Source organism: Chanodichthys erythropterus, chromosome 12, assembly GCF_024489055.1.
Source record: "Chanodichthys erythropterus isolate Z2021 chromosome 12, ASM2448905v1, whole genome shotgun sequence".
NCBI classification, from domain to species: Eukaryota; Metazoa; Chordata; class Actinopteri; order Cypriniformes; family Xenocyprididae; genus Chanodichthys; species Chanodichthys erythropterus.
In genome coordinates this window covers 9,427,046-9,560,166 of record NC_090232.1, presented here as the reverse complement: position 1 = coordinate 9,560,166, position 133,121 = coordinate 9,427,046, and the positions used below count along the sequence as shown (strand labels likewise).

The 133,121-nt window shown below is 36.7% G+C and overlaps 1 protein-coding gene across 1 annotated transcript; it reads left to right on the top strand.

Annotated features, from left to right (window-relative positions):
- Positions 1 to 19,050: 19,050 nt before the first annotated feature.
- grin2ab (glutamate receptor, ionotropic, N-methyl D-aspartate 2A, b) lies at positions 19,051 to 131,359 on the top strand. Its single transcript, XM_067403748.1, has 13 exons — positions 19,051 to 19,127; positions 24,145 to 24,540; positions 94,394 to 94,989; positions 114,096 to 114,210; positions 119,336 to 119,538; positions 119,812 to 119,977; positions 121,472 to 121,625; positions 121,725 to 121,850; positions 122,068 to 122,297; positions 123,344 to 123,504; positions 126,304 to 126,491; positions 128,917 to 129,155; positions 129,575 to 131,359. The coding sequence occupies exons 2-13, from the start codon at positions 24,160 to 24,162 to the stop codon at positions 131,357 to 131,359; spliced, it is 4,344 nt and encodes a 1,447-aa protein (XP_067259849.1). The 5' UTR covers positions 19,051 to 19,127; positions 24,145 to 24,159.
- The last annotated feature ends 1,762 nt before the right edge of the window (positions 131,360 to 133,121 follow it).

The following is a 133,121-nucleotide window of genomic DNA, read 5'->3' as shown; positions in this document are numbered from 1 at the left end:
AACTGCACAGGGTAAGGGTCAGAAATATCCGGACAACATGCACAGGAAGCCGGCTATAGGCCAAAATACTCTTTCCTCCTCAGAGAATCAAAGATTCATTCAGCATCCAACCATCAGCAGCAGTCTCTCATCAGAAGCCAATTTTCTGACGACGAACATTATACAAGGTTCCACCAGGCATTTCAATGAGCTTTACCATTGTGATGACTGGAAATGTCACTGGCCTAAGTATTTTCTGCATGCCTTGGCATCGGCTCTCTCTTTCTAGTCATTTAATCAAAAAGTCCTTCAACAAAACTTTCTTTGTGTTGTGTGTTACTGTTGCACTTAAAATACAAAAAAACCTGAAAGACAGAAAGAGAGCAGGAGAAATAGCTTTTGAATGCTTAAATCAACATTTCCTTTTTGCACACACACTCCTTTTGTATCACAAACATGACTTTACATTGTACATTAAAAAATTCAGTTTTAATTTTTGATATGGTCTGTCTGTTCTTTTTAGTATCTGACTTGCACGCGACACTGAAGCAGCAAAGCAACTAGTCGACATGAAATACTCTTCACAAGCAAATGTACTTCTGTAATCTGGCATTTTTCTAACTGAAACAAAAGAGATTAGATGAGAAAAAAAATGTAGGGATTGATTTTATCCATCGGAAATTGGCCGGACCATGATAAGAGAGCGCCCCGCACATGAATGAAGTCAGGTGATTGGAAGGAAGAGAATGAAAAAGTGAAAGCGATTTGTGAAAAAGGAAGTGTCAGAGGAGAAAAAAACAAAAAACAAAGAAAACATGAAGACAGTTTAATTTATGAGGAATAATGTGCATCCGTGAATCATGCAAAATACACACACACATGCACACGCACACACACACACACGCACGCACGCACGCACGCACACACACACACACACACACACACACACACACATGTTTGTTTTTGTGAATTGTGGGGACTTTCCATAGACTTCAATGCATTTTACACTGAACAAACTGTACATTCTATCCCCCTACCCTGCCCCTACCCCTAAACCTAACCCTCACAGGAAACTGTGCAAACTTTTACTTTTTCACAAAAACTCATTCTATATGATTTATAAACCCATTTACATTGTGGGGACCGCTGGCTGGTCCCCACGATGTAGGTGAACTCAGGTTTATATTACATCATGGGGACATTTGGTCCCCACAATGTAATATAAACAAAAGCACACACACACACACACACACACACACACACACACACACACACACACACACACACACACACACACACACACACACACACACACACACACACACACACACACACACACACACACACACACACACACTCCAGGGAAAAAACATGAGCCAAGCCAAAATGCCTAAGAACCAAGCTTTTAATAGTCTTAACCACTAATGGTCAGGAAATTAGCAAATTTAAGCACATGCATTTAGCAGAATATGGGAAGTTGTGCATGGAGTGATAAATCACAGTGAAACACGAGTTGTATGGTGATGCTCCAGAGTGCTGTCTTTGAAAATCTGGTGAGAGATAGATATAATAATAAATGCATCTCTACCACAGCGAAGCATGGATGAAGAGTGTCATTGTGTGTGGAGAGCCTTTTAACTGCTGGAGTTGGTAAAAAGTCATTTAATGCTTTGGAGGAGGAGAATAATGCAGAATGGCTTTCTTCCCACAAATGAAAAGTTGCTATCTAAAGAGGAATGATCAGATGCTATGTTTCAACAAGAAAATGCTCCTGCCCAAACTGCAAAGACAACCAAGGAGTGGCTGGAGAACAAGTCCATCAAGCTCATGTTTTGGCCTGCTCAGAGTCCAGATTTGAGCCCTATAGTGAATATTTGGTCTCATGTTAAACTCAAACGAACTGGAAAACAACTACTCATGAACTGTTTGAAGCCATTAACAATGCATGGAGCAACACTGACTCTTCCTGTCTGGAAGGTTACCCACATGGCTTAAACATTTAAAGAAAACAAAGGGGCAGGCTATTCTGTGCCAAGTTACACTGTAAAAAATGACCGTGATTTTAACAGTAAAAGACTGTAAAAATGCTGCGGTGAAAAACTGTTAATTGGTTTAAAGAAAGTTTCCGTACTATATACGGTGAATAACTGTAATAGATCTAACGGTACATTTAATGTCATTTTACGGTAAAATACCGTTAAATTCACAGTTTTTGAAAGTGAAAAATAACAATTCATTGTAAAATTTACAGTGAAAAACCGTAAATTGACATTCCCACAATTCCCTGCGTGATACTTCACATTTGATATATTTTTGTTGAAATAAAACAGATATTACTACTTTATTAGGTTGGTAAATTAACATTATATCAGTTAATGAAATATGTTATTTTACCGTAAATTTTACTGGGATTTTTTTTTACAGTGTACTGAAATCCAATGTTAAATATACATGTTTAAAATGTAAAATTCACATGTAACTCCGTAAGTATGTTTATGGTTTGATGTCATTTTTACAATATTGTTCTGGTAACCACAGCTGCCGGTCTTTTTCCGTAGAAACAACGGGATTTTTTTACAGTGTACTTTGTCTAAAGTATTTGTGCAGTTCTTGACCAGTGATTTGTGATTAAAATGGTTTAGGCCATTTCTTGGTCAATATATTTCTTTAAATATGGCTGATACATGTGTATGTTCACTGAGAATGATGTGGATGTATATTGGCCACAAGGGGGCAGGAAAGTTATTTAGTATGTACCATTTGTGAGTTTGCATGACTGATCACTATATGGCACATTTACTTATAGTTTAGGGCATATGCACAGGCCCTTTACAGAAAAATCTTAGTTGTGATAAATAATAATCTAACAAACCGACTATAAAAACTACATAAATCCACCATAACCAAAATATTGTAATTGGAATATTTACCAAATAGGGATTGTGTGTTTGTCTGTACATGTTTCAAATGATCACCGCCTTGCACAGCTTCTTTAAACAAAATCTCTGTGAGATCGAAAAAAACAACTGTGGTCTTTGTCAAACAACTCCGCAGGACTGGTTCCACTGGAATACTGTGATTTCCCAGAAATCATAACGGAACATTTCCATCACGGAAATCAATCAGCACCTATGCTTTTATTAGGTTTTTAAAGGTATCAAGCCAACAGCAATTAAATTAACCTAGAACTGACTGGCCAAAGTATTGAATGTGAGTATTTACATTAAAGTTTAAAGTATTTACTTTGGTGTCACCAAAGTATTGAATGTGCAACCAACCGCAATACTTTGTGGTACATTGTTAGCATTTTCATATGACAAGCAGGATTGCTTTAGGCTGTGTGTTTCTGTTGCAATGATTTTATCTTGTCAATGGTTGGAGAGACACCTCAGGGTTTCCCCATAGAAGAGAATGTTATGTCATGTAATTTGCCTAAACATCACACAATATTTGTCTATATAATCTTCCAGCTATACTTACAGACAATGTGATCAACTCCGTTATTATAAATATATCTGATCGGTCTTACCTACAGCGTTTTAAACCCGGTCAAACATATCTTTGCCCTGCAGCTTTCACATTTAAAAGGATAGTTCACTCCAAAATGAAAATGAAAATTTGACATCAAATTCTGTCATTATACTGACACTCAAGTTGTTCTAAACATGTGAGTTTCTTTGATCTGTTGAACACAAAAGAATACATATTGAAGAATGTGGGTAACCTGATCCCTGTTGACTTCCATATTATTTTTGGTCACCCACATTCTTCAAAATATATTTTGTAATCAACATGCAGAACAAAGTACCTCAAATTTTGAACACTTTCAAAATTATGTATTAGTATGATGACAGAATTTTCATTTTTGGATGAACTATCACTTTATCCCTTTTGCAAAATTTCAGGGGATCTTGCATCTTGCTCAAACAGTTTCTTGGACTGTTCTTAGTCTTTTTTTTCCAAGATTAGAGAGACAGAAAGTCTCTAAAAGAAATTAATCTTTCTAATTTTAGCTCTATTCGGATATCTAATGTTCTAAAAATTCTGAACATTTAAAACCAATAAAATGTATCAACTATAAGACAAAATCATTTTTTTATGATGAACACTGAGAATGATTTGACCCAGATGAGTCATATTAAGAACAAACATGCATTCTTTAAAAACCAAATAAGATGCCCTCTTTCAATAAGGTTACCTGATGCCCTCTGGTGGATTGTACAGTGTTATGGATGTACTTAATCTACTTGTGTTTTTTCCCTTCATGAGATACTCCTGATGGGAAACTAGATTCACTAGATGAACATTTTGTTTTTTTACTATATATTATATATATTTTTTAAGTGTTTATTATTATTATTATTATTATTATTTCCTCAGCATTGATCACAAATAAAAGATACACAATTAGCCTTTCGCCGAGCCCCGCCCCCCTTAGTTACTGTTGCTTTGTCCGACAAGCCGTGGCGCTGTCACTCCACACGCAGTGAAAAATACATCGCGGAACATAGAGGATACTGACCACACATCGACAGACAAGACAGAGCAGGTTACTTATGATATTAAACAAAGTCCCAGCTTTCAAACCGTGTAGTTATTAAAGAAATTCAAACAATAAAAACCGTTTGGTTGCTATTTAATGTGTCGTGACCTTGGTCGTGACAGATCGCTGTAGATCCTCAGCTTAACCGCTCATAAAAAACGATCATCTCTTCCTATTAGTCCATAAACATGAGAATGAATGTTGTTTCAAACGCGGAAAGACGTCAATACACACCATTTTTCAAGTTTAACTCCACCGAGGTTAATCTTTTAACTACTGGCTGCTTTGTCGGACAAAATGGCGGATGCGGCGTTCTGATTGGTTAGATCGCTTGTCAATCAAACTCCTGGCGAAAGGTCAATTATTTTGTGTGTATTTTAACATGTTTCTGTCTATCTCAGGGTACATGCAAGTATGCAATAAGTCTTCAGATCAATCAGCAACGTCATCAGCAAGTTTCAATATAGCATATTCAGGTTTCGTCATTATAGTTGGGAAATTGATTGTACACTAAAAAAATTAATCACGGCACACAGTAGTTTATTATTGTGTATTATTATGATTATATTTGATTTTATTTTTTACTCGTTTAGTGAGGTCTGATCACGCTCTGACAGTGGCAGTGATGTCTAGCACTCATTGAAGTATAAGCGCGAGATATCACTGCCGTTATCAGAGCGCGATCAGACCTCACTAAGCGAGTGCTGAACGCAGCTAGACATTGTGGTGTTTTAGAGGTAAAAAATTATATAAATACTATTCGGTTTCTTGCACAAACTGATCGTTTCGTGTCTTAGGACATCAATGTGCTGTCACGAGCTGCAGGGTTTAATTTGGATTTGTCTGTGCAAGTTTTACTTGCTCTTATAGTAGAAGTTCCCATTCACTAGCATTATTTGACTGACAGACGGCAACGGTTGGACTTAAAAATCATCATTTTGGATGTGCTAGGGGTAAGCAGATAAACATCAAATTTTCATTTTTGGGTGAACTATCCCTTTAAAATGTATGAAATTTAAATTTATTGATGATACATAGGCCTATATAAACCTAGTTATTGTGTTCTTTAAAAAAACACTTTTGGTTTATTAGTACTTTTACATAAATTTCATTCTTGTTTCAATTTTGTATGACTTACAAATATGCATAACATTAAGTTTAAAGTTTATTAAAACTGTCTAATGGGTTTATTTTATCCAACTGAATGTATTTTATATGCAATTAAAATACATACATTTTAAATATTAGGGGGTACATTTTTGTTTTTTAGTGTACAGTTGCCGTCCTACCTGACTTCCTGTCCTACTTCCAACTGTTCTCCAAGTTATTCTTACTCCTATGATTCCCTGCCTTAGTATGTTTGCGTCATTCTGAAAAAAAATCCTGCATATTGTCTGCTTATAAGTTTATCTCTATCTCCCCAATCCTTCACTTTCTCTCTGTAGCATGTCAGTTTTGCTGCCATGGAGTCTATATGCAGATAATGATCTCAGTCATTCTCATGCAGAGAGGGAGAGAGAGAAGCACTGACCAGGTGAAAACAGTGTAAACTGCAATAGTGTAAAGAGACGGCAGCATTAGTATGTGGGTTTGACACTGTCAGAGAAATGCTCTCCTCACTACCCACATCTATAAAAAACAACTGACACTTTGCTTAGGTGCGCATGTATGTAGGTTTGTTGAGTGAAGGTGGCAGTTCTAGAGACATTTTTATTGACACACTGTAACCGATTTCTATAATTTGAACGGTATTTTACTGTTATATGCACTGTACGATACTGTACAATTTACAGCAATCTCTTTACAGTGAATTCAAGAGAGAAAATACGGTTGTCAGTCCCACCAGCAGTGTGAATCTAACTTAGACTCAACTTGGTATTAAGAGATTATTATTAGATGTGGGCTCAAGACACGTTACTCCAATAACAGTTCTGAAGACTTGCAAGTATTTGCAATACCTTGGCAAATATTAGAATACCTGCAACTCAGACTCGAGGTGAGTCATACCTTTACAGACTAAACATTGAGTTTTTACAGCCCACAAAAACTGCAGCAAAAATAATCAGGTACAGCTTGGCTCATCTTTTAAAAACAAATGAAGACAGGTACAGGTTTTTTTTTTTTTTTTTTAATTTTTACTGAAAAATACTTTAAAAATGCTACAGTAACCTGTAAATTGTTAACATCTAATTATGTTATTTGACTGTAAAACACATAGTATTTGAAAGTAAAAACTATTACCATATAAATGATTAAAAAAAAAAAATAGTAAAAAACAGGGACATTTCCTGTGTAACATTACATTTGATTATATGTGATGGACATGTTGTGTTAAATTTTAAAGGTGCCATGGAATGTTTTTTTACAAGATGTAATATAAGTCTAAGGTGTCCCCTGAATGTGTCTGCGAAGTTTCAGCTTAAAATACCCCATAGATTTTTTTTTATTCATTTTTTTAACTGCCTATTTTGGTGCATAATTAGAAATGCGCCGATTCATGTTGCGGCCCCTTTAAATGCTCACGCTCCCCGTCCACGGAGCTCGCGCTTGCCTTAAAGGTGCTAAAGAGGATCTTTTCGTCGACTGAGAAACCAAAGACTGTTAGTGAGTTTTTTAAATGAGCGCATGCGTAAGAACAGCCCCCCTCCTTCACAGCTCATTTCGTGGGAACACCTCCCAAAACTCATGCACGAGTATTGGAACACGAGTGTTTACCACCGGCATTCGCTGTGTCGTGTTAGTGAATTCATTATGTCGGACTCACCGCAGGTAACTCATAATCTGCAGTTGTTACTCCTGTCTCCAGACAAAAACATCACATGCGGCGCTTGTAGAGTCTGGAAAGTTACTGGAGGGCGCAGCCACGCACGTCTCTCACAAGGAACGTCATGGTAGTGATTGACAAGCCAGAGGGCCAATCGTTAACGCGATGATCGCATAAACGATTGGCTGATGTTTTTAAGGCCCTACCTCATGCACAGATGATGTATATTAATAATATTCGTTTCAGTGCACCTAATAAATAGTCTTTTATCACTTAGTAAAGACAGTTTCAAGTAATATTATACAAAAATGTATAAAACAAAACATCCTCTTTAGCACATTTAAACAGTGCATAAACAAAGTTTACACTGCTAATATAACCCTCAAAATGGATCTTTACAAAGTGTTCGTCATGCATACTGCATGCATGTGTCGGATTATGTGAGTAAAGTATTTATTTTGATGTTTACATTTGATTCTGAATGAATTTGAGGCTGTGCTCCGTGGCTAACGGCTAATGCTACACTGTTGGAGAGATTTATTAAGAATGAAGTTGTGTTTATGAATTATACAGACTGCAAGTGTTTAAAAAATGAAAATAACGACGGCTCTTGTCTCCTTGAGTACAGTACTCTTGTTATTTAACTATGCCAATATAAATTCAATTTTTAATTCTAGGGCAGCTTTAAGCTATTTAGTTTATGTTTACTGTATTATTTTATTGTCATGTGTTAGCCTGATGGTGTTTTGTGTTTGTGTGTGACTCTCCGTCTCTATAAATGTATTAGCCAAGAACAGACAGGCCACTTCTGATGAACTCTGATTCATCATGTGGTTTTCTATTTTTTTACCAAATGTATTATTAGGGTGTTTTATCTTTACTTTTTAAGGTATAAAGCAGATTTTATTATTAACATTATATAACTTTTTGAATTATATGGTTATAAGTTGTAAAATATACAAGCACAAACATTCCGTGATACCGGATATAATAATAATAATTTTTTCAGTGATTTTTTTGCAACCACAGCTAATGTTTCTTACTTTTCCCCCTATAAATTTAACAGGATATTTTTACAGTGTGTAACAGGTGCCAGCTAAAGAGCTGTGCAAGTAAAACCTCACTCCCCTTGCCTCAAAAGACGCACTAGAGACTGATGCTAGAGGTTGTGGTCTTTAGCATCCTTGTTAGTGTGCCCACCTCCCATGCCAGTGACACTGGTTCGAATCCCGCTCAGAGAGGTGCGAGTAGGACCAGTTACATTGGTGCCATGAGCCGGATGGAAGTGAGGTTTAGGGAGGCGAGTGTAACGGAAGCCAGCTAGTAAAGAGCTGTGCAAGTAAAAACTCACTCCCCTTGCCTCAAAAGGCGCGCTAGAGACTGACACTAGAGGTTGTGGTCTTTAGCATCCTTGTTAGTGTGCCAACCTCCCAAGCTGGTGATGCTGGTTCGAATTCCTCTCAGAGCCGTGCGAGTAGGACCAGTCACATATGAAACATAGGCCCTGTCATGCGTTTTGGTTTATCAGATCTCAAGTAGACCTGGTGTTTTAATCCATCTCTGTTGTCCACTTTCAACCACTTCTGTCCTGATTTCTTCAAGAGGCAGGTCTATGGATAGGTAAATGTATTTTTTTTTCAAATCTTTCGATCTAATGGACAATATAAGCTTGCATTTGAACGGACGAAAAAGACGTTAAAAAAATATGTGAGCATCACACTGTAAACCCTAATGCTCAAAATACTTAATTCGTTTGAGTAGGACAAACTTAAATTAAACAAATTAGTTCAGTTAAATTAACAGTTGAGTATTTAAAACTTTCTTTTACTTTTGAGTTCACAACACTGACATATTTCAAGTAAACTAAACTGTTTTAGTTGCAGCAGATTTCTAATTCCCAGCATGCTTTGCATCAGACTGTCTAAATGTTGAAATAAAGTGTTATTTTGTGTGTTTTTGCATAAGATTAACATAGGGAGACATAAGTTAGTGTTTAATGTTGTGTTATGTTGGGATTGACAGGGGGTTCTGTTATGTTAGTTTTGTAAGGTTACCATTCTGGTGAAGAGTAGACCGTGTGGTTAGGTTGAGGATGGGCTGCAAAACTTTTAAGACCACATATACTGTATGTTGTTTGATTATATACATGCAAGTATATATTGACAGTCTCTTTGATAATTATAATAGCATGTGTTTTTTGCTAACTAACATTTAACCAAGATTTGAATGTCATGTTTATGTAAATTAACTATATGTACTTGAGTAGGGCGAGGCTGAGAACTGTGGGAGCGAAGGAATGCCAGTGATGTGATTGTTAATGAGAGACACCTGTGCACCACACTAGCATTGCTCCACTTCCATGGCTCTCGGCCCCGCCCCACTTGTCACAAAAAAATTAAGTTCTACTAACTTAAAAAAAATAAGTTAGTTAACTTAAATTTTTTGAGGTAATAAGTTTCCTCAAATGTTTTGAGTATTCTGAACTTATTGAGTTTTACAGTGCAGCTTTCATTTCTGCTCTGATAGTCACAACACCACGGCAAACGCTGTGAGTGCGTGTTAGAAATCAGGAATGGTGAGAGAACATTGTGCTTGATACGTTTTTCATCACAGTTTAAATCCTGTTTGGCTTGTGCGTTTCCCATAATGTTTAAGTCAGTTGGTGGAGTGTAGGTGGTCTTTTGTGGCTGAACACATTTGTCCACATAAGCGTTTACACTATGAAAGCAATCCGGTCGAATGCATTTTCGACTACCTCCAGAAGTGGTCGAAAGTGGACAAGCTCAAACTGTTTTAGGCCCCATTTACACCTGTATTTAGTGTCATTCACTTGTGATCCGATCGACCAAAACACATCTTAATACTAGGTGTAAACAGCTAGGGCCACAGTTGGGGTCAAGGCCAGAAAGTTCAAGACCCACACCAAGAAACCTCTTGTTGCCCAGATCCAAACCAAAAAACAGAATAATTTAATCAACTGAAAAAATAAATGCTGAATTTATTGCAGCAATCATAAAAAAAAATCTGATAATAACGTCACCACTTTATTTTCAATGTTTTAAATTTTTCCAAACCCACAAATTCCAATAAATTGTGGCTGTTTTACACAGTCAATACATATTTGTGAACATAAACATTGTACACCTCAAAAATGTTTTTTAAAAATGAAAACAAAGACTTCTTACATCTGAGGTCCACCAAAGAGGACAGGAGCTGTGCAGGGTTATGAAAAGATACTGTGCCAAACACTGGAAATAGTCTGTGTCTGTTGTCTGAGACTGTAAGCAGTGACCCAGATCCAGACCAAGACACCAAGTGATTACACCCAGACTAAAGTCATGTTTATGCAGTCTAATGAGGCCTAAGACCAAGACTAGGTCAAAGCCAAGAGTTGATTCCCTGGGAAAACACAAATGCTCCTTCCTTTTTCAACCATTGATAGTCAAGACATGACTTTACCAGTGTGGGGAGGTTATGTTATAAAGTCTGAAGTTAATACAATGCCTCTGGTGTATTTTATTTAATGCACTTTGTATTGCATATCAGGACTAGATATGTAACACAACAAATGTGGACTTCTTTGGTGCAGATATCTTGAGCTAGAGAAGGCCCAGGACTTTGGGGAAAACAACTGTCCCACTCAGAAATCCAAAGTAGGTTAGAAAGTACAATCAAGAAGCCCAGAGCAGAGCTCTGCTGAGATCCACTATACACAAAAAAATTATATACAGTCATATATATATAGTGAGGTCAAAACATCTAAGACCACATTGAAAACTTGGGTTTTTTTGTCATTTAAACTTGGAAGTAAAGAGATATTTCTCAGATTTAGAATCATTGATCATGTCTTGCATCTACTGAAGCACAAGATGCTTTTTGGGTCATTTTCAAATCATAAAATAAAAAAGTAAAAGCTGTAACACGCACACACACACACAAATATAAAAGCCATGCAAGAAGAGTACCTGTCATGTACACTTCAGTAGACACAGCAAGATACATTCATGGACACACATGAAGTTAAATGGTGGAATAATAGCCTGTGTGTCTGAATGTGTGTGGTTTCTGGCTGTTGTCGGATCTGTGGTGTATCCAGGACACCATGTGTGTGTTGCGTCAGAGTATGTGTTAGGCCCACGCGTGCTCCAGATATTGGCTCGGAGTAAAACTGTCAGTACAGAAACTGTGGAGCAAAGCACATGCTCACTACATTGAGCCATTCAGCTTGATGAAGCTAACCATGCAACCTTAAATTAGTGGATTACACTTAGATGAATACACACACACACAAGCCATCACACAAATACCCCATTAGATCTGAACGCGTCTTAATAAATCATTATCAGACAGGACCGTGCATCTCCTCCCTCATCTTAACGACCAGCTGACTTTTACAAATGTCCCCTGCACATTCTCTCTCCTAATGGCTAAAGTGCAGTGACACTGGGTTTGCGGGACTGTAAATCATTCAAGTTAGTGTCACACACTTGAGAGATTTACACCCATAGAGTGAGTCCGTTTAAGCTTTAACGAACTGACTTTTGTGTTGCATGTCATGTGCTAAAATATGTTGTATTGGGTTCCAATGAACTGTTTTCAAACTAGTTTCCCTATCTGCCGGTAGTAAGTCTCTCAAACAAATAAAGCAACGTTGAAAGCAACACAGAGCCACAGACTTCACACTCTTGGGGGAAATCAACCATGAATGGCTTATTTATAGCTGTCTCTGCACATTAAGATGGGATAGGAGAAAGTATTTTAACATTTAAAATAATGTACACACATCAAGCTGAAGTGGCTAGGAGAATTTATAGTAAATACTATAGTGTTTTTGAACCATACTATAGTAAAGTAGGCTTTGTTGATTGTTTTGCTGTGGTAACATAACAACTATAACACTATAAACTAATTACCCAATACTGTATAAAGTTTTCTACAACTATAGAATATATTATACAATATACACTACAGATTACTGTAGTAAAAACTAAAGTAAATTATACAAATTACAGTTTATCAGTTCACTGTAATTAATACTACAGTATGCTGTAGCATTAATTAACAAAGTGTTGTAAGTAATATAATATATACAATATACTAAAATGTACAATAGTATGGTTCAAAAACACTATAGTATTTACTATACATTACTATAGTGTTTTTTCATCTGCTACTGCAGCCAGTATAATCACAATGAAATCATCCAATATTTAACAACTACAAATTAAGCGTCCAATGTGTAGGGCAGGGCTAATATGATTTATCTCCAGCATAAACTCCGGCAATATCTGATATTTGCATAAAGTAGAACTGCCCAACCTTTTGACTCTCTCGGCCGCTGTCAACGCTTTTCCCGGTCCGCTGTATCAATCCCCCAATTCAACGCGCGAGTGTAAAGCTCAACTCCCATAGGAATGAATTGAAAGTGCTCGCTCTGCGCCATTGGACATGCACCATCGGGATCGTAGAACCATTGCCATTGAACGATGCTTTTGGGAAACGAAGGCCAGGTGTATTTAGTCACACCCTGCAGTTCCTTCATCCAGCCACCAGAGGCCTCTCCCTTCTGAATGCTACAATTTAATTGAACGCACCTGCGTTTTGTTTACTGCTTGTATGGTTAAGTAGCCTGGCTCTACATTCATCGGTAGTCATTATATTGTTATTACGAAATTCTGAGTCTCTTCAATGGCACAGGCTACTAGTGTGTTGTATTCGTATTTTTTACCTTATTTTGATTTGTTTGCAATCTGTTGGCTATTTGACTGCATACATTATTACTATGATTACTGCATTAGCGTTTTACTATTTTGCTCATTTAACTCTCTGCAAGGGGATTTTCACACTGTGACAATCTGCTATGTAACAAAATGGGGGCAGCAAAATGAAATGGCCATTGGCGTACACTACTTATATATATATATATATATATATATATATATATATATATATATATATATATATATATAAAACACCCTGATTAAGAGGTGTGCAACCCATCCTGAAGTTTAGCTCCATCCTGCTTCAATACACCTGCTTTCTAGTGATTCTGAAGACCTTGATTTAAGGTATGCTTAATTACTTTTGGTGCTAAACTCTGCAGGGAAGTGGCCCTGTCCTAATCCATAAACATTTATTGAAAACATCAGTATTTTATAATAATGTGAAATGCCATGCTGGGTCTTCTGGGAGCAATGTTGAGTGATCAAATAAATCACTGAAATAGTATTCTGAATCACTACAGGGTAAGAGGTTAGATTTGTAAGCAGTGGTATTGTCCCTTGCGTAACTCTCTTGTATGTATGATGTTATGGAGTTTTTGGGAATATGACCATAACAATTTCCAGCTCTGAGTTTTTGCTCATTGGTATTCGGAAGAGCCTTCAAATTCTCTTCTCATTCATCTCATTAAATGTGTCATCTGACTGAAATTACCACCATCAAAAAGGAAATTATCTTGTAAGTATGTTGACCAGCTGTCACATTTTTATTTTGGCCAGAACAGCAGGCCTATTATAAAGATGATGTTTTTTATATGGAACAAAATTCAGATGAAGCCAGAAAACTGATAAGGTTGTCAAATATGCTATTGACCCTTTGAAAAACAAGATGTCTTCTGCTATGCTTTCAGTTTAAACTTGGACATTTTTTTTTTCCACTTAACCACAAAGCTCACTATTTTGAAAACAAAATGAGAATTCAGATTCATGTATGGCCATGTGCTGAATATTGAATACATCTGAAAACCTCTATAAGTTTGCCATCTTATATACACAATATGTGTTCCTTATTGAATTGGTATCGGTGTTGGCCTGAGATGGCCTCTGAGTAAAATATGTTTTCTTGCTTATTTATTTGTTGGACAGCCTCCATGTTGCATTGCAATAATACTGCATTCATTATTCAAAATAATTTCCACATTATATACTGTATCAGACTGCATTAAGGGTATAATGTAGGAAATAATGTATTAAATTGAATTGTTATAAAATTGCATCGCAGATTAATTTAGACATTAAGCTTCCTGTAGTGACTGGTTCATTGAGTTTGAGGAAGGCTTGAAAATGCTGTTTCTGCATTATTCATTTATTGCTATGAATTAGATGAAGATGCGTTCACATTTGTCTTCAAAATAAGGCTACAGATAATTTTAAAGAAATTATAAACACATTACCTGAAGCTTATGTGCAGCATGTGATTTTATGTGCAAAAGCATGCATGTGCATCAGGGCTCGTGTTTGTGCATTTTGTTATTGTATGTTGTGTATAAAGATAGATGTAAATGGATTAGGACTAAAATTGGGGTTAATTTATTGTAATTGCAATGCAAATTTTCATAATTGCATAATTATTATAGAGTAAACACTCTTCATTTTTAATCACTAACACTAGATGTTTGTGGGATAGTGGTGTGTTAAAAATTAAAAGTTTGCTCTAGGAGTACCTTTTAATAAAAGAAAAGTCTAATTAGACAAGATTATGGATATCAAAGTCAAAGCTAAAACTGTCATGCAAGCTCTGCTGTTGTATTGAGTGAAAGTAAGTGAGTGTGTGCGCACATTTGTCCGTGTGTGAAGGGGGGTGTGAGTGTGTGTTTTATGTAATGTAGCATGGTCTGTTTGGTAACAAAAGTGGTGACACTGAAAATTGGGTTACCATGGAGACAGAATTTTCCCACTTTTTTGTGCTCATGACAGACTCGTGCTAACCTCTCTTCCATTTCTTCTTTGCTCCTTTATTTCATAATTCATTCTTCATTAATTCATGAAGTTGTGCATATTTTTTGATGCTGTTGCTGTTGCCTTACTTTATTTCACACTAACTTGGTTTATTTTGTCTGCACTGACATTAAAATGTATTGTTATAAGCAGATGTTTGTTTGTAGATGTGAGATGTGGGAAATGCAATGATGTGTTTTGTTAATCTAAATAGTCCAAGGAAATGGGAGAATCTTCATTAGTCAGTGTGAGCTTGTGTCTGTCGTTTGTGTAGCTCTCTCCTTTAAAAAAAGGTCTTAAATTTATTATCTGTTTTCAGTCGTAAAATTGTTACATTTATGAGCTTTCTGGATAATTACCTGCGACTCCTTTCAAGTCCGTTCTGGGCTTTCTTTTAATAAGTAAACAACTCCTAATTTGACCCAGTTTAACTCCACATTAGTACACACACAAATAAATGCTTGTCTTTGCGTGATTCACAGACTATATAAAAGATTTCTTAATAACTGTTACAGATTCTCTGGAGCTTCAATACTGCTTCCATGCCCACACATAAACCTGTGTTTTCTAATTAGAATTAATTGAATGGTTGGCTAGCAGACATACTTTCCAGAAAACACTTTTATATCTTTGTTAGATGCTTTTATCCAAAGCGATTTACTTTGCATTCAAGATATACATTTTCTCTGAACCCACATTTTCTATATGAGATCATGTATAAACTGGAAAAAAGTAAACAAATCTTTCTCTCCAAAGCAAATCAGAATTCCCTTTGAGCCATGAATTTGCATTATTTGCTCAAGCAAGCAGATAATGGGCATAGGTTTCCAAACTTAGATACACAGACATGGATAATCACAATGGACCTGCTGTTACAAATGGTAAAATTTATCATCTTGAAATTTGTTCAGTGGACTGTAAAACGTCCTTTTCCTGCCTATTCTGAAACATGATTGGTCGGCTAAGGAAGACAAAAAACGCTGGGGGTAACAAAAAGCAGCAATGCATTATGACAAGTGAATGTTTGTATAAGTTTAGATGCATCAAAACTACTTTATAGAGGTTTGCATGCTTATATTCAGCATTACATCAAAATCAATGTTATCAATGCAGGTTGTCAGAATGGGTCATTTCTAAATATGAATTGTTAGGTTGACTTAAAGGGAATGCATCTTTATAAGGATGAACAGCAAATGTTCCTGAGGGACTTGTGTATGCATGCCTGTGTGTTTGTTAAATGATATGCATGTTAAATGGTTTTGTAGTGTTACATCACATTCTAACGTAGTTTTCATAAAACAGTAGGCTGGGCGGTCCGAGTTGTGAATAGTGTAAAGTTCAAAGTCAGTTAAACTGCAGACCTTAGAGTTTTGGCTACCTCTTTTGGAAAATAGAAATGTGTCATTCTAAATAAATCTATAAAGGGATGTTGTGTACTAGTTTTTTCAGAAGGTACCAGTGGCAGTCCTGACTCACTCAGACCCCCTAGGCGATATGAGACATGACTAGGCCCAGGTGGAATCTGTGATGTTTTTTAAATAACGTTCTATTTTTAGGGAGAAGGTGCAAAATGAATTTCAATATGGTAAAATGTATTAAAATAGTATTTTAGCAATAAACGGCTAAAAGAATAATGAAATTAGGCAAAATGTGTAGAACTTTATGAATTCTGTGAAAATCTGCTGAACTTTCTGTGGTGCTGGCACAGGTTTTGTAGGGTTAGACATGACCAGGGGCTGCAGAAACATCCTCAGAATCAAATTCAGTTTGTTTAGTAACCATGGTAACTTTACTTGGGGAAAAATAACTTTTTTGAATCTTAAATCAAGAATTAAGATAGGACGTTTTTGTAATACAGCACCAGAAGACAAACACTTCTTTAAAAAAACACACAAAAAAACACAGTTATGGTGCGGCTTACAAATATTTGCATTTAAAATCTACTTGTCTCAAAAATCTGAGGGGACATTTGCCTTCTGTATATATATATATATATATATATATATATATATATATATATATATATATATATATATATATATGGTGAAATCAGGTTGATTGGGACATTTTTGCCATTGAGATAAATTGGGAAAAATGTCCCAATCAATCTGAATTCACCCTACTTGTCCATGAAGTTTAAAAGACTTTAAATAGACCCGTCGAACAGTTTTCCCTTTGACTGGGTGAATGATCTTAGCTGAAAATCATTTAATTTAATTGCATGAGTTGGGGATCATAACGGCTCCCGTGGATTTCCTACAGGGAAATTACACAGCTGGGAGCGTCTGACTCATAACGAACCACCAATTTTGGCGCAAACGGAGCAAGCCCCAAAATCACCGTTTTCATTGAGAGAAACAGGAGTCGGTTCGTTGAACTGTTTTGCTCTCTTTAACACGTGGAGGCGACAGTGGTTTTGCAACATCGAGAGGGAAAATGACTTGTTTACTGAGGCGTCGAGTGATTGAGAATTTTCCACAGTTTTGACGCGCCCATCATGCGCAGGGACTGTTAATGGCGCTCATTATCATGACTGTATTCATGTGTGTGATGGGGAAGAGAGAGAGAGAGAGAGAGAGAGAGAGAGTAAGAGAGAGAGCAAGCGCCTAACATCTACTTGATTCATGGAGTGTGCGTCTGAGAGCAATGATCTGTAAAGTTGGGTGGAAATATGAACGAGCATAACCAAATGATTTGCCTCAGATAAGACATAAAACTAGTCCGTCTGTGTTTACAGACAGAAAATCAGTATATGCATGACTGTAAAACGTATATGTTTAATTATAGGTGGCAAAGGAAGAGAATTGAGTTGAATTTGGCGCGGAGCGCGTGGGAGGCATTGGCAAGTATAGTCTCAATTCCGCGCTGAGATGTTAAGGAGCGTACACGCGCTCGACAGTTTGCCATTATGTCTCGAGTTTAGCCGATGCTGTCGCAGAGGAATCTATATCCGAAATAGATCTAATCCACGTTATCGACGTTTTAACGTCTGAATACGGGGTGTTGCTGTTTTCTCCAAAAGGATGCGATATTGACGGAATCCCCCTCAGAAGAGGCACGCGGACCTGTTCCACAAGCCCCACTGCGGAACGCGCTCGAGACTCAGAAATAAATAACACAAATATTAGGGTGAAAAATCCCTGTGGTCGTTTTATGTCGACTGAATCAGTGAACGCATTTTTCTTCCCTTTTTCTGGTGAACCTCTGTAAGGAATGGACACGGTAAACACAAGGACACTGGTGGAATTACGCCGTTAAGAGCGCTGAACTTGACGGATTTGTTTATAAAGAAAGAGCAAGGTTATACGATGAAGAGTGAGGACACGGTGTAATCCCTGACTGGTAGCCTATATTGGAAATGTATAACGAGGATATTGGGTAAGTTGTTCTCTTTTTACTTTAAATAAAACATCAAAGAACGTATTATTCACCATGTTTTCATCCTTACCAAATGTGGGTTCGCTCTCTCATTCAAATTGGAGTCGGTGTATCCTCACGTTGACAAAACCGTCGGCTTATTTTTGTGACGGGAGAAATTATTTCAACCGCCTTGATGCGCAACACCTGCTGCGCGAGCGAGCGCCCTACATAGAGACAAACCTCGCGCGCGCGTGAGGGGAATACCACACCGGCCGCTGTTTAAACACACCAGGTCTCTCACACACCTTTGCATCACTGACTATACTCTCGAAGCTCACTGATAGGTATTCTTTAAAACACGCTCATGTGGTATTGTAGTCAGACTCTGAGGTTACTTGGTTCTGTGCGGGGGACCGTTACGCGTCCACGCAGATCAGTTTGCCCGCGAGCCCACTCGCGAAGCCTTTTGGTGTGGCTTTTCTCTGTGAACACGAGCGAGAAGTTACAGAAAAACATTAAATAATGAGTTATGTCATTTTTGTTGACCTAGTGTAAGGATTTTGGTTGACTTTCTTTCAGAACCTTGAATACTTAAGCTCCTGTCAAGGTGGTTCGCCGAAGGTCTGAAAAAAATGCGCCGAGAAACGCGCCTTCTCTGTGAGGAAATCTTCGTGGATAACATTCACAAGACATCGGTCAGTTTCACAGATGGCACATTTCAACCATGCCGAGTCTTCTTCACTGACACCTCGTGACACGCAAGGTAAGATCCGTTTTAAATATTGAACGGTTAGTAATAGGTGTGAAGCGGCGGACAGGGAGATCCGAAAGGGGGCGCCGTTGTTTCGCGGGTTCAGTCTAAATGGGGAATGAGGGACTTGCAGATTTGGGTGCAGTCACGTTGTCCAAGCACATTTTTGATGTTTTCCTCTTGCTTACAGGACCAGGCCTGAAATAGTCTTTCCTGCAATGGAGGATACAAATTTAGGAGCTGATATATATTTCAAAACCGCCCACTCCCTACCCACACATGCATGTATAGAGATACTTATGCACGTCTTGATAAAATGACCTCAACCGAACACCCAGATATACGGCAGTGCATTCTCACATTTGCTATATCGGGCCAACTTTTGTTACGCTTTACGCTAGAAAAATAATTTACGCAAGTATGCGAACATAGACATGAGCACCTGGCCAATGCAATGCCCTGTTGATCATTCTTGCTGGTAACAAGCTTCAGGACTCAAGGGGGCAATGGAGTTAACTTCAACATTTTGTGCAATTAAAAATTAAAGTTGCTATAAACATTATAACTTTAAACTTGCATGGCATGATTTTCTTTAAACTGTTGCTTCGCCATAACAGTAGTTGAAAGAGAAAACTAACCAAAAAAGACAATGTCAGCGATACCGCAGTTTTCCACACATTTCGTAAGCTTGCATTGCTAGAAGTGTCTGCGTTCACATACTTAGGTAGAATATGTTAAGACCTTAAACAGAAGAATATATGAGCATATATGTTGGTCAGAGAAAGAGATAGATGGGGGAGGAGGAGCTAGTGCAGGTGCTTATTTTGAGAGTACTCATAACTGTTGACCCCTCCACCTTTCCACACAGTCAAACTCAGAAATCCACCCACAACCTCCCCATTCGCCTGCGAAGAGAAGTGATCTCAGCGGTGATATTCTGCTAACAGAGGAGCCGATCTGCACTTCGCACTTTACGCTGTGGTTTTGAATTATGAAATATGGGCTGTGACAGACCATCAAAACTGTGGTTGGTACTTCCAGGCATGTACTCAAACCTCACTTGTACAAACACTCCTATTGGCAAGACGTTTTTGGCAGCGTTGCTTAAATTTTGATGCGTAAAAAGCCATGGGTCTGTTTTTGTATGCGAGCGAAACGAAACGTCTTTCTTTTTGAACCTTGGCTGCTCTTCAGTTGAATCCTGCAAGCTTAGGTTGAAGGTGATGTCTTATGTGGCTGAAAACATTACACACGGTTCACTTGTAAAATGTCCAACAAAGCTGACAGATGCACATGCAGAAGGAGTGAACAAGATGCAGATTGATGCGCTACATTTGCAAACACTAAGTGCTACTCTGGGTTAGACTTAAGGGCATGGATGCTTTGCTGGGGTAGCTCTGCAAGCATGCCAATTATGGATGTTAGCGAGTATACTAAATGAGAAAGTTACAGGGGCAACAGAGCACAATTGCCAGCCTCTGGAATCTCTAATGCAGCCATTGAGGCATGTACCACTTTTGGACCTTCATAAACTACCAGTGCAACCATCAAAAAAGCAATTAGGCAATTATGTGATTGGCACTAATTTGTATGCTAAATGTTTTAGCTGTCAGAAGATAAACCCTCTTGCTATCTGCAATAAGTGCTTGCCAACATTTGAAAATTCATCAATGAATTATTAGTTTGTCAAATGTTAAACAAGTCTTGCTTTATTCATTTAAAAATTATATTGTAGGAGGATTTATATCATACATAAGCAGATAACAGTCATCCACTTTTTTCTATTCTTGCATTGATGTATTGATGTTGTGATTTAACATATTAGTTATAAATATCAGTATACTCAATTAATTGTGAATGTTTAAACACAAACACACACATGCGTGCACACACACATATTAACAGTTGCAAGAAAAAGTCTGTGAACCACTTGCAGCATCTGTGAAAATGTGAATAATTTTAACAAAATAAAAGAGATCATACAAAATGCATGTTATTTTTTTATTTAGTACTGTCCGGAGTAAGGTATTTCACCTAAAAGATGTTTATATATAGTTGACAAGAAAAAAAACAGCTGAATTTATTAAAATAGCCCTGTCCAAATGTTTGTGAACCATTGGTTCTTAATACTGTGTGTGGTTAACCTGGATGTTTTACAATGTGATGGTTGTTCGTGAGTCTCTTGTTTGTTCTGAACAGTTAAACTGAGCTCTGTTCTTCAGAAAACTCCACCAGGTCCTGCAGATTCTTCAGTTTTCAAGGATTTTTTTGCATATTTGAACCCTTTCCAGCAGCGACTGAATGATTTTGAGATCCATCTTTTCACTGTCAACTGAGGGACTCAAACACAACTATTAAAAAAGGTTCAAACATTCACTGATGCTCCAGAAGGAAACACGATGCATTGAGACGTGGGGGGTGAAAACTTTTGAACAGGATGAAGATGTCAAAATTTTTCTTATTTTGTTTAAATATATATATTTTTTTCATTTAGTACTGCCCTTCGGAAGCAACAGAAGATACTTGCATGTTTCCTGGAAGACAAATTAAGTACAATTTACCTTGATCTTGAAATTCAAAAAGTTTTCACCCCCTGGCTCTTAATGCATCGTGTTTCCTTCCGGAGCATCAGTGAATGTTTGAACTTTTTTGAATAGTTGTGTTTGAGTCCCTCAGTTGTCCTCAGTGTGAAAAGATTGATCTCAAAATCATACAGCCACTGCTGGAAAGGGTTCAGATATGCAAAAAATGCTTGAAAACTGATGAATCTGCAGGAGCTGGAGGATTTTTCTGAAGAACAGAGCTCAGTTTAACTGCTCAAGACAAACAAGAGACTCATGAACAACCATCACAAAACATAAAAACAGTCTTGGATCATCCAGGTAATGAGACACAGTATTAAGAATCAATGGTTCACAAACTTTTGAACGGGGCTATTTTAATAAATTCAGCTATTTTTTTTTCTTTTTTCTCATCGACTATATATAAACATCTTATTAAGGACAGTACTAAATAAAAAAATAACTTTTTGTATGATCTCTCTTATTTTGTTAAAATTTTTCACATTTTCACAGATTCTGCAAGTAGTTCACATACTTTTTCTTGCAACTGTATGTATATATAATATATATATATATATATATATATATATATATATATATATTTATATTATGTGTGTGTGTGTGTGTGTGTGTGTGTGTATAACAGCAGTCCTCTGCAGTGTGGCCATCTAAAATTATTTAAAATAGCATTTTGCACAATTAGTTTCCTTTTATTATTATGCACGCTGACTTATTACATAATATTAGGTGACTACATGGAAGATTTGTCCTTTGAAACATTAGTTTGTCACATCGCAGGTGACTAAATATTGTAAAAAATAAAGTTTAGTTTATAGAATTATATGTATTTTTTTATATAAATATATTATGTTTTATAGAAATATACATTTTATATGAAAGTGTTGAATATGAAAAAGTTTATATGCGTATTATTTCTCAACTCCCCATATATAGCCATTTGCAATATATTCAATGTAACATTCCAGGGTAAGACTTTTTGTTAAGCTGTGCATTTATGAGCTTCTGCAATAAGCTTTGTCCTTTGTTGAGGACTGGTGATATAAAATGGTTGTATTTGCAGAAGCTGATGGCAGCACATTCTTATCACATCGTTCATTGCTGAGCACCCCAAACAAGCTCCCAAAACTCAAACTGTGGAGACTGTGGGGTTTATTTCATTTTATTGATTTTTGTGTCATGATGAGTATTGATTTTAAATTACACGCCCTGGCCCATACAGTATATTAAGAGACAAACTGACATGGTTTCATGATGCTATATATATGTCCTGTTAATGTCAGTGTGTTGCCAATCCTCAACCAGACTTAAATAAGAAACTAGTGCAGATATTTTTATTATAAGATAATTCTCAACACCTCAACAGTACTTTTTCATCTGTGGTTGGTGGCTGTGGCCCAGTGGTATTCAGTGAATGAAATGTGACTGATGACGGAACTCTAGGGATGAAGCAGGTGTATCCAGTGACATTTCTGAGAGTGAAAAGTTCAGTGTGAATTTGATCAATCTTGCTATCAAAGCCTGTTTGATAGCAGAGTATTCTCTACCTTGACAAAAGAGGCTAAATGAAAAAAATCTATATTTTTAACTTGAAGGAATAATATCAGTCAGTCATTCACACTTTAGTTGTTCCAAACCTGTTTGGTTTTCTTCTGTGTAACACAAAAGGAGATGTTTTGAACTGTTCACACTGCTGTTTTCCATACAGTGTAAATGAAAAGGAATGGGTGCCAATTGAGTATGTATGGATTTGCCATTATGTTGTATGGAATAGAGCTGTTGTAGATAAATACATCATCTTTTGTGTTCCACAAAAAAAAAGAAAGTCGTATGGAATTCCTCTATTCTGAAGTTGACTTTTACATTCAATCTCCTGAGATTGAACCATCTTTAAACCGCTGACATCAGCGCACTTAAATTTAACCATGTGTAAGCTGTTCTTCACTCATGAAGTTATAATGCTCTCCAGTTAGTGCATGGTTTCATCAATTATTACTATAATTTAAGAGACAGCTACGCTAGCCATCTGGAATCATTCAGGCATCAAATTCTGCCTAGAATTGTAATAAACTATTGAAGAGTCCTATCAATTAGACGGCCATTTAAATGCAACCACGCTGACATATTGTAAGACAGTACATCAGAGTTAATTGCTAATAAGTGAACCACTGTTCCATTTAACTGTTTAGACTAATTGAAAAGTATTGACTTAAAATGATTGAGTAGTTGAACAGAGTACCATGCCATCTTAACCTTTAAATGCTCGTCTTCCGTTTTCACTTTCCATTAATTTCCAGACCCCCTCGCTGAATCGTTGCGTGCAAAGTAATTGGCCGGATGTAATTTATGTCTATGTGTTATCTGATTTTGGTCTAGTTTATATCTAGTAAGCCTTTAGATCTGTTATCTGAGGATGTTTTGCATCCTTTTAAAACATCTCATCTTGACAGGGGCTGAAGCCAGGAATGATGGGAGCTGTTGTCTGGTTGATGGTCTTATGGGCTTTGCTGGGTTGGTCGAAGGCTGCAGAGAAGCCTCCATCCCTGAGTGTTGCTGTGATACTGGGCCAGACCCCCACCGTATCCGAATCAGCCCTGCGTCCGGCTCGTGGGATAGGTGCACCTCTGGATGTGACCGTACTCAGTGTCCAGGTGAACCAGACGGACCCAGGAAGCATGCTCACACACCTGTGTGAACTCATGTCCCGACAGAGACTGCACGGGCTGGTCTATGGAGACGGCACGGACCAGGAAGCCGTGGCACAAATGCTGGACTTTGTTTCTTCTCAGACTTCCATGCCCATACTGGGAATCCATGGCGGCTCTGCCATGACCATGGCCGAAAAGGTAAGCGTTCACTCCTCCCTGGCTGGCTGTATGCGCTTTATTTGTCGTCTTATTTTGCTTGGGCATTTACAGCAACCCACCGCAGAATGTTTCATCATATCTGGCATCAATCAGGTGTTTTCCACCAAGTAAACAGAAAGCTTGATTTCAAATATTCAATGCCATGTTTTGGACTGTCTAGCTGTGTGGCATTAAACGAGACACAATTCAGATACCTGGCAGATTTTCTTTATCAGTCATGCCATCTGCATCAGATATAGCCTGACAGATTGCCAGTCTTTCTGTCACTGTCCCTCTGTCTGTCTGTTTGTTTCTGCAAAGTTGGCAATGAGCTGTGTTTATAGCAAAATCGGTTTCAGTTGTGTGGGTGTGACAGAAACCTGCGCCTGGGTTAGTGACAGATCTGCCACAAAGAGTTTAGTGTTGAAAAAGTTTATGATTGCACATTGATTCATTGATGCTGTCATGTCTACGTTAAACATCTAGCTGTGGATGTTTTAATGTTCATATTATCAAATGGATACATTTGACTATTAGGTTATTACTATACATTGTTCATCCACATAAACTGTAGAAACTTCTTCTAGGAGGCCATGTCATCCCGTTGCATCATCTGGCTGAGTTCACTTCTAACTACCCCTCCAAATAGTGATTTGATAATTTTAGATGAACGCACAGTCTCTTTTAACAGTGATGAAATACCCAAAGTAAGTGGATTGTGCTATTCCGTCATGGTTAGGAAAGTTTCTCGCTTAAACCAGACATTGTTTTGGATGTTTTAATTGTTATTAAATGTGCATTTAGATTTGTAAGTTAATAGATACCTTTTAAGAGCTGCTTTATTTTTTTGTTAAACACAGTTTTTCATGCATTGCAAATATTTTGGCCAAGATGAATCTTTGTCCTGCCAAAGATTTATTTCATCATTAAATATGACCAGTGTTGGAGAAAGTTACTTTTTAAAAGTAATGCTTTACAATATTGCATTACTCCCTAAAAAAGTAACTAATTGCATTACTTAGTTACTTTTTATGAAAAGTAATATGTTGCATTGCTCTACTTTTTCTCATCTGGGCTGGCCTTGCTTGTTTGTTTTTTAACAACAGCAACAACAACAACAACAACAAAAAGTTCTATTTTTGGCAAATGTTAAGGCTCTTTCACACCAAAAGTGAAATAAATAAGCCTAAGCCTGAAGGAAATGCATATTTACACCTGTACAGTAGAGGGCGCAGCTCAAATAAACAAACCTTTCAGCTGTGCTGCCGTTCTTGGATTAAGGAAGAGTATGATACAGGAGAAGGAAGTTCAACACTCTTATTTCTAAATCTAATCTAAAGTAATTTTTGCTTATAAGTATGGTTAAATTAGATCATTGAAGGTCAGCAAAGACATTGGTTAATAAAGTGAGGTTAAATACATATATGTGTATAATATAGTTAATTATTACAGGTTTGGATAAAATTCTGAGATTGCATTTCACTGTTTTTATTCATTTTGAGGAACACTGTTTGTTTTCATGCAAGTGAGATGAATAAATGCATTTTCACATTTAGTCTAGAACTACAATAACCATCATGTTCACACAGCACATACAGCACTTTATTTCTCTCAACATGGGGATGGGAGAGCTGTCAGTCAATAACTGTGAAAAAGTAACTTATTTGAAAAAGTAACTTAGTTATTTTGTTGTAAATTGAAAAAGTAATGTGTTACTTTACTAGTTACTTGAAAAAGTAATCTGATTACGTAACTCCCAACACTGAATGACAATAACTGGCATTCTGCAGTACCAATACCTGCTGATAGCCACTTGCTTTAAAAACACTCCTGTGAGTGTTTGTGTAAGCGCTTTGTGAAGAACTTAATGTTTCTATTTACAAAGTGTTTTTGCAGCATTGAGCTTTGTAGCCAATCACAGACATATCTATTGAGTGCGTGAACACAATGGCCAATCAGATAAATGTCAATAAGAGGTTTATTGTACAGCTTCATTGATTATAACAAGAGTTTTCACAAGAGTGCAGCTTGTGTACCTCGAGTTGTACGGCCATCCTTAAAAATATATTGGTTTGCTGTAACAGTAAAAAAAAAAAAAAAAAAAAAAAAGGGTCAGTAGGTAGTTCTATTTTTTTTTTTTTCAAGTTTCAATGTAAAAAAAAAGTATATTTTTGGTGATAGTGATTACGTAGGTATGAGTTTAAACAAATTAGCATATCGTGACATCACTCACTGGGTCTTTCAACCTGTGCCTTCGGGCGCAGCCGTGTTTCCACTGTCGGGCCTAAAGCGGGCGTGCTAGTGCGTGCCAGGGCCAGTCGCATTTCCACAGTCACTTCCGGGGCTTGATCGTGCCTCATCGGGGCTTCCTCGGGGCCAACGGCCCGGGTTTTTTGGGCCGCCGAATACCTTTGTCCAAAGCGGGCCAGCTCGGGCTTGAGGAGGGAGTGGTTACGAACAAAGGCGGAGTTTATCTGTGTGTGGAGACGGAGGCGCCGATGATTACATGTAGGTTACCAGCTAACACCAGCATTAAAGACTTTTAAAATCATTTTAGCTCAACTCACTTTCAGACAGCAGCAAGTGTTTTAAATAGCCTTACTTATGTTTGTGATCCGATGTGTGATCACCAAGACGCGCAATTGTGTGCACGCTATTACCATTGTAAACATGGTAAATACGACGGCTTGAAGAAATCAGACAAATATACGTAGGCTATCACAATCATGTAATTATTTTATTTGTCAGCCCGTCTCGTCTCTCAACGGGTTTAGACGAGGCGAACGCACCGGCCATATTGTGACATCCGTTAACCAATACTGTAAACATAGATGACGTCACAGGTTTTTATTTAAAAGAAAGAACGTAGCCTTCGTTTGTATGTAGGCCTAGGCTATTTATATATTTACAATACTTACTAAAATATAATTAATATTATTTTATTGCTTTTGTATTAGTTGTTTAAAGAGTAAAAAAAAAAAAAAAAAAAAAAAATTGGTCGGTCTTAAAGCAAATTTACAACCGGCAAGCCGGTCGGACTTAAAGCAAAAAAAAAAAAAATAATAATTTAGTCGGTCCTAAATTGACAGGGTCGGTCGGGTTACGGCAAACAAGAATATTTTTAAGGATGGCCTAATAGACAGCTTCAGTGATTATAAGGGCATCTTAATGGTGATTATAATGGTGATCTTTGTTTGCTTTCTGTATATAATATATATTTTTCATGCTGCTAACTACACATTGCAAAGTTTCTAAATTGATAACCATTTTTAAATGCACCATTTAATCCGATTGACAGGGATAACCATAGCAATGGACAGAACAAAATCTGATTCTGTATGTCAAATGATCTGTGCATTATATGATCAAAGCGCTATATAAATAAATTTGACTTGACTTGACTTGACATTAAGTCTTGGAGTGTAAGTGCAAAATAATAGACCAGCCACTTTTTCTATGTAATATGTGTAATAACTTTGTTGTTCACTTTTTAACCCTTAAATGCATGATTGTTTCGCCAATCATTCTTACATATTCGGGTCTTTTACGACCCGGATCTATATCTAACAATGATGGATCTCTACCTGTCACGATAATATAAAACTCCTCTGATATTAGAGTAACAATTACAGAAGAATAAAAAAAAGCATATTTTGTTACCTTTTGGAGCCTGAAAGGGCTCAGTTTGAGCAGATGTTTTATGCTATCATCACTGTCCTTGTCAGAGCTCATTTCCCAGTAAATTCAGCAAATAATAGGCTAGTTTTATGTTTGAGGTCACAAATATGAGCCCATTCGCGATCTCAAATGTATTCTCAAAACTATATAATTTTCAACATCTTCAAAATCAATATTTTGATCACTAACATCTTCATCTGATCTATCCAGTTACAGTCATTTTTGATTGGGTTCAGTACTTGCTCTGCAGTAAATCGCTGAGCCATTTCTTTTTTTTCTTATTATTTCGTTTTCTGTCTAAATGAATCGTCACTTCATCATTGTGTATCAGACATTACCACCTTGTGGAATAAAGGTGAATTGCACTTATTCCGTCATCTAAGATTCAATTACTGTTGTGAAGAAAAAATATACGTACACTCATACACACCTCGGGTCGTTAGTGACCTTATACAATTTTTATAAAAAATGAATACAAAAATAGGCATTCTTTTATAATTTTATGATTTTTTTTCTTGTTATATTCTTTATAATAAATTGATTGAGGAATACTAAGAAGGCTGATGTCTAACTTTAAAAAATGAACGAGGAGGAGGGTAGTGAATGATGTCACAGGTCACTAAAGACTCGAGGTATGCATTTAAGGGTTAAATCAGTCATTCAGTGACTTTTTTTACATTTAAATTTACATTATTTTTAAGTATTAAATTGTTCTAAGCACATTTGTTTTATGATCCTTCCTGATGAAGGATGAGATGAGTTAGTATTACAAACTGTTTCTTTGCATATTATTTTGGATATATTGACAGTACTGGGTTCACCATTCACATGGGTATGGCACTTATTACTGTGTGTGTGGATGACTGTGTTCATCCGCCACCACCGAAGGCCATTTTTGACGCAGGAAACCCCAGAAACCGTTTCCTCTCATTGTATGTATGACGAGTTGTTTGTGATGGCAAGTATATATTGAAAGGTGTTTAGAATTCATAAGGTTTTTTTATATGTAATTTCCTCAGAGCGACATCCTCCAACTTCGCTTTGACACATTAGGCCCCGGTGCTGCTGTAGAGCTTGGAGAGTAATAATTGAAGAGACTCTTCAGGAGGGAAGGGCTGCTTAGGGAGTAAAATGCTGGGGCTGATGTGAATGAAACTCAGACATTAAGAGGCCCCCTGCTTGCTGTTTCCCATAACGCTTCTCATCCCTTCTTTAAGTCATCTCCCAGAGTTCTTTTTGATACTCAGGCTGATACAGCCATTGCTGTATTGGCTGTGCAATAACATGTCAAGCACAATGCATTTCCGAGTCTGAAATAAACAGAAATAGAAAGACACAATTACCATCAGATACTGCACTATCACAATTACTATCAGATCATTTTCACATTTATATGGTATATTAATCCGGAATTTAGTAAAACAATATATACACTGCCGTTCAAAAGTTTGGAGTTAATAAGATTTTTTATTATTGTTTCTGAAAGAAGTATCTTACTCTAACCAAAGCTGCATATATATGATCAAAAATACAGTAAAATCAGTAATACTGTGTTTTCTATATAACATTTCTTATAATATTATCAATGTTAAAAACATTAGTGCGGCTAAATATTTTGTAGAAACTGCTTAACATATTCGTAGAAATGTTTTCAGTATTCTTTAATGAAAGAAAAGAACAGCATTTATTTGAATTAGAAGTCTTTTGTAACATTTTCATGAGTTTAATGCATCTTTGCTGAATAAAAGTTTTCATTTCTTTAAAAAAAAAAAATGATATTACTACTTTTTAATGGTGGTGGTAACATTGGCACAAAAAAGCATGTACGAATTTTTTTTGCATTCATTATCAAAATATTAAGCCAAATGGTATTTGTAAACAAATACATTAAGCCTTTTTCAGAGGTTATTTATAAAAATAACTCATAAACACTGACCAGTACATCAAGGTCGGCTTGTGAAGTTTCTGGTCTTTCTGACCAGACTGAACAGAAAGAAACAGCTTCAGTGCAAAGTTAGGTAAATGCATTATCTCTGTTAAATTTAATTGTGTTAAATATATTTAATTGATCTCAAAGTACTCTGTAACACGTTAACTTTTGATATCCTAAATTGTAACTTGCATGCATTAGTGTAGTACTGAGTTTCTACATAAAATGTTTGTCTTGTTAAATGATACTTAATGGCAAAAATTAGGTAAAAATTATAATGTTAATATACTGTAGGGAGTATTGTGGAACTAGATTTTGTTAAAAACTTTGGCTACATAATTCATATACATTTACGTGAATTATGTACATTATTATCTATTATAAAGCTCTATTTATCGGTAGACCGTTCACAATTCAGTTGGTTCTCATGTTTGTGTATTTTGATTACACATTTAGGCCTATATATTTGAAGTATTGTTAAAATGGATTGTTCACCCCAAAATGAAGATTGTTTACATCATTTTGTTACATGTCATGTCTCTGTCTGCCCTTGTGACCTAGTTTCCCTGTTCTGTTAATTAGTTCATTTGATTCACCTGTGCCTTGTTTATTATCCTGTCACCTAGTTTAGTTCCTTTGTTAGTCCCTTGTATATATACCCTGTGTTTCTAGTCTTGTGTTGTCCGTTATCGTTTATATTATGTTGGTGTATGTTCCATTGGATTCCTGTTTCTCCTCAAGTAAAGACTTATATTCATTCTATCTCCTCGTTGTATGCGTTGTATACCAGCTACCGTAACAGAATACCGGACCAAAACAGTTTTTGCGGCGATTTTCTTTTTGTTTGTTTTTTCCCCTTGTTTTTCCCATCACCATGGACCCTGCTGTTGCCCTTTTGTGCCTGGAGCAGAGGGACCGCTCCCTAGAATCGCACACCTTGGATTTTTTTGGAGTTGGCGTGCCTCACACACTATCCTGACCGCTCGCTCTGCATGTTCTACATCTCCAGCCTTAGCGAGCGGTCCCGGGCACGCCTCCCAGGGAGCGGTCCTCGGAAGGACTTCGCCGCATTCGTGAAGTGGGTGCTGGTGTGTAACGACTCTCTAATCACCATCAGCCCCGCGGAGGATGACTTCGCCACCAGCCCCACTTCACTGCCAGAAGCCAGTCAACCACCATCGACGAACATCGCAACGGAGATGTCTCACGTGCCCACCGCAGACCGAGGAGGCAAGCCTGCCGCGATGGATGAGCCTGGACCGAGGAAGGGTTCGGACAGTACCATCGTCCCGGAGCCAACATCACATCAAGGGTCTGACCAGGTGCGTGAGCCGGTGACATCATCCGACGTCAAGGGAGTGCTTGTGGAGTTCGAGGGCTGGGAGGAAGGCTCCGCCCACAACACCACCACGATGGGTAAATGGACTGACACTGGCAAATATACTGAGGAACTGAGAGACATTTTTTTGGCTGATTTAATTGATTTTTCCGGAGAGGTGACTTCCCATTCCCCTGACTTCCCTGTTTTTAATGAATCTCCTGAGCTCCCTGAGGACCATTCTCCCGTGTTCTCCTGTTCTCCTACGTCTCCCGAGTTCCCGGTCTGCCCACCCAGCCTCCCTCTCCCGCCTCCTCTGTCACCCATTTTACCAGCCAGTTCCTCAGCCCCACCATCATCTCTGTCCTTCAGCCTCTTGACATCTCCCACATGCCAGGTGGGGATGTCAAGCGTCTTCAGGCCTTCCACTCCATCCAGTCAAGAGGATCCCCTGTCTCCACTTCCAGCCTCCACGCCCCCTGCTCCACCTCGGCCCGTCGACACTTCGGCGTCACCCTGGCTCCTCCCTCCCTCGTCTCCACCGGACCCCATCGGCCATACGGCTTCTCCGGGCTCCCTCGTCTTTCCGGCTCCGCCTTGGTCAGTCGTCCACCTGCCTGCACCTACGGCTCCGTCTGGCTCCTCCTTCCCTCCAGCTCCGCCTACATCCTCGGTCCCACCGGTTCAGCCTCTGCCCGCTGGCCGTCCGCCACCTCCTCGGACGCTCGTCGCCATGGCTCCTCCTCGGTCTCCAGGACCATCGGCTGCGCGTGGGCTCGTCTGCTCGTCAGTTACATCTGGGTCTCCAGCTGAATCTCCGTCTGCCCTCAAGCCGACTCCACCATGGCTCCTCCCACCTGCGACTCTACCCTGGGGCCTCGTCCTGGCTGGCTTCTGGGGTACCATCTGGCTCTTCCTGCTCCTGGCTTTCCCCTGGCTCCTCCCACCCTCCACTCCCCCTTGGACTGTCATTGTTGTTTTTCATGGACTCTTTTCTTTTGGTTGTTTGTGTTTTCTCCGCCCTCCTCCAGAACCCCCTCCCTCCCTTCTCTGTACTCTTACGCCGCGAGGACGCGCCTATCCGGGAGGGGGCGAAATGTTTCATGTCTCTGTCTGCCCTTGTGACCTAGTTTCCCTGTTCTGTTAATTAGTTCATTTGATTCACCTGTGCCTTGTTTATTATCCTGTCACCTAGTTTAGTTCCTTTGTTAGTCCCTTGTATATATACCCTGTGTTTCTAGTCTTGTGTTGTCCGTTATCGTTTATATTATGTTGGTGTATGTTCCATTGGATTCCTGTTTCTCCTCAAGTAAAGACTTATATTCATTCTATCTCCTCGTTGTATGCGTTGTATACCAGCTACCGTAACACATTTACTCAGCCTCATGTTTTTCCAAACCTTTATGAATTTCTTGCTTCTACAGAACACAAAAGATATTTTGAAGACCGCTGGTAGCAGTTTTGGTCAAAGTTAACTTCTATTGTATGGACATAAAAACACTGAAACATTTCTTAAAATATCTTCTTTTATATTCCACGGAAGACAGAAAGTCATACATGTTGGGTGAGTAAATGATGACAGAGTTTTCAATTACCCTTATTAGTTACCCAAACTCTCTCACCCTCTAAATTGTATGTAGGGTTGGGAATCATGAGAAATGTTCTGGTTCCGGTTCCGGTTCCATTAAAATAATTAGACAACTATTAAAAAATAGTAGTAAGGGAAAAATGCACAATACTCAAATTAATTTTACACAAAACGGACTGTTTGAGTTAACAAACTGTTAATCTCAACAAATTCGCTAACACTTCTTTACAATAAGGTTCATTAGTTAACATTAGTTAACTACATTAACATGAACTAATAATGAACTGCATTTCTACAGCATTTATAATCTTCAATTTATAATATTTCAACATTTACATTATTAAAATCAAGAGTTGTATTTGTTAACAACAGTTAATGCACTGTGAAGTAACATGAAAAAAAATCTGAAGGGCTGTATTTTATTAACATTAACAAAGATTAAAAAATACAGTTAGAAAGGTATTACTGATGGTTAGTTCATAAATGAACCTTATAAAGTGTTACCACAAATTAGATAAGATGCTTGAACACACATGTAAGATTCACCTGTAAATATTCAAACAGAATATTTTTGTAAGTTGGATTCATAAAGACTTGATCATTGATAGACACATTTTTAACAGTAAATTTGTTGCCACCTAGTGGCGTAACAATGCAATCTATACAGTCGTCACTTTCAGAACAGAAGGTAATTTATTATACATAAACATCAGCGTTTCTATCTGAATAATAAACTTTTGTATACTTCTGTTATAATTGGAATATGCCTATTTGTCACACAGGAATAATGATACTGTGCTTTTGAAAAGACTGTTTGTGAAGCTGTTTATATACACATGACAACTGTCTTCAGATCAACGGCAGCGCGAATGCAGGTTTGAATGTCACGATTTTACTTTTGTCAAAGGTTTAATATACAGGGGCGATCATGTGGGTGATGAAATCGAGAACGCGATCTTTTAAAGATTAATCGTGCAGGTTTGGGCACATCTCTTTCTCTCTCTCTATTGAAATCTTGCGTTTATGAGTAGCGCCGCGCGAGGGCTTTTCAGTGCATTCATTGCTATAATATTCATGATGTGAGACGTCTCTATGAAAGGATACGCTCCCCGCACTTCGACCACCCATCACAGCAGAAAAGTTTCCGGAAATGAAACTTAGAAATCTTGCACGGTTCCAGTTCTTTTCAAAAAACATTACCGGTTCCGGAGGAGAACCGGTTCTCGGTTCCAAACCCTAGTTGTATGCTTCTATTTTTTTTCTCCATAAAACCCAAAAGGAGAAATTACTTTGAAAAAAAAGTACACTGAAAAAAAAAAGAAAAAAAAGTAAGTAAGTTACTGCTTGTTCAAATTAAACGGATTAAAATGTGATTCAGTAACTCAATTGCTATACATTTTATCCAGACTTAAATTCATTGTGTTCAATCCACTGAAATATATTTAAAATTCAAGTTTACTTAATCCAGTTGTGTTAGAATTACATGAACGATTTTTGTTGCATTAACTGAAACAGGGTGGAGGATTTTTAGTTCCCTGAATGCTTTGCTTATGGCTAGATCAGGAGAGTAAATGTTGAAATTAAGTTAATTGATGTGTTTTTGATTGAAGGAAAAGACCTGTTAATTTTAAATGTTCAGTAATGTTTAACATTTAAAAGAGTTTCTGTAATCTTGAAGTTTTTAAGTGCTGAAGAGTAGAGCTTATAATTAGGTTGTGGATGGCTGCTTATACAACGACTGTGATGTTACATCCAATGAGCAATAGCTTTGGTAATGCCAGAGCATTGAGCAGTTACACGTATCTTTCTTCTTGTGCTGATGTGCCAGTTGCAGACAGTCTTTTAATTGTATAACATAACAGAATGTCGAATACAAACAGGTATTTTCCATTTCCCCAAAATTACAGACTTGAATATATTGTAATCTACTCATTATATTTGAACTGTAATAACTAAAAAAACACTGATTACTGTAAGTTAAACAAAAAATATGTTTAAAATTAAGATAAATTAATTATAAATGAAGTAAAATCAAAAAGCCATTTTTTTTCCTTTGGTATACCACATATATATCACATATATACAGAACCACTTTAAGATTATTCAAAATGTATTCTTTCATGATCCATGGACAAAAATGACAGTTTTTAGGTTTGGAATGACTTGAATAATGCTGGAATTAACATTTTTGGGCAAACTGTCCCTTTAAAATGTTTCAGAATGGCCTTTATCTCTCTCTCTATAGTATACATCCTTTATCTCTTGTACCTCTGTGTCTGTTGGCCTGCTTTGACCAAGTTCAACTGCATGTATTTTTGCAGTGCACTCATGGGGGTGTGTAAGTGTGTTTTGAGAGTGTGTACTGTATGTGAGGGTCCTGGAGGACGCTTCGCTCCGCTGTAAACCCAGGTTTTCCTTCTCATGTTATTAAAAATGAAGGCGCGGGGACGCATCTTTTTAACCATGTTTCCGCCTTCTATGTGGGAAAGAAAGGGCAGGGAGCACTAACACACTCTGAGGGGGCAGGACTGAATATGCTATGAGCTGCTTTATGTGGTTCGCATGTTCAGTTTCTGGAATGAGGTCTGGGTATATGCGTTTAGAGGTGGCTCAGAGGGAGAAAGAAAACAGGAGGAAAAGAAAGAGAGCCAGGGCTGAAGAGTTAAACACTAAAGCAGTTTTCTGCCCCATTGAAGTTACTTTTATCCCATCTGTATTAGAGAGGTGCATTATGGGAGAAGAGAACAAAGTAGAGGGGCTGACATAAATTAAATATGTAACATACACGTACAGGCGGACGTGTACACACACAGAGTCCTTTTCTTTTTCACTTATCCATCTCCCACACACCCTCAAATTTTCTTGTTATTCATTTAACAATAGACTGAGGTTGCACTGGCACATTAGATCATATGATGTCATCCGCTGTGCCAAATAAGTGTCTATAAAAAACACAGTAACGCACAGAAAACCCACTTGAAGGGTGAAAGCCAACTCATCTCCAACAAGCTTATAAGACACTTTGCTGATGTCACCGTGACATTAGTTTGATGATGTCAGCTACAATAAAACTCTCTGCACTGGCTCAGTTCTTTACAAGCTAAAAGGTGAAATCAGGGAAAGTCCTTGTGCAGCCTTAAATATCCATTCTCATTCAATGACTAGTCAGACTGTTCGATTTGATTCTGATTCCGTTGATTTGATTCAGTCCAGTATATTTCAGTTACAATGCCAATTTCTCTTCAGCTTTTAATGTAAATATACAGGAACTTTCTGACATGGAACTAAATTTTCATAAAAAAATTAACAAGGCCCAAACTATGCAGTTTAGCTGCCATTAATATAAAAGATGCAATAAACAATCAAAAAACAAATATTTTAAATAGAATTTAAATATATTTGATTATTTTAAAAATATTACTATAAAAATGCATATAACCTCATGAACCTCATGTACAGTTTTGCATTAGTTTTGCTTTACTCCACTGTCACATGATCCTTCAGAAATCATTCTAATATGCTTAGACATGAGGGTGAGTAATTAATGACAGAATTTTCACTTTTGGGGGGAACTAACCCTTTAATATTTTTGTGAAAACCGTGATGCATTTTTTCAGGATTCTTTGATGAATAAAATGCTCAAGAAACAGCATTTACAGTATATGAAATAGGTTTTTTGTAGTAATGTATTTTCTTTCACTGTTTTGATCAATATAATGCATCCTTGCTGAATTAAATGTATCACGTTTCATTAAAAAACGGAGTGTCTATTTACATTAAGTGCAAATAGCTTCCCTTGTTCCACATTAGCACATTAGCTCCTCCCACAAATGTCTTGTTGGACCACTCAAGTTTTAAAAATTCAATGTCTTCAGTGGTGCAACAGTAGCGAGGAAGGCTTGCAGTTCAAATATGCCTTTTGCCAAGCTCTTCTCCTTTTTCCTATCACATATCACATCAGAAAGTCATTTATTTGGAATAAAAATGAAAATAATGTTCTAAAAGTGGAAATAAACTGCCTAATAATTGTTTAATAATATTTAAAGTTAGGGGAAGGTGTACGGAAGGTTTTTGTTCTCCCAATAAGGCAGCATCTATGTAATAATTTTATTAAATATAATCATTTATACTAAATATAATCATTATACTACTTTATACTATATGATATTATTGCATCCTGTTAATATACAATTTTGAGGTGCAAATAGTTTCTGTCACTATAAAATATAGATAGCATCTAATTACTATTTACTCTTATTGTAAAGAACATACTTTTACATGGTGTAAATAGAATCTATCACTATTTTCACCTAGTGTAAATAGCATATTGCTAAGAAAATGCTGCCATTGTCACTTAGTGTATATAAAATATCTTGCTATTTGCACTTAGTGCAAATAGCTGCTGTCATAAAAAAAAAAAAATCTTACTGACCCCAAACTTTGAATGGTAGTGTACCTATCACTAAAATAAAATGTCCATTAGTCGTCAGTCTTTATTTAGCTTAGAACAGCATTCCGTGCCATTTTAAAACGCTGATCCAGCTCTTGTTTACACTTTACCTGTGCTCCTGTGTTCCCAAATGCCCCCAAGGAGGGATCACTACAGCTTAAGTGAAAGTCCTGTAAAAGCCAAAATAAACTTGTCCTTCGTTATTTTGTGTGATGTATCGGTGAGCTTCAAGCAGACACCACAATAAAGTTACAATGGCGGACCAAAGCTGGAATTTAATTTAAGATGCTTTAAAAGACTCCGGAATGGTACACAGTGGACAAACGATCCGCCATCGCTCAATACTCTGATAAATCCTGCTCTCTCACAACAGTACCGCCTTGATGGCCACCTTGTTATTATGGGCTACACCAAAGGTGACTCCCAGCAGTTCATAGATGCTGTTATAGATGCACTTTTCGTACAAAGATATGAAATTAGATATTAATTTAGTGGTTTAGTGTCAATAGGAGACTGGATAACAAATCCCTAGCCCAATTGGTGTCACTTTAAGTCAGATGGCAGGAAAGCTCCCATACCGTATGTGGCGCTTTGAACTATAGAATTCTACATATCTTTACAGGTCTTTTCTTAGAAGATAAAGCTTTCAGACCTTTGACAAGTTTCAGTCTGTCTCCTCTTCTTTTAATCTCTGCAATCCCACTATATGTGAACGTTCCTTTCCCCATCTCTTTCTTTCTTTTTTGTTCTCTTTTATTTTCTTTCTCTATCTTTCTTCCTTCAGGGTTTATCAGAAGAGAGGGCCAACACAAAGGATCCCTCTCCCTGGCAGACCACCAACATGTCTCTCTCATTCTCACTTATTTTCTTCCTTCCTATTCCTCTCGCTGCTTCTTTCCCGCGGGTTGTAAAGGACAATCGGCTAACATGGAGATTGGTGGCTGTATTCAGGACTGAATGAGGTCATTTTCCCTCTTAGTGCTGCCTTCACGGGAAATGACAGTCTATTTGGGAGAAGAACAGGCGAAGCAACTCGAAAAACCTTTGAAAGCAGCTTTTAAGGGCTAAGTTTAGATTCCCTGTTCTGCAGCCTTCTGCATTTTGTGCGACACTAACTTTATGAATATTGTATAGTGAAGTAGACACACAGGCTAATTCATTTAGAGTGAAACGTTAACCTCATAATTCCTACTGTTTTTCAGATTTGTCTTAGGCCAGAGGCTTTTGTTGTGTGTGTGAGTGTGAAAGACTGAATTATAGAGACAGACAATTAAAGTTTAGGAGATTATGCTAATATTTTGAATATGATCTTTTATATGCATCAGCTTGAGTAGACTTTGAAAACATTCAGTCACTACTATATATAGTACTGTTCAAAGGTTTGGGGTCAGTAAGATTTTTTTTCTTAAAGAAATTAATACTTTTATTAATCAAGGATGCATTAAATTGATCAAAAGTAACAGTAAAGACCTTTTTAATGTCACAAAAGACTTTATCTTTCAAGGTTTCCACAAAAATGTTAAGCAGCACAACTGTTTTCAACATAATAAGAAATGTTTATTGAGCCGGTGCTCAACCAGCACCAAATCCACATATTAGAATGATTTCTGAACTGTTTTGTAAGTAAGTTGTTTTTGTAAAAATAATATTTCATAATATTACTGTTTTTGCTGTATTTTTGAACAAATAAATGCTGCCTTGGTGAGCATAAGAGACTTCTTTTAAAAACAGTTAGATATAGATAGATAGATAGATGATAGATAGATAGATAGATAGATAGATAGATAGATAGATAGATAGATAGATAGATAGATAGATAGATAGATAGATAGATAGATAGATAGATAGATAGATAGATAGATAGATAGATAGATAGATAGATAGATAGATAAAAACAAAATTAGGTATCATACAGTAGCACTGTTTTGGTTGTGCACAGTAGGGCTGCTCGATTATGGCAAAAATCATAATCAACACTACAACAGTATTGGTACGATTCACAACTCACACTTGGTTTCAAACTCACACTTGGCTTTATGTTCCTTAATGCTTGGTATTTGTCGTTGAAATTACATAAATACTTATCCAGAGACTGTGCCTTTATTTGTTTCAGGTGCTATTTCATAGAACAGCCGTAACTTTAGAGAATGTCCATGTTTGGTCATAATGGTCTAGCAGTCATCGCATGATCAAAGACTGCCTGGCGTAGGATTAGATGCAGAAATGTGTAGCTGTTCAAAGCGCTGGGCCACTGTAGCTTTGTGTGGGACTGATCACCCCTTATGATTCACTTCCATACTCTGTCTGTTCAGGCATGATTGCATTTCTCACTTTTCTGTTACCAAACTGTATGTCAGTACATTCTCAAGTCCTCTTTTTTTTATCAGGTTGATGAGATTCTATACTCTTAAAATAAAAGGTTCCTGTTAAATTCATGTAGCCTACAGTTTATCCATAGGAAAGAAATATTGCAAATGAGACCTCTTTAATATCTCAATTGTTACTCCTAGATGTCTTTGAGATTAAATGTTAAGCAGGTAAAGTTTGCTTAAATCTGATTCTTTCATTTTCCTTCCTGAGAAAAAGACCTCAGTAATCTCACATACACCACGTCTAGAGTTTTAGATGAGATCTCAGAGCCTCAGAGTGCTCGTCATTTCTGAATCAAACTGGTATTTATCATTAGCTCACATAAAAAGAGAACACATACTTACTTACAAACTTCAGTTGCGCCTGCTTCCATTTATTTGTAATCATAGGAATGCACAAAACAACTCCAGTATGACTTTTAAGTCCAAAAGCTTACACATTTAGAAAACATATTGATAAAATGCCATATGCTTACATCACATTTCTTTAAAAAGAATGATAATTTATTTTAATTTTTCACACAATTATGCGATCTGAGGAGGTTTGATTGATCTCTCCTGTCTCACTATACTATTATCCTTTCAGCCAGATCAACAGAGGGAGCTCATGGACAGAAAACAGGAGTTATTTGAGTTTATGTAATTTATTACATATGCGGATGCATTAGTCTGGTGTCAACAAAGGCATAGGGAAGAGACAGATTAAACATGAAACCAAATAAATACATGTTTATAATAAAATATGATTTGTCTATGTTCTACGAGCTGTCTCTGGGATTTTCCATAATCATATGTGTATTTATTATCGCAATTGTTAGCATAAGTAGCCTTTAGCATCGCATATAAATATATTTCTGCCTCATACAGTGATCAGAATCCAAATCCAAAGTTATTTGAAACACTCGCTTGTGTTTGAAAGTGAATTTTAAGTTGAAAAATTGTTTTAAATATCTTAAATGCTGAGGTTGTAGCCTTATATGAAAACATGGGAAATGAGCAGCAGTGTTGACCCTCTCCTGACTTAGATAAACTTTGTTCATGACCACTTCTCAAGCCCCAATTGGCCTGCTTTGGACCAAGGAATTCGGTGGGCCAAAAACCTCCGGCCATTGGCCCTGAGGAATGTGAGAGTGGAAATGCGACTGCCCCTGGCACGCACTGGCACGCTCGCTTTTGGCCTGACAGTGGAAACGCGGCTATTGACTCATTTTGGTCTGTTTTTGTTTGTGTATTCCCTAAGTAATGTCTTTGGAGAAACATCTGAGACACTAACAGGATTATTCCTAGGTCAAAATGGTCTTCGTGATGGTGGATGAACACGGTTATACACACAAACAGTAAAAAATACCCTATCCATGTGAACTGCAAGCCAAGTACTGACAATAAATTCAAAGAAACAGTTTGTAATACTAACATATCCTATTTATTCATGAAATAAAAAATAATCACTATAAGAACTGATCATAAAACGTAGAACTGTTTTATATTTAAAAATCTGAAGTGACATTTAAAAAGTTAGTAGGCTAATAAATTGAAAAACAAAGTAACACATTACATAGAAAAAGTGGCAGGTCTATTAGTTTGCACTTACATTCCAAGAATTAATAAACAGATTATTAGACATACAGTATCAGATTGTTTTGTTCCATCCATTGCTATGGTTATCCCTGTCAATCAGATTCAATCACGCATTTAAATACAGTTGTCAATCCAGAAACATTGCCATGTGTAGTAAGCAGCATGAAAAATATATATTACAGTGCTTCCCACAGGTTTGAAATATACTTGCGGTGGTAGCCAGGTAAAAAAAAAATCCTCCTATTACCCATGGCACAAAAATGGTCTACATGTGACAAACAAATAATTTGTGATTTTTAACAGAATTTTTATTTATCAAAATTAATTTTAATTACATAGCATACTATTAATTTTAATTACATACTAATATTACACTTTATTATGCATTGTAAATTAAAATTTAAATGGTTCTTCTTTTCCTATGTTCTCCTTGCTGTCTCTCTGGGACACAGATTTTACTAGTAAAATTTAAATAATTAATAATATAAGTGTCAAATAATATTCTTAGTCTTTTCTTCCTGTGGGGGAGACTACACTAAATTAATATGAATTAAATGGATATCAAATTAAATACAATTTATTGTGTAACCAAAATATCAATAATGCCCAGAAGAAAAAAACTTAGCGTGTGATTTTTAATTATAAACAAGCCCAAAATACACCGGGACTCTTATTTTGAAATGCCCAAAATTGTGGGCTGATTCTTCAGATTCTTACAACTGTCTAAAACATTTTATATATCGGCCATAAAGTAGACATTGCCATAATTCAACAACTTAAGTTGATAAAGCACATAAATCTGCGCTTTTCATTGATTGAGAATCACTTTTAAGCGGTCTGAAGCGTTGTTGCGTAAGCCTATAGAACTCGCAACAGCGCCGTCTTATGACTTTGCAACATGCAGCGCTCTTTGTGAAATATCCACCGCGTCTCTGCAGCACACGTGGGAATGTCAGCGGGAGTAAACAGTTGTGACGCACACATAACGAGCAGGTATGAAACGCTTTGGGAAAGGGTAGATTTTTCACTAGTTAATCGATTGCGGATGGTTTCATTATCTTGGGCGGATACAAAAGTATAAGAGGATAAAAATAAAAGCATAAACATGTCTCCAAATATACTTGGGCGGCCCACCCAAGTAAAGTCTATGTGTACTGTATTATATACAGAAAGTGAGCAAAGATCGCTAGCATTAAAATCACTGAAGCTGTCATTTACTTAAGGTACACAAAGGTGCATTCTTGCGAAAACTCCTGTTATAATCATGAAGTTGTCTATGCTGTGCATTGAATCTCTTATTGACATTGCGTTCATACTTTGTTGGTTATAATGAAAGGTTTCACAAGCATGCAGAACTCAAGCGCAACATTCTGCACACGGGATGCGCATAAGCGCTTTGTGCTGCTCTGTATGGGAGCCGTTCATATGATAATACTTTTGTGCAATGAAAGATCGTTAATAGCATTTTTTTTTTGTTCTGCCCTATCTATCATATGTTGCTGCCTCATTAAAAAAAACTCCGCCATAAATTTAAAAGAAATGCCTTTTAATTTTATAGTATAGCCTATATTTATATATAAATATATTTTGTTTATGTTTTATGACAAGCCATGAGTCATGGATGAAAGAATCCGTTGGACTACCGAGCTAGTGAATCTATTGGTTTATTTACAGTTGTTGCACTAGACTTTCGATATATGAGGTTGTTAGATTTTCGCCATCATTTTGATGGACAGGATCGTAAAAATACCGTCATAATTATTACCATGCATCATTTTAATTATTATATTTTAATGACAAGACATTTAATAGCTTCTGATTTCGTCCACATTTTCATATTTATTCACAAACTTATAGGATAAACAAATAGGCCTAGGCTATGCATTTATTTATATTATGAAAAGAAAGTTAAAGACTGCGTCACTTTTCAGTTTTCATCTTGAACACTTTTTGAGGATCGTGAGTGAACGCAATCATCTCTTCCTCTTTACTACTTCACAGAAGGAAATAAACATGAATGAAAATCAAAAATATGTTGAAAGTTGCAGTAGCTTACCGAAATCTGTATCATGTCAGTTCAATCAGTGTTGCAAACAATGTCACGTATACCTCAGAAAAGCCATTCGCTGACCATAAACTTATAGTCAGCAGAAAGAAAAATAAAACAAACTATTTAAAACCAAACAAAATGGATTTGAAACTTAATTATGTAAGTGTAAGTATTATAATACATAATAAAACGGACAAACTGGGTGCGTGTTATTAAACGCATCGTTCTCATTTTATTCTGGAGACTGAACTCGCGCTCTGCTGCCACACTGGAGCGCACTCACCACCTACTGGAAAGGGGTGTGAATTACAGTTACAAGCTACATCAGCCTCAGTAATGTCAAAATGACGGACGGGCTGCAGAATTTTTCCGTCACTTCTAAAAAGAATATATATATATATATATATATATATATATATATATATAACCTACATGTCACACTACCGCCGATGACACTCCTAAGTGAGGCATACAGTTTATTAGGTAATTTAGCACCTAGCAGCAATTTTTTATTACTTGAATATCGGATCAGATCTGTATTGGCCGATACTGAATCCCAGGTATTGCAATCGGTATCGGAAGCAAAAAAGGCATACCGGTGCATCGCTATTTACAGAGCGCTTAAACAAACACTCACAGGGGGGTTTTAAAGCAGGCGGCTATCAAATACTGCAGAACGGCAGGTATCATCACATTAAATAATCAAATAATTTTTTTCATTTTTCATTTTCAATGCAGGAAAAATACCCTGAGTACAGAAGATCTAAGAACTCCATTAAGTCTCTCAAGCTTTGAAAGAGGAACCTCTGAGCAATAAATGTTTTCATTGGATCAAAAACCAATAATAAATAACCTTATAGCCTCAAGTACCCCCTATAAAGTGAAAAATGATTCTTGATAAGTGGGTTCTTCACTTAATCTAAGAATCATTGAACAACCTTTATTGTGAAGAGTGTATCTGAAAGACCCTGCACCGTATAACCTTCCTCCATTGTGCCCTTGAGCAAGGCACTTGAGCCCCGTCTGCTCCGGGCAGGCTGCAGTTTGGCTGACCTTGTGCCTCATCCCCATCCTCATTCTGTGTGTGTGCATGTGTCCGCGTGTCTGCCAGAGATATATTACAGAAATAGAACATTCCGTGCTTATTACGTTTATGAAGCGTCATTATCTTCCTTTGCCTCATCTTCTTATCAAGTGTTTGCTCAGTGCATGTTCAACAGGAGTGTTTTTCCACTATTAATTAACCAACAGTGTGCTGTGGTGTGCTACTGTCAACAAGTTTTAAATGATGATTATGTAATCAGTATTAGTGCATCATTTGCCTGATCTGTAGCACATCAAAGGATATATACATAAATACATACACAAGCAACATGTTTGTCCTCATGTTAATTGCACAGTTGTTGCTCTACAGGTAGTAGATGTTATAGATGAATTTAGTGCATAATAGGTTGTTAATCAATTTAAAGATTTGAATCAAATTAATGACATAGGGCAATAACCAAATAATACATTTTATTGTGCATATCAATATTTGCCTAAGAAAAACCTCCAAGGGAGGAAAATTCGAAGATGTTACATTAATGTGGTAGACGAAAGCATTGAATAGACATGACAAAAAGTGGCTTTAGAAGTCATTAGTATTTCTTTTATTTGCATATAATTGAACAAAATTTATTTATGGTCAAGGGTAATTGCAATTATCAATTTTTCAATTTTATTTCAAAATAATCAAGCCATGTAGAATTAGTCTTATGTAACTTGAACAAACAGATTTAGTTAAGAGACTCTCTAGCTACAGGATTTATTTATTTATTTTTTTTCCATTGGAGTGTCCTCTAAATACCTTTAGGAGTACAAGGGAAAAAGAGAGAGGAAGCGAGAGAAAGATGAAGTCCTCCCACAATGCCCCAGGCAGAAATCTGTTTTTTATTGACAAGTGGACATTTTACCAACTAGCTTCAAAAGGTAAAATGTTCTTTTGAATTTACGAAGAAGGTCAGATGACATTCTCTTTCCAGATGCATTATGTACTAGAGTCCTTAAAGAAGGATAAAGAAAAAAATACTACATTTGCAGAAGGTATACTATACGCCATACATACAGATGATATATCTGCCATTGAACAGTGAGAGGGTAGCATGTCTATATTTGCACAGCAGCATAGTCACCAAAGTGACTAAATTTTCATAGTCAAAACAACATTTGTGAGAAAGTTCAGTTGATAAAATGCTGTACGAACCACAGTAAGCTAGTCATTGACATGCATATGACATTAGCATGCACTTTGTGGTTTATTCTTTGCTGTCAATCACTGACGTTAGGGCTGTCAGCATCTCTCCGGTTATGAAAAATGACAGAGAATGGGGTATTGTGTTTGAGAGTGAGATAAAACTGTTACGTGGTGGGAATATAGTGTAGAAAAAAAGATGAACTGCACAAAAACAGAACACTGTATTTTACACACATCTGATAGAAAGAAAACAGCGGGAGTTGCCTGAAATGCCAAACTGTTTAGAATACAAATTATTCTTAAAGATGCCATAAAGGGTCTCATTGCTTACTTTCGTGTACTGTCACCTTGGTTACAGGTTTACTCAAGGCTATTGCAAGCTAGAGAAGGGGATTGACAGCATACATACAGACAGTATTTGATCCGCTTCAGTTTGCCTTTACATTTATAGCCAGTCTAAGAGTCACACCTCTTTAGGTGATTCCACACTTGAGTTCCATTTTAGGTTTGCGCAACGAAACATTCACTACCATATAAAAGTTTGGGGTCAGTGAGATTTTTTTTTTTACGTTTTTGAAAATTGGCTCTTATACTCACCAAGGCTGCATTTATTTTGATCAAAAATACAGCAAAACATTAAAGGTGCCGTAGAACGTCTTTTTAAAAGATGTAATATAAGTCTAAGGTGTCCCCTGAATGTGTCCGTGCAGTTTCAGCTCAAAATACCCCATGGATTTTTTTTTATTAATTTTTTTAACTGCCTATTTTGGGGCATCATTAAATATGAGCCGATTTAGGCTGCGGCCCCTTTAAATGCTTACGCTCCCCGCCAATGGAGCTCGTGCTTGCCTTTAACAGCATAAACAAAGTTCACACAGCTAATATAACCCTCCATATGGATCTTTACAAAGTGCTCGTCATGCAGCATGTCTAATCGCGTAAGTACAGTGTTGATTTGGATGTTTACATTTGATTCTGAATGAGTTTGAGGCTGTGCTCCATGGCTAAAGCTAACATTACACACTGTTGGAGAGATTTATAAAGAATGAAGTTGTGTTTATGCATTATACAGACTGCAAGTGTTTAAAAATGAAAATAGCGACGGCTCTTGTCTCCGTGAATACAGTAATAAACGATGGTAACTTTAACCACATTTAACAGTACATTAGCAACATGCTAACGAAACATTTAGAAAGACAATTTACAAATATCACTAAAAATATCATATCATGGATCATGTCAGTTATTATTGCTCCATCTGCCATTTTCCGCTATTGTTCTTGCTTGCTTCTTGCTTCCTAGTCTGATGGTTCAGCTGTGCAGATCCAGATGTCCTGCCCTTGTGTAATGCCTTGAGCATGGGCTGGCATATGCAAATATTGGGGGCGTACATATTAATGATCCCGACTGTTACATAACAGTCGGTGTTATGTTGTGTTATGTTGAGTTATGTTATATATTTATTAGGGATAGACCGATATGCATTTTTCAGGGCCGATGCCGATACCGATTATTACAGATCAAGGAGACCGATAACCGATATTTTGAACCGATATGTGTCTAGTGTAAAAATGAAAATTAATGTCAAAATTAAGAATAAAAAGGCCTCTGACAAAGACTCTCTTTAAATTATTTTAACATCTTTAATTCTGAGAACTGTTCATAATAACAACATTAATATTAACAATAACAACAAACATAAAAAGTGCTGGGAGCATCCATCAGCAGCATTCTATAAACAAAGTAAAACTTAAAGCAAATTTAAACAGCAAAAAATGAACAAATAATGGAAAATAAATGTAATCTCTCTGAAGTTTTATCAAGTAAATTAAAATGGGTAACAATTAGTAGTATACAGGACAGCATCATCCAGAAACGTGCAATGTGAGATTATTGACAATTTACGTTATTGGGTTTTTAGTCAAATGAGAGAGCGCGGCCGCGGAGATAACTAAATCAGGAATAGGGAGCTCGCGTCGCGTCAGTGCGTCAGAGCTCGCGCTTGATGCCCTTTCAGCTCTTCAAAATTGCATAATGGTAATTCTGAATCTGTATGATAAATTATTTTGCAATCATGTTAGAATAAAGCAATATTTCTCCAAATATATATGCGCAATTTTTTTGACTAAGAGCCCTAACGGAACGAACGCTGTTCAGTGAAGCTATGTGAACAACCGCAGCAGATGTGAGTGAATTCATTCGTGTTGATAATCTATTCACAATATAACGTTAAGTTGGCCGAATGGTGAGAGAAGTAGGTTTTAGTTTCACTATCTCAGCACTGATGTGATGATCTGTTAAAGCATATCACTGCAATGACGGACATTGACCGGGAATTCACAGTATAATAACTGAACGGGGCTTGTCATCATAAATCGATTATATTTAGGTGTTTTGCAACTTCAGGAACGTTTACTGCATTTTTACCTTCGAGAGATAACTTATTGATGTGTGATGATGATCACTGAAGCAGCTCCTGTGCTTTTGGTGTGAGAGCGGAACATTTTCCAGCCGCGCCAGCCGTATTGATTGGCCAGGCTCGTGACTGCCAACAAATCAGACAGACGATGGGCGGGGCTTAGTCTAGGCCACAGAGCGGCGCGCTCTGATTGAGGTGGCTGGATCAGTGCCAGATCGCGCATTTCAAAATAAAATGGTTTTATCGGCAAATCGGTTTTGAAAATGGCTGATGCCGATAACAATAAAAATGCTTAATATCAGCTACGCCGATAATCGGTCAACCCCTAATATTTATATAAGGAGGAGGAAACAATGGTGTTTGAGACTCACTGTATGTCATTTCCATGTACTGAACTCTTGTTATTTAACTATGCCAAGATAAATTCAATTTTTAATTCTAGGGCACCTTTAATATTGTGAAATAGTATGACATAGGGGTGTAATGGTACACAAAACTGACGGTTCGGTATGTACCTCAGTTTTGAAGTCAAGGTTCAGTACAGCAGGGGGAAGAAAACTTAACATAAAATTTCTTTTTTTTTAATCAAACAGTAGTTACTTGAACAGTACTATAAAATTAAAGGTTAACAACAGAGCCCAAACTATTAGCCTAAATTTAAATGCTATTTATTTAGATATAATAATCAGCACTCAAATAACTAATTGTATGCAAACATGTAAGCTGCACTTAAGGCAGTGTTTGCATTAACTTCTAAATCTAATAATAAAACGATGTTTTGCCTCAATTCGTTGTTGTAATATAAACATTTATACACAGTGGCTGTCATTTTCATGACAGATTTATTTAAACATTAAATAATCAAGACATCACTAACAGGTTAATTAAAATATAATGAATATATAGGCTAATACAGTGCATATATTAAGCGAAAGAGTTCATTTCTCAAACTAAAATGCGAACTAACAAGCTGTGGACACTGAATGGCTTTTCAGAGGTAAATGTTACAAGACATATTGTTTACAAGATGTTTTATTGATGTCTTTCCGCCTTTGAATTTCATGATATAATGTACAAAATTTTTTATCTGTCTTTGTCCGTTGTTGTAATTCATCGGGAAACTGAAGTGTTTCCAAACAAGAGACCTTAAATTTGCATTGTAATGCATTCAGTACACGTGTACCGAAACGAAGTCCTGTAGCGAAACGGTTCGCTACGAATATGTGTACCGTTACACCCCTAATATGACAATTTTTCTCTTTTCTTATATTTAAATGTAATTCCTGTGGTGTCAAAGCTGAATTTCAGCATCATTACTCCAGACTTTAGTGTCACATGATCCTTCAGAAATCATTCTAATATGCTGATTTGGTGTTTAAAAAGCAGTTCTTATTGTAATATTTTCATGGAAACCATGATACATTTTTTTCAATCAAAATCATTTGTAATATTATAAATCTCTTTACTGTCTTTCGATCAAATCAATGCATCCTTGCAATCCATTTTTTATTTAAAGCACACTTCTTTAAAGCAGTACTTCTTTGATAAATAAATACAATAATATAGCTTCAAGCAGCAGTTATCGGGGTTCAAGCGCTTTAAGGCCTTTAAGCAAAAATATATTACGTTTTATTTAGGAAGCCTGTAACCACTTAAATTATAGAAGGAAAAGATAATTTACAACTAATACAGGCAAATCACTGAATTAAATTGGTTTTAAAGCTTTTTAACAGTTATAGCACCACCTATAGTCCGATCTCCATAAAAGTTTGAATGCTTGTTTAGAATCATATGTTGCATGTGCTCACCTATTTTCGTAAAGTTCTAAGGTTTTATTTAGGAGCTATAGGCTTTTGTGTTCACTTGGCCACGCCCCTTTTCTAATTGACCCTGTAATAGCTACCCAAAGGGTAAAGTTTTTTTTTTTTTTTTTTGATAATTATTGACCTAGAAAGTCCAGAGATTTGTTCTGCACTGGTTTTGTTCCGATCAGGCTAAAAACCTAGGAATAGTTTGCAAAAGTACGTTTTTTCACATAATCGCGAATATTTAATTAACGATTTGATTGACAGCAGTGGTTCTTGAGGCAAAGTTGTTCAGCATGAAGAGATCTATCAAATTATATGAATATTGTCTGAAACACCACGTGATTACAGAAGCATAAACTCGTTAGCGCCACCTAGTGGCCGATTTCTTTCAAAATTCTTAAAGACCTCTAGGACCATGTGTCGAACATTCCCACCAAGTCTTTTTCCGATCGGACTCCAGATACCTTGTCTAATAGGTGCTCAAATTTCATTGGCCAATGTTTTTTGCCAATTTTCAAGTCAATCAGACAAACGATTGTGTAGTTATAGCTCTTTGTTATAGCGCCACCTAGTGTCCAATCGCCGTGATTTTTTTACTGTGACCAAGAATTGCGCCCATAGACAGGTGTTCCTGTCATTTATAATATTTATAAGGTCACTTGCAATGCCCAAAAATATTTGTAATATTTGTATTTGTCAAAGTGAATCTGATCTTTGTGTTCACAAAACATATGCTATTAGTGAACCGAACCATGGACTTAAAGCTTATTGTGCTTATCGTGGTTTTCTTTGTCTGTGATTTGGTTTTGACATTGCTTTGATATTTATGCACAGCAATTTCAGCGATCGGCTTTCCAACATCTTCCAGCGTTTCGAAAAATTGCCTTTTTTATAGGTTTTAATGAAATATCAGTCTGGTTACTAAGCGAAGAGCTTGATTTGTGTTTGTGTGTGTTTTTGTGTGTGTGTGTGTTTGAGAGAGAGTTAAAGAGGTGAGGTTCTCTTATGCAAGTCATAGGCTCACTGCGCGTGGGAAGTGTGCAGTATAAACACACACTCGCACACTAACAAAAAATCAGGGATGGGAGAGGGAGATACAGTAGCTCTGTTCCATTTCAGAACAAGAAAATTCTTCATTTATTAGTGTTAGAGGTGCCATTTTGCCAGCATTCCTGCTGAGTTTACTATATCAGAGGTAAACAGTGTTTTCTTTTATGCTCCGGTATTATTAAAAGTTTGCCAAGAAAACCTACAAGAAGTTAATTCATAATGTGTCCATGAAGTTATTTTAAAAACCATCAAGATGTTAGGTTAAAATGTACAAGGTACTGTGTAAATGTTACCTTATTTGAACTTCCACAAAGGATTTAATCCCAATTACCCTTATGATTAATATGCCACAGATGAACATTAGGCAGAACAAAGGCAGACTAATTGAGAGTTATTTGCATTATCTCAGGGTCTTTCAAAAATCACTAGTGGCATTAAGGGTAGGACGCAATCGCTGAGAAACATCTGAGAGAAAATGAAAGGGATAGTTCTTCTATGCAGCATAAAAGAAAATACTTTGAGATACTTTTTTGTTCATAAAATGTAGGTCCAAACATACAGGTTTGGAATGACATGAGGGTGAGTAAATGATGACTGAATATTCATTTTTGGGGGGACTATAGCTTTAAAATTAAATATGAAATTGAAAATTCTCTGGCTTAGATATTCTTAATGTCTACTAGGGTGTTTGGGATGATTGCCAGGATGTTGCTGTGTGGTTGCTAATGTGTTCTGAGTTGTCTTTAGTTGCTGTGCAGTTGCTATGGTGTTCCGGTGTTTGCTAATCTAAAGAGCCTGAACTAAAGTCTCTGATGTTCTAGTACCTAGATATGGTTCGGGTTCTTCCTTTAGTGAAAGTTTGTGATACATTTTCTCCCTTTTAACATGCCCCAGGCAAAATCATAAATCTGATCACTTAGAAATGTAATAGCACACCTCTCCTCCGCAACCAACATGATTTGTGGTATCATTTATGTCTGTAGCACCAACACATTACACACCGGATTTTAATACTTTCGAAAAACCCTAACCCAAGGTATGAGCAGAATTATAGTGATGTTTTGCATTTGTGCATATGTGTTTTGATAAAAATTTGAATGTGAATGTGTGCAGATTGGCTAGTTCTGATTTTCTACAGCAGCATTAGTGTAATAAATAGGTAAATATGTTAATGCTATCAATCAGTATTCAGTTTATTTATTGTATTTAAGAGTGCGTGACTCATGAAAAGAGTCAGTTCTGCAGTCTTCACTCCTACAATCACACAGTTGGTTTGACATGATTGGTTTGACCTCTACCAAACAGATACAGAGAGAGCAAGTGATATAAAAATAAAAGAAAGCCTTTTAAAAAATTTGAACCCCCACACAAAGACAATTTAGAAAGACAAATAACATTTCATTGTCACTGTCATGTCATTCCAAATCTGTGTAACTTTCGTCATTTACTTGAAAACCAGGACAAACGTATTTGTGAACAAATTATTTAGACCAGAAATGATTCTAGATATTTATTAAGTCAAGGTGATATAAAGAAACATTGAAGAACCTTCTTTTTGAACAGTGTCAAATTTTTCTGTCAGATGTTCTTTGATAGCCAGCTGTGCCCCAGAAATAATACATCTTCTTTAAACTAATTAAACAACTCCTTCAGGCAATATGGGAAAAAGAAAAAAAGACTCATGTTCAGACCAAATAACTGTAAGTGTAGTTCCCTTTATGGATGAGTGGCTCAACGATATTTCACAGTTCATTAGTGACTGATCTCTAGTCCATTTACAACACTTGTTGCAGAATTTTAGGCCATAGACAGCAACCATTTAAGGATTTTTAATGGCTGACCACTGGCTTGCTCAATCGCTTGTCTCCTCATGCGTGGGATCCTGACACCCACCCAAAATTATATTGCTGTTAAACACTTTTTAGTGCAGGCAGTTCGAACCCTATGTGCTTTTAGTTTTTGTTGTAAGTAACATTTTAGCTGCAGGAACCCACAGGAATATACATTTATACACATTTATATATATATATATATATATATATACTCCTCTATATTCTATGGTTTTAATTCTATAAATTTAATTGAATCCTATTTAATTCCATGGATATATTTTTCCATTTCAGGACATTATAAAAATTCATCTGGTCCTTGGCAGGTCTTAAAATTTGGAAAATAAAACCACAACACATAACATATCACAACATATCATTATTCATTTAATAAAAACTAGGCCAAAATGGAGAAGCCATGGGTGACAAACTAAGGACACCCTTACTGCTTCCATATAGAAATTAAGAGGGTAAGTAATGGTCAGGCACTGCTAATCAAATACCTTTGAATAATTGATCATCAGCAAGAGTGATCACCTCTATAAAAGCAGAAGTTCTGGCTGTTTGCTGGTCTGGAGCCTTCAGATGTGTGTTAACACAAAGAGGAAAGACATCAGCAATTGTCTTAAAGAAGCAAATGTTGCTGCCATCAATCTGGGAAGGGTTATACAGCCATTTCCAAACAATTTGAAGTACATCATTCTACAGTGAGGAAAATTATTCACAAGTGGAATACATTCAAAACAAACACCAATCTTCCAAGGAGTGGACGTCCCAGCAAATTCACCCCAAGGTCACGCAATGCTCAGAGAAATTGCAGACAGCCCAAGAACTACACCTCAGACTCTACAGGCCTCAGTTAACATGTTAAATGATAAAGTTCATGACAGTACAATTAGAAAAAGATGGAAAAAGTACGGCATGTTTGGGAGAAAGCTGCTTCCCTCTAAAAAGAACACAGCAGCATGGCTTAGGTTTGCAAAGTTGCATCTGAACAAACCACAAGACTTCTGGAACAAAGTCCTTTGGACAGAAAAAAAACAAAGTGGAGATGTTTGGCCATAATGCACAGTGCCAAGTTTGGTGAAAACTAAAGCATATCAGCACCAAAAGTCAAGCGTTGGAGGGTGGAGGGTTGATGATTTTGGGCTTGTTTTGTAGCCACAGGCCCTGGGAACCTCATAGTCATTGAGTTGACCATCAACTAACCAAAGTATTCAAGAGTCAAATGTGAAGGCCATCCATCCGACAGCTAAAGCTTGGCCAGAGTTGGGTCATGCAACTAGACGATCTGAATATCACCAGCAAATCTACAACAGAATGGCTGAAAAAAAAAAAAAAAAGAATAAAGTTGTTGCAATGGCCTAGTGAAGTCCAAACCCCATCCCGTATCGTATCATCATCATATTTTATTTTTTGTATTTATTTATTCTTATTTTTTTCTTCTTTATATATGTATATAAAGAATCGCAGGGTACCTCACAATACAATACGTGGATCACGATAACGATAATACCACGATACAGCGATTCTGTGATAATCTATATATTGCTAGACAATCCTATAATGATACATCATGATATATAACTATGAAAACAAAATGCCAGTGAAAAGGTTAAGTGCAGGTTTTCTCTCTTTATTAATGTCCAAACTGTAAGAAAAGGAACAAAAGGTTTTTCCGTCTGTTATTAAATTTAACATTTTAAGAAAATTAAACATTTTATGCTTATACTTTTTTAAAAACGTAAACTTTTCTTTGCGTGTAAACTGACACATTTAGCCTAAGTTAAAACCTTTATTATTTAAACCTGGGAACATCTCAGTGTTTATCAGCTTCCTTAAGATAATCCTGGGAATAGAGTTGCCAAAGGTACCGAGGTAGGTAGCGTATTTTAAAATGTTAAAAATGTTAGCAGCATAGCCTAGCATTTTTAGCGCTGTTGAGCAGATTCGTAAACACCTCTGATTGGCCATTGTGTGTACTGATATGTCTGTGATTGGCTACAATGATCAACGCTTCCAAAACATATTGTAAATAAACATCTTTGATGCTCTTCACTGAGCGCTTCAGATTCACATGGGAGCGTTTGAAAGCAGGCATCTATCAGCAGATACCTAATATATCCGCTGATTGACGAATCTGCTGATAGACGCCTGCTTTCAAACACTCCCGGGTATATCTGTGTAATCGCTCCGTGAAGAACGTCAAAGATGTCTACGTTTGTTGCATCAATGGTATAAAAGCCTAAGTGTATCGATTCTCGTATCGCACAGAGAAGGACGACGATATATATCGCCGTAATGATATTTTGTCCAACCCCTAATATATATAATCATAAATATTTCTATACAAATATTATAAATATAATTTTATTATTATTTTTTTTTTTTATTATTCCTTTATTTAACCAGGGAAGAAAATCACATTGAGATAGATATCTCATTTACAAGTGAGCCCTGGCCAAGGTAGCAGGACACAATAAACAAAATAAAAACAAAAATAAAATTAAAACAATAAACACAACACACACATTTCCAACAATAAAACAAGATTAAGAACAAGTGCAGACAGTTTGGGCTGTTCGATTAAGGTATAGCTTAAACTCATTCATTGAAATAAATACACTAAGTTTCGATCTTTGAATCTCATTCCAAGCAGTTGATGCACTATGAATAAAAGCAGTAATTGCTTTTGATTTTGAAATTGTCAATTGATTTGTGTTTTTGTCCTTACCAGCCACGACAAGCAGAGGCGTAACTTAGTTGCTCTTGTTTTGTATCTTCTCTGCCTCACAGTAAAATCTTACTGATTCAGAATCACTCTCCACATAACACTATATTAAACATGAAATCTTTTCTGATTGGTTGTGATTTATGCCATGTCGTGCAGCATTTTCACTGCACGTGTGAGGAGAGACACATTACTTATTGCTGGAAACTTGTCATGTCATGACTGGTTTAGACAGGATGTTCAGTTCTTGCAAATGGATGCTAGGTGTTACCAGACATCACATCTGCCATGTATTTTCTGTGGGTTTACTAAGAGTGGTATTGAACAAAGTGTTCGGAAAAACAAGCTTGACTTTGATTTTAGCATTTGCAGTGATAACCATTTCTAAACTCTGCATTTTACGATGAGGAGACAGCTTAAAACTGTTTAAGTTCATGAGAATGTGATGAGGATGTGACTAAATTGTGTTAAATGGTGCAGAAAAACAACTTGTCGAAAAGAAAAATCACAAATGAGATTTCCTTAATATCTAAACAGTTTCTCCTAGACAGGACAGGAATTAAATAGAGAGCAAATTGAGTTTTTTTTACCGAGGAATTTTAAGTAAAACTCTTAGCTGTAAATGAATTTTAATAATACTACTACTAATAGTAACACACTCTAAAAAATGCTGGGTTAAAAACAACCCAAGTTGGGTTGAAAATGGACAAACCCAGCAATTGGGTTGTTTTAACCCAGCGGTAGGGTTAAATGTTTGCCCAACCTTTTGTTTATTTAACTCAACTTTTGTTTAAAAATGACTGTATTGCTTAATTAAAATTTTCAACCCAACTTGGGTTGTTTTTAACCCAGCATTTTTTAGAGGGCAGTAATGATGATTAGCAATTCTCAATTCAAGTATATATTTAATCCCTGTGATCACAGTCATTATTTGTTTATTTGTATTTTGAGGCAGAGTTTCAGATTGTAGTCATTAGTGGCATTATGCATGCAGGGTCAGACAGAACAAATGTCAGACGCATTAGCGATTGTCTGATTGCAGCACAGCGTATAGCATTAGTGAGCTGACCGTCTCCTCTGAGTTCAGTGACAACTTAAATTGTTGACTTATTTCCTTGAGTGCCCTATATCTGCTGGAGATTGGCTTCAGTTACAGGAAGTTACAAAAACAGCAAACAGACATTAGTATCAGCAAAGAGAGGCCATGAGAGAGAGAGAGAGAGATCTGAACAAGAGTTTAGAGGAAAAGCACAACAAACATATGGACGGAAGGAGGGAGGAAGGGAATTAGAGAACAAGACAACAGGGAGAGTGGGATGGGAAAAAAAGAAAGGAAACACGACTGCGTTTTATAAGTTAAAGTCTTTGAGAAGAATAGCGTGAGGGAACAGGGAGAATTCTGAGAGAAGTGAGGGAGTGTTCTGAGAATGTGAAACACGGTTTTATTTCTCTTCTGATATAAAGGACGTTACTCCTCCAAGCCATGCTTCAATGAGGAAAAAGACACCGCAAAGGATGAATAAACAAAAGACGTGTCATCGAATCTGAAAGCTAATTACAGCCTGACAGAATAAAGCTCGACTGTTCAACTCTCCTCCGCACAAGTGAGGGAGAGACGCAGATGAAGACGTATAGATTGAGGGCCAGATGATAAATATTAGAGGATCTCCAAACACAGGCAGTGAGCGTGGCAGTATCATCATCTTTATAACATTGCCCTGCATTTGGATTGAGTCTCAAAGGCCACATTTCCAGTTGATCACATTTTTCAACAATAAAGCACTTAAACTGCGTTGAAAAATGAATTGAATCCAATTTATATAAAAGTAATGCGCTGACAGCGGCACACGAGAGGGGAGATGCAAGGCGAGGGTGATGAATTTAAATGCTCCATGTCTGCGGCGCTAACCACCTCTCTTATCTATGAAAAAAGGCTCTGTTGCCATGGTGTCACCATGGTGTTGCCAAGGCTACTGGAGTGTTAGCACAACAGTAATGGGGTGTTGTCACGGTAACCCCAGCTGTTACTGTGAAGATTGTGGAGGAATTTTCCCCAGGAAAGGGATTACATGCAACATGTGCTCCCACATCCTAAAACGCGTGCACTTGCAATCACACGGTTACTCTCAAAGGGCTCTCAGAACGGTGAAAACGAGAGATCAAAATCAAAATGCATGCATGCATGCAAAAAAAAAAAAATTGTACGCTGCTGCTCGCATGTTCCTCCTTTATTAGAATTGTTATATCAAAAAAGAATAAGAAACCACAGGGACCTTCTGTTTCAAAGCTGTTAAACACACACACACACACACACACAGAAACACACATGAGAAAGACACGGTTAGAGATGTATAGAAGAAGGGTTGAGTGAGGAAGAAATTTGTTGGTTTTGATAGTTTGATCTTTTAATGAAGCCCCCATGGGCCAAACACGCATGGCATCATGGGAACTTCTTTAAGCAGTATCATTCATCCTTCTACAGTGCAGTGCACCATATACTCTTTACATTGCATAATCATCTTATGAGGGATGTTTTGGACGATCCTCAAAGACAGTTAAACCTGCACTATGTAGATCCGCATGTACAGCGCTCAGGTTTGAGGAATTGTTTTTTATAGTAAATTGTCAAAGCAGATTCATTTTTCTGTCAGGAGTCCTTCTTGAAATCGCCACTAGATTGCAAAGATTTGGTTTTGTGAGTTGTTCTGTCCTGTGTTGTTTTCTTTTTTCTTATTTCATTCAGTTCTACACTGTAAAAAAAAAATCCTAAATGTCCAAAACAAACAAACAAAAAAAGCTGGCAGCTGTGGTTGCCAGACATCCACCATAAAAAATGATGTGACAATATTTCCTGTATTACAGAATGGCTTATTGGTTCCTGTATATTTCACAACTTATAGCTGTATATTTTCACCTTAAAATGTATGAATAGTCACCATAATAATACAGGCAGTAAAACAGAAGGCCACATGATGAATACAAGTTCATTGTAAGTAGAGAAAACACCATCAAGTTAACACACATGATACTAAAATAATGCAATAAACATTCACTAAATAACAGAAAATGTAGCACACAACACCCTAATGTACATCACTGATAATAATAAGAATAAGAAACAACAAAAGTATTTATATAAAATATAATCATATGTGATGTGTCAAACAGGGATTTCTGGGAATGTTCCTTACTGTTTTTCACTGTAAATTATATGGTATTTCATAGTTTTTACATGAAATAAATAAATAAATAAATAAATTTGATAGCATTTGGTTTTAAAATTACATATAATGCAGCATTAAACCCATTTAAAATTTTTCACTGTGTTTAGTAAGGTAATTTACAGTAAAATGTGTACAGTACAAAACTAAAAAAAAAAAAGTTACAGAAATTTTTACTAGAGATATATTGATTCTAAATTTCTCTGCCAGTACTGAGAGATGATTATTCACAATGATATCAGCTGATACTGATAGTTTGATTTTCTTAAAGAAAAAAATCTCTCCAAACTAATGTTGTAAACTATACAGGGAACTGTCCCATTTGGTGCATTACTATAAGGTTAGATGGTTAAAATTAACAACAGAGCCCTAACTATTATATCTAACTGCTATTTATTTTCAGGTATAATAATTACACTCAAATAAAAACTGAAAACTCAGTTGCACATAAGGTAGTTTTCATAAAGATGTCTTCATGACAAATTTATTAAAAAATACATATATAGTTAACAGTAAATAAGTTCCTCTCTAGTGTTTTTTTAATAGCTTTTTTTTTTTTCTTTTTTTACAGTGATTCCATTGTATTCTAAAAGTTTTATAATGCCTAGACTAGGTTTCCTCAACCTTTTGTCTTTTGAACCCCCACAGCCTTATTAGTGAAAAACAGACTCACTCAAGTAGCTTGTAGTTTTTGGAACTGAATAAATCATGATTTTTATTTTATTTTTTTATTTTTTTTTTTATAAATATATAGATTTAACAAAGTAAAACTGAAATCTTTCCAAGTACCCCCTGGAACCTGCTTAAGTACCCGCTGTGTGCGAATCACTGCTGTAGACCATTAAGTGATTTGGCTCCTCACATTCATTCAGATTCAGATTCCAAACCATCCAAACCACTGAAGGGTAACAGAACCTTTTTTGATTGACATTTGTCAGTTGTGCAGTCAGCAGCGATGTCTCTGCATCAAGCAGTCAACGGTAACACTAGCTGACCTCTTTTTACTGCAGAGTAGCATAAATTTAAAAAGGATATTTCATATGCAGAGAGCTCATGAAAACCGTTATTCACTAAATTATTATTGCACACAAATAAATATATCGTTCCAAATGAACATGAATGATTCCTCTAACATGCTAACAGTGTTTGAATAAGTCTTTGGCTCACTGCTGTGTGTGTTTAGGCATAATACAGCAACCAGCAGTGCAGTAATGGCATGGCATTGTGTGTGTGTGTGTGTGTTTGTATTGTAAAAGAAGAGGAAAAGAAGGAGAACCAGATCGACAGAAAAAGAATTGAGTGTGTGTTTTAGCAGCAGGGCTTTGTTCTAATAGCTGAGCTCACACTGTGCTTATCAATGCCATACAAATACATTGAAAGGCAGCAGCATGTGCCAGAGTGATATGCTTACTGTCACTGCAAAATTCCAATGAAATATTGATCACATAGCTCAGGTCACACACACACACCCAGCCCTGTCAGTCTGACATTGTTCTACTGGTCCAAATATATTTGATGGATAAATGTGTTTATTACACTGTGCAGACTGTTTTATATCAATAAAATTGTACAGTGATTTGAATGTTATTACTATTAAAAGATGTTTATGCGAGATTAATATAAGAAAGCCAATTGAGAATTTGAAGGCAAGGGACATTTTAAAGGTCAAGTGAAAGATACTTTTTCTGCTTAAAACCAATATGAAGCACAGACAGTGTATATGAATTATGTTCAGATAGAATAGGCTTATTTCCAGTTTATGCTAAATCTCTGCCCCCTCAAGGTGCTATCTAGCATATATATGAAAAATGCTGGATTTCTTAACATTTCAATGAAATATGAATTATGTTCAGATAGAATAGGCTTATTTCCAGTTTATGTTAAATATCTGCCTCCTCAAGGTGCTATCTAGCATATCTATCAAAAAATACTGGATTTTGAACATTTCAGTGAAATTGCAATGTAACGTCCAACAAATGTGAAATGGATCAAAATAATATGTTGTAATATATATACAGTTAGTACATATATATATATATATATATATATATATATATATATATATATATATTCATTGTTGGTTCATAATACCTAATGGATTAGCTAATGTTATATATATATATATATATATATATATATATATATATATATATATATATATATATATATATATATATATATATATATATATATATATATATATATATATATATATATAACATTAGCTAATCCATTAGGTATTATGAACCAACAATGAATATATATATATATATATATCAGTGGCGTGCAGTGGTGTTCTGAAATGAGGAGGCACATTATTTATGAATCAATGTAAATTCATGTGCATTACTCTTAACGTTGACACATCTTCCTTGTTAAATGAACATTACTGTACATCAAAAAAGAAACCAAATACAATTCTATTTTGTAATTTTACATTAACAATGTATTGTAATAAATGTTCTATTTATCAAGACCAAGTCAATCTCATCAAGTTAGTGTTTTAAGCATTTCTACATTCATTCCAAAATAATGACTAAAGGCAATATTAATTTAAACAATTTTAATTTTATTTGTTTATTGATGTTTTTCTTTTTAACTGTCAACTTAAGCTATTTTGGATCATCAGTCATGCTCCGTAAACACCGTCTGTCACAGACACGAATTGTATTTTTAATTTCACCAAGCTGATTGCGCTAAAAAAACCCTGCAGTCATCATGTTTTCAGTCTATTTCAAGTTTTATTTTGACAGGACATAAAGCGGTGATATCTAACTGGGTGATCTGTTTACTTACTTTTCAATTAGTCTTCCCATTGACGCCATCATTTGTTCATTCATACTGACATGCGGAACGTGCACATCAACAAGAGGCGGGATTTATCGCACAAACCAATCATATCCAATCATAACCAATTACATCCAATCATAGCGCGATGGAGACATTGCCTCCTCTCACGTAAATTGTAATATGGATTATTTTCTCATCCTATTTTTTTTTTGAGGAGGCACTGCCTCCCTTGCCTCCCTGCCTCCCCTGAGATATATATATATATATATATAATATATGCTTGTTTACATTAGCCAATGCTTTAGGTATTATGAACTAACAATGAACAATAATATACTCTTAGAAGATAATCTTCTATATGGAACCTTAAAGTGCTGCATATATAATATTTAAGTAGGGCTGCACGATTGTCAAAAATCATAATTGTCGATTATTCCCTTGAAATTGTAATTGTGATTATTAATTATGATTATCACAATGTACATTGAATGATGTTGTGAATGGCATGCGGTTGCTTCAAACAATGGTATAAAGCTATATTTTATATAAAAATAAAAACAAGCTAAAAACACTCTTACTGGAATTTTTTTAACGCTTTTCTATAGCATTAGGCCTCAAATGTCAACTGTATATTGGTTTGGTTTCTTCTTTAAATAATACAAAAATAATAATAAACATATGGGCCATTTCCATGGTTGAATTCATACTGCCAGTAGGAACTCTGAAGTGATGTAAGCCGCACTTGTTGTTGTAACTTTTATTTTGACAGCGCGGCAGAAATTTATTTTGACGATGCTGAGAACAGCTCTGCCAGAGCCTGAGCACACAGTGCTCACATTCTCTGTCTCTCATTAGTTTACGATCTGTTTAACAGTCCTGTCTAATACGTTATTAGATAGAACTGTTATACAAAAAAAGTAGACAGTATATGAAAAAGTATTCGCTTTTGCCGTGTGGTTGATGTCCATTGTTGCTAGCTGAGCAGAAATACAATCATGTTTTGCTTGGTCCACTCAAAGTCGCACTGGATTTTCTTCTTACACCGTGTCTACACCAGACACGAGTGGCGTGATGCGTCAAAAGACAATTCAACCCATTATAATCAGTGAAATTATCTATACTAGATGAGACGCGACACAACAATTTCCTGATAGTAAACGTATTCCCCATTCTATTTCTGTTGTAGCCCAAGTGCTTTGCAACGTTCGGTTTGTCACATCTGGTGTAGACGCGGTGTTAGCATAAGGTTGAATGATCTATCACTGTTTTCCATGTTTGTAGAGTTAGTTTGTGAAGTAAATATATAAGCTGTGTACACTGCTTTTTAAAAATGGCGGTGCTGGTGTTTCGCGTGTTTGACCAATAATTGTACATTTACGTGACTGGTTGTTTGTTTTGTGCTAAGGTAGTCGTTATTCGCCTCTCACAACAAAACATGCACCAAAGACTTTGTCTCAACAAACCTTTTAAACATGCAGAATAATTTAAGTGGATATTTTTTTAAGTAATCGTGCCATTCGTAATCACGTTTAGAAATTTGATTATTGTGCAGCCCTATATTTTAGGTGTTCCCATCATGGGATTATTTTATTGATTTAGTTTTAATTCATTCATTTTTTTCATTTTAATTCATTCATTTTTCATTAATTTTTAATTTTAAATAATTTTTATGAATTAAGGAGCTAGTAAACATACTTTACCACTGGAATTTTTTTTTAATAATCATTAAACATGAAATAAATTTTCTCCTTATAAAACCTTTTTGGCATAGAGTATTCTTTAAGAATTATAGTGATCTATATTGAACCCCATTGAACGTTTTTTTTTTTTTTTTTTTTCTAAGAGTGTATTTATGAATAAACATCAACCTAGATTAATAAATGCTGTAAAAAACAATAGCTTATTGTTAGTTCATGATATCTAAAGCATTAACTAATTAATCAATGTTGTAAAATATTCACAATATTATATTTCTTCAGTTAATTTGTTGTTGTTTTTAAGATTTCAGTTTTTTTTTTTAAATGTGTTCTCAGTACACTCAAAGTTTTCCAAACTTTTATTAAAATTATCCAGCTCAAGAAAGTGGAAGTAAAAAAAGTTTTTGAACATTTAATCTCCCTGGAGTAAAGATAATGATAAAATCCTCTTCACAATGGGGTACTTTTAAAATTGGCCTAAAAGAAGTCAAAGGAAATCATAATTCCTAAAAAATTAGTCAGGTTCTTGCCTTTGCTTTCATCTTGCGCTGCTATTGGCTGGTCAGCTCTGAACTAAGGTCTTTTGGCACAACCTTTGCATGGATTGTGCAGCAATCTCAATATGTCAGAAGGTAGAAGATGAAAGCTTTAGAGCCATTAGTAACATGGGATGAAAGCAAAGCAGGAACCTGTCGGGTTACCCTATGTGGCTGTTAGATTCCGCTACAAATCTGCCATCAGACGGGCTTGCAGCACGAGGCCTTTTTATTTTCAGAATACCAATTTGTGCAGGCAATTTAAATATATTATTATCTGCTTAATTCCGCTAACAAACGAACTCTGTAGATTAGTCCATAAGAAGTGTGAGTCATAATATTAAGTGAATAAGAAGTGCTGACAGAGGTAATTATTCCTTTTGAAGCTGATTTGTAGTGCCTATATGATATTTCAAATCTAATTTGTGCTTGAGTGGAAAGAGCTAAAGCTTAAAACTTTGGGTATGCACTAAATGGTGCAGAAATTTGATTTCACAATTTTTTGAGATATGGCACAGAAGTCTGAACTTGTACTTTAATGAGGGAAGTTTATCCCCATTTGCTGGTACATTTGGTCCAGACGGGAAACTGAAGTTGTTGGAAGCGGATTGTTCATTATTCATCAGTCCTGCTTCTAAATCTCATGTAAAGTCCTAGTGTAGGCGTATGCAGGGGTCAGAATGCATAAATTGGAAGTCATAATTCATAATGCAATAACAGCAACTTAAACTAGGCAAGCGCACCAAACACGCATGCGGACCTTTTGAAACGCATTTTGTTTTATTTGCCCCATATGTGCGTTTAGTATCGTGCGCAGTGTTTTAAATGAACTGTGTTTGACAGTCTGTAATTTTATACTTGACACTGATTACATTTTCCAATGCTGCCTGATGTTATGGCTGGAAAATAATGAATTTAATGTCTAATCCTTTTGGAGTTTACCCAAAGGGATGGGATTTCTGAAGCACCTTGAAGGGCTCTGGATAATCTGAATAAACCAAATTATTTGCAGTACAGAGACCCATTTCTGTGGGTCCTTCAAAACACCCATGTCTGTCACTTCCTGTTGCTATGAAAGGAAATGAGTGACTGCAAATCTTGGCCTCTGATGTTTCGGTCCACTTCGTTATGAAGTCTGTCAGTTTACTTTGAAGCTGCAGTGGCAACATTTGTCAAGTTGCAAAAACATTCCAATGCATCCCAGAGCCCAGTGAATTATTTAGTGAGTTTGAGGTCACTTAGTGAGGACAGACATCCAGACATTATGATTTTGCACTTCTAGAGAGCTAGAGTAAATTTCAAAATAACTGGGCCAAGACCACACACAAGCTGTTCAAGAGCAAACTATGATAGAATTCAACATGCACAACTTCTACGACAGAAAACAGCACTTGCATTTACTGACCAAGCCGTTTTCATCTTGTAGTTGAATTTTATGTTAGTTTTGCTCCCTCTTTTTGGGTGTATGTGTGTGAAAAGTGTGTAAACCATCAAGTCATGCAGCTCCCATTAGATTCAGTATGTGTGCATGTGTGTGTGAATAGATATGCTCTTGAGTAACTTTGGTGTTTTATTCATGAGTACCCTGCAGCAGCTATTTCTCTCCATCAGCGGAGTCTTGATGCTCTAAGAATAACACACTCATGTTCACGCACACAAACCATAGATTTTGTATTTCACAAGAATGGATAAATCCTCAATTTCACTGATGGTACAATCCTGATTGATCATTATTGAGTTCCACTCCAGTGATAGATGTAATTGGTTAATACGCATACTGTTCATCCACTTGAATAAGATAGGATGTACAGTGCTCAGCATAAATGAGTACACCCCCTTTGAAAAGTAACATTTTAAACAATATCTTAATGAACACAAAAACAATTTCCAAAATGTTGACAAGACTACGTTTAATATAACATCTGTTTAACTTATAACATGAAAGTAAGTTTAATAATATAACTTGGAGAACAAGATTTTCAGTTTTACTCAAATTAGGGTGATGCAAAAATGAGTACACCCCACTGAAAGTCTCTGGAGCAAAGCTAAATTTTGGTCTACAAATGTCTAATTTAACAAGAATTCAACAAGAGTCTAAGTATTCATTACACAGGTGTCCAGCAGACAGTTGACTATAAAAGCGTGTTAAAACCTCTTCCCATTTCATGCTGTCAGCAATGGCACCACATGGAAGAGAAATGTCACAAGAAAATAATTTCTTTACACCAGAAAGGTGAAGGCTACAAGAAGATCAGCAAAGCTTTACTTATCCGTCAGAATACTGTAGCAAAAGTGGTACAAAAATTAAAAAAAAGATGGAACTGCAACCATCTCACAGAGACATCCAGGTCGTCCACAGAAGTTAACACCTCAACAGGAGCGTCTTCTGATGAGAAGGGTTGAGGAAAATCGGCATGCAAGTTCACTGCAGTTATCTAAAGAAGTAGAAAGCCATACTGGGGTGACTATTTCCCATGACACAATACACTGCAGAGGAATGGCGTGCATGGGTGCCGTCCACGGCACTTTTCCAACATGACAATGATCCTAAACACACATCTAAGGCCACTGTTGGATTTCTGAAGAAGAACAGGGTGAAAGTGATTCAGTGGCTCCTGATCTGAACCCAATTGAACACCTATGGGGAATTCTGAAGAGACAAGTTGAGCATCACTCTCCATCCAGCATCCAGTCTCTAAAAGAAGCCATTCTTGAAGAATGGAAAAAGATAGATGTTGCAAAATGTCTCCAACTTGTTCATGCCATGCCTAGAAGACTTGGTGCTGTCATTAAAAATCATGGAGGCCATACAAAGTACTAGATGTAGTAGTTTTTGTTGTGGTGTGTACTCATTTTTGCATCACCCTAATTTGAGTAAAACTGAAAAATGTGTAATCTAAGTTATATTATTAAACTTACTTATAAGTTAAGTTAAACAGATGTTATATTAATCTTAGTCTTGTCAACATTTTGGAAATTGTATTTGTTCATTGAGATATTATTTAAAATTTTACTTTACACTTATTACTTTTCATACTCATTTTACTCATTTACACTGAGCACTGTATATTGTATTACCTCACTGTATGACTATCTCCAAGTTTGAATGAGGAACGCATAATCTATGCATCAGCATAGATAGTCAACATGAAATCAGAATTGCCCCTTGTTACTTTTTAAATTTTTGTTTTAGGACTATGGTCAGTGTTTAACTTCCTTTCCCTCTAAAAGAAATGGTTTCAACATTAATTATAATAAGAAATGTCTCTTGAGCACCACAACATGAGTATTGTTAAGGTTTTAACGGTATTACTACTCTTAACAGTATTCTTATCGGTTCTTTTTGTTTTTATGTATTTTTTTTTATGAAAAGGACGCAGCAGCATACAAACATGCCAAATATTAAAAATAAAACAATTACAATGTAAAAGATTATTATTGTGTGCATAAAGATAAAAATGCTTTGGTGGAATCCGGCTAGTCCCATAGATGGTCTCTAGCAAGGAAATGGATATGCTCGTGCGCAAGGTTATCCGTTTCCTTGCTGGAGAAGCGCTCAGTTTTTTTACGCTTGCAAATTCTGCCATGTAAATAGCAAATCCGCCATGGCATGAGCACAACTGCCTTTTAAAGGGAATGGGAGATGAGAGACACACCCATTACTCATTAAGAGAATAGGGACAACCCTTTTAGACCATGCGTCGGGCATTTATTCAGACGTGCCCTAAGTGCAATGCACCATGCGCTTTAGACCATGTGCTTAGATCGTTAAAATAGAGCCCCTAATTTTAAATGCACTAGTGCGCAGACATTTTTTTTTGTTTGTTTTATAAAGGATCAAATAAAAAAATAAACAACAACGGATTGTATTTAAAAACCCTCTTTTGTGAGGAATTACTTCCTTCTGCCACAGATTCAAAGCTCAAGTTGACAGTTTACATGGCATGTGTAAACATTTTTCGAATAGGCTCTATGTTTACATATAAATCGCATTTTTGCGGTCTAAATAACTACATTCTCACCTAAAAAAAAAAAAAAAAACTCCTAAGTCTACATTCTGTGAAACAATAACAGTAGTATCTGTAAAAATATGGTGGACTTGCTTGTCCACCATAACATTCCCTGTGAGAATGCTAAAAGCGGAGTGATTCAAATGGTAAAATGGTTCCTGTGGTAATACGGGTAGAATATTGCATGGCTGGAAAGACTTCTCAGCCAATCAGATTCGAGAACCAGAACTGTTGTATAAATAGCAATAATAAATATTGTGTGTATTTTCTTAATTTTTCCAGTACCGACAGCAGAACCGGCAACGTCTGAGCATATCGATACAGTGGTCTTTCATAATTTAGCCCGGGGCCTGTTTAATACCGGGTCTTGGTACCCATCCCTAGTTTTAAGTGGACACTGAAGTGTTGAATTTACGCTCCTGAAGGTTAGTGATAGCATTGCCTTTTTGGTGAATCAAACCCAGTACATCTGAATTATGGCTCTGACCGTGTGTTTGTGTGCAAGAGGATTCATGGAGCAGAGCTCAACAACAATAATGGTCCGCTGGCCCGGGGGCAGTGTGAGAGAGTTTTAGGCCAGTTGACACAACTGTCACAACTGTCTCTGCACTCTGTCACTACATCCTATGTCTGAACATCTGGCACATTTGTTTTGAACTCTACATTTTTTTGGTAAATAAAACTTAGCATTTCATAAAAGTCTAAATATATTTTTTGCAACATAAAAATACATGCTAAATATAGAGTTAATTTTTTTTTTTTTTTTTTTTATGGTGGTGCTAGGAAAATGAAATGTTGTCAGAGAGAGCACTGGGGCAGCTGAAAAAAATCTTACTGTTTTGCCCTGTAGAAGGAATGAAATAGGCTGCATAAGCTGAGCGCCTTTCATAGATTTTGGCCAGCAGGACTCTAGACGACCCCGTGGTGAAAGCAAGGCACAAAGTAATGACGAGAGACAGAGAGAGAAAGAGACAGTGCCGCCAGTAAGGTCAAATAAAAAGGAGAAAAAGATACTGAGAGAAAAAGGGGCTTAAGGCACCCTCCCTTCCTTTAGATTATCTCTGCTATCGTTTTCTTCTCATAAAAGAAAAGAAAGGTGTAGCAGCACAAAGCATAACCAAGTTTTGTGAAAGTGAGTTTATGCTTAAATAAAAAATAAAAATTTCATGAAATATGAATAAATATTCTTTCTTTTTTTAAATATTGGTGGGACCACCAAGTAAACATATCGTAGCATGCGCACTCTCCACCATGTCTCCACTAGTGATCGACCGATGTATCGGTTTACCGATATTTTTCCCGATATTCAAGCATTTTTCCATAATCGGGTATCGGTTTTGTAATATCGGATTCGACGATTTACGGCGCCATCTTGTGGCCGTTTTGAGACTTCCTCCGTCTGAGGAGATGAGTCAACAACAACTCAGTGCACAGGTAAAGTATATGTTCTACTTGGTTTGCTTTAATTAATCAACTTTATTTAACATAACAGACATGCACAAATGAGATCTGAGACATAAATTCCTGATATAGTTAATTTATGCAGCTTGTTTCTAAACAATTGAGACGAACTCATTGAGTCACGTAGTGTAATTCGTCATGTCCTGCCCCAATAAAGACGTAACTTTACATGAATTAAATAAAACAGACATGAATGAGTGCATGTTGAAAATAAAAGCGCTGAATTTAATTCTCTATCTGTTGTATTTGCTCACCATTAGTCTAGAAGAAAAAGTTCGTTCATATTGCTTAGCAACTGACGGATGATCAGGAGGCTTAAGCACGGCCACTGAATGAAACTTTTGACAAGATTATCTTGTTTAAATACCCTAGATTATATTATCATTTACTACATAATTATTTCGCTAATACACATAAATATAGCCAACCGCTTTGTGGAAATTAATGATTTATTATCTCCATGCGCGATCGCGGTTGATTAAGTTATAGTCAAACAGCACTTTGTCAGTTGGCATTTCATGATTTAACGTTAGATTAAATTTAGATCATAAAATGCCAACTGGCAAGTGCTGTTTAACTTTATTAGATTATATAATCATTTGATTTACTACATAACCATTATTTAGTTAATACAAATCTAAATAAATGCAGCTCTGTGGAAATTATTTAGTATCTCCACACGCGATCGCGGTTGAGTAGCCCAATTTATAGTTTTGTGTAAATGCATAGATAAGTTACAGCACTTTGTCAGAAAGCATTTCATGATCTAGACCGACAAAACATAATAATTAATAACACTAGTTGGAAAATGCAATGATGTATGCTGTTTTGTTTGCTGTTTTTGCACTTTCCTGACAATGTTATATATTCCAGCTAATATTATTCAGTGAAGTTTTTTTTTTTTTTGTATGCAAGGAGGGAGTGATTGTTATAAATAAAATGGTTTGTTCAGCTCATTTGTGTTGTAATAATTGTCAAAAACAGAAGTATAACAGTAAATAAATATCGGTTCTGCATATCGGTTATCGGGTACATAAACATGCAAATAATCGGTATCGGTTATAAAAAAAATCAATATCGGTCGATCACTAGTCTCCACCATGTCTGGGCCCAGAATTATTTGCTTATGTCCTGTGGAGTGAGTTTTCACTGATTTGGCAGGACGATTACAAGAGGGAGATGCTTAATCTGCAAAATTATGCAGATGTTTCAACTATGCCAAATTAGCTGGCTTCAGTATGTGGAGCTTTTTGTGCACTTGTGGATATATGCTTATATATATAAAAGTGTTGTTGTGACTGCAGATATCAAACTCCAAAAATTGCAAAACATACTAACTGTGCACTATATTCAGAGTCTTTTGTCATATGATAACGTTTGTGTTTTGATTGAGAGATTTTATGCAATAAAATAATGATTTGGCACATCAACATAAATAATCAACCATGTAAGTATTTTGATCTTGAAATTAATGGTGCTTTTTTTCTTTTTATGTGTTTTTTTGGTTTATTAATTCACCCATATTTTTCTCTGTTTAATAATTATTTAAATTTTAACTACTGACTTAAGATAACATATAAGCCTTGTTTGGGAGAGAAGAAAGTCCCAAAAAGTGAGTGACCTGAGGCTGAGGAGATCGTGTTAGATTTATCATTTATTGGGTATCTATCCCTTTAAAAATACAGAGCAAATGTATGTTTTAGTTTGAACAGTTGGTTTCATTTATAAACTGTGTCCACTAGGGTCTGTGCCTGTCACTGATTACTCACATAACCTTTGAATTTTTCAGCTCTCACCATATGCTCCAGAACCTCTTGGACCCAGACAGGCCACAGGCTTTTTCTGTCTCTGTTATTGGTTGTTTTTTTTAACTATAAAAAGTGTAAATGTGCAGTTGTTGCCTTAGTCTTTTTCTACCTGATCTGAACCTGAAAAATTGCAGGTTAATTCAGACATATTAAATAATTTCTTTGACTTGAATGAAACTGATTTAAATCCGGACATAGTTTGCGATTCAATGGGTGAGTCCGATTCAATTACCACTCTGAATGATTCATAAGTGTATATGATTCACTGAACAAAACCTGTTTTTAATAGTCGTTTTTTAGGGGTCAAGTACACTGGTCGTATTTTATGTTTTATGTCACATTCAGTTATAGTCCCATACGATTCTCAGTCAAGGAAATGTCTCACTCCAAGCTTGGGAACTAGACTGTGACGAAATATTTTTCAGTCAGCATTCTCATTGTCCCAGACAAAGCGTGCATTCTTTCTCCTCTTAGTTTTCCAAAATATCCCTATGATCTATTTCATGCACCTGCTTCTCCAATGTGTTTATTCAAGCTTGAACTGAGCCAGCTGCTTCTCCATTGCTGTAATCATCTACACCCTTGCTCAGTCTTTGTTACCGCCCTTTTATCCCACTTACTTTGAAGCATTACTTGTAATAACCTTTATCATCAATTATCCCAGTGCAGCGTTGAGTGAATCTTCTTGTATTACTTGGTGGATGCCTGCTGGCTTTAGCTTAAGAGATGACAACATGACAATATTCTACAGTGAAGATTAACTTATTGCAGCAGAGTCAGACATAAATTCTTTCAGATCTTTCAATATGACACTGACAGATTTTTTTAACAAAGTAAACATAGAGGCTCATGACAATGACTTTCATTTAAAACTTCAGGGAGTACAACATTAAGACATGGATGTAAACGCCCACTGCTATGATGATTGGGTAACGGTTTTGCATAATAAAATAATTTTCAATGTCCCTGCAATTAGTTATTTTATTCACAATAGAACATAGATAACATAACAAATGTTTAAACTGAGAAATTTTACAATTTTATGCACAAAATGAGCTCAGTTCAAATTTAATGCCTGCTACAGGCCTCAAAATAGTTGGGACGGGGGCATGTTTACCATGGTGTAGCATCTCCTCTTCTTTTCAAAACAGTGTGAAGATATCTGGGCATCGAGGTTATGAGTTTCTGGAGTTTTGGTGTTGGAATTTGGTCCCATTCTTGCCTGATATAGGTTTCCAGCTGCTGAAGAGTTCATGGTCATCTTTGACCTATTTTTCATTTAATGATGCAACAAATGTTCTCTATAGGTGAAAGATCTGGGGCCGTATTCACAAAACATTTTATCTTACCACTAAGAGTTCTCCTAAATAGCAGTAAAAGTTCTTAGCTAAGAGTTTTCTCTTAAAACCTATTCACAAAACTGCTAAGACAAACTTTTACTAAGGAATAGACTGAAGTCTTAAGCTAAGAGAAAGGGCGGGGTTGACCTCGTTGCTATGGAGAATACACACAGTGATTGGCTGATGGGGGAGGAGTCAGTGATTTAATCATAGAAATATTGTAGAATGAGGTGTCATGTTTGCACATTAAAATAAAGGTTAAAATAAAAATGTTGCCATATTGTTGCCATGGAGGTTTTAAAACTAGTATACACAGTTAACTAATATATACAGTTAACTAGTAATATATATATATATATATATATATATATATATATATATATATATATATATATATATATATATATATATATATATATATATATATATATATATATATATATATATATATATATATATCATTTTATTTTTTATTTTATTTTTACTCTACTCAATCATTTGTAAGTGTGAACTCATGAAAACCATTGCCACAGGTAATCAGACAATATTTATTTATTTGTTAAAGTTTTTTTTTTTTTTGCATCTCATCATAGATTCAAATCTATTAATCAAAAGGTATTGCATTTATAAAGAAAAGGTTCAACACCTAAGGCTCTATCGCTTTTGCCTCAATGGTGTTCAGTGTCTTTGGGTGGATTAGGACTGTTTGTGATTTGGTCTTAGTGATTTAGGAGTCCTCTTGACTACTCCTAACGTTTCACAGATTTAGGAGCTAGTTTTAGCGCTAAAATGCTTTGTGAAATACTCTTAGAGCAAAAATTTAGGACTCCTAAAATTAGGACTGACACGCCCATTATTTTTAAGAGTTTCTCCTAAATAGGCAAGTTAGGAGCTACTTTTAGCCTTAAGATGTTTTGTGAACATGGCCCCTGGACTCCAATGCATTAACCTCATAAAAGCTGAAGCAAATGAAAGAATAGCAGATCATATTCACAACTATACAGTTTAATTTCGGTGCTACAATACTATAAATACATATCAAACAATCTGTATCAGACAAAGTGACACATTGTAAGAACATTGTTACTTGTGTGTTGCGACATTACTATAGGATCCAATGTAGACGTCACTGAATCATATTTTATTTTCAGTCTCTCTGAAAAGCCTGCAGTTTCTTGTTTAAAAAACGAATCTGCAGTAAAATGAACCAAACAAACGAGCAGTGTCTTACTGACACAATCTGAAACTTCATTAAAAATACAGTTCATTAAACTTATATAAAATATACTCAATAAAAGCTGTTTTTGGACTAACAAGGAAGTTTGGAGTTCTGAAACTTAGAGGGAAAATTTGATTTCTCAATTCATGACCCCTTTATTATTTACCATTTATCAGTTATTGGCCATAACATGAATCAACTTATCCTGTTGACCACAATTTTAATATCGGTACTTCCTTATAGTTTGCATTTGGAAACCTACTTATATTTTTTAGAGAGAGACAGACAAAAAACAGATATACAAATACCGAACTCCTGTTGCACTGTATAGTTTCATTTAACATACTGTAACTTGATGTCGTCTGCCTAATATCTTGGCATTGAAATATGCAAATTATTTGTAACAGTTCAATAATCATTTGCATAGTACTCGGATAGCTAAATTACAGGAAGTGTTCCTTTGAAAAAGAAATGCTCCCTCATAAGTGCCTCAGATATTGGACTTGGATGTTTTGTGGAAGTGGTTCCTAATGGGCTTTTTTAATCAAGCTTAATATACATTTTGCTTACATTGCTGAAGCAGGCTGTTGGCACAAACTGTTTAGCCCTCAGCAACCTCACCAGCAGCACTTAAAAAGATTCAGTGAATGCGTTTTAGATTTCAGAAGCTAGTAACATGTGATTTCATATGCAGACACACTTGCTCTTTTAGGAAGACAGTAAGGAAGATGTTCCTTTCACCTCTTTTAGCATAGCGTGCGTTTTAATCATTGTTTGATGGTGTAATTAATTAATTGGCCTGTCGTGTTTGGTTTATGTGTGATTGCAGTGTGATGAAGGGATTGGTAAGAGTCTCATAACTAAATGTGTGTGGGGGTGTGAATAATTAAGATTAGATCAGAATGAAGCCTTTTCTTCAGTCTGTGAGCCATCGTGTTAAAGTGTCTGTATTTGTCTGAACTGGATGAGTTGGTTGTCATACACATCTCTAGACAGAATGTTGACAAACATTACTCTGGGAAAGGTTAAATATACATGAAACTTTGATCTAACTAATGTGATTTGATTTTAACATGCTTTCTGCATAAGAATGTGGTGAATGACTGGGTGCTTATCTTCACGCCTGTGTGTATTACGGTTATTATAGTTTTACACTTTACATTTTTGTATCGTCAGGTTTACTAAATTTTAATTCGTTCCAAGGACACCATTTTTCACTTTTATGTATCTTAAGCCCTATTCAGGACTATTTTTCACAGACATAGATGTGACTTTAATTCCATCCGAAGCAAATGCATTTGTGTTTTTCTCACGTAACGTTGGCAAATTATGTTCTGTTTTTCAGCTAACTCTGGTCCTCTGAGAAATCTAATCCTGTTGGGATAGAAATGTATGTGATTGTGGTTTTAAAATTTTTTCACAATGCATCTCATTTAATTTGACCTTTATCGCAAGTATGTAGTGTAACTAAGGTGGAAAACTAAAGTTGTTACACTGCCGCATACACCTTCGTTATGAATTTGGACTTTTTTCCCCAACTTTCTGGGAATTTAGCTAGCATCCCATCTGATTAAAAAAAATGAATGAAATCAATAAAGAGAGTCCAATCCCAAAAACTGCTCAGAATGGCCACTGTAGCAGCATTAGGAATCAGTCTCACCTTAATTAATTATGTTTTTTAATTGTTACATTATGTTATTATATAATTTCCCTTTATTATGTTTTGTGTATTTGATTATACATATATCCAGAGCACATGCCCTTCTGTACTGCCCATCCAGACACTACACACTACATTTTTTTTAGTATAAATGCAGATTTGAATCCTTTACAAATTAGTTATTCCCATAGGATATTAGTGATTACATGTTCTCTAACACTTCTTTAGTTTTTTAAACTAATCCCATAGTAATACTGCTTTAAATTCAGTTTTTAGTCTTAGTAATTATAATCCGTTAATGTACTGTATTAGTTTCTTTGGGTATAGCATATGGGTTTAGAAAGACACGAGGGTGAGTAAATGACAGAATTTTCTGCTCCTTTTCCTAAGGGAATAAGCTGAACATTCACAGTTGTTTACCTCTAAATCAAGAAAAACATGTGAATTTAAAATTAAGAGGTACTTTTAAATGCATTTAAAGTGCAAGAGAAATCAGAAGAGTTCATTTTACCTACACTACCAGAAAATGCTGGGATTCAACAAAACCTAATTGTTCCCATTATAATCAACAAAATTGTGCTTGCAGTGTAGAAATCTTTGTTGATTATAATTGAAGCGATCATAGAGTGGTGCAGGGAGGACGTCAGAAACCGTAAGTCTAATTCGCTACTGGTTTCATCAAGATTTTCCTATGGGGTTTTGTAATGGGGGTTTTCCAATTTATGAGTGAAATAAAGCCTGTTGTAAACATAACTTGACTATACTCTGATGTTTTGTTCTACAACGTACACTGCACACACTCACACCCCAAGCTGTCTTATCTAGTTACTTACTAAAAATTTAACATTATATGTAAATTTTGTAGAAGTTATGTAAAAAAGTATAGTCAAGTGTTGTTTATCACAGGCTTTATTTCACTCATAAATTGGAAAACCCCCATTATAAAACCCCATAGGAAAATCTCGAAGAAACCAGCGGCGAATTAGACTTCCAGGTTCTGACAGCCAGTGTTGGGGAAAGTTACTTTTTAAATTAATCCATTACAATATTGTGTTACTCCCTAAAAAAGTAACTAATTGTGTTAACTAATTGTGTAAAGTTACTTTTTATGAAAAGTAATGCATTACATTACTTTTGCGTTACTTTTTCTCATCTGGGCTGGGCTTGCTTGTTTGTTTTTTAATAACAACAAAAAAAGTTTTATTTTTGCAAATGTTAAGGTGCTTTTACACCAGCGTTTCTCAAAGTGTGGCATAAAGACATGACAAGTGGGGCGCGACCTATGGGCACGACAAACGGGAGGAAATTTGGTCATTTCTGTGCCAATCTCTATTAACCTTTTTCAGCGGTTTGGTCCCACCTATGGGAGAACGCTCAGAGACGTCACTTAACTGCCAGATTCAAACTCTGCTTTTGCGCACTTTGGCTGGTGCTGAGCCAAAGACAGACACGCTCAGCAGCGCTTGTCATTTATCACAACTATGCAGTGTTTTCAACATAATGTTTATTTTTAGGTTTCAGGCATTTAAATAAACATAAGTACTAGTAAAACAATACATTTAGAATTTGTAAAATACACACTGTTGTCTATGGAATCAGCAATAACAATCAATTCAAATATAATTTGATTCATATCAGATACACATAGTGTAAGTAACTAAAAAGTTTAATCTTATTTTTCTCCCAGATCACTGGCCACATACTTGCATGAATTTCAGGAGAAATTGATGAATTCACGTGCTGTATATGCCACTGACAGCGCTCGCTGAACAGCTGCGCAAAACAAACATGCCGGCGCCCATCTCGCGTTATAGATCAAGATCATTTATTAAGGATTTAAAACAACAAAACACACTCACTTACACACTTACACATATTTGAGAATCGGAATATCAGATAGTTGATGACATGGTAAGCAAGTTTGTGAATATTTTGAATAAAAAAGGAGAAATTAAATAAAAGCGTTACAAGTTTGAGAAACACTGTTTTACACCAAAAGTGAAATGAATAAGTCTAATGCTGAAGGAAATGCATATTTACACCTGTACAGTAGAGGGCGCAGCTCAAACAAACCTTTCAGCTGTGCTGCCATTCTGGATCAAAGAATAGGATGCAGGAGAAGGAAGTTCAACACTTTTATTTCTAAATCTAATAAAGTAATTTTTGATTATTAGTATGGTTGAATTAGATCATTGCAACAAAAACATTGGTTCATAAAGTGAGATTAAATATATAAAGTATATTTGTGTAATTTAATATATTATTTAATTATTACAGGTTTGCATTAAAGGTGCCCTAGAACTAGGGTTGTCACGATACCATAAAAATGTCTTACGATACTATACCAGCTGAAGTATCACGATACCAAGTAGTATCGCGATACCATGCAGTATACAAAATAAACCAAACTTTCATAAAAAACATGAAAACAGACCAGATTTTTCTCTGAATAGCCTACTTCATTAATGAGAATGAATAACAGGCTTTTATTACCAATCAAATGAATCATTGTAAACAAAATTCATCTTAGCACTGCACAGAAGCTGTATGAACTGACATTACGATGTAACATTTATGCATTTATGCACTTCAATTACAATTGCATAAATAATGTTATGATATTAATGTTTCAAATATAAAATTTGAATATAGAAATAAAAATGTTGGCGGAAAAAAATGATAGAATAGACCTACTTTTAGATGGGAGACTAAAGTCGCCAGTAGGTGGCAGCAAGTGTTAATGATCAAGTCAATGAATCATTCAACCGATTCGTTCAAAACGGCTGATTCATTCAGGAACGAAGCAAATGACTTTCTTAATGAATGGATTAGTGAGTCAGTGACTCGCCCAATTTGTTCAAAAACAGATTCATTTAGAAACGAAACAAAAACAGCGCTCTTGCTCGTGTCACGAACTATCAGGAGCATTTTTGCCAGCCTATCTTGAAATATCTAACCCTGACTGGAGAGCAGTAGGCTATGTAGCCTATATTAAAACATATAATACATTTATAATTAAAAAATCACGATTGGTATGATTGATAAGAACCGAGAGCAAACCCGCTATAACTTATTGATGAATGGAATTGCATTTGTCTGAATCGTGTTTGTCGTGTTTCTAGAAACAAACTATTTAATCTTTTCCAGAAGTGGCCAAATGAGCAACGGAAAACTGCGAGAATTCAGTCTTATATAAAGATTTTATGATGTTAATTAAGTGAATTTCAGACCCTTCCTCCAGATTAAATGACAACAACAACGTGCAAGCGCAACTTTATCTCATTGCAAAATTAACTGAAGCATCAGGAAACAATAAGGCGCTAATTCTACAGAGCATTTACTACACAGGGCACAGCAGACAGTCAACGGCAGTCTCTTGTAATGTTTTTGCAGGCACGCATGTTCAATTGAAGTGTACCTGCCGCACATACAACATTCCTTACGGTACTGACGATACTACCGTTTGAAAAATACAATGGCATCGCCAATATTTTGAAGCTTTAGTATCGCGATACTACCGTAGTACCGGTACACCGTGCAACCCTACCTAGAACGTTCTTTCACAAGATGTAATATAAGTCTAAGGTGCCCCCTGAATGTGTCTGTGAAGTTTCAGCTCAAAATACAACATAGATTTTTTGTTCTAGGGCACCTTTAAAAAATTAACTGTTTTTATTCATTGAGGAATACTGAATGTTTTCATGCAAGGGAGATGAGTAAATGCATGTTCACATTTAACTACAATAACCATCATGTTCACACACAACACCTGCACTTTATTTCTTTCAACTTGGGGACAGGAGAGCTGTCAGTCAATAAATGTGAAAAAGTTACTTATTTGAAAAAGTAATGATATTTTGTTGTAAATTGAAAAAGCAATGCGTTACTTTACTACGTACTTAAAAAAACAAGTAATTTGATTACATAACTCAAGTTTCTTGTAATGCGTTACCCCAACGCTGCTGACGGCATACCTGCACCACTCTATTCATCTGTTTTCTTTGCCCCATTCGTCGCTGTTCTCAAATATTGAGTTAGCCTGCATCACAATCTATATCGCCACCTGCAGATGTCAACCACACAGACGCACAGGTCAGAATATTCTTCGACCAAGACTCAATGAGTACGAAAATTACTATTTATTTTCATTGTTTATTACTTTATTTCAGTTATTTGTCAACCACCACTAAATAAACCTTTTAGTTTTGTTTAGTTTTTATCATTGAGATTTTGTCTTTCATTTATTTCATGTTATTTTTGTCTTTTTTTTATGTCTGCAATTAACCACGATGACTTCTGTTCCCATGAGGCTTTGTTTTTGTTATGCTTTTTGCTTTCTTTTGTATGATATTCTGGGTCTGCTGCATGAATTTAATGTAGTTGACCTACCTGGGAATACTGGGAAGGCTGCTTGGCATGCCAGTGCTCTACTGACAGAAACAGAAGAAAGAGCAACAACACGGGTGCAGCCAGCCGTAAATGGTGTTCCTGGCGCTGACGAGGGTTAAGGGCTTAACAGCAGTGGTTATAGGTAGGCCTGCATGTATTTGGCAACCAGCAGAAACCTGGATTTCCACGGTATTTGCATAATTTCCACATAAAAAGCTCTACATATGCGTTTACTTTTTATATATATTTTGGCCAATTTGGTAATGCTGTCAGCTACTAGGGATGGGCATTTTTGTCATGTGAGATATGATATGATATTGTAATTAAAACAGTTATTAAAATATGACTAGAAAAATAACACTGCTAGATTATCAATAATGCACTGAAACATGGGCTGCTAAAGCACAAAGATCTTACAACATTTTATTATAATAGTGTTCTCATTTATAATGTTATGTATATGGCAGATTGGTGCTGCACATCTTGAACTGTATTTTCATGATTCCAGGTCCATAATTTCACTTTATTTTGCCAGTCTGGATGGTATGCTGTCCTAACACTAACCAACTGGACCTCAGGTACCCCCCAAAATGCCACAATAACCAATCAGAAAAAAGAAATATATTTTTTCATGGTAACTATGCAATAGGAGTAAAGCCCTAAGTATGCTTTGGCTCTCCATGTTCCATGACAGTCTGTGCACTGTCCTTGTGACGTAATTTTCTTCATTAGGAGGGTCCGCGAATGTCCACACACATTTTGGTGACCACGATGGTGTTGCACGTACAACAGTGCATGCATAAGGTGAATGTTGAGACAAAAGAGTCCACTAGGTGGCAATACTCACAGTTATGATATTTTGTGCAGTAGTCGCATAAGATTGCGTAAAGTGCAATACAAAAAAGTAGACAAAGCAGCATATCCTTTTCCATTATTTTTGTTTTGGTTCTTGTTCTAAACTTCTTCAGCATTCTTCTTTCATTCTTGTCCTGCACTGACATCTAGAATAGAGTTTAAAAAAAGCAATTGTACTGCACGTGTCAGTTGCGTCCATCTGCGCTGGTTGAAAGCTGTGCACACACGACTGTGCGGAAAATTAAGTATACCTGGGCCTTTAAAGGTGCTCTGTCATTTTTTGACTGTACTAAAGCATAAAAATACCATAATTTGCTTGCAGAGATGTTGGAAACATGCTGAATTCAAATACTTTCAGTTATTCTACTCTGAAATGTGCATTCAGTCTTGGAATGTCTGTTTTTGTTTTGGTCTATGTGATCCCGCCCACTGCCAATTTACCCAATAGTATTTCGACACCCCGGGTTGCCAGTTGGCTGAAAAAACAATGATGGAAGCCAGCAAATGAACTGGGTCAGCAATTGCAAATTACATAAAAAGCCCCAATAAAAACATATTAGCTGATCAACTTAGACTGTAAGGCTCATTGCTTTCCATTTGTCAGTTACACTAATTTCTGTTACGTGTCCTCAATCTGGCAACCCGCGTGAGCATTGAGGCTGAGGAAGAGGGGGTGAGGGAAAAAACGCTGGCTGTCAATATTACATAGTGTACCTTTTAAGGTGATAGATATCACATCACATCCACCTCCTGATAGTTAGACTCAGCCAAGTCAACATGAAATCAAATTTGACCCTATTTACATCCTTAATACATGTTCCTGGTTTTATTGTTATTCCTCGGTGCATGTTGTTCCAATAAAAAAAAAAGCCTTGAAAATAATTTGGCAAAATATATTAACTTGCTTTGCTTTGCCTGTGAATTTGCTTCAGTTTAATTTGTAACCACTTTTCCCAGTCCAATCAATTCCAATGGATAAAATTCCATCCTACTTTTTGTTTATCCTGTAATATTCTGTTTCAAATATGCCACATTATTGAAGTAAAATAGCTTTTGAATGCTGTTTCATGTTGACTTTAAATCCGTTCCGCAGATTTTCCATCACAATCAGAGCAGAAAATGTGCATGGGCATGAAAATTCTGTGTGGGCCCAGTCATAGGTAGTGGTTAATATGGGATTTGAATATATTTTTTTCTTCATAGAGCTCTCATTACTTGTGATCTAATAAGGGAAAGGATTGGAAGAATTGCTTACTTTGGTTGAATGGCACCTCACGTTATGAACTCAGTCTTCCTTAAGTCGCATGATGCTTCTGCTCTTACAAGTTTATTGGACTTTGAGTTTTCCACAGTAATGAAGTTCTAATGAATTCTGGGATTTTGAGTATTTGGGGTTTGAATGGCCCAAGGGGAGAATAATAAAGACATTATAAAAGCATTGTTTCTGCAAGCAGAAACAATAATGTGTTTTCACTCAAAACGAGAGACTCAGCACCGAATACTAATGTACACACGCGCACACACACAAGTTTTTGTATGCATACTGAATGCTAAATTACATAATATATCCTGCTTTTTCCAAAAGAGAGAACACATAAGTGATAAGTGACACATGTGGCAAAATATAAACCCTGCCTATATCTCTCACTCTATGTGTGTGTGTGTATCATAGTGGTATTTGATGGATGAGTGGTTGTTGTGATAAAGGGCTTTAGGAATGGAGGGATGTCAGGGTGGAGGTGTGTGTGAAGTGAGAAACGTTACGTTTTGATGGCTGAGAGTATGGTTAGGTGGATGATGGATGGTTAGAATAAACGAGTACAGTGTTCTGATGAAAGGATATTTTGGAAGAGTGGTGGAAGGAATGTACTTCATGGAGGCATGTTTAGATGGAAAGATGTTAGAAATGAAAGAGCATTCTGATTCCTATATGAAAAAAGCGAATGTTTGAAAAAATAGATTTGAGGACAGGAAGAAATAAAGTTCTTTCAAAACTGAGAGGAGAGACAGTGAATTTCTTTATTACGACAACTTTCAGATGAATAAATGAAAAAGAAGGGAGCTCTTGTGACACATAGTTAAAGGAATGATAATTGGTATAATGTTATTATGGCGTGAGTAGACATTTTGATGTCTTGGATTATTGCCCCCCCCCCCCAAAAAAAAAGAAAGATAGACTATAGAAATTGGTATTTAGTTTATATTTAATCATATTTTATAAATCAGCTTTTGTGAAAAAGGGCACTAGAACACACAATTTCCCTCAATGCATTATCTGTGAAGAATGTTTTTTTTTTTTTCCCCAACTCTCAAATTCTTCAAAGTTGAATTTTGCACAACACTGTGGGAAGCAGTAGTCTTACTATAGTTTAGCAGTTATTACCTGAAGCTAACAACTCATACTGTAGACATTGGACATGTTTCTTTGTGATGCTCTGCCAGGCTTGTACTGTTGCCACCTTCAGTGCCTACATGTTTGCTGTCATTCTGATATCAAATACACACAGTTGGATTCAGATTAAACAATTGTTTTAAACATGTTTTGTTGTTTGTGCCTGAACGCTCATAGGGTGCCTAAGCAGAGTTATAGTCAAGCTGCCAAATAAAGTCCCATCCAGTGATTTTTAAGGCATGCGACTGGATAAGAGCCAACAATCTAATCGCCAACAGTGACAAATGGGAGAAAACCAGTAGTACCCACATACCATTGGTCCTTGGGCCATTATTCAAAGATTAAATTGTGTGGTTTGGATACTGTGAGGTTCTTTCTTGCTGCACATTTTTCCTCTGTCAGTTTGTCCAGGTCTGCCTTTATGTAATTTATCTCTGCTTTGCTATCTTAACTGGCTCATTATCTCCTACTCATGAGATTTCATCATTTGTTGTACCCTCTCAGTGCAAGAGTAATTTTATATTGCTAAAATCTTCCATTGCTGCCTTCAGCGAGTCTTTATAGAGGCAGGATTCAGAAAGAATCCCAAGACACAATATTGTCGCTACAGTAGAGTCATGATACAATGCACACTGAAATTTCCTTTTTTTTTGTGAATTTGTGCAGTGTAATCCAAGTATTAGATTAGATTGCGATTTTTGGATGCTACAAGACAGACTTTCAAACGAGATCACCAAATTGCATGAGTTGTTTAGGGCTTGTTTTTCTGTGTACTGCCAAAATCAATCTCACATGATTTCAATGCAGTAACTTTATACCATAAAATACCAGTATGCAGGGCTTGACATTAACACCCGCCAAATGCGGGAGGATTTTAGCAGTGGCATGTAACGCAGTCACTCCTACAAGCCACTTTGGTGGTTTGAATTTTATTTATAATATATATTTTTCAGTTGAGACTTTTAAAAAGGCATCTGAAATAATAAACTAAGTACAATGGAGTGTTGTCAGAAATGTAGATTTTTTTGATACATATCGATACTGAAATATCTGAAACTCTTCTAATACTTATTATTCTGCAGAACAGATACACAACACCAGCTGCGCTTTCTCACTCTCTCATCTCTCCAACAGCGAGTTGACACACAAACCCTCCTCCCCTCACTCACTTGTTTCATCTGCTCCAGATGAATATTGTTGGTGTTACGGGGCTTGAATTTTGCTGTGGGATTGCGCATAATTTTACTCATTCCCTCAGATTTTGTTCTTACACCCAAAGTGCGTGCACATAAAACCATCTCTTGGTACTAAATTGAATTATTCTTCTGCTTATTGTGCTTAAACAGTCAAATACACACAAAATAATGTCAAAATTCCAGTCTTGGCGAGTATTCATGTAAACACAGTCAGTTATGCATCAGTGAATGTAAACAGTCGAGAAAGAAAACGCATGCATAACAGTATAATTGATCTGTACGTCAGGTCTTAAAGTGACAGCAGCCTAATATACCTGCTTCCAAATTATGAGATAATATTAAAAATATTTTTGTGTTCGTTTGAAAATCTAATAAAAAGTAAGTCACAAAAAAAAAAAAAAATCTATATGGCAGTTTTTCCCCATGGTATAGATTTCATAATTGTGGCCGGTGAAAATGCTGAGTGACTAGTAACTTTGGAAAACCACTAGCCACAGTGGCTGGTGAGCAAAAAAGTTAATGTTAAGCCCTGCTAGTATGCCAAAAATGAATATACTTAGCATATTTATTTTTCACCAGGGTATTATAACACAAAAATTATTAATTTTCCTCTGAACACAAAATGGCAATGCAACTATTTCAGATGATATATGGTCTGTGTACATGAGTTGTTCGAAATCATGTCATTGGTGTTCCCAGTGGGTTTTCTTGCTTTGAAGTGTTAGAGATGAAGATGAAATAATTTTTGGCAAGCTTCTGGGTCAGTGGCTATAGCGCAGGTGGTGAGGTCAAGGGTTGTCAGGTGGCCCCATGGACAAGAAATCATGTTCAGGTGAATTTAGTTTTCTATTACTACCACAGACAGTACACTTGATTGCTATTGCTAAGGCCTCTGTGTACCTGGACTTTGCAAGGGGCAGCTTCTGACTGATGGATTTAGGCTCTAATATATCTTTATGAAGGTAGGTTGAAGTCCAGGGCTTATAGGAACCGGCTCAATGGTGTGGGCTTTTAGTGTACCAAAGGTGATCTTTTCTTTTCGCATCAAAAGTGTTCTTTGTTGATCACCACTGAGTATTGTTCCACCATTGACCTCTCAGATCAGAAGGCAGAGATAGTTTTTCCAGCAGAATGCCTGTGGTACCTCTTTCAATGCCAAGAAGGAAGTACTGTCCTAGTCTCTCCTGTCATTCATCAGTGATCATCAGAGCACATCAGAGCTGGGGATGCTAAAGGGTTGAACATGTTCAACCAAAAAAGGCAAGTTTTGTTGTTGGGTCTAAATTAGACTGGAGGAGATAATTGGCTGAGTACTGTCTAAATTAATAAACATCATGGACTGTTTTTTACCCTCTCTAATTAGCTGAAATGAGTAAGCCATTCCTGACTCTTTTTGTCCACTACTATTTATATATAAAATTTTATTTTCTATGTGTGATACCATATTGATAGTGTTGAGCTGCATTTTCCCTCATCCATTCAACACCTACACTGCCATTCAAAAATTTTTGTTTTTGAAAAAAAGTCTCATGCTCATCAAGGCTGCATTTATTTGATCAAAATAACTAAATAACTTTTTTTTTCTATTGTAATATATTTTAAAGGCCCACTGAAGTACCTTGAAACTCGCAGCGTTATTCAGTGTGTTGACGTTTTGTTTATATCACAGCTCGGCCAGAGCCGTTGAGCTCAGTAATCCTGTGGTTTCCTGTTAATCTCTAACCGTGTCTCATCCTTATCACCTCCATATCGCTTTAAAATATAGCATTCTGTGCAGAATTCAAATGGGTCCTATACATTTTCTGGTTTGCACCAACACGCATATATCATCTGCTCTGTGCTATCGTTTCTCTGGACCGGAGTACACTGTGTGCACTGCGGTTCGCATGACATTAACGTGACGTGAAAAAAGACTTCATTCATCTCAGTGGAAAGCATATTTACAATGTCTGAATCTTTCCCCAATATAGTGCACTTTATGCCATTCACCATGTAGAAAATAGTAAACGTGTGAACAAGTGACCGATTTTAGCTGCAGCTTCAGCACCAGTTTATAATGTAGGGGGCGGGGCGCTTTAGATTCTACAGAGAATTTGATTGGACAGAAAATCTGATGAGAAGCTGAAGTGCAAGGTGATGCCATTAAAATCATTGATCCATATTGGCAAGTTTTGAATGCTTATATCTTCTAAATACGAATTTTGCCATTGTTTTGGAGCACACTAGCTTATAGATAACAGTAAGGCTAACATAGTCATACTAAAAGCCTAAAAATCTTGAATTCATGGGGACTTTATTTATAAGCTTATAATTATTTTTATGTTATGGCTGATGCATTCAGTGTTTGGGTAGTTACTCAAAGAATGTAATTAGTTACTAGTTACTTCTGTAAATTATAATGAGATTACTAGTTACTGCATTTGAAAAGTAACTTATTACTTTACTTTCCATTTTCCTAATTTACCGTGTAGATACATGGACAAACATCATAGCCCTATCATCACTTAACCTTTCTGCATAGAGTTTATTGTATAAATATTGAACCATATGAAGGAACAATAACCCAGTCTGCACAAAGAAATGTGCCTCACCGTAAAATCCGGAAACAACAGGATAAAGAAGGCTATGGTGGGGTCATTTTAAAATGGTGTCAACACACAAGTTTCAAAACACAGGCTTTGGGAAACATGAGAACAAAACTCTTCTCCTGAGAACAAAACCAGCTTTTTATTAGATTCATGGCAACAACAAAAAAAGAAGTGGTCAATGAAAAATATAAAAATAAAGGTCACTTTATCCTATAAAAAAATAAATCTTAATTTAAAATGCACTTAAAAAAGAAATAGAAAATGCAATTAATTAATTAAACAGAAAATTCATGTCATCCCAAAAACACTCACCCCATTTTCCCCTTAGCTCGCTCTCCACTGCCTCCTGGAGATGTGGCCAAAATCCCTTTAAGACAAGTCATTTCACTCGCCGGCCATCTTTGAACGCCTCTCGGGCATGCAAGTGCAGCTCCTATCTCTTTGAATGGGGAAACATCAAATTCTCCAAAGCTGTTTGCCAAGCTTTTGATTAAATTTCATATTTGAACACACCAATAAAATCTGACAAGAACTGTCTCATAATTGTTTTTCCAAATGCTGGAATCATGACAAAAAACTGTATTTTTAAGGCTGGCTCAAGCTAATGCGCATGCGCAGACCTATATGCGTGTCTCTAGTTCCTCATTTCGGAGGCGTGCGTCTGACTGTTTCTATAGAAACCGGTGCTTCTAACGGCTGCTGCAGTGACGCGATGACTTTACCCGTCGTCGATTGGCTCTTACTTAGAAGGCGGGGCTTATTCCGCCATATTGCGCGTTACACTTTCTCCCATTCAAAACAATACACGTCTTGTGTTATTCTATATTCTTTGATGTGGCTTCCAGAGGCGGTAACATACCAAGTCACAAACTTGTCGCCTGGGCATAGTGTGCATTTCACATGAATATTTTTGTCCTTTCGAGCAATAAACTGAAAGTAATGTGAATATCGCCAGTGGCCGAAACCCCCTGTCTCCGTCTCCATCTCCATTTTCCGCTCCCCTTCGCACCAGCAGCTACGTCAAATCGATCTCTATGGCAACGGCACACATACAGGCACACGCATGCACGCACCACTTAAACAGACAGAACTTCACACACAGGCAAACACGGCTTGGGTAACGCAGGAAAGCGCGTTCCTATAGTCTAGTAAAGTAGTGTAGTTACCAATATTATTAGTGTAATGTGTTACTTAACTTAGTTACCCAAAAAAGTAATATAGTTACTGTAATCTGTTACTTTGTAGCTCATTACCCCAACACTTGATGCATTATATTTATATTCTATACTATTTTAAAAATAAAACAGCGTAAAAAATCGTTAAATGTTGTAATCATTATAATGTACAGAATGAAATATTGATATTTTGCGGGGATTTTCTCAAGATTACATCATTATTATTAAATTATTAGTGTTTTCAAAGATTTACTTTGTTATCATTAAGCAGCTGATCTAAATGTAAAAATAAAGAAAATGAGCATGTACAATTAAATATCCAATAATGACCAATACCAATAATCTAAAACATTTCTAATATTGGCTGATAACTGATATGTTACTGATATATGTTACTGAGCATCTTTACATTTTTACTGAAATATTGAGTAGCAAGTCAACCCTGAAATTGCAAAAGTGCTTACTACCTCCATCATTCTCCTTACAAAAGTAATGGGGTGGATGCTGGTCTCTTTTTTTTCTTGTCCTGAGGTCCTTTTTTACCTGTGTTTTTTTTTTTGTTTTGTTTTTTTTCTTCTTGGGTGTCAGTCACACAGATGTTCAAACTCTGGCCAGTCTCTGCTGAGTAAAAGCGGAACAGGGAGTGCTTTCTGTTCTCTACCACTTTGATGAAGTGAGAACAGCAGGCATTTCCACCCAAAAAATGGGATTGCCTTGGGACAAACAGCATACATTCAGAAAGATTTATTCCAAATGTCTTTAATGCCAGAATAGCTCATTACTCTCTAATGTGTTTAAACTTTTAAATTTAAAAAATATATATTACCGTAGGACAGCAAACTCCCAAGTGTCATCTTCTAAATCATAATGCTAACAGCCATCATAAACAAATCAAATAATCTTTGATAAACTGTATTTTGGAAATACAAATATGAATGAGTATTTCAGGCCTGTTGGTGTCTAATCAGTATGTGTGTTTAGTAAGCATCAGTAAGTATGCATGGATGATCAGGATAAACTCTAGAGTCTGTCCATATCCTCTGAGATTACTTCAAAAGATCCATGAGGATGTTGAATTATTGATATGATTTTTCCATTTCTTCTATTATTAAATTTGCATGACATTCCAGAGTTATAAAACAAAAAGTAAAACAAAAAATAAAATAAAGATTAGAGAGCGTTGCAGTGTTTGCGATGATTATAATGTATATCTACAGTGGCAATCAAACAGTGTTTTCATTAAGCAACATTCGTATGCAGCATTATTGAGAAAATGACAGCTCCAAGGTCAGGATGTGTGGCAAAATGGTTGACAAGATTGAAGAAGTGCTTTAATGGAAAGATATTCCACGCTCTGACCCTCATACCCTCTCTGATTAAAGCAATTTCCAGGCGCACACTTGTTTTGTGTGTTTGTTTGTGTGTGCATCTACCTGCAAACCTCCAGCTCTGCGGCTAAATCCTAACCCTCTTCACATGCTTATCAACCTCCTGCCAAACTGGAAAACCTCTCAGCACCAAAATTCTTACGTGTGAGTCTCTGATTCATTTTCAAAACCTGGTCTGAAAGCAGGTATTTTTGATTACACACACTGTATGTGTACTAGGGGTGCAACGGTTCAGATTACTCACGGTTCGGTTTTTATCACCGTTTTAGGGTCACGGTTTCAGTACAATTCGGCATGTGCTATGTTCAGGGAAAATAGTCAAATAAAAATAAAGAAAATAACAACAAATAATCAAACTACAAGCAGCAGCAGCACAAATCAATACAATAGAGCAAATATTCAAATAAAATAAACAGTGCTTTTCAGGTTTTTCAGGTATCTAACAGTAGTTTTCAGTTACAGAAAATGGATAAAGTAGTCAAATGTAAAATAATAACCCTGCATATTATTTTCACTGTATAAATTAAATGAAGATTAATCATTATTGAAGTTACAAAAGCTATTCAGTCATAAGCAGTGAGTGATTTCTTTGTCATTTGTTGTTTGATTAACATTAAAATCACAGCCAGTAGGAATAGTTTCTTTCCCTTTAAGACAATGCATGATCCAGTACATAAACTGTTACACATGCCTTGTCTTTCTCGACTGTTCACTTAAGACAGGGGTTCCCAAACTTTTAAGCCCACGACCCCCAAAATAACGATGCCAGCGACTTGCGACCCCCACTATTCTCTGAGGTGGTTAAAGTGTACAAATGCACATGCACTAATGCCTGTTTCACACATACTCCGTCTGCAGTACGTATACGGTGCTTTTTTTTTCCGTGCCCATGTTAACGGATTAGAGCATTCACACCGCACGTGGATGCGGTCCAGGAGCGGTGCGTCTGCAGCAGTGCAGTGATCATTTCGCACAGTCTATTTTTTGCTGTGCTGCACCATGCTAAATTAAAATTATAGCGCATTGTTCGCATTAAAATAAACATGTATTGATGCGCAAAACTAATAACTTCACCATAGATGCATATCATTTAAAGTCTCTGTTACAAAGTCAACACATCATGGCTTTTTGCCTCGGGTAAAGCAAGGAAAATGGCACCTTACCTGGTATTTAGGTGAAGAAGAAGACATAATGGATAGCACTCGTCTCTTCGTGAAGGTGGAAAAAGTTCTTTATGACCTGAGGGATTTCTTGTAAACGAGTCGCCTGTTTTTGTCTATTGTTTTAATTTAAAATGTTTGTGATTTTAACATAAAGCTTATGTTTTGCCACTTTCGTGAGCAACATAATATGTAAATCTAAAGCATTACTTTATATAAATATAAAGTAATGAACTGAATAAAACGCTTGAATGTAGTGCGATGAAACGCGACATCTATGAAATATAGTGTATACAAAGAGAATCGCAATGCTGAAAAGCCATGTTCAGTAACAACTTTTGGATTTGAAATAAAAATAAATGTTTGTGTTTGTGTTTGTGATATACAGCCATGGATCAGTTGCACACTGCAAACGCGGCATATGTGAAAACACAATAGCGCGTGCTGCTCCTGCATCGTGACGGTGGTGCTTCTCCGCTCCTCTGCTGGCCTCCCTGCGTTGTCTTTGGTCGTTATTAACCAAAGTTTCATTTCGACAAAAATAATATCCATAGCTTAAAGCCTAAAGAATTACCTACGTGCACATGTCTGAATGTTTATGGTGCTGTAAATGTACTTAATATTTGTTATAATAATTGTTAATATGTCGTTAATCTGTCGTAATCACAACAGGAGTCATGGTCGAGGGGAAGGAAAATCAAAAGGTTGATGGCTTTATTATTGGCATTTTTTTGTTTTTAATTTTAACTTTGTTTTAATTTGACTATTTTTAGTACTGTTACAATTATGGATAAAATAGGCTATTTTTTAATTGTTTAACTTTTTTATTTATTTATTTTTATTTTTTCTGGAAATCATCCCACGACCCTCCGGGGGAACCACTGACTTAAGACATAATCGACTATGTTCGCCAAGACGGGCATGTTGACATCATTTTTGTATGAATTTGTCCATTGACAAAGAGTACTCAGTATCTGCGCTCTGCATGAGATGAGCTTGAATGAGCGCACACACAAATCATCTCACAGCGCGTGCAAGTTCTCTTCCGCGTCTCGCTCTTGAATATTTAAATTAGCAAGGCTTAAATGAGTTTGGTTTAAACACAGATAGCAATTTGTGCTGTTCAGGTCTCACCTGCACTCGCGCGCTATCAACACCAGGGTGATGACGGCGTAAGTGACTGTTCATAGAGCATACGGCTTTTTACAGTGAACAAAGTTTACAAAGATTGACTGTTTTGTCCACGCTTTTTAATTTTCGCTGTTGTAACTTTTTGGGAAGCCAGAATGCGTATTCATCGACTGAAACATACATTATCTGAACTCTGTCTGTCTGTTTTCCACGTTGCTATTTTCAACCAACCATATTAGCCTATAGATGTGTCATCATTCGAAATGAACCGTGGTGCAAGTGCGTGCCGAACCGTAAGTGGAGAACGGTACGGTTTTTTTTTTTTTTTTTACAGAGAACCGTTGCACCCCTAATGTGTACGCATACCTTTGCCTATATTCGTTTACACCTGAGATTGGTGTGGGCCTTCATGTGTATGTGTGTGCGCATGCACCTGAATATGAGCGCTCCTGAGCTCTGTGCATACCTTTAATCCAGTTTCATCCTAGAGCCTCTTAAAGCCTGAAGTGCTGCATTCACAGTGCAAAAGGTACCATCCAAAACATTGAGTGCAGCCACTACATTTGCATTGATTTATTAACTCCTCAGTGTTATCTGGGACAGAGTTTTAATGTCTCCTGAATTGTTTGTGTGATATATTTTTAGAATGTGACATAACTGGTTTATGTGAAGCTCGGTGCCTGCTCAGTTTTGGATCAGTGGAGATGTATTGCTTTGTGACTCAGTTACATGCCGTAGATTCAATTTTCTCAGTAGGTTCAGTTACAGTGAGGTACAGTTTGGATGAGCATACATTTACCTCATGTAAATTCAATTGCCTTTGGCCTCTTTTTTTTATTCTGCACAATATATGGTGCTAATCCTTGGCGAATACCTCCTCCTTACCTGTTTATTTGTGTGTTACTGTTTGCTTAAGCTCAGTATTTTAAATCTGTCACAGCTCGTGGTGGACAGATCAGCGTCTGTGTGTTTGCACAGCGCATGAACCATGATATTCATAAGCTCCATTGTCGCTCGTTTATGTGTTTGTGTATTCTGAGATATCAAGCTGTCACCGCACAAGGATGCAGTCATTATTCTTAACTCAGTCAGTGACTCCAGTGTGACAGTGTGCAGCATTTTCTGTCTTTCTTCCCTCTCCGGTATTCAACAGCTTACTGTCTGCTCCTCATGTATGCCCTTCTCTTGCTCGTTCCTGTTCCCTCTATAGACCTTTTTCACACTTCCATGTTTGCAAAGCTGAAAGCTTCAACAGTAGGGTAAAGAAACTTTATCAGCGGCAGTGAGAAACAGCCGTTTTCAAATATCTTTCGGGGGTGACAAAACAAAGCAAAATAATTTCATGTTATACGACTGGGTGAAAGCAGATATTTTATGGTTTATGGGGACACTCTTAAAAATGTATGAATATCATTGCATTAGATACAAAATATCAAAGTACACTAGTACCATTCAAAAGTTTGGGATTGGTAATTTTGTTTTGTATTTTAAAGGAAGTCTCTTATCTCTCTTATATAATAACTTTTATATTTTAATATATTTAAAAAAAAAATATTAGTGCAATGGCAAAACTGAATTTTCAGCCACCATTACTCCAGTCTTCAGGGTCACATGACCCTTCAGAAATCATTTAAATATGCTGATTTGGTGCTGAAGAAACATTTCTTCTTATTATTTTTAATGTTAAATACAGTTGTGCTGCTTTATATTTTTGTGGAAACAATGATGCCTTTTTTTCAAGTAATGATAAATAAAAAGTTCAAAAGAACGGCATTTATTTGAAATAGAAACTTGTTTAACATTATAAATGTTTTTACTGTCACTTTGATTCATTTAATGCATCCTTGCAGAATAAAAAGTAATTTCTTAAAAAATCTTACTGACAGCAAACCTTTGAGCGGTAGTGTAAGGCCACTGTAAATGTTTTTTGTTGTTGTTGTTGTTGTTATTAAGGAAATGCAAAAATTACAATATAAACAAGACCGCATATAGCACATTAAACAACATTAGAGTAAGGCAAAAACATACATTTATGAGTAAAAATTGTTCTGTCTGTGCAACATTATTGTTTACTGTGTATAATGATGTTCCCATTGTTTTCATGCTCTTTTTATTCCATATACTTTCCATGAACATTTTAAAAACCCATCAAACAAAGGGATCTTTCTAGTCCTAACCAAATGAACGAGAATGTATAATGACCAAATGTATACAAGAAGATAAAATTCAGATGCGAGTTTGGTGTAAATGATGTATGCAGTGTAAATAATAGCGCAAATGGAAACATTATGTCTGCAACCACATTAGGTTTGAAATAAAATGGGAGAATAATGTGCTGCAACAGCATCAGTGAAACATTAGAAGTAACATTAAATCTTTTTGGACTTGAGTTGGCTACATGAAATCCTCTAAGAGTCACTTGACATATCGTGCAGCTCATTGTTTTTTCCTCATGGACCTGAGAATCACCTCACTATTTACCATGTCAGATACTGTTGTACATTTAAAATGAAATAAAAGGCTTACAGGAAGGAAATGTTGAGGTTTTATTGTTAAGGCTCAGCTAAGGTAGTTTAGTTGATTTATCAGAACTGACAACTGTCCATTGGCAAAAATGCAATTGGGAGTACAATAACCCAACTATCAGAGTCGGATGTGACAACACATGGTTTGTATTTCCCTGCGTTTCTTTATCTAAGTTTCATTTTCTGTCTTCACTCCTACTCATATTTCCCTTTCTCCTTTTCTTTTCCACCACCTGTTCTTTCTGGCTCTCCCTCCCTCTTGCTATCTCTCTTTCTTCCAGGATGCCAGTTCTTCGTTTTTCCAGTTTGGGGCCTCCCTCCAGCAGGAGGCACTGTTGATGCTTGCTATAATGGAGGAGTATGACTGGCATGTATTCTCGGTGGTCACCACTAAGTACCCAGGTTTCCAGGAGTTCATAGCCACTGTACGTGTCACAGTGGACCACAGCTTTGTTCGTTGGGACCTTCAAAGCGTAGTGACGCTGGATGGTGTTGGCGAACCTGAGGACCGAGCCCACGTGCAGCTTAAACGCATCCAGTCACCCGTCATCCTCCTCTATTGCTCCAAAGACGAAGCAGCGCTGGTTATGGATGAAGCCCGTTCACTAGGGCTCACTGGGGCTGGCTTTGTGTGGATTGTTCCTAGTTTGACAACAGGAAATATCGAACATACCCCGGAAGCCTTTCCGACAGGGATGATATCTGTGGCATACGATGAATGGGATTATCCCCTGGAGAAGCGTGTGCAGGATGCTGTGGGAATTATCAGTTCTGCGGCTGCTGCCATGTTCAGAGAGGAAGGTCGGATACCTGATGGTACAGCTAGCTGCTATGGCCAATCAGAGAAGCCAGATGTGCCGGCAAGTGCTCTGCGCAGGTAAGCAAGGATTGCTTATGGTTGTGTGCATGGAAATCTGTTTGCATAATGAAATGGACAAACATGCACAAATGTAGAAGTAAATTGAAGTAAATGTCTTTATATGTACTATGCAATGATAGTTATACTTCAACATCAATGTTAACATGATAATGCATAATCTTGTTCAGACTATGTAATCTCAATATACTTATATAGACACTTTTGTGGCTTGCCTATCTGGACTACAACTCAGCCACCTCTTTCCAGTATTGGGGAAAGTTACTTTTAAAAGTAATCCATTACAATATTGCGTTACTCCATAAAAAAGTAACTAACTGCATTACTTGGTTACTTTTTTATAAAAAGTAATGCATTACATTGCTTTTGCATTACTTTTTCTCACCTGGGCTGGGCTTGCTTGTTTGTTTAAAAAAAAAAAAAAAAAAAAAAAAAAGTTCTATTTTTGGCAAATGTTAAGGCCATTTAACACCAAAAGTAAAAGACACATGCACAATCTAACTTCCGTATTCTGTAAAACAGATCAGATCGCTTCCGGTTTAGGTCTTTTGTATGTGCTTCATGAAAAAATTGCTGTTTTATTCCTTTGATCTTTGATTGATTGATCTTTAAAAGCTTTTTTAATTTATCTACCTCACACTAACGTTTAGATATTTAATAGAATAAAACACCTATAACAATATGAACTAGGTAGTTTTGCTGATTACCTTAAAAGTCCATAGATATGCTGTCAGTTCATACTGCTGTTAACACTTTCTCTGACAAGCAGATGCAATGAGACCCAGTTTTCCGGTTTGGTCATGTGACATTTGTCATATACCCTATAAACCTCAGGCTGAAGGAAATGCATATTTACACCTGTACAGTAAAGGGCGCAGTTCAAACAAACCTTGCAGCTGTGCTGCCGTTCTGGATTAAAGAAGAAGAATAAGATACAGGAGAAGGAAGTTCAAGGAAGTTCTTATTTCTAAATCTAATCTAAAGTAATTTTTGCTTATTAGTATGGTTGAATTAAATCATTGAAGGTCAGCAGCAAAGACATTGGTTAATAAAGTGAGATTAAATACATGAAGTATATTTGAGTAATTTAATATAGTTAATTATTACAGGTTTGCATAAAATTCTGAGATTGCATTTCACTGTTTTTATTCATTTTGTGACATACTGAATGTTTTCATGCAAGTGAGATGAGTAAATGCATGTTCATATTTAGTCTAGAACTATAATAACCATCATGTTCACACAGCACATACAATACCTTTGCACTTTCTTTCTCTCAACATGGGGACAGGAGAGATGTCAGTCAATAAATGTGAAAAAGTAACTTATTTGAAGAAGTAACAGATATTTTGTTGTAACTTAAAAAAAATAATGTTACTCTACTAGTTACTTGAAAAAGTAATCTGATTACATAACTCAAGTTACTTGTAATGCATTACCCCAACACTGCCTATTTCTTTGGGCAAGCAGTTTCTTTTACAAGCTTCGAAATCACTGACCACCGGTACTGTTTCTTGTAACTCAGTACAGCAAAATGGCTAACGTTATTCCACACTGCAATAGATGCACTTAGAAATGAGAATAGTACTTAAAGAAATGAGTAGTACTTTTGACAAATGTGTCAAAATGATGTTCAGTATATGAGTGGCTTAGAAAAAGCTGTTTTATTGTACATAAGTGATCCTTTCATGGTAGCTGTCATGTTGAGATTTGAATGAGTTTTAAAGACAAAATTTTCTAATTTTTTCCACTTATGTTGTGCACACTGGTCAGTCTGCACGCTTTTGGGAGTTTTGGGGGTAACAGAGAGGCTAATGCCATCATATCGGTGGTTTCGAGAGACAAATATGGACAGGCACACACCAAGAGGTCCAGGTTTGGCTGTTTAGCATGGTCCAGTTAGCCCCTGATTGACTCGTAAACAATTGTGTCCAGAACTGAGTGGCTGTGAGCAAAGATGGCAGAATTCAAATTGCATACTTCCGAGAAGACCGAGCAACTGGCATTGAGATGAATGCTAACGGACAGCTTTCTCCAGGCATTACAGACCTCCATGCACTACAAGACATAAACTCAGCACACTTTGCAAGGCACAAACACATGGTAACCCATAGTAAGTCCATTCTTGACAATATTTGCACAGGTTTTGGCTTACATTTCCCACTGCCTCGCCCTCCTCTAGCATTTTTTCTCCTGGAAATCTTATTGGCTGTTGTTCATTGCTGCTCAGAGATGCACCAGTGCACACATCTGACTGTTTGGCTAGATTTCAAAAAAGTTTGCGACTACTCTGAGTGTGTCACAAGTGTGTCACAAGTGTGCACGCTATGAGCATCTGTGATGATCTGGGGCTTAAAACATAATAGGGTGACAAGCAAGTCTTGTAGTGTGAGCTAGAGCCAGCAAAACATAAAGGTTAATAAAAAGAAACAGCCAACAGTATTTATTTTAGTTCACTGATTTTGTAATAGGTCTCCATCAGTTGTTCTCAACCAGGGGCCACTATAGGGGATACACTTGACCAATAGTGTATTTCACCGATAACAATAACTAGGTTGGACCATGCTGACTGATAACTAATTAATCAACCAAGTTTTTTTTTTTCATGTATACTGAATGAACATAAACATAACACATAAAATAGTGCTGAATTTTATTACAAAATTTGAAAAACAGTACTGAACCATGATACTGTACTTTTTAAATATACAAAATATTAATATATATCATTCATGTTACTTCATAGTGCATTAACTAATGTCAACTAATGACAACTTTAAATGTAAAAAAAAATATTAGTTAGTTTAAATTAAAAATGAACAATACTTTTATTAACTTTAGTTAATGTTACAGATGGACTCTTATTGTACAGTGTTACCCTTTTATATAAATTCAAACAGTCATGCTTAAAGATGGCCACCTTTAAATATCTACACAAAGGACATATCATTAGTAATAGATACATATCTATATGAATACTTTGACACCGTATTTGCTTCTATTTTAGAACACTTGATGATTATCTTATAAAAATAAGAAAATATGTAGACTATTACTGTGACGATAAAAAAATTAACTGAAATTCAATGCGTTTCTTATTTGTTTATATGTTCTGCATGACAATATAGTTAGCTGTCTTACGTCGCTAGCTTTAAATATGTAATAACGAATGCATGAAATGCAACCAGCTGGATATAAACTAATGCTAATAGATGGTAACAATCGTGACATTAAACATTTGGGTCAAACTTGCGTGTGTTTTTGTCACGTTGTTTTAAAGGCTTGAGCTACTACTAATGTTAGCGTCCTCTCAGCCTTGACGGCAAACATTCTGCTGTTCTTTCTCCACTAATGCAGCATCTAGACAATAAATGAATTATTTTAAAATGATATGAAAACATGTACAGTAGTGTACCGTATACATATCGTTTCATTGTCTGTTTTATGCCCTACTCTGTGCGACATGCAGGCTGAATCCCAAATGGCACACTTCAATGCACTTTTGGTCTTGTGGTTAAGTCCGCAAGACCGTAGGGTGTCCCATTCATCATTTTAGGTTTCAGAAGGGTGCTCGCGAGAGCCCTCTTTGCGGCTGATATGCACCCTCGATGTGCACTTCTGCTGAGTCCGCAAATCTGCGAGCTATACAGAGGACTTTACCCAGCAGTCAAAGTAGCATTACGTCATGAAAGTGCAGACTCAGAGGAAGACTGTGAGGGTTTAGGATGTCATTTGGGACCTGAGGGTCAATAAGTGATGACAAATTTTTCATTTTTGGGTCAGCTGTCCTTTTAAGAGTTTAAAGTTAGCAATTAATCGATTAATTGATCTTTAATATAAACAACGACCAATTATGTGAATTCCTGTAAATTGACATCCCTAGTTTGGACATATTGATTTCATTTGTGCAGTTCATAAAAAGGTCTCAAAAAGTGTTAAATTTGATTAAATTTGAAACCCAGTATGTACTGTCACTTGAATTTCCTTATTTTTCTTGTCTTATTTTAGTTCTCTAAATATTTTTCCTTTCTGGGTCTCGGCTTACTAAGCAGTGACAAACAAGGAATTTTTTTTCTGGCAACACATTTCCTTGCTCCATTTGAGAGGTGCTGGATATTTAAGGAAGCACAAAGATTGCTATTTTGGATCCCATTTAATTCCTCCTGCCCAATTCCTTTTATATCTCAATGATTGGATTGGTTTTCAGTTCCGTTCTGAGCTGTGAGGGCAACCTTGTGATGTCTACATTGGCCAAGAAGATGTCCGTATCGCACACGGTAGTCGGAAACAAAATCTACTGTTAGTTTAGATTGCGAAGGCACTTGCTGTGGCTGTTTTTTTGTTTTTTTTTCCAGAATGCACAGTTATCAGGAGTTGCCATGGGTTACCATCAGTAGCTGTTTGCAGCGTTGGTATCCGTCTGCTCCGAGTAGGTGTTCCTTTTGATCTCTCCCTCGTTGCTAAGGCTGTCTGTATCTGGGACACTGCAGACTCTTCAATGTGGGAACATTTTGTATGACGCCACCATCCACAGAGCTAGAATTAACCTTCGAAATGCCTCCAAGAAAGATGGATAGATGTGTTGTGATACTTGTTATTGCCAAGTATACACATATCGTAATGTGAACAGTGGTATTTTATATAACAGAATGGTCATAAAAGAGAATTAGACTTGGTGTTGTAATAAAAAAAAAATGCTGGTGTAATATTCGGTAAGATGTCAGTTAAAGTTGGAGAATATAAAACAGTTGGCTGTCTATCTTAAGGCAATCATACATATACAAACCCAAAATGCTTCATCCGAGTAGCAGGTGTAGTTCTGGCCCTTTTCCTTCTGTCTGCCCAGGGGCTAAACTCGTTTCTGACAAACGTACTGTATGTGTTGTCTTAATTAAGTCTTTTAATTCCATCATGCTCACACACATATGTATACATACAGCTGCCCTCGAACGGTAATGGCAGCAGTTAGTCCCTATAGTATATAACAGACTGTCTTATGTAGTTAGTAGAAATACACTGATATAGAACCTTTGGCCAATACAGATAGACGTAATATTTATGTTATGGCTGAAATTATATTTAAAGGCACAATATGAAAGATTTTTTGGTTAAAATATCCAAAAACCACTAGTACAATGTTTTATATATTTTGTTGACTTGTGTACTTACATTATCCCAAATGTTTCCAACAATGTTTAAATTAAGAGAAATCAGCAGTTTAAACCAGAACACAGACCGTGTCATTTCGTCGCCTGTCAATTACGTCATATCCTTGTTATCCATATTCCCGTTTTACTTTAGTATGCAAACACCAAAGTTGTGTATATAATATATAATGTGTTTTATTAGACAGGTGAGCAACTGTTTGGATACTTTAATTGACAGAAAACTGATCATTGTTATATAGTTCAACATGATTAGTCTTATTGTTTGAATCGCTTGTTTTCTTGATTTACCATGAGTACCATGTTTTTACCATGCCTCAGAGACAACATCATTTTGTCAAGTGGCTAACATAGCATAATCAGAGAGAGCTTTCTCCATCATACAATATATATTTAAATTAATTGCATGTGTTTTAGAAACAAAGCAAAGTCATCCAGTTTTTATTAATATGACATTCTCATATGGATCTAGATTACTACAAAGTGCAACAAGTCTCTCATACCAGCCACTAAGCGAACGCACAGAGTACCATTATAACAATTTTCAACACGCTCAAATGTATTTAGTATGTTTGTTTTAACCATGTAAAACAGAGCTGTGTTAACCCAGAGCCACTTGTTCTTTATAAACGCAACGAAAAGAGTGGAAGCGGCCGACTTCAGCATAAGCATAATAAAAGCTCAGCTGGACTCCTACGTCTCTCAGTCCGCCCTGCTTCAAACCACACTAACGTTAATAAAACTTTAATACATTAGCTCATCTATGAACATGATTCTTGCCAGAGTTCGTCAGATTGCTCACCAGTGGCTTTGCAGGTGAAGACGACAACTCCCATGATTCCACGCTCATTCAATACCATCAAGCTACGCCTTTGTTTTGAATTATCGACCTTTAGCTGCGAAAATTACATATTGTGCCTTTAAGCATAATCACACAAGCAAATAAGTGCCGCTGTTATATACAATAATATACAAATTTTAATAATTATATAAAATAATTACTTTCTGTTCTCGAATTTGGTTATTCAAGCAACGTTCAAACACTTTAATGTTTGATTCACTTACTTGTCTTTGTTTGTGCTTTCCAGACTTAGTGCATTAGTGGTGGGCTTTTAGTAAAACAAGTGATTTGTTCAAAAGCATTGATTCATTCTGGAATGACAACAAGCGATTGTCTTTTATGAGTAAATCACTTAATCATTCAAGTGGAACGTTTTCATTTATATTATTGTTATTAGTCATATTGTCCAATTTTAGCAGTCAGTATTAGCAAAATACGGTCGACCTCTACCTATTATTATTAAATAAACTGAAGGTCCCCATTTTTGTAAGGGCTTTGATTTTTTTTTTTTTTTACGTGATGAATTAGATTTAATTAGAGTTTTTGTGGAATAAAAGTTATAGCAATTTAGTCTACTTATTTTTAAAATAAATGGCATTAAAAGGTTGTGAGGTCTGTACTTTCTGTTATGCCGTAAACAGACGCAAGTCTTCGCTTAACAGCTAGTATGTTTTGGTTTTTATTTTACCATATGTTGTTCTAAATAATCAGATTTTGGCTAACACATTTTTGCACATCCTTAGTGAATACGGTGATACAGTCTCCGTTTTATCATGTATCCCTAGTTGTGTTGGGCAAACTTTAGTTAGTTGGAGAGTTCTGCAAGCTCTGTCTGTGTTTGTGTTTATCTCACTTTGTTGTGAGCCCAACCCAAACCTGCTGTATCTGCTCAAGTACAAACACAACAACTCTTTCATAAGCACCTCCTGCAACATTATCACCTTTACACAGAAGACACTGCCATGAGGCTGACAAGTCTCATATTTTAAGCGCTTGAGTGATTTCACAGCCTAAGGCAAAAGTGTCTGCCTTTTTTTTTTTTTTTTTTGCCAGAGTTGTGGCAACTCCTTTACTCCAAATTATTCACAGTCTGACACATTAACTGTAAATGGCATCGATTATCATCAGCTCATCTCGAGCACTGCTGTTTGGGTTTGTATTGTTTTTGTTTTTCCTTTGCTTGGGTTTAATTTAGTCACACATACTCTATTTCTCACTGTACAGATTTTATGTTGACTTCATCTGGGGGTATTTTCCACGCTTGATATTCGTTTAAAACATTAAACACCTTAGCGGTAGGAGTGCTGTATAATGGGAACACCGATCTGTTTTCCATCAGACATTTTCCTCCGCACTTGCTGTCCTTTGATTCTGGCCTTGTTTACTTGCTTCGCTTGTAGGCAAGGCAAGATCTCTGAAAATCGATTCTGAAGCATTATGTTGTAGCTTTCCCTCGTTGTTGACCTCCTATTTATTGTCTTTCAGCACACAAAACAACATAACTGCTTTGCCAGCTCTTTGCTTGCATTGGATATGTCAGTCTTTGTATTATTACTGACAAACCAATGTTCGCTTATATAGTCTGTGCTAGTGAAATGCCATTTAAAGGTCTGTGTTATTGAGTTAATAATTCATTATTTTTTGTTGTTTCTGATCTGAATTTTTTTTTTTACTTTATAGTCAACTACTCATATTTAGACTTTATTTACAAACAAGGTTTGTTCAGGTTTTCTGAATGGGTTTTAACACATGTGGTTGCTATGCTATTCATAGTTGTTTCTAGGTTTTAATTACTAGTTTCTGATTGGTCTGTCATTATTATTACATAAATATAACCACAATCGTTGTGCGCTTTCAATTTAAAAGGCTTAACATGCAGTGTGAACATAGAGTGCTGCAGTGTTACTTAATTTTTATGATAGCAAATGTATTTATTTTTCTTGTCATGCAAAGTCAGTTACACAATGAAACAGAAGAGGCAAACCACTTGCTATTTTTCTAAGGGAATGAGAGAAAAATGTTGGAAAAATACCATGAAGTACACACTAGGGCTGCCCCCTAATATTTAACTTAACATTAGTTGACTAGAAGAGGCTTAGTCTACCAAAATTATATTAGTCGATTAGTCGCAGAAGAAAAAAAAATTGTGCCGTTCACAAGTAGGGCTGGGCGATATATATCGTATGCGATTGTCACGCGCATTTCGTCAGTAAAGCCGGTTCCCTGATTACCGCTAAATCGCCATCACCTGCTTTCAAATGGAGCGGCATTTAATAGACGTAGATCACTGACAAGCCATGCAATATCGTGTTCATTATCGAAGCCGATTCATCTGTGATATGAACGCGATATTGCGTGGCTTGTCAGTGAACTACGGTTCTGTCTATTAAATGCCGCTCCATTTGAAAGCAGGTGATGGCGATTTAGCGGTAATCAGGGAACCGGCTTTACTGATGAAATACAATCGCATACGATATATATCGCCTAGCCCTACCAACAAGTCACACAGTTCATGAGGGACAGATCATTAACAGTGGGACCTCGTGGTAATTACAGTACTGTAGTGTTAAAGTAACACTGAAGCAGAGTTAAAGTTAATGAGATAATTAAGTGATTAATTAAGTGATGATTGAGCATTAATGATGAACACCTGCTGTTAACAAGCAGAATCACTGAAGAAAAGAGAGAAACAAAAGCTACAACTGACTTTAACTCTGCTTCAGTGTTACTTAAACAATATTTAGAGAGGGACCATATGTACTCTAAGCAGAGTTGATTAAACTCTGGGGATTTTGCTGTGTATTATTAGGCACATATCCAAATGTTTGCGCAAAATATGGAGCATGCTTACTGCATGACGTGGAGGTGCTGGCACGATCACTTGCATTTTGTCTCTGTCATTTTTGGTCATACAGATAAGAGTAATACGAAACAGTAAAGGGTCTACTTTTATTTGTGTAAACTCACAATAACAAGAAAATGCTGTGGATGCGCTTTCTGCCATTTCGGTGCGTCACAAAAATGAATCGAAACTCAAGAGTATAGGCTACTTGCCTCACAGACATGAGAAATATATCTATAGAAAGCTTAAAATGTCTACTTTTAACCAATTAACCAATTAAAATAGAAAAGAAATACTCTCTGCTTGTATAATCTGTATGAAAGGGGCATTTCTCTCTGTAGGCATGTTCACTATACTTGCGGAGATGTCGAGTCAGCATCGTTAACTTCATCTTTGCAGCAGACACTGACACAGAAAACAGTAGTTTATTAATAGGTAATTAAAATGTGTCCTTGATATTTTTTTCCAACACATTCATAATCATTACATTTGCCGGTTTAAATTAACGACTAGATGACTAGAAAAAGGTCTTCTTTCATGTGAAATACAGGCTTGGTTTTATTGACCTGCCTTAAAATGATGTGTGAAGGAAATGAGCACAGAAATGTATTACTAATGTATAATTAAAATAAATATTACTGTAATATTCAGTTTGGCTGGTTTTCAAAAACAACAACAACATTGTGAATGTAATATATTTGTAACATGCAAATATATTCTATTTTATCATAAATAATTTATTGTAAAAGTATTTTATTTGATGTCCCTGTGTTATATTTATATTACAAAGCCTTAATATATTGCAGTCTATTACAATAATTTGTCGCGATTAGCACAGCACTAACAATGACCTGACCATAGAAAGATTAATAGCAATTGTGGCCATGTGGAACTAGCATCACCTAATACGCATTTAACTACCTCTAATCTTGTACTAACATTTCACTGTTAATTGAGATCATGCATAAAGAGGCTCTGTGTACAGAAAGCCATTTGAAATGACATTTTATAAACCACCAACTCTCAGTGATATAATTAGTCGTAAGCTTTTGATAATTTCCAGAAGACTATGGAAAATAAAGGTCATCCTGCATAGAGTTTATTACTTTACCTGGTCTCTCTCTGTTTCTCAATCAGTGAGATTAGATGCACAGAATGATGTGTTTATTTAAGAGAATACTATGTGAAAGCTATGACAAAAATCAATTTTCAATTTGTGCTCTGGAAATCTCCAATATATGAATAAGACACGCTTACAAACAAACATGCACAACAGAAGCTGTATTTGAGTAGCAGGTGTAGCTCTGACCCTGTTCTTTTCATTTCTGCCTGAAGCTAAACCTCATTTCCTAGTTATGTTCCTGTTTCTTAATTAAATTCTGAAGAGAGTATGTGTGTGTTTGTGCCATCTGAGTTGTGCACAGCTGAGCTAATCTTTATTGTGCGTTACATGGAGAAGGCAGAGATACAGTACCGAGTAGTTGTTCAGTGGAGTGTATATGATTGAAAAGGGTCTTGCGGAAGTATTCAGACCCTTCAAGGATTAGTTCACCCAAAAATGTAAATTCTGTCATTATTTATTCACCCTCATGTCGAGCAAAACCCGCATGACCGTCTTCAATGTGACACGGATGGAGATATTTTGAATAACGGGACTGCTCGCTCATTTCCATGCCTTTACAATGAATGGGGACTGAAGCGTTCAGGCTTCAAAGGATGCAAAAGCACTGTTCAAATATTGTAGTAGAAGTCCATAAAACTTGTATTCCGAGTTTTCTGAAGCCATATGATAGCTTCGTTTGTAATGATAATCTTCCCCTCCTGTGAACTGTTGAGTCAGACTAGTTTTGTGAACTGGATCAGCAATTAATTGAAAAGATGCTGATTGTTTTTCCATGAGATTTGGGGCAGATGTCAAGATTTTAATTTTCTTTTGTTTTCCTTTGATGAAAGAACATTATACAGGTTTGGAGTGTCATGAGGGTAAGTAAATAACAGGCTTTTTTAAGAGAACAAGTTGTTTTACCAAACCATCTTTTTACTTCATTACAAATTAAGTATCTGTGACATTTTTACTTTTAAGTACTGAAACATTAGAATAATGAGTTTAAAATTAAAATATGCTGCATGCGTGTTCAGTGTCCAATAGGTTGGAGATGCTGTAAGTTTAATACAATTAATTATCTTAAAAAACAATGCATTAAGAAAGGAAATGCATTTAATCATGTACCCTGACCTGTATGCTACACATATTATTATGTCTTTAAATTATCCAGATATTATATCATCCAATGTTATTTTAGTATTATTTATATATCATTGTAGAATTTTATTAATGTTTTGAATGAGCTTTTATGTTTTATATTTTCAGAGTTCATTTTAAATAGTTTGTTTTAGTAATTGTATGTGCTTTTTTATTTTTATTTCAATGTTAGTTTGTAATTTTAGTATTTTGTCTTATGTAAATAAGTGTTGACAAGGCAACATTTCTAATTTTTGTTTTTATGTTTTTCATCTAACATTCATATTTTATTTTATTTCAGTTGCCAAAAACAATTTTAATAGTTTTGGTTAATAAATTGCTAAATATTTTAATCGCTTGACATTCCGCAAAAAAGTTAAAACAAATTTCCTGGATGAGGATATGAACAGGTACAATTGGATTATACCTCCGAGTCATTATAACCTTTCCTAGATAAACAAAAATGTCACGATTATGGGATAATTATTCAGGTTGTTAATCTAAAGGACAGCTGTGAAAATTAAGACTAAAGAGCATTCTAAATATGTCAGAGATAATGTTAGACAAATGCTTTAGGAAAAGGTTACAAAACAATGTCCAAATCTTTGAATGTTCCAGTGGTGTTGGTTCAATTATGAAGAAGTGGAAACTACCACAAACCCCCCAGACACCATCTAGAAAAGGTCATTCCTCAAAACTCTGCTCAAACAAGCAGATTTGTGAGAGAGGCCAGTGATCACAAAGAGTTAGAGTTCAGCAGTTGAGAACAAAGTAAAAGATGGAATGGGCAGTCAAGCGTTATCATAGCGCCATATGGGAGGATGATGTGGCAAAAGAAACCAATTTGTCAGATTTTAAAATAAGGTGTTTCTTTAGGTAATGTTTTAATCAGTGTTTGAATATTTTAGGGAAAAAAAAAATATTAAATGAATAGTTCACCCAAACATTAAAGGTGCCCTAGAATCAAAAATTGAATTTACCTTTGGATAGTTGAATAACAAGAGTTCAGTACATGGAAATGACATACAGTGAGTCTCAAACACCATTGTTTCCTCCTTCTTGTGTAAATCTCATTTGTTTAGCAGAATCATCAGACTAGGTAAGCAAGCAAGAACAATAGCGAAAAATGGCAGATGGAGCAATAATAATTGACATGATCCATGATTACATGATATTTTTAGTGATATTTGTAAATTGTCCTTATAAATGTTTAGTTAGCATGTTGCTAATGTGCTGTTAAATGTGGCTAAAGTTACCATCGTTTCTTACTGTATTCACGGAGACAAGAGCCGTCGCTATTTTCATTTTTAAACACTTGCAGTCTGTATAATGCATAAACACATTCTTTATAAATCTCTCCAACAGTGTGTAATGTACGCTTTAGCCACAAAGCAGAGCCTCAAACTCATTCAGAATCAAATGTAAACATCCAAATAAATACTATACTCACATGATCCGACGCATGCATGCAGCATGCATGATGAACATCTTGTAAAGATCCATTTGAGGGTTATATTAGCTGTGTGAACTTTGTAAATGCACTGTATTATAGAGTCGCGAGCTCGATGGGCAGGGAGCGCGCGATTTAAAGGGGCCGCAGCCTGAATCGGTGCATAGTTAATGATGCCCCAAAATAGGCAGTTAAAAAAATTTATTAAAAAAAATCTATGGGGTATTTTGAGCTGAAACTTCAGACACATTCAGGGGACACCTTAGACTTATATTACATCTTGTAAAAACTGGTTCTAGGGCACCTTTAAAAATTCTGTCACGTTGTTCCAAAACTGTGTGACTTTATTCTAAAAGGTGAATTTTTAAAGAATATTGAGGCTTTGAAAAGGGAATGGTTCTGTTAAGCTTTTGCAAAGTCCCTTTCAAGGAAATTTTGTTCACTCGGCGGCCATATTTGCAACTCCCCTGGGTAGCCATTTCAGGCATCCAAGACCAAGTCATATCTGCTTGAATGGGGGAATCCTGAAATCTCAAAAACTGCTTGCCTAACTCCACATTTAGATGACATATATCAAATTAGCAACAAAATCTGACATGAACTGTCTCATAAATGTTGTTTCTTATGCTCAAAGACTGTATTCACACTGTCAGTTGTTGGGATTTACAGTTGTTATGGGGCCTAACCCACAATCACTCCCTGGGTGCCACAGCAAAATGGCTGCCCACTGCTCCGGGTGTGTGTGTGTTCACTACTCCTAATGTGTGTGCACTAACTTAGAGGGGTTTAATGCAGATGACAAATTCCAAGTATGGGTGACAATGCGTGGCATTCACATGTCACTTTCACATTTACTTAAAGGTGTGAGTCTGAAAATGTCCCGTTTAAACAGCAACTTACAGTAGCATCGGTCACGGCACGAAGAAAGACAAAAGGTAGATCCAATGGCAGCAATAATTTAATAAGGGCAATTCCAAAAACGTAGTCCAAGATACAGGCAGGGGTCAGAATCCATAAACAACAGTCCAAACATAAAACAAGAAACAGGAAACAGGAAACAGGAAACAGGAAACATGAAAACCGGAGAACCAAACAGGAGGGTGACATTCAACAATGAACCACAAGAACAGACAGAAACAACTCAGACTAAATACACAGACACTAATGACCAAATACACAACAGCTGGGTGTAATGATGAGTGGTAATTAGTCCGGGAAGTGTGTATGGGGAATGTAGTCCATGAGACAGGTGGAAATGACAGTCCGGGACGGAGTGCCCTCTAATGGCTGAAGGGCACTCTCACAGGTGATCGTGACAGCATCTATGTTGTCTTAGCAGTAACATAGCGACAGTGACTAAAGTAATATAAAAGATAGTGACGTCTGTAAACCTGAAAAGTCTTATTACTTTTGACATGACAAGAGTCCATTCGAGCCACTTCATCTGTCAAATCTTCATTAACTGACATCAGCTTTTATATTTGGGTGGAGAGCAAAGCATTTGAGTTGCATGTAGAACACAAAACTGACAAGAGCTGCTGCGTTGGAGAATTGTGACTGGATCTAAAACCTTCAGATGACACACAAGCTCATATCTCTGTCACTGTTAGTTACCGAAACCACACATGAAACCCTGCAACACAAGGTAGACGCTTGTTTGTGCAGTGCAGAGCAGCTCTCTCAGATGTGACAGACAACTAGTTGTCCAGTCCGGTTCCGTTCACACAGCGCAGGTTTTCCGAGAATGCGGTTGTGAGTCCTTAAAATTTACAGATGCGAGTTCCCTTATAGAATGCGATTGTCACTCCCGTAAATAACTAAACTGTGTGTGATTGTAACCATATTAAAGGGATAGTTCACTTAAAAATTATCCCATGATTTACTCACCCCCAAGCCATCCTGGTGTCCTAAGAATATCATTTTTAAAAAGAAATGTATCCATCATAAATATAATCCATACAGCTCCAGGTGGTTAATAAAGGCCTTCTGAAGTGAGGCGATGGGTTTTTGTGAGAAAAATATCGATATTTAAAACGAAAATAACTAGATTCCACCAGACGACTGTACGCATACTGCGCAAGTCGACTTGCGCTACAAGAGTAAATAATAATCCAGGTGATATGTGCAAAATTTGAGGTGAAATGTTCACTTTTTCATAAAAGCATGAAATTTGGTACACTTGTACAGTTTTGGACCCTGAACATTTTCAGAAAAGGAGCCATCACAAAAATGCCTCATGGTCGCCATGGCAACCGTTTAACTTTCCATCATAACCAAATTCTGTATTTTGTATCATATCTTCTGAATCAAACATGATAGCACAGAAAAGGTGATGTCTACCCCTTTGTTTTGACTGTCAAGGATTACAATGATACCACATATCATAAAAACATCATATAAACTGTTCAGGTGAATAGTTAATGGTGAATTCAGTGACGTGAGGAGTAAATCACAGTATCCTAGTAGTAACCTAGGCTATACTGTATAATGTGTGACCCTGGACCACAAAACCAGTCATAAGGGTCAACTTTCATCTGAAAGCTGAATAAATAAGCTTTCCATTATGGTTTGTTAGGAGAGGACAATATTTGGCTGAGATACAACTATTTGAAAATCTGGAATCTGAGGGTGCAAAAACACCAAAATATTGAGAAAATCACCTTTAAAAAGTTGTCAAAATGAAGTCCTTAGCAATGCATATCCACTCACAAAAATAATTTTTTTATATATTTATGGTAGAAAATGTACAAAATATCTTCATGGAACATGATCTTTACTTAATATCCTAATGATTTTGGGCATAAAAGAAAAATCGATCATTTTGACCCATACAATGTATTGTTGACTATTGCTGCAAATATACCTGTGTGACTTATGACTGATTTTGTGGTCCAGTGTCACATATCATGTTTGTTGCATGCCTGTTGTGTAGAGTTTCAAAAGCTCAATCCTTTTGTTCATTAACCCTGACAATACAGTGACTGTAAAGAGTAGAATATGCAATATGACCTTAGCAACATAGCTTAAAATGAATGTCAAACACAAAGATTTACTTCAAAAAAATCTACACTGCTCAAAAAATTAAAAATAAATAAATAAAAATAATAAAATAAGAGTACACTTAAATCACACATTGTATCTCAATGAATGAAATATTCAATTTGAAAATCTTTATTCATATACATTCTGTAATTTGTTAATAACAAAACTGTGACAAACCAAAATCATCAACACTTATGTTCAAAAATCACACCAAAAATCAATGTAAAAAATAATTAATTTGCAGGCTGATCCAGCTTACATGAAGTTCATCACAGCAACTCATTATGCAAGTCAGTAGTGTGTATGGCTGCACAATGAATCAAATTTTGAATCGTGATTACAGTTAGGGATGCCACAATTACGTAATCGTTCAACAGTGCAATTACAAAAAACAAAACAACAGAAAATGCCACTTACTGTACATTATTTTGTGTGTTTTTCCTTTCTACAGGTTGTTGTTTTAATTTTCGTTTTGGTATAACATTGTAATACCATATATTTTTTTTACTTTTTTATTTAAAAAAGAAACCAAACCAATGACATTTAAGGCTTAATGCTATAGAATTTTTTTTCAGGAAGAGTGTTTTCAGCTTGCTTATTTTCATATAAAAATATGGCATGCAGTTGCTTAAAACAAATGTATAAGGCTATTCAAAACATAATTCAGTGCAAACTGTGATAATTGTAATTAATAATTACAATTTCAAGGGAATAATCGACAATTATTTTTGTCATAATCGTAAAGCCCTAGTAGTGTGTATGGCCCCCACGTTCCTGTGTGCACTCACGACAACATCTGGGCATGCTCCTGATTAGATGATGGATGGTGTCCTGGGGATCTCCTCCCAGACCTGGATAAGACCTTTGGATGCTCCAATACATAATGTCCAAGAGGTTTTCAATTGGATTCAGGTCTGCGGAATGTGAGGGCCAGTCAATGGCATCAATGCCTTTGCCATTGAAAAACTGCCTACACACTCTAGCCAAATGAGGCCAGGCATATCGTCCACCTGTTGTCACTTTTATTTGCACCAAAGCAGGTGAAACTGATTCAAAATCACTTATACTTCCTAATTGGACAGATTGATATCCCTGAAGTTTAATTGACTGTGTTTAATTTTTAAGTTTTTACTATACTGTGATGATTGCTTGTTCTCTCCCTTAATTTTTTTTTAACAGTGTATTTCAGAAACACGTTTGATTATTTTGTTGTTGAGCCTATTCTTTAATAGCTGCTTTTCCACTGTCGGGCCAGTACGGGCCAGGGCTATCAACGTGCTGCGCAGTAGCCCTGCAGCATTTCCCTAAAACCCGTCCTTAACACGCCTCCACAGAACAACCTCACACGACCTCACCATTTCACCAGCTGATCACAAGGAAGTTATTTCAAACACTAATTGGTGTCTGAAAGTGAGCTTTTAGCTGAAAATTGTTTAAAATGCTGGTAGCCAGATATAATAACATGGGAAATGGTCAGCGGTGTTGACCGTCTCCTGACTCAGGTAAACTCTGCCTCTGTTCATGACCACTCCTCAAGCACTAGTTGGCCCGCTTTGGACCAAAAAAACGTTGACGTTGGCCCCAAGGAAACCCAGATGTGGCCTGATCAAGCCCAGGAAGTGGCAGTGGAAAAGCGGTTGGCCCTGGCACACACTAGCACGCTCACCTTTGGGCAGTAGAAATGCAGCTAATGTCTCCATCACAGTCTCCTCTACATTGACAGAGAGCTGTGCACTTTAAGGAGGCTTTTTTTTTTTGTATTGCAGCCACAACTTAGGAATGAACTAGCTTGCCTGTGGAACTGTTGACCACAATGGTCTCCAATCGCTTGGATCTATCCAACCCCAGACTGAGATGGCATTTGGTGCCACCTCAAGTGCATGTCCCCAACAGTGTTCTCGGTACACTGCTCTTTTGGGGTGCTGCACCAGTCCTTAGATGAGAGGATTTGTTCCATTCCTCTTCCTTTCTTTGTGAACAATGCAAGACAGGCTTGATTGATGTTGAGTTGGCTGCTGGTGTGATCATAGAGGAGAATTGTGAAGTTGTTCATAATGGAAATCACCTCCTCTGGAATGCTTTTTGGAGCCTTTCACAGGGCATTGAAGGCATCTGCATGGATATTTTTCTTACAAAAAACCCATCGCTTCATTTCAGAAGGCCTTTATCTATCTATCTATCCATCTATTTTGGGCTTCAAACATGCCCCCCGTACACTACCATTATAAATCTTTGGAGAGCCAGGATATTTTTTTAAATATATCTCAGATTGAAAGAAAGTCATATACTCCAAGGATGGCTTGAGGGTGAGTAAATCATGGGATAATTTTCATTTTTGGGTGAACTAACCCTTTAAGTACAGGACTGACAAATTCAGGACTGACAATCATACTCTGTTGCTGTGTGAACGTGGCCAAATAACATTCAAAAAGCTTATTTTTCAGGCTAGACCAGTGAATGCACATGAGCAGTCCTAAGCACACGTCTCAGAACACTGACTGTTTCTATGGCATCCGGAGCTTCTAGCGGCGGCTGCAGTGATGTGATGACTTTACCAATTAGGAATTGGCTCTTTGAAGGCTGGACTTATTTCTTCATATTGCTCATTGCACATTCTCCCATTCATAAGTAAAATGAGTGCAGCATATTTGTGTATATAAAGTCTTTGGCTCCTGTCAAGAAGCACCCTGAAAGTAATCCATGCAGAGGAGAAGATTTATGAGTGAATGTAAATTTATGTATTACAGTACAAAGTTATCATTTGGCTACAGAATGGATGAAAAAGAAATGCTGAAAAATCTAGGGTAACACTGTTAGAGAACCTGTTTCATTGATCACAAAAAATGAATCCAAAAACATCAGAGAGGTTTAAGAAAATAAAGGTGAATGTCCTACAATGTCAGTCTGTGAAACTAAATTTGCAAAGGTATAAGTGTCATCCTATTAACCTGAACTACCTGGAGCAAATCTGCCAGAATTAAATTAAAGGGCAAATTAACACCTGTGTAAGCTCTTACAAACAGACCCCGAAAAGTGTTTGTCTTTGGAGCAAAGGATGGTTCTACAAAATATTAAATTGGGGAGATTGAATACTTTATTATTAATGTTGTGAGTTTTTTTTTTTTTTTTTTTTAAGAATACTTTTACATTCATTTCACATTAAAATAATTTAATTGAATGCTTTGAAATTTAAAATGAATTAGTTGGATATCTAAATGCATTTGTAAGACACTGTTTATGTGTGTGCTTGCTCATTGCATTTGGGGTTTTGGCAAAAAAAAAAAACATGGAATTGGGATAGATTGATTTCATTTAAGATCACAAAGGCAATTTAATGTCTTTTGGAAAACAGATAAGAAACTAAATGGAATTCAATCAGATGTTATTTATATTGTTTACCTTTGAGCTTGTCACTAATATTTCATTAAATGACTTGCATGTCGCCGCCAAACACTTTAGTCAGAGCTCAATATGACTTGCTGAGTTTAAACTGTTTGGGGTTTTTGTGTCTGTGTGTGTTGCAGATATATGATGGGAGTCAATCTAGGGGGTAAAGATCATTCATTCATGGACGATGGCTACCAAGTCAATCCCAAACTGGTTGTCATTGTTCTGAACACGCGGAGGGAATGGGAGAAGGTAAGATAAAGAGCCTTTAATCTTTATATCCCTCCCGAATCTTCATTTTCTTCTGTTAGCTTTGCCTGTAAGGGGATTCAGGAACCATAAGCAATCAATATTCTGTTTACTAGCTCAAAGCCTTTTTGTGACTGTGACTGAAAATGCACTGGACTTTGCTATTAGGGAAAAAGAACATTTCATTTGTACCATTTCACAGCCTGGGTTTTTTTTTTCCATGCACATGACTTCAAGCATTGTTTACTTAGTCATAAAGAGTCAAAATAGCCCTTATTAACGCAATGGTTTCATAACTTATTTACTGCGAAAGCATTAAATTGGAGAAGAGTGCACATGTGTCTCCATCCAGTTCTGTTGTGCTGGTTATTGCCCTTTTTCATTTCTCTCTCTATTTTGGCTATTAGCATATATAATTTGCTTGTTTTTTTGTACAGTAATCTATTCTCTGTCTTTGCTCTCTTTCTCTAATTAGCTTTACATGTTCTTCTATTCTATCTCAGTGCTTCACACACTCGTTTTCGTAATCGTTTGCTCACTCATGCGTTCTTTTAATGAGTTGTTATTTCTCTGAGGTGTGTTGGATGCTGTGTGTTTTGACAGTGCCCTGCAGTGTGTGTGAAGACACACACACTCACATTAAAACCCTGCAGTGATTGTGTGAAAAGTGTGACACTAATCATTTCTCACTGCAGCGGGGCTAGAACAGGGTGTGAGCCGATTGTCTTATCGGAGCTTATAGACGAGCACACGCACATGACGGCACACATAACTATTTCGCGAAGAGTACAGAGCACATACATGCTGTAAACTTGACACATTATGTTGTTACATGGGTGACATGACATTTCGAGGAGTAACAGCGGTTAGGCGTGCGATCTAAAATTACTTTAAACAGCATTTTTCTGTTGTAATCAGTACGCATGCAGTTTTAAAAGCACAGTATGTAATTTTCGCCGCTAGAGGTCGCATATTCGAAACAATAACAAAGGCGTAGCTTGATGACGCTGTGAAGGAGCGTGGAATGATGGGAGTTGTCGTCTTCACCTCCACTGCCGATGGAAATCAATCCGACGGGACTCACAAATCATGTTCATGGATGAGGTAATGAAATAAAGTTTTATAACCGTTAAGTTTGATCACATGATTTTATTTCATGCTAATGAATCAGCCGCAAGTAATGTAATGTTTAATGCTAAATTTAATATTACTTTATTTGTCAAATTAATTGGTGGGGTAATACAGCGCATTTTTACGTGTTCAAAACAGTCATACTAAAGGTATATTTGAACGTACTCACAACATTTGCAAAAACGCTGACTTACTATTCTTGTTCACCAGACTTGTTAAACAGTGTTAATTACATACCTTCAAACTAGTCGCTTTGCGGCAAAATTCACCATTTTGAATCAAAATATGTCATCTATGTGAATGGAGTAGATCCGCAAGCACAATAAACATCACAAGAATCAAAAATGGGCTACTTTCCCATAGACTGGAGTGAGACCATAGACGTCTCTCGAGCTGTCGCGATCTTTCTTGGCGCTCTTTGGTACATGAACCGACCATCTCTTCTGCTTTACTAGTTACGAAATAAGCATGAACGAACATCCGAAGGTATGTTGAAAGATACAACTTACCAAAATCCATATCATGTCACATGTAATCGATCAATCAGTGTTTCAACAGCGGAAAGGCGTCAATAAAACAGCTTGTAAAAATGTCACATTTACTGTCACATTTACCTCAGAAAAGCCATTCAATATCCAAAAACTCATTAGTCAGCCACAAAAATGAACTTAGAGAGGAGCATTTTGATAAATATATGCACTATAGACCATTTCATATTCATTGTATTTGTACTTAACATGTGCTTCAATATTGAATGTATAAATCCGTTTTTATGACGGCCACCATTTAAATGTTCAGGCCTATTTAGAAAGGAAAAGAAACATAATTATGCCATTAAAAATGTACTATAATGTTATTATAAAAACATTTCATTGTAAAATTTTATTGTAAGTAGCTTATAAATCAATTAATTTTAACCTGTACTATTATAATTATGTACCAACTGTGGTTCCCTGTATATTTTACAGCATTAGTTGAGATATTTCTTTGAGTAAATTTTCCATGTACTGTACCTGATAGGCCCCAAATTAATAAGTATTGTATTGAAGATAATCAAATTGAAATCAAATCGCAAGCTTCTGTATCAAAATCGAATTCAACTGTGAAATTTATGTCAGTGCCCAGCCCTAGAGTCAATAAATATTTGATTTTGTTTTATTTTACTTGAAGCAAATGTTGTGATGTTAAAATCACAAAATAATTATATTGGTGGACGATGCCCCCAGACCCCCTACAACAATTTACTTCTCAAACATGTCACCTTCTTCACCTCTTTTGAGTTTGTAGGTCTGTAATTGTACAAACCAAGTGCAATAATACTGCATGTCTAGTTATATCAGCATAAATTCATTAATAATCATTCAGATTATCTGTACTTGATTATTAATTGTTCAATATATGCATATACATACATGTTACTTGCGGTAAATTAAGAAAACAAGACATTCAAACAATAAGACTAACCCTGTTGAGGTATATAATGATGATTTAGTTTTCTGTCGATAAAGTTATCCAAACAGTGGCTCACCTATCTAATTAAACACATGCAAGTTCGGCATCTCTGTCTATTCGAAGTTTGTCGTGAAGCTCTTCATCTAGAAAATCCCACAGCAATATTGATCTTTGTATTATTTCTCCTCTTGCCCAATCTCTTTGTGGGTCATTTGATTGACTGTACGTTTACATTTCTTGGAGGTATCTTTGGAGACAGAATCTTTGCAAACGATAACAAATAATTGTCGTACATGACGAATGTGTGAAACAACAACAGAATGGCGTGCTAGGAACTACTACTTTCGCGTTTTTTCATAAGACTCACTGTGTTGCCATGGTTTCTACGGCAGTAAAAAGCGAAAACCGAGGATAATGCTGACATGGCGCCATTGACAGGTGACGCAATGAGGAGAGACGTTACACTGGTTAAAATTGCAAATTTCCCTAGATTTAAACATCGTTGAAAACATTTGGGATCATGGCCATGCTGCAGCACCCCCTGCCAACAGCTGTTTCACTACATTGGAATTTAAAGGGTTAGTTCACCCAAAAATGATAACTCTTTCATTAAATACTCACCCTTATGTCGTTCAGCTCCAAACCTGCACAACCTTTTTTCATCAGTTTTTTTTTTTTATTTTAATCTCCCATAGAAAGAAACGCAATTACCGTTAAAATAGTCCACGTGACTACAGGGATTCAACTTTAATGTTATGAACTGACGAGTATACTTTTTGTGTGCGAAAACAAAACAACAACTTTATTCAACAATTTCTTCTCTTCCCTGTCATGTTGTTGAATATGGTTTTATGAGTTTGAGAAATTAATATAGGCTGTTTCAAAAGCCGATTTCGCATTGGATTGAGTGACGTGACTATGCTGGTTCAGGACCAGCATGTCTCAGAACTCATTTGACACTTATGCACATTCACAACTAAATATAGAGGTCTTGAATTAAAGTATTCATCAGCATTAGGGGCCGTTCACACAGAAAGCATTTTTCTATTGCACTGTGCTACTTTTCAGTTGTTTTTCTATGTAAACGCACTTGATGCGTTGCGCTCACATCTCGGGTCTTTTGCAGTGCCTCACGCATGACACCGTTCCAAAAACGTGGCGCTTTCTAAAAAAATTGCATCTCGAGACCTTGCGTTTTCCACCATTCCACTGCCCGCGTCTCGCATCTTTGAAGGTTTTTGCTTTCTCTGTGAACCGGCCCTAACTCCAGTGCCAAACTACATTTGAGTATCATAAGGTAAGATGCAGATCAAATCAGTTCTGAGCGTTCTTACATAACTCTGTCCTCATTCATTTGTATGTTCATGTTGTTTGGGCTGTTTAATATTAGAATTTTCATTAAAATCCTCCACCACGACAACGCCCCCCCTGATAAAATATGTTCCCGCAGCTATGTTTGGGATAATGTAAGTACACAAGTGAACAAAATGTAAAACACTGTGTTAGTGGTTTTTGGATATTTTATTGCAACAATCTTACATATTGTGCTTCTAAGACACTTTTGTACTTCTAAAAATGTAATTTTACCCCACAGGATCATGTAGATCTGTGGTTCCAAACTGGTTTTTGTATGAGGACCCCAATATTATCTTGTTACGACCAAGATGGTTTATTGTACAAAATCTCTTAAAACTCTTGAAATCCAGCATTAACATTGATTAATATTAGCATGAAGCACATGAGGCCAAACAATGTACGAAATTATTAACATGACATTGGCTGAATAGGGAAAACTGAGAATTCTGCTAATGCATAAACAGCAGCACAAGTGTTATTTACCACTCTAACACATGGAACAAATACTGGGCCAAATATAATATTGATATTAGTCATATTACCAAGTGACAGATGAATTTGCACCAAAATACCATAAAGTTTGATTGGACGGCCTTTAAAGTCAACAACAAAATATATAGAAAGTATTTTCTCTTCCCTTTTTAAACTTGATAAGAATATTATTATTTTTCTATCCTGACTGTGGACGATTGTATGGTTAGGTTAATATTTTATTATTTGCATTTAGCATTGTTTTTTTCATCCTGCTGAAAGTAAAACCCTATTCATTAGAAAAGACCTGCAAACAATTTCTGGGTCACAATCCACCAGTTGAGAACCGCTGATTTAAATGGACTGCAAAAATGTAAAAGGATTTAAAATGAAAAAAAAAAAAAAAATAATTGATTAGTTACAGAAATGAAAATATAAATAATAAAATATAAAATTAAAAAATAAAGTAAATAAAGAGAGAATGAGATGACATGGAGAAAGACTAAAGGAAAGATAGACCTGGTCCCAGTGTTTGAATGTGACTTACTTGCTTGCCGGATAAAATATACAGTGTTTATCTAATAACATTTTTGAGGTTTGCTTTGAAGAGCGGAAAATCACATTTTCATCCCAAAATATATTATAATGGAGGGCACTTGAGAAGAACCTTCAAACCTTGTTTATTGGTGAGTCAATGTTTGTTTGTGTATTTCTACAGATGGGACGATGGGAAAACCACTCATTGAAGTTGAAGTTTCCAGTGTGGCCGCGTTATAATTCATTCGGAGACATGGACGCTGATGAGAACCACTTGAGCATTGTGACTCTAGAGGAAAGACCCTTTGTTATAGTGGATGATGTGGACATTCTTACTGGCACATGTATGCGAAACTCTGTACCTTGCAGGAAACACATTAAAGAGTGAGTTATGTTTTATTTATTTATTTAACTTTAAAGAGCAACTTTAGCGGATAATACCAGTTTTGAATAAACCAATAGGTTCCGCAGGCATTATACATCCTGTCTTAACGTTTAGCATGAGAGCTCTCTTTTCCTGGGGAATACAGGAATAATTGTGTTGTCTCTAATGTGGTTTTTAGTGTGTTATATTTAGAACTTATTAGATTGAGCTATCTTCAATCTTTCCCAGTATGAGCTGTGTTTCTATATCTCTGTGTCTGTATATGCTTACAGTAATACCACGGAGGGCTCCTATGTCAAGAAATGCTGCAAGGGCTTTTGTATAGACATCCTGAAGAAGATTGCCAGAAATGTAAAGTTCACCTATGATCTTTACCTGGTCACAAATGGCAAACATGGCAAGAAGATCAATAATGTGTGGAACGGCATGGTGGGGGAGGTTAGTCGCTCTAAAAGACCTAATGAGTGAACCATCCATCCATCGTACTATTTATCTGTATAACAGTCTATCTATCTATCTATCTATCTATCTATCTATCTATCTATCTATCTATCTATCTATCTATCTATCTATCTATCTATCTATCTATCTATCTATCTATCTATCTATCTATCTATCTATCTATCTATCTATCTATCTATCTATCTATCGTTTGTTCTATCGTTTGTTCTGTCCTTTGTTTCTATCTATCCGTCGGTCCATCCATATCGTTCTATCATTCGTTCTTTCTATCGTTCTATCATTCTATCATTCTATCTATCGTTCTATCATTCTATCTATCGTTCTGTCATTCTATCGTTCTGTCATTCTATCGTTCTGTCATTCTATCATTCTATCTATCTATCTATTGTTCTATCTATCGTTCTATGGTTCTATCATTCTATCGTTCTATCTATCTAACGTTCTATCTAACTGTCATTCTATCTATCTATCTATCTATCTATCTATCTATCTATCTATCTATCTATCTATCTCTCTATCTATCTATCTCTCTATCTATCTATCTATCTATCTATCTATCTATCTATCTATCTATCTATCTATCTATCTATCTATCTATCTATCGTTCTATCTATGGTTCTATCTTTCTATCATTCTATCTAACTGTCATTCTATCTAACTGTCTATCTATCTAACATTCTATCTATCTAACGTTCTATCATTCTATCTATCTATCTATCGTTCTATCTATCTAACGTTCTATCTATCATTCTATCTTTCTATCTATCTATTTGTCATTCATACTATTTATCTAACGGTCTTTGATATCTATCTATCATTCTACCTGTCTTTATCATTCCCTTGTTCTACCAGTTGTTCTATCTGTATCTTTCCTTCTGTCTATCATTCTATCTATCAAAGATCTATCTATCTATGTATCTATCGTCCTGTCTGTTGTTCGTTTGTTCTATTGTTTATTCTATCTATCGTTTGTTCTATCCTTTGTTTTTATCTATCCGTCGGTCCGTCCATATCGTTCTATCATTCGTTCTATCTATCTATCTATCTATCTATCTATCTATCTATCTATCTATCTATCTATCTATCTATCTATCTATCTATCTATCTATCGATCTATCGATCTATAGATCTATCGATCGTTCTATCGTTCTATCGTTCTATCTAACGTTTTATCTATATTAACTATATTAACTATCATTCTATTTTTCTATCTATCTATTTGTCATTCGTACTATTTATCTAACAGTCTTTGATATCTATCTATCTATCATTCTGTCTTTCTCATTCCCTTGTACTATCAGTTGTTCTGTCTGTATCTTTCTTTCTGTCTATCTATCTATCTATCTATCATATTTTTATGGCATCCATCCATCCATCCATCCATCCATCCATCCATCCATCCATGTGTATTTTGGTTTCATTCAGTGTGTTTGATTTTTCTTGAGGTGTTTTCTCTTCCCTGCTCTGTAGGTATTCAATAAAAAGGCAGTAATGGCCGTGGGCTCATTGACTATAAATGAAGAGCGGTCCGAGGTCATAGACTTCTCTGTCCCATTTGTTGAGACAGGCATCAGCGTGATGGTGTCACGTAGCAATGGAACGGTGTCACCTTCTGCGTTTCTAGGTATTAGATGAAATAATATCTTTGAAATCCCCTGGAATCTGTGTTTTTCTTATCTCTTCCTTCCCCCATGCGTTTTCTCATTTCTCTTTCCTCCCTCAGAACCCTTCAGTGCTTCAGTGTGGGTTATGATGTTTGTCATGTTACTCATCGTAACAGCAATCGCTGTTTTCCTCTTTGAATTCATCAGTCCACTCGGTTTCAATAGAAACCTGGCACAGGGCAAAGGTATGATACACAACATCAAACACACAGTCAACCAACCTCTGCTTTTAGATGATCTGAAACAGTCAGTATATATAGTTAAAATTTAAAAACCTGAACATTAAACATTTAAACAATAAGCACCTCGAGTACCTGTAGATCCACAATTCTCTGGTCACTTCCTGCTCACTCCTCAATTCTACTCTCTAACTTTCCCTCTTTCTGTTATACATTTCTGAAGACCCTCATGGACCTTCCTTCACCATTGGTAAGGCAATCTGGCTGCTGTGGGGTCTGGTGTTCAACAACTCCGTCCCAGTACAAAATCCAAGGGGCACTACCAGTAAATTTATTGTATCCGTATGGGCCTTTTTCGCTGTGATCTTCCTGGCCAGTTACACTGCCAACTTGGCTGCCTTTATGATCCAAGAGGAGTTTGTGGACCAAGTCACAGGCCTCAGTGACAGAAAGGTAATTTTTGGTGTCATGAAATATTGTGAGATATTTATTGTATTATTGTAGATAATATTGTGTCTTACTCTCTACTGCTTCTCTAACTTCTATGTGTATTAGTGTTGGCAAAAATGTCAATATTTCGACATGTAACGATACTGAAATATCTGAAACGATTCCAATACAATTTTCTTCAGTATCGATACACTCACACCAGTTGCACTTTCTTGCTCTCCTCTCTGACAGCAAGTTGACACACACCCGCCTCTTCTCATTCAGTCGTCTCATTCACTCCGGTTAAATAGTGTTGGTGTGACCGGGTCTGAATTTTGGCGCAGAATTGCACATAATTCTAGTAATTCCCACAGATTTCGCGCTTGTATCCGAAGCACACATAATAAAGCCGCCTCTGAAATACAAGTGCCAAAATTGTCTTTTTCACAACTTATTAATGGTCAAATACATTAAAAAATAATGCCACAATGACCATCTTGGTGAGTATTAACGTAAACACAGTCGTAAACAGTTCAGGAAGAATATGTAACAGTAACAGTATTTTCTGAATTGTCAGCAGCCATTACATTACTGTCTTCAGTGTCACATGATAATATGCTGATGTGCATGCTTACAATTCCTTGTAAATGTAAAAATATGCAGTTGGTGCTATAGGAAGCTATTTCTACCTAATTTCTACTTTAAAAAATAACTTTTGTTGATGTAAACTTATGTATTCCGTTTGATTCAATGATACTAAATAAGTTCTCTGACTTGAATAAAATGAGTTAATTTAGATGTTACAACATGAAACACAGTTTTTAGACTACCTGACAAAATATATTTTACAGTGCACTGTCTAATTGGCAGCTCACTAGGTTTTGAGAACGCATCCGTATGTCATTATAAATTTACAAGCTGGAGCGTCTGAACCACACCAGTTTACTAGGTTTATCTCCCTGGATTTATTTCTGTATTTGAGCTGGTATTGATTCTCTCCATGTATCTCTTTAAGCTGCCCTCACAGTTCTCTATGTAATTGATGATTTTTTTCTTTTTCTCTTTCATAGTTTCAGAGTCCCTATTCCTATTCACCACCGTTTCGCTTTGGGACCGTGCCTAATGGGAGCACAGAGCGAAACATCAGGAAAAACTACCCAGACATGCACCAGTACATGGTGAAATACCATCAAACTGGAGTTCAGGATGCACTGGTCAGCCTTAAAACTGGGTATGGCTGGGATATTCAGTTTTCTTGCATGGTCAAAAAGGTTATTTTTGTTAGACATAATGTTAATTTTTCTGTGTATATACAGTATCTCATAGAAGTGAGTACACCCCTCACATTTTTGTAAATATTTTATTAGTGATCGACCGATATTGATTTTTTTTATAACCGATACCGATTATTTGAATGTTTATGTACCTGATAACCGATATGCAGAACCGATATTTATTTACTGTTATACTTCTGTTTTTGACAATTATTACAACACAAATGAGCTGAACAAACCATTTTATTTATAACAATCACTCCCTCCTTGCATACAAAAAAAATAATAATAATTCATGCAGTGGCCGTGCTTGAGGCTTCCTGATCATCAACCCATTCAGGTGCTGAGCAATATGAACAAACTTTTTTTTCCGAGACTATATAAAGTTAAACAGCACTTGTCAGTTGGCATTTTATGATCTAAATTTAATCTAACGTTAAATCATGAAATGCCAACTGACAAAGTGCTGTTTGACTATAACTTAATCAACCGCGATCGCGCATGGAGATAATAAATAATTAATTTCCACAAAGCGGTAGGCTATATTTATATGTGTATTAGCGAAATAATTGTTATGTAGTAAATGATAATATAATCTAGGGTGTTTAAACAAGATAATCTTGTCAAAAGTTTCATTCAGTGGCCGTGCTTAAGCCTCCTGATCATCCGTCAGTTGCTAAGCAATATGAACGAACTTTTTCTTCTAGACTAATGGTGAGCAAATACAACAGATAGAGAATTAAATTCAGCGCTTTTATTTTCAACATGCACTCATTCATGTCTGTTTTATTTAATTCATGTAAAGTTACGTCTTTATTGGGGCAGGACATGACGAATTACACTACGTGACTCAATGAGTTCGTCTCAATTGTTTAGAAACAAGCTGCATAAATTAACTATATCAGGAATTTATGTCTCAGATCTCATTTGTGCATGTCTGTTATGTTAAATAAAGTTGATTAATTAAAGCAAACCAAGTAGAACATATACTTTACCTGTGCACTGAGTTGTTGTTGACTCATCTCCTCAGACGCCCGGGCTGCAAAACGGCCACAAGATGGCGCCGTAAACCGGCGAATCCGATATTACAAAACCGATACCCGATTATGGAAAAATGCTTAAATATCGGGAAAAATATCGGTAAACGGATACATCGGTCGATTACTATATTTTATCTTTTTTTATCTTATCTTATTTATCTTTTCATGTGACAACACTGAAGAAATGACACTTTGCTACAATGTGAAGTCTTGAGTGTACAGCTTGTATAACAGTGTAAATTTGCTGTCCTCTCAAAATAACTCAACACACAGCCATTAATGTCTAAACAGCTGGCCACAAAAGTGAGTACACCCCTAAATAAAAATGTGCACATTGGGCCCAAAGAGTCAATATTTTGTGTGGCCACCATTATTTTCCAGCACTGTCTTAACCCTCTTGGGCATGGAGTTCACCAGAGCTTCAGAGGTTGCCAATGGAGTCCTCTTCCACTCCTCCATGACGACATCACAGAGCTGGTGGATGTTAGAGACCTTGTGCTCCTCCACCTTCCATTTGAGGATGCCCCACAGATGCTCAGTAGGGTTTAGGTCTGGAGACATGCTTGGCCAGTCCATCACCTTTACCCTCAGCTTATTTAGCAAGGCAGTGTTCATGTGGAGGTGTGTTTGGGGTCGTTATCATGTTGGAATACTGCCCTGCGGCCCAGTCTCCAAAGGGAGGGGATCATGCTCTGCTCATTCATGGTTCCCTCAGTGAACTGTAGCTCCCCAGTGCCGGCAGAACTCATGCAGCCCCCGACCATGACACTCCTACCACCATGCTTGACTGTAGGCAAGACACACTTGTCTTTGTACTCCTCACCTGGTTGCCACCACACACGCTTGACACCATCTGAACCAAATCAGTTTATCTTGGTCTAATCAGACCACAGGGCATGATTCCAGTAATCCATGTACTTAGTCTGCTTGTCTTCAGCAAACTGTTTGTGGGCTTTCTTGTGCATCATCTTTAGAAGAGGCTTTCTTCTGGGATGATAGCCATGCAGACCAATTTGATGCAGTGTGCAGCGTATGGTCTGAGCACTGACAGGCTGACCCCCCCACCCCTTTAACCTCTGCAGCAATGCTGGCAGCACACATTTTCCAAACACAACTTCTTTGGTGGACCATGGCGAGGCCTGTTCTGAGTGAAACCTGTCCTGTTAAACCGCTGTATGGTCTTGGCCACCGTGCTGCAGCTCAGTTTCAGGGTCTTGGCAATCTTCTTATAGCCGACGCCATCTTTATGTAGAGCAACAATTATTTTTTTCAGATCCTCAGAGAGTTCTTTGCCATGAGGTGCCATGTTGAACTTCCAGTGACCAGTATGAGAGAGTGAGAGCGATAACACAAAATTTAACACACCTACTCCCCATTCACACCTGAGACCTTGTAACACTAATGAGTCACATGACACCGGGGAGAGAAAATGGCTAATTGGGCCCAATTTGGACATTTTCATTTAGGGGTGTACTCACTTTTGTGACCAGCGGTTTAGACATTAATGGCTGTGTGTTGAGTTATTTTGAGGGGACAGCAAATTTAAACTGTTATACAAGCTGTACACTCACTACTTTACATTGTAGCAAAGTGTCATTTCTTCAGTGTTTTCCCATAAAAAGATATAATAAAATATTTACAAAAATGTGAAGGGTGTACTTACTTTTGTGAGATACTGTATATAGAAGCCAATAATTTTGCTTTTGTTTTATTCAGTAAACTGGATGCTTTCATATATGATGCGGCTGTGCTCAACTATATGGCGGGGCGTGATGATGGCTGTAAGCTAGTAACTATTGGCAGTGGCTACATCTTTGCCACAACAGGATATGGTATTGCCCTGCAGAAAGGATCCTACTGGAAACGGCTGGTCGACCTTGCTATCCTCGGGATCATTGGAGATGGTATTAGTGTTTTTCTGCTATTCTTTCTTGTTATTCCACATATCTCATGACCTCTGTATTAAACACTATCTCTGTTCCAAACCTTAGTGAGATTCCTTGCTCTCTACATTGGCAGCATTCTAAATGAAATGGAATTTCATAAATTATTTATTTAAAACACTGTTAACACTCACCCAGATGCATAGCATGAAGAGCATGTTTTGGATAGATTTTAACTAAGTGCATGTTATTGACGCAATACTCTGATAAGCACAAAACATACATAGCACACATGTAAAGGATAATGTACAGTTAGTCATCATTATTCAAATAAACCCTGTTAGGGTGAACTGATGAATAGAATGAAATATACATACCTATATATATATATATATATATATATATATCAGTGTTAATTTTGACAGCAAATTTTGATTTAGTTTTAGTCATAGTCTTCTGACTAAAATGCCATTTAGTTTTAGTCATATTTTAGTCATCGGAAATTGTTTTAGTTTTAGTCTAGTTTTAGTCGACTAAATATCATAAGATTTTAGTCGACTAAATCTACAGTAGAATTAGTCGACTAAAATCTAATTTAGTTAAATTGTAAGCATTAAGCATTTCCAATAAAAATGCTTCCACAGACCCAATACACTGATATAGGCACATCTGATATTCCCCAAACTGTTTATGTTCACCCAACTGTACTTTGCTCACCAAAGCGGACGGTTTTTGACCGTTCAAGTGCAAAAACACGTGAAAGAGCAAAATTCAGTACTTTTCAGGGATTGACACACTTATCATTGAGGTAGGCTACTATTATAGATTTCATTTAAAAAATTTTATTAGATTTGATTTTTAGTTTTTCCTGCTTTCATTGTAATTTAAGTTAAAAGTTTTAGTAATTTTTTGTGTTTATGTCTTTTAGTTTTTGCTTTTAAATGTCTATAACTTTTTATTTTTTGTTTATTTTAATACCTCAGGTTATACTAAAGCTTAGAAACTATTAAGTTCACATTTTTATATATTTATCTATTATTTCAGTTAATGTTTATTTCAAATAATGAAGATTTCTTTGGTTTTAGGTTTAGTTAACAATAATAACCCTTATACTTGTAAAATATATTGAATAATGTGTCAAATAATGTTCTTAGTCTTTCCTTCCTGTGACAGAAGATACAGTGGTTTACTATGAATTAAACAGAAATTAAATTAAATACAGTTTATTGTTTAAACAAAATAACAATAATGACCAGGAAAAAAATAATAATTATAAACCATCCCGAAATACACCGTGACTCTTATTCTGAAATGTCTGCAGTCTGCACTGTAGCATGCTGCTCATGAGAGGAGATAAATATGCATTCTTACAACCGTCTAAAACATGCTACCATATAAACATAGTGTAGTAAACATTGTCATAATTCATCAACATCAGCTCATAAGGAATTGCATGGCATAAATGTGCGCTATTCATTAATTGCGCATCAGTCAGATGTGCTGCTGCACGAGCCTGTAGAGCGCGCAACAGCGCCGCGTTTCCCGCGGTTAGATCAGCACATTACAATTCAAATGTATCTTCCACACAGGACAGCAGTTCTGACTCTTCCCAAATCGTCCCTCTCTTTCATTTTCGTCTCGTTTTTATTTGTTGACGAAAATTAGAGTAGATTTTAGTCATAGTTTTAGTCATTCAAAACGCATTTTTATTTAGTCATCGTCTCGTTTTCGTCCGTGAAAAAATGTCGTTGACGAAAATTATGACAAATTATTCGTCAACGAAATTAACACTGATATATATATATATATATATAAATTCTAATTATTATTTTTGTGATAAAAGACAATTTCAAATGGATTATGTTCTTCTTATGTGATTTAAGGATCATGTGACACTGAAAGTGAGTAATATTGAACCTTTGTAACTATTTTTCACTCACAATGCTACTGTTTTGCTGTATTTTTGATCAAATGCAGCCTTGGAGAGCATAAGAGACATACAAACCCCACATTTTTGAATGGTCTAACAAAGTGAGCAAAACTACTATAGTGTAAGAGATTGATAGCCAGGAACAGCAGTCAAATATGCAAAGCAGTCATTATTAAAGCAGTCATTATTAAAAAAAAATTGACAGCAGAATGCTGTTATCAACCAATCAGAATGAAATATTCAAGGTGTGAAATAATGGTTAAAGTACTTAATTTAGATTAACCTAATGTACCATTTACTTATTTATTATTTATTTGATTGTTTATTTTTCATTTATTTAATACAATATCTCACAAGGCAACATTATTTTGCTGCCTATTTAACAGCCTTTCTGTCGGGAACTTGCCTGAAATGCTTAAAAATGCTGCCCAGGTAAACAGCTCTCTAGTGTTTGGAACAGAGCCAGCCTGTTTTTCTGTGCATAAGTACTAGCTGTGATTTTGTGTTGTGTATTAGGTGAGATGGAGGAGCTGGAGGCCCAATGGCTGACTGGTATTTGTCATAATGAGAAGAATGAAGTGATGAGCAGTCAGCTGGATGTGGATAATATGGCTGGCGTGTTCTATATGCTTGCGGCTGCCATGGCTCTGTCGCTAATTACTTTTGTCTGGGAGCACCTCTTCTACTGGAGGCTACGTTACTGTTTCACTGGTCTCTGTTCTGGTCGGCCAGGAATGCTCTTCACTATCAGCAGGGTATGTTCGCAGAAACACTACGGTAAATTAACTAGAGAGAGTCTGTTGCTGAAGGCAACCATTATCTGCTCAATCTTGACATATTAACATGTCATGGTGGCTGTTTACCACAAACGTCTTAAAGAGTAGGGATTGCGGCTTATGTGCTGACAAACACATTTTTTGCTGTTAAATAAGAAAGAGCTTATATAACAGAATATAATAGCCCCAGCCACTGTCTCTAGAATAAAGTTACAGGGTGCGGTTGTTTGTCACAGCAGGATATATTACTTTATTCCATAGCTTTATAGAGTTTCAGAACCCAGAAAAAATACAGCGAGACTATATTGAGAAATATTGTGCTAATATATACTTTTTGGTGTTAGCCTCCACTTATGAACTTCTTTCTGTTAATCTTTCTGTCCCCATTCCACCTATAGGGGATTTGGAGTTGTATTCACGGTGTCCACATCGAAATGAAGAAAGCCCCAGAGTTGGGCTTCAGCCCTCAGGCCAACATGTTGCACCTTCTGAAATCGGCTAAAGAGATCACCACCCTTGGAGTTACCTCGCCTAAACGCCCCGTGACTAGCATTCTCCCTCCTACCCCGGGCTTGTTGGAAATTATGGGTGGAGGAAAAGGTAACAACCTTGCCCAGAAAAACATGCCCTATAGCAATGCCAGCACCATGCTCAGCAACCGTCACAAAGAGCCACTTAACAACACTCTTTTGCCAGGGCAACGTGCCCTGAGCTTGACGGATGCTCAGCCAGGTGTTGCTGGAAACGGTGGCTCAGGAGGCGGAGGTGAGACCATACGACCTCCTGCCTCCAAGCCGCGTGCTCTGTGGAAGAAATCTGTGGAGACCCTACGGCAGAACCAAGGACCTGGGGGAAATTCCCCACCATCTGCCCCGCAACCTACTGAAACCCTGCCTATGAAGAGCCAGCGCTACCTGCCCGAAGATGCACCTGCCCGCTCAGATATGTCAGATTGCTCTGGTCGGGTGGACTTGCAAAAGCAGCACAAGGTAAAAGAAACGGTTCGAAAACGGAACCGCCTACCGCGGGACCTGAGCGACGTGGAGCTTTCAACATTGCGGAGCCAGCCCAGCCAGCAGAGCAACCACAGCGCTCAGATCTACTCTCAGAGCAGCCAGGGGAGTCAGATTTTTACCATTGACTCCATTGACCAGGAGCATGGGCTGCACTACCCAGATATCTTCAGCGACCACCGTGACAACAAGCACCGGCCAACCTCTTCTTCCGAGCAGCAGCCAATTCTGCAGCTCAACAGCAGTCTGCTCTCCCAGGCCCACGAACCGGACGTGATGCAAACCGCTATTGCAAAAGATAAAAAATACAACACATATGGGAAGCCCGGCGGGGCAGGGAGCATCGCCGGCGGGCCTGGTTCTACTCAGGATCCACGACAGACACACTGCCGTAGCTGCCTGTCGAAAGTGTCCAGTTACTCTGGGCTTTACACTGTACGGTCCCCTCAGTATCGCTGCGATGCCTGCCTGCACTCTGGAAACCTGTACGACATCAGCGAAGACCAGTTCCTCCATCCAGATGGACATCGGGGCATCGGTGGCGGAAGTGTTGACAGGGCCTTCTCTCCTTTCATCCCCCAGCCTGATGCTTCCTTCACAGCCTATCTTCCCCAGAGTGACCAAGAGGGCGACGGTCTTATTAGTCACTACCAGAACGAAGGCGTAATCATCCGCCAGCACTCGTACGAGAACCTGCCCCAGAAGAGTACCTCGCGGCGGGTCAGCCTGCAGGACAACACGCCGTATGCCAACATTCCCTCGGCGACTCTGATCCCAGACAAGCCCCTAAAAAATCAGTCAGTGCACCTAAACCACACGCTCGCAGGAATGGGTGTCAGTGGACTTGGGATTGGCCGTCGCAGCAAGTCGATGTATCCAGCACGCCCGACGGAAAACCCCTTTCTCCAGACGCTCCGTGACGACCAGCGTCTAGCTCATGGCCGCAGCTCCACAGACATTTATAAGCAGCTGGTGCCGCTCACATTAGGCCAGGCTGATGGCAATGTGCTCGGAGTGGGGATGGCTACCCCTGACCTCTATTACCCCGAGCATGTGATGCCTTATGTAGCCCCTCCCCCTGTCGGCACATACACTGCCCCCAGGGCAATGAGCGCTGGGGGCGCTCGGCGCGTCTACAAGAGGATGCCGAGCATCGAGTCTGATGTCTGATAGGGAGAGAGGTTTGAGAGACTATGAAAAGACATGCATGGATATTTCCACCAGGATATGGCTTACCCGTGGAACTCTTGGCAGGATTGAAAAGCTTTATGACTATAAAGCAAGCAAGTTTGGAATATATTTTGTTTCCCTTCTTGGACTTATCTGTCTGAACAGAAACCAGAGTTCAACTTTACATCAGGTCCTCCCCTCTAGTCGAGCGGCAGCTCTGTGTCTTCCAGAAAACATCAGAAATGGTGGGCAGGACGCTCTCGCGCCTTCGAGCGAAGGAAGAGCAGCGAAAGCTGCTTGGAAGTACCAGGGGCAGCTCCAAAGAGTTTCCTTTTTCACGCAACATGAGCAACCAAAAAATTGAATAAATAAAACATACGTGAATATCCACATTCTGCACTTTTACACACACACACACAAAAATACACATGCACATGCAAGAGGCACAAACAATACCTGATCTCAAACCACTGAAAGAACAACGTTAGATATAATAATAGAATCTCTCTTAGCCAAAAAATGTAATAGCATACATGACAGGTGTGCACTTGCACACAATGACACGCTCTGAAATAAATAATTGCTAAGCAGATCCAAACCTGATTGAGTTTTTGGAAAGATGGCAGAACATCTGTTACATTGTTTGAAAGGCTTATAAATGCATGTACGAATGCATTTCGATGTAAGCGCTGCACTGAGGCACAGTCCACAAAGACTGCTCAGCAGAAAGATTAGATTTCCATTCCAGCCTGTGACAAAATGCACTACCTGAATGATTAGTCTCGGGTGTAATCTCTGAAATAAAGTATGTTAGAGAATTTCAGAGAAGGAAATCTTGGTGCACACAAGGCCTGCGACTCGTTCGTGTCTCTGAGGACACCAAGAGGAAAAAGTCTTTGACCCTCCCCACCCTTGAATCTGTCCGTACCTTGCCTGCATGCAGAGCTCAAATGCAGGAAAGCACTCCTCTGCTCACAGCACAACAGTGTAGTAAGTGTCAGTGTTCATTCATCTAAATTTTATCATCTTGAGCATATTTCTATAGTTGTCTAGAATATTGAAAAAAGTGATAGTCAATTTTTACACAGTTTTATACACTGCCAAATATTGGAAAAAGGTGTGCAAAGTATATTTATTGAGACGGGAGGAAAAGAAATGCAGGGAAGTGACAGAAAAAGAGGTTTACCGTCTTTTCTGTGGCCGTAAGGGACTCGGAGAAGACGTAGACAATATAAAAGCCCACACCACCTAATGATGTCAATACAGAACCACCAAGAGTTAAAAAATTCCTCTTTGCCTCAAACACACAAACACATCACTTCCTGTAGAATCCAACCACAAACTCATACTTCACAAGTATTTTTGGTTGTTTTGAATTATAATGGTCGTTCCAGCGATATGCACAATATCAGGTTGCAATATTATATTTATGTATGAAATTTCCTAGTTTTACTATGTTTTATTATTAGTTCTTCATTTTATGAATTGTTATACATGTGGAATTAATTTATTAATGTGATTTAATTGCGTATATATTTAAAAGGAAAAAAAAGATAACAGCATGTTAATCTTCTCTATGGTCAAACTTTTAGAATTGTTCTTTTTGATTTTGATGTGAATGGGAGTATATGTTTACAGTGAATGTGAAAATATGGATTCATCTCAGATGTGATTTTGATTCTCATTTGAATACAAACATAAAATTGTCGTATGACCAAATGTTAACTGGATCAACTTTCTTTGCTGTGTTTCAGTAAATGCT

Excerpts from the sequence above, each read along its gene's own strand:
- grin2ab (XM_067403748.1), top strand. The coding sequence starts at position 24,160 with ATGATGGGAGCTGTTGTCTGGTTGATGGTCTTATGGGCTTTGCTGGGT. Across the intron at positions 121,851-122,067 it reads AAACCTGGCACAGGGCAAAG|ACCCTCATGGACCTTCCTTC; the intron begins GTATGATACACA and ends ACATTTCTGAAG. Across the intron at positions 126,492-128,916 it reads CCTCGGGATCATTGGAGATG|GTGAGATGGAGGAGCTGGAG; the intron begins GTATTAGTGTTT and ends GTTGTGTATTAG.